Source organism: Hyperolius riggenbachi, chromosome 9 (genome assembly GCF_040937935.1).
Source record: "Hyperolius riggenbachi isolate aHypRig1 chromosome 9, aHypRig1.pri, whole genome shotgun sequence".
Lineage (NCBI taxonomy): Eukaryota > Metazoa > Chordata > Amphibia > Anura > Hyperoliidae > Hyperolius > Hyperolius riggenbachi.
Genome location: NC_090654.1, coordinates 261,083,411 through 261,227,589, shown reverse-complemented (window position 1 = coordinate 261,227,589; position 144,179 = coordinate 261,083,411). Strand labels below are relative to the sequence as shown.

General features: G+C 45.3%; 2 protein-coding genes and 1 long non-coding RNA gene across 5 annotated transcripts in view; 2 read left to right on the top strand and 1 right to left on the bottom strand.

Annotated features, from left to right (window-relative positions):
• The first annotated feature begins 25,310 nt into the window (after nucleotides 1–25,310).
• Nucleotides 25,311–51,812, top strand: LOC137533187 (uncharacterized). 2 transcript variants are annotated; one of them, XR_011024150.1, is made up of 4 exons: nucleotides 25,311–25,719; nucleotides 45,451–45,687; nucleotides 47,299–47,523; nucleotides 51,595–51,812. It is a non-coding gene; the product is annotated as an uncharacterized lncRNA (long non-coding RNA). The 2 variants fall into 2 exon arrangements; XR_011024149.1 differs by lacking the exon at nucleotides 51,595–51,812 and having other exon boundaries at nucleotides 47,299–47,547.
• SIX4 (SIX homeobox 4) lies at nucleotides 38,923–103,043 on the bottom strand. Of its 2 annotated transcripts, none has more exons than XM_068254425.1 (3): nucleotides 102,168–103,043; nucleotides 78,920–79,584; nucleotides 38,923–47,481 (listed from the first exon to the last, which is right to left on the bottom strand). In XM_068254425.1, the coding sequence occupies exons 1-3, from the start codon at nucleotides 102,848–102,850 to the stop codon at nucleotides 46,676–46,678; spliced, it is 2,154 nt and encodes a 717-aa protein (XP_068110526.1). In that variant the 5' UTR covers nucleotides 102,851–103,043; the 3' UTR covers nucleotides 38,923–46,675. The 2 variants fall into 2 exon arrangements, with proteins under 2 accessions (XP_068110526.1, XP_068110527.1); XM_068254426.1 differs by lacking the exon at nucleotides 38,923–47,481 and adding an exon at nucleotides 60,301–61,468.
• Nucleotides 103,044–143,438: 40,395 nt separating this feature from the next.
• The window catches only part of MNAT1 (MNAT1 component of CDK activating kinase), a 222,069-nt gene continuing 221,328 nt past the window's right edge, over nucleotides 143,439–144,179 (top strand). Inside the window, exon 1 of the mRNA XM_068252150.1 lies at nucleotides 143,439–143,550. Within this exon, the coding sequence (XP_068108251.1) occupies nucleotides 143,462–143,550 (89 nt within the window). The 5' untranslated portion in view covers nucleotides 143,439–143,461. The remainder of the gene's footprint in view (nucleotides 143,551–144,179) is intronic.

The window sequence follows — 144,179 nt, the reverse complement described above, 5'->3', positions numbered from 1 at the left end:
ATGGTGGATAGGTGGCCAGCGCTCTTGCCTTACAGTCAGGCTTAAACTGTATGCTCAGCATGGTGGATAGGTGGCCAGCGCTCTTGCCTTACAGTTATAGTTATACTGTTTGCACAGCATGGTGGATAGGTGGCCAGCACTCTTGCCTTGCAGTCAGGTTTATACTGTATGCTCAGCATGGTGGATAGGTGGCCAGCGCTCTTGCCTTACAGTTATAGTTATACTGTTTGCACAGCATGGTGGATAGGTGGCCAGCACTCTTGCCTTGCAGTCAGGTTTATACTGTATGCATAGCATGGTGGATAGGTGGCCAGCGCTCTTGCCTTACAGTTATAGTTATACTGTTTGCACAGCATGGTGGATAGGTGGCCAGCACTCTTGCCTTGCAGTCAGGTTTATACTGTATGCATAGCATGGTGGATAGGTGGCCAGCGCTCTTGCCTTGCAGTCAGGTTTATACTGTATGCATAGCATGGTGGATAGGTGGCCAGCGCTCTTGCCTTGCAGTCAGGTTTATACTGTATGCATAGCATGGTGGATAGGTGGCCAGCGCTCTTGCCTTGCAGTCAGGTTTATACTGTATGCATAGCATGGTGGATAGGTGGTCAGCACTCTTGCCTTACAGTCAGGTTTATACTGTATGCAGAGTATGGTGGATAGGTGGCCAGCACTCTTCCCTTACAGTCAGGTTTATACTGTATGCATAGCATGGTGGATAGGTGGCCAGCGCTCTTGCCTTGCAGTCAGGTTTATACTGTATGCATAGCATGGTGGATAGGTGGTCAGCACTCTTGCCTTACAGTCAGGTTTATACTGTATGCAGAGTATGGTGGATAGGTGGCCAGCACTCTTCCCTTACAGTCAAAATTATACTCTTTGCACAGCATGGTGGATAGGTGGTCAGCACTCCTGCCTTACAGTCAAAATTATACTATTTGCAAAGCATGGTGGATAGGTAGCCAGCACTCTTGCAGTCAGGTTTAGGTCCTGTACACACTGAAAAACGCAGGCAAAAACGCAAGCGCATGCGTTTTTAAAGTGCCTGTAGTTTTAAAAACGCATGCGCTTTTGCCTGCGTTTTTTGTGCGTTTGCGTTTTTCTTGTAATTGCTGATTGGCTAAAGAATCCTTTGTTTTTTTTCTAGTTTACATTTCAACAGGAATCAGGACATTGCAGAGTCTTCTGGGATACTGACTTCTGAAAAACGCAGGCAAAAACGCAAGCGCGTTTTTAATGCGTTTTTCATGCGCTGCGCTTAAAAAAGCGCTGCAGGCACTGCGTTTGCGTTTTTTTAAAAACGCATCGCACCAGTGTGTACAAGTCATCACGATTTTCATTCTTTTTCAAAAGACCTTGCGTTTTTAAAAACGCATGCGTTTTTAAAAACGCAACGCAAGCGCAGCAGTGTGTACAGGCCCTTATACTGTTTGCACAGCACAGACCTGTGAGACCCGATGCAGAATTTGGATGCGCCCCCCCCAATTAACTAGCGACCTACTTCAGAACCCTTAACTATCAAGACAGAAGGGGGTGACGCAGAGCGATAGCAGGGGGTGAAGTGCAGAAACAGAAGGACGTGGAGAGGAGCAACAGTGCAGGCTGTGATACAGGAGGTAATGAGGAGTCATTATAATGGATCTTCAGCCTAAATCAGTGATCTGCAAACTTGGATCTCCAGCTGTTAAGGAATAGAGATGTCGCGAACCTCCGCGGAAGGTTCGGTTCGCGTAAAAATTCGCGAACCGCAATAGACTTCAATGGGGAGGCGAACTTTGCAAAATAGAAAAAATTATGCTGGCCACAAAAGTGATGGAAAAGATGTTTCAAGGGGTCTAACACCATTAGGGGGGCATGGCGGAGTGGGATACATGCCCAAAGTCCCGGGGAAAAAAATCTGGATTTGACGTAAAGCAGCGTTTTAAGGGCAGAAATCACATTGAATGCTAAATTGCAGGCCTAAAGTGCTTTCAAACATCTTGCATGTGTATACATCAATCAGGGAGTGTAATTAGAGTACTGCTTCACACTGACACACCAAACTCACTGTGTAACGCACCGCAAACAGCTGTTTGCGTAGTGACAGCCATGCTGGACTGGTGCGCAACATGGCCAGAGTGCAGGCCGTGGCAGTTTTCCAGCCCATATGGTCGCCGGGCTGTGGTAGCTCAATGATAGAGCAACAGTGACTGTCAAGCTGATCAAATTTGGTCTGTCCACAATGAAGCAACGACCTTATTATCTTCTTGTATGTAGGTAGGCATAGGTAGGAGTCCCAGTATAGGTAGGTAGGCATAGGTAGGAGTCCCAGTATAGGTAGGTAGGCATAGGTAGGAGTCCCAGTATAGGTAGGTAGGTAGGCATAGGTAGGAGTTCCAGTATAGGTAGGTAGGCATAGGTAGGTGCCTCAGTGGTTAGCTAGGCATAGGTAGGAGACCCAGTATAGGTAGGTAGGCATAGGTAGGAGTCCCGGTATAGGTAGGTAGGCATAGGTACCTACCTATACTGTAACTCAGTAGTTAGCTAGGCATAGGTAGGAGTCCCAGTATAGGTAGGTAGGCATAGGTAGGTCCCCTAGTATAGGTAGGTAGGTTAGTGTCCCCGTATAGGTAAGTAGGTGCCCCAGTAGTTAGGTAGGCATAGGTAGTAGGTAGTGTCCCAGTATAGATAGTTAGGCAGGGCCTGGCTGGCACAGTAATAACAATTACCAAGGTCCAGCTGCAACAGATAGGGCTGTATAATGTCATTGTCAGTGAGCAACATACACAAAAAAAAACACATCAGGAAAACATTAGAGCTCTCAAAAGAGCTGTTGAGGGGTGCTATTTTAGCAATAACAATCAGCCAGGAGCAAGCCAAGAGCCTAACTAATGTTTCCCTAGGAGAAAAAATCTGCAGCAGCTGTCCCTAGTCTTTCTATTTGCAGCAGGCACAGGAGTGAGTGTCATGGCCAGCGAGCCTGCCTTATATAAGGGGGGTGGGGCTCCAGGGCTTAGTGTAGCCTGAATGGCTACAATGTGCCTGCTGACTGTGATGCAGAGGGTCAAAGTTGACCCTCATAGTGCATTATGGGGCGAATCGAACTTCCGCAAAAGTTTGCATGGTGCAGGCGAACGCGAACCCCCAAAGTTCGCCTGGAACCGTTCGCGACATCTCTATTAAGGAACTACAAGTCCCACAATGCATTTGCCTTTTTTAATCGTGACTGTGGCTGTCAGATTCCTGCAATGCATTGTCAGACTTGTAGTTCCTTAACAGCTGGAGAGCCAAGTTTCTAGATCACTGGCCTAAATTAAAAAGCCAACAGTCTTCCTGTAAAAGAAAGTTATAGCTACCATATTTTTCGGACTATAAGACGCACCCAGGTTTAGAGGACAAAAACCAAGGGAAAAATATATACTAAACCTGGTGTGATGCGGCCGCGTAGAAGACCCGTGATGCGGCAGCGCAACAGTTCTCTGACTTGCGGTGCTGCCGCTGCGGCATGAATAAGTTAGTACCTGCCGGCAGCATACACACACGGGTGGTGGGTCCCTCCAGCACCTGGGTCCGGTCACAGTTGCAATCTCTGCGACCACGGGCCCTTCACCCTTGATAGGTGGCTAGAATTCTCGCCATACAGTCAGATTTATGCTGTGTGCACAGCATGGTGGATACTTGTGTGCTTTATCTATTCTTGCGTGGGTTTCCTCTCCCATCCAATACTGGCCGGTTAATTGGCTTCCCCAGAATTGGCCCTTGACTGTAGTAAGGGAAGATTAGATGGATCAGGTCCATTGGGAGCCATGATCGGCAGGCGTCTGGTGTTCATTTTAGGCAATCAGGTGCCCAGGAGGTCATTTGCGGCTACTACATAATACCTTTTGGTTGTAGGCAATCACAGACGATCGGTTACAAGTATTGGTTGTTGGGCACTGGGTTTCTAGGTTAGTGTTAGGTACACTTGCAGTAAGGGAGTTCAAGTTGGGCAATTACAGGTTGAGGTAGGCATTAGTCAGGGAGAAGTCTTTTTATTTGTGTATTTTCTGAATTAACACCTCTATTTCCCTTATAAAATTAAATCATTCTTGGAAAAAAATATTACCCAAAAGAAAGCCAGGATTGCCCTGGAAAAAACACTTTGATGGCATAAGTAATTAAAAAGTTATTGCTGTAACAATAGCGGCACAGCAGAAATGCCAAAATTGTCAGCAATTTTAAGGGCTAAAAACCCAGGAATGCAAAGTGGTTAATTAAACTTTCATGACAGTTTATGGAAAGCCAAACATTTCCTGAAGTTCTACTAGGCTTCTGTAACGATTGGTGTCAGCACACAGAGATCTCTGATTATTGGTGATCTGCAGTATCACCAATAATACAGATGCTATACCTGATTATATGGTGATCTGCAGAATCACCAATAATACTAGTATAGCTTGACACTAGACAACCAATGGGAGATAGTGCTTGGTGTAACAGTAATACGGAGAAGAGAGTTCACCCGAGGAGCGGGTGACTCGGACTGTACTGCAGCCGGTGCTCACCCAATGGGCGAGTGAGACAGACCGTGCTGCAGCCAAGGAGTAATGTATGTACCACAATAAAGGGAAAGAGTACAATAGTGCTGTACACCTGATCCCCTGTGGAGCAGGTGATTCAGACTGTACTGCAACGGGTCGTGTTTGGTGCACAGTACAAGGAAGAGTAACCACGGTAATGCTGAACTAAGGATCCCCTGAGGAGAAGGTGGAACGGACTGTATTGCAGCCTAGGAGTAATTGATACCGTTGGTGTTGCAGCTTAAGTGACACAGACAGTACTGCAGCCTAGGAGCGAGTGACACAGATAGTACTTCAGCCTAGGAGCGTGTGACACAGATCGTACTGCAGCCTAGGAGCAAGTGACAGATAATACTGCAGCCTAGGAGCAAGTGACACAGATAGTACTGTAGCCTGGAGATACCTGAATGCGGGTATCACAAACTAAGTATCAGTATCCCACACCTAAGAGGTTGGTGTAAGGAACTAGATTCCCTCACCAGTGGCAGAGCCCACTGGTGCGGGTGACGAGGTCAGACAGGCAGAGTTTGGCAACGAACGGACAAATACAGTACAGAAGCAGAAGACTGATTCAACGTCAGGGACAGGCAGGGTCGGCAACGTGAATCAGATAGGCAGAGGTACAGAAGCGACAAAACGGAAAGAATAGTCAGAGCAAGCAGAAGGTCATAACAAATAAACAATGCAATAGTACTTTAAAGCTATCAACAGAATCTGACTAAGTGTGGATCCCCAGCTCCAGCCGGTTCTAGCACACTTTGGGATCTGACTAGGGTCTGAGCGCTAACACACTATAACATTCACAACAGCAGACGCGGAGCTACTGACAGGCCTGCTCTATATATACTCAACATGCTTCACAGCGCCGCCCCAGTCACTCAGCCAATCCGGATGCTAGCTGGAGTCATCTGACCGCATGATCAGCTGACTCCCCTCTTAGCTGCATAATGGTCCTGTCGCTCTTCTCGCGCGCGCGTAGTCCTTAGCCTGTGAGCAATGGAAGGACCAGGCAGGCACACCCTGAGCATGCAACCGCGCAGCAGAGGCCGTAGGCTGACACGCGGAGATAGCCGCCATGCCGCTTGTCTCAGCGGCGGCATCTCCGCTATTCCTTGCAGCTTCATTTTTGCAGGGAATACTGAAATGGTTAATACTCAGTGTTTACCTTATGCAGGGCTCTCCTGCAGTCTATTCACAGTTGCTGATAATAATTAAATAGACAGGTTTATCTGCCTAAACAAACACAGAACACAGAGAAGTGAATTTTCAGCAACAGTCAGCAACTGCATTCTGCCGCAATGCAGAAAAACGCTGCATCCTGTCGCAGAAGCAGTGATAGGCCCACGGGGCTATCACAATGATTGCAGTGGCAAGCACAAGAGCTGCAGTGCATCGTGCACAGTTAATCCGGAAGTGAGGCATACTTTCATTGGAAAGCATGCCTCACCGCATGGACACCTTGCGGTGAGGCATTTTGGGGATGTTGCATTGTGGTTGCAGATGACTACCGAAGTGCGGAAGGGGCTTTGGCCATAGACCCTGAACAAGCATGCAGATCAGAACTTCCTGACAAACATCTGACAAGATTAGCTGCATGCTTGTTTCAGGAGTGTGATTTAGACACTACTGCAGCCAAAGAGATCTGCAGGACTGCCAGGCAACTGGTAGTCTTTAAAAGAAAATAAAAATGGCAGCCTCCATGTCCCTCTCACTTCAAGTTCCCTTAAAATTTTCAGCAGCAAAAAAAAGGATATTTAGGTCAGGGGTGTCCAAACTTTTTAGGCTGGGGCCATATCACCATTCTTGAGAGTGCTTTGGGCCAAACTAGAGAAATGAAACACAATTTTTGCTGATTGCCGTAAGATACAATATATTGGTAGGTGAACAGAGGCGCCAGAAGGATAAAAGTACATAAAATTTTTAAAAAATTGCTGGGAGGAAGTGGTGGACTCGCCTCCGTTAAAGCAGACACCAAGGACTGTAAATGTATAGATATACACATTTATTGAAAATACCCCAAAGATGCAACGCGTTTCGCGGGCACAGCCCACTTCTTCAGGCAATAAGCAGGGGATAAACAACAGCAATTCAGTTATAGCAAGCAGAGCACCTCTGTGTGACAGAGGTGCTCTGCTTGCTATAACTGAATTGCTGTTGTTTATCCCCTGCTTATTGCCTGAAGAAGTGGGCTGTGCCCGCGAAACGCGTTGCATCTTTGGGTGCTCTGCTTGCTATAACTGAATTGCTGTTGTTTATCCCCTGCTTATTGCCTGAAGAAGTGGGCTGTGCCCGCGAAACGCGTTGCATCTTTGGGGTATTTTCAATAAATGTGTATATCTATACATTTACAGTCCTTGGTGTCTGCTTTAACGGAGGCGAGTCCACCACTTCCTCCCAGCAATTTTTTTAAAAAATGTATGTACTTTTATCCTTCTGGCGCCTCTGTTCACCTACCAATATATTTGAGTCCACCCCAGGTGGAGGGGTGATCTACCCCCTTTCTTCCTATCTACAGAGAGCGACTTCTTAATCCTGAGTGAGGACAGGTCTAATCTCCTCACCTGCCTAATGAGTGGTTACCTAGGTGGTAACCCGTGTTTGTGAATATTACCATCTCACTGTTTCATTTATCCAATCAATTTTGACATACTACACCATATTGGGCTCTCGATTTCTCTTCAACTTTAATAAGATACAGTATGCCTGTGACATTTTGGCAAACCCATATTAGCAGTTAGCACAGAGGCGGCTGCTAATCAGTGGCTGATTGTTACTGCTGCTGGCACAGTGGTGGCTGCTAATCAGTGGATGTTACTGCTGCTGGCACAGTGGAGGCGGCTAATCAGTGGCTGTTACTTGCTGCTGCTGGCACAGTGGCGGCTGCTAATCAGTGGCTTTTACTGTTCCTGGCATAGTGGTGACTTCTAATCAGTGGCTGTTACTGATGCTGGCACAGTGGCAGCTGCTAATCAGTGACTGTTACTGATGCTGGCACAATGGCAGCTGCTAATCAGTGGCTGTTACTGCTGCTGGCATAGTGGCGGCTGCTAATCAGTGGCTGTTACTTGCTGCTGCTGGCACAGTGGAGGCTGCTAATCAGTGGCTGTTTCTGTTGCTGGCACAGTGGTGGCTGCTAATCAGTGGCTGTTATCGCTGCTGACACAGTGGCAGCTGCTAATCAGTGGCTGTAACTGCTGCTGGCACAGTGGTGACTGTTAATCAGTGGCTGTTACTGCTGCTGGCACAGTGGTGGCTGCTAATCAGTGGCTGTTACTGCTGCTGGCACAGTGGCAGCTGCTAATCAGTGGCTGTAACTGCTGCTGGCACAGTGGTAGCTGCTAATCAGTGGCTGTAACTGCTGCTGGCACAGTGGCGGCTGCTAATCAGTGGCTGTTACTGCTGCTGGCACAGTGGCGGCTGCTAATCAGTGGCTGTTACTGCTGCTGGCACAGTGGCAGCTGCTAATCAGTGGCTGTTACTGCTGCTGGCACAGTGGCGGCTGCTAATCAGTGGCTGTTACTGCTGCTGGCACAGTGGTAGCTGCTAATCAGTGGCTGTAACTGCTGCTGGCACAGTGGCGGCTGCTAATCAGTGGCTGTTACTGCTGCTGGTACAGTGGCGGCTGCTAATCAGTGGCTGTTACTGCTGCTGGCACAGTGGCGGCTGCTAATCAGTGGCTGTTACTGCTACTGGCACAGTGGCAACTGCTAATCAGTGGCTGTTACTGCTGCTGACACAGTGGCAGTTGCTAATCAGTGGCTGTTACTGCTGCTGGCACAGTGGCAGCTGCAGTGGCTGTTACTGCTACTGGCACAGTGGCAGCTGCAGTGGCTGTTACTGCTACTGGCACAGTGGCAACTGCTAATCAGTGGCTGTTACTGCTGCTGGCACAGTGGCAGCAGCTAATCATTGGCTGTTACTGCTGCTGGCACAGTGGTGGATGCTAATCAGTGGCTGGTACTGCTGCTGGCACAGTGGCAGCAGCTAATCAGTGGCTGTTACTGCTACTGGCACAGTGGCAACTGCTAATCAGTGGCTGTTACTGTTGCTAGCATACTGGCATCTGCTAATCAGTGGCTGTTACTGCTGCTGGCACAGTGGCAGCTGCTAATCAGTGGCTGTTATTGCTGTTGGCTTACTGACAGCTGCTAATGAGTGTCTGTTACTGCCACAGTGGTGGCTGATAACCTACAGGTGAGCAAAGGGGGTAGCAGAGTGGAGACGCAAGGTGGCCCCATGCATGTGACACCACAGCTACAGCCTGCGGGCCACATGGAATTAACAACTGGAGAGGACTTTGGGGGCCACCAAAAAATGCTCGGCGGGCTGCATTTGGCCCTCGTGCCAGACTTTGGAATGCCTTATTTAGGTGAAAGTAGATGAAAGGCGAAGGGGGTGAATGTGTTTGAAAATGTACCGGAGTAAGTGATAGAACTGGGGGATATTGTTATGTAATGCTACAGTATGTGGAATTCCTCTCACTGGAGTTTTCCTGTGGCACCTGTTCTCAGGAATCAGCTTGGCCGTTTATATTCTGCTTCTGGCCGGCCTCAGTGGAGGGTAAATGGGGAGATCTTGTGGCGTTTTTTTCTCACAGGGAACAAAATGGAGCTTCTCAGAGATAAATGTCAGGATAATTTTTTCTTCCAGCGCTCTCTGAATAGGGCCCTTTGTGCGCTGTGGAATGTCTGCAGTCCGCTCCGCAGGTGTAATTTTACATTTCCCATCACCTTCCCTTTCTGCCTCACAGTCCCCCATAAATGGGTATTTTTTTTTTTTTTTACTATCTCACCTGCCTTGTTGTCCTGTGTTTCTGCCCGATCTCACGCCAGACGCTTCCAAAATGTTTAAACTCGAAGCCTTGATCTGCATATAATCTGACATCCTGTACGGAACACACAGAGAGTCTTTTCTTCGAGGATCACAGTCCGGCTCTCGTTCATTTGGCTTTTTACGTAAGCGCCAGACAGGGGAGAGGATAAATGGAAGCAAGCGCCGCATTTTTGTGGGGATATTTAATGGAAAATACAGAAATCCATCTCAGATTTCCTCAAATGTAATTTTCAACTCAAATGCTTTCTTTTTCCCCCCTCTTCCTGAACCACATGTATGCTAAGAATGAGAGAGGGATGTGAGGACTGCCAGGTCCGGGCATGTGAAGAACTAAGCTCGCCCCTTGTAGAAGGTTTTCCTTTTTTTGACTTATAAATGTTTGTTTTTTTTTCATTCAAAAAGATAAAAGCATGGGTATACTGAACAGAAACAGTGAGATAAAAATAACTTTGGAATAATAATTTGTCAGTAAGTGAAACGCCACAAAAAAAGTGCTATGAACTTGCATCAGTGGTGCACAAAAGGTTTTGTTTTTAAATTAATTTAAAGGGAACCTGAGGTGGGAGCGCTATGGAGGCTGCCATATTTATTTCCCTGTAAACAATGCCTGTTGCCTGGCAGCCCTGTTGATCTTCTGGTATATTTAGTATCTGAGTCAGCTGAGTCAGAGTACCAGATTTGCTGCATGCTTGTTCAAGGCCTAGGGCTAAAAGAGACACGGGATCAGGAGGACTGACAGGCAACTGATATTTATTAAAAGGAAATAAATATGGCAGCCTCCATATCCCTCTAACCTCGGGTTCCCTTTAAAGAGTTGTTTGAAAGCTCGCAAGGGCAGGGTCATTCTCCTAATGTTTACTGTTTTTGTTGCAATACTTGTGCTGCTTGAGACTCTGCTGTACATATTTTGGTTGTACCTATGTTCCCCTTGTCGTCTTATTGTGCTTTGTAAAGCGCTGCGGAATACGTTGGAGCTATATAAATAAAAAATAATAATAATAAAGAGTAACTGTCAGGCATAAAATAAAAAATCCATTTTTTATTTTTATCTTGTTAGCAAGTAATAAGGATGCTAACCAGGCAATCCAAAAGTTAAAATCACTATTCCTTTTCTTGTTGATAAATGATCATTCCCCAGTTTACCTGACTCTTATTTGGTAAACACAAAATTTGGTACACAAAAAGGAAGTTGCAGGGCATGCTGGGTTGTCTTTTTTTACTTCTCTACTTCCCCTCAGACTTAACTAATGCAGCCTGATTGGCTGAAGCCTCTTTCCCTCCTGTTTCCCCTCCCACACCTCTGTTCCTCTCTGATTGGCCAATATTTCTCATGCTGAGACAATGAACTTTCTATAGTGAAGGGTGGGCAAATCAGGCAGAGGAGACTAAGGGAGGAAATGACATCAGCATTGGCTGCAAAATAGCCACACTTAAAATGGAAAAAGCTAAGAAGGATTTTCTCTTTTTTTACTGTAGAAAAATCACTAAAATCAAAATGTGGACAGTGCAATACATATGTTATGTAAGTAGAGCAAGTATTTATCTACTTATGTATGTGTTTTTTTTCTGAGATAGTATGGCTGACAGCTCCTCTTTAAAGGGAAATAAATATGGCAGCCTCCACATTCCTCTTGTCACCGTTGTCCTTTAAGGGCTCTGCTCTGACACAGGAGACCAGGATTTGAATCTTGGCTTTTCTTCGAAACTCTCTAACTATGCTACTGCCTAAAGAGCGCACCCTAGTGGCAGCAACTCTGGGGTTTCGAGTCCCCCGGAAAAAAAAAGCAAAATATAAATGTTCTGTGTCTTGTCTAGAAGAAGCTCTAGGTCAATTTTAACTTTTCATTTCCTTTAAAGGATACCCCAACTGACATGTGACATGATGAGATAGACATGTGTATGTACAGTGCCTAGCTCACAAATAACTATGCTGTGTTCCTTTTTTTCTTTCTCTGCCTGAAAGATTTAAATATCAGGTTGGTAAGTGGCTGACTCAGCCCTGACTCAGACAGGAAGTGACTACAGTGTGACCCTCACTGATAAGAAATTCCAACAATAAAACACTTTCCTAGCAGAAAATGGCTTTTGAGAGAAAGACAGAGATAAAAAGGGGAAAATCTTATCAGTGAGGGTCACACTGTAGTCACTTCCTGTCTGAGTCAGGACTGAGTAAGCCACTTACATACCTGATATTTAACTCTTTCAGGCAGAGAAAGAAAAAAAAGGAACACAGGATAGTTATTTATGTATTAGGCATCTCATTATGTCACATGTCAGTTCGGGTATCCTTTAAGTGAGTGACTGCTGATGGGAGCCCAGACAAGAGAAAGTGGTGGTGGGGATGAGGTGATGAATTCTCAGAATCAAGGTACATGATTTCAAATAAAGTTAGACATTATTACTATCATGATTATTTTATATTTATATAGCACTGACATGGCTTTACAGAGTACATAGTTACAGAATGTCCCTGACTTTGCTCTAAATAGCTCACAGTCTAATCCTGCATTAGTCATAATTTAGTGTCTCTACCATAGTTTAAAGTGGGATTATACAGTACTCCCAAAACTAAAATTTCAGTAACTACACTTACATACAAAACAAAAAGAACATTTGAAAGCATTCCGTGTGTAAAAGCGTTTATTTTCACTGCAAAAAAGCAGTACAGGCTTGCTTATCTCTGATTATTCGGCAAATATAATCATTGCTGGCAAGAATCTCCCTGCCTGTGTCTTCTTCCCTCTGCCCCCCTCCGTTTGATGAAATGAATCAGCTGTTGGCAGGGTGATAGGTCTATTCAGCAGGGGGAGGGAGCAGAATCAAGACAGTAATGATTACATTTGCCCATGACCAAAGATAAGCAAGCCTGTACTGCTCTCTGTAGTGAAAGTGAATGTTTTGACAAACAGGGAAAGCTTGGAAATGCTTTCAAATGTTCTGTACTGAAGAGATTGTGTGTTTCCTAGCCATGAGGGAATCTAATTGTAAAATATATGCAATTTTCTTCTGTGGAAAGAGTATATACACCCTTGGCTCTATTACCTGGTAATGCTTCATTTGGCAGACACATCACGTAGACATTACTTATAAGTATTGATCATTCTCTGACTTTGAAAGAAATTTCCAGCTCCAGCATGCGGAATGGTTTTCAGCTGCGCCATGTTTGGGGCTTTCATGCACAAGTAGCCCAACTCCCTACTAGTGTTGGGCGAACAGTGTTCGCCACTGTTCGGGTTCTGCAGAACATCACCCTGTTCGGGTGATGTTCGCGTTCGGCCGAACACCTGATGGTGTTCGGCCTTTTAAGTTCAGGTTCGCCCCGAACTACTAAATGGCCGCTGAACAGGGCCGAACAGGGCCCCTGTTCGGCCGAACAGGGCCCTGTTCGGCCGAATACTGCCCCCCTATGGGGTCGCAGGCATAAGGGGGGAGCATGCCCCGATCGCGGGGGGGGGGGGTCGGAAATTTCCCCCACTCCCTCCGCTAGCGCTCCCCCCTCTGCCCGCTTCCCCATACAAAAGTTTCAGGAAGTACCGGTCCGGTGGTAGTGGGTGGCTGGCAGTGGGCGGCACTGTGAAGTGAGTGACTGAGGAGGAGGAGTCCGGAGAGTGACGCGTTGAGGGAGGCCGGGTAGCGGGCGGTTCAGCAGTAGTACCGTACTACTGCTGAACCGCCCGCTGCCCGGCCTCCCTTAACGCGTCACTCTCCGGACTCCTCCTTCTCAGTCACTCACTTCACAGTGCCGCCGGACCGGTACTTCCTGAAACTTTTGTATGGGGAAGCGGGCAGAGGGGGGAGCGCTAGCGGAGGGGGTGGGGGGAATTTCCGACCCCCCCCCCCCCCCGCGATCGGGGCATGCTCCCCCCTTATGCCTGCGACCCCATAGGGTCCCCAAAAGCGGGATGTTCGGGGAGTTCGGGGTTCGGCCCGAACATGCCGAACATTGCGGCCATGTTCGGCGAACTTTCCCGAACCCGAACATCCAGGTGTTCGCCCAACACTACTCCCTACTAAGCTCAGGGCTTTGCCACCGCAGTCTGCTCGATCACTGGAAATAGGCCGATATCTAAAATCAACCAATTTATTGAATTCCACTTTGGATTGAGCATCAGTCTTTTGACAGATAACCTTACATTCTCCTCAAGCACCTTCTGGTACCATGTAGACTTTATAATGAACTTGGAACTTAAAGGGGAACTGAAGAGAGAGGTATATGGAGGCTGTCATGTTTATTTCCTTTTAGACAATACCAGTTGTCTGGCAGCCCTGCTGATCCTCTGCCTCTAATACTATTAGCCATAGCCCCTGAACCAGCATGCAGCAGATCAGGTGTTTCAGTGGTTCAGACTTAGAAGTCTGATCTGACAAGACTAGCTGCATGCTTGTTTCTGGTTTTAATCAGATACTACTGCAGAGAAATAGACCAGCAGGGCTGCCAGGCAACTGGTATTGATTAAAAGGAAATAAACATGACAGCCTCCATATACCTCTCTCTTCAGTTCCCCTTTAATGCTCTTAAGACCATGGAGATAATAATAGATTTTTGGCTCTGGTGCGCAATAGGGAGTTGTGGAGGAAGTCGAGTGAGGAGAGGGCTCTCCCTACGATCATCTCTGCTGATCTGATGACCCTCTGTAATTTGTATCTGTCCCTGTTGGAGGAGCCAGTATTCCAGACCAGAATAGTCGAGCAGAGTACAGATTCAATGTTTGCTGTATAGAAGCTCGTCAGCAGCTCCTGAAAAAATATAAACGTGAAAAAAATAAACATGTGTATTAAACTATGTACCCACATTGCGATTTTCACAATTTTTGAGAGCCGATCGGTTATTTTTGGGATATCGCAACATGGGTACAGGTGTGTGACCATACAAACGTCGCTTAGCGTCGCACCGCAATAACGACCGTCGTGGCGGAGCGGAACGCTAAGATCCCCAACGACTCCCACACAAAGTGCCGTGATCGCTTGAAGTCTCGTTCACTCCTGACGTGTAGTGTCACATGACGTCGTGCATACTTGCCGGCAGGAAGAAGGGTTGCTTGACAACCATCATTAAGGGGACATCGCTGGATGCGTCCGGTGGTGAGTGCAGAGCTTTATAGGGTAAAGACCAGAGTGGCATGTCTTTAGAAATCTGCAAAGGGAAGATAGGCTTTGCCACTACCCACCCCACTCTTTTGCAGATTGCCCCCACCCCCATCTTGTGGACAATGTGGGTTAGCATAGCTCAGGTGGAAAGTCCCATGTTGGTTGGCTTTGCAATTTCTGGGTTATACCAGCCTGCATGGAGGACAGGGGCATAATTACACAGGGAACAGCCCCTGTGCCTGAGGGGGGCAGTTCTGTAAGGGGGGCCAAACTGCTACTTCACTCCCCTGATATCCTTCAGATCAGGTGTTTTTGGTGTGAAGGTTAACCTTTTGGGGACCGCCTATATGAGATCCTACGCCTAGCTGTTCTATCCTAATTCGGCGTAGGATCTACGCCGCCAACTGTTTCCGCTCCCGACGTGATCATGCGCACCCGATGAGGGGAGATTAAGCTGTCATATGACAGCTGACATCTCCCCTCAGTGATCAGCAGCCATCGCGTATGGCTTCTGATCACGTGATCACTATGATCGCCAGCGGATCGTAGTGATCACTGTGACAGCTGCGTGGTGGGGGGGGGGGGGGGAAGAAGAGGATCCACCCACCTCCCTGCCGTTCTCATGGCGCTCCCCTCCGCTCTGGCCGGCATCCCCCTCGCCCTGATGTCGGTGCTGGGTCCCGGCTTAATGACGTCATCAAGCCGCGACCCGGAACTGAGAGTCAGTACGAGCGGGGAGGCCGGCCGGAGCGGAGGGGTCTACTCTCATTGCTGGAGCCTGGGAGGTGAGTAAAGGCTGCCAGCTGCAGGGGGGGACGCCTGGCCACACAGGGGACACACAACCCAGCAAACCCTAACAGGGATCCGGCTGCCTGACCCCCCCCCCCAAACGCACCCCCCCCCCCATGCAAAAACGCCTAGTCCTTAAGGGGGGTTAGGCGGCCGGTCCCCAAAGGGTTAAGATGGCCAGACTTGTTTTATGACCCTGGCAACAAGGGCCCCCAGGCTGTGAGGGTGGCAAAGGGTAGGCAAGGGAGAGGGTGTGAAGATTGGGGGGCCTCATCAAAGTTTTACTGGGGAGCCCCATAATTTGAAGTTATGCCCCTGATGGAAGACAATAACAATACAATAACAATAATAACATTTCTATAGCGTTTTTCTCCCATAGGACTCAAAGCGCTTAGGCCCTCTCAGATTCAGTGATTAGTAGTAGGATGAAGTATTCACACAACAAAAGTTATATTTCTGGAAATGCCAAACTGAACAGGTGGGTTTTCAGTCTGGATTTAAAGGATACCCGAAGTGACATGTGACATGATGAGATAGACGTGTATGTACAGTGCCTAGCGCACAAATAACTGCTGTGTTCCTTTTTTTCTTTCTCTGCCTGAAAGAGTTAAATATCAGGTACGTAAGTGGCTGACTCAGTCCTGACTCAGATAGGAAGTGACTACAGTGTGACCCTCACTGATAAGAAATGCCAACTATAAAACACTTTCCTAGCAGAAAATGGCTTCTGAGAGCAAGAAAGAGGTAAAAAAGGGGAATTTCTTATCAGTGAGGGTCACACTGTAGTCACTTTCAGTCTGAGCCAGGACTGAGTCAGCCACTTACATACCTGATATTTAACGCTTTCAGACAGAGAAAAAAACAAAAAACAACACAGCATAGTTATTTGTGTGCTAGGCGCTGTACATATCCATGGATATCTCACCATGTCACACGTCACTTCTGGTATCCTTTAACCTCCCTGGCGGTTTATTTATTTTGCCAGGGAGGCTGCGGGAGGGTTTTTTTTAAATTAAAAAAAAAATATTTCATGCAGCCAACTGAAAGTTGGCTGCATGAAAGCCCACTAGAGGGCGCTCCGGAAGCGTACTTTCGATCGCCTCCGGCAATCGAAAGTAACAAGATAGGCCGCAATGAGCGGCCTATCTTGTTTCGCTTTCCTCGTCGCCATGGCGACGAGCGGAGTGACGTCATGGACGTCAGTCGACGTCCTGACGTCAGAGCCGCCCGATCCAGCCCCTAGCGCCGGCCGGAACTGTTTGTTCCGGCTGCGCTGGGCTCGGGCGGCTGGGGGGACCCTCTTTCGCCGCTGCACGCGGCGGATCGCCGCGGAGCGGCGGCGATCGGGCAGCACACGCGGCTGGCAAAGTGCCGGCTGCGTGTGCTGCTTTTTACAGAATTGAAATCGGCCCAGCAGGGCCTGAGCGGCGACCTCCGGCGGCATACCCCGAGCTCAGCTCGGGATTACCGCCAAGGAGGTTAAACACGTCCAGAGATGGAGCTGTCCTGATCTGCTAAAGGTAAGGAGTTCCATAATGTAGGAGCGGCACGACAGAAAGCACTGGGACCAAAATTTTTCAAGTGGACTCTGGGTATAACTAGATGATTAGAAGCAGTGAATCTGAGATTGCAGGGATTGCTACACAGCTGCAATATTTCTTTCATGTATCCAGGGCCCCGATTATTGTGATTTAAATGTCAGGAGGCCGATCTTGAATAGGACCCTCCATTCTATAGGTAGCCAATGAAGGGAGTGCAGGACTGGCGTTATGTGGCAGTGACGGGGTTGGTTGGTTAACAGCCTGGCAGCAGGGTTCTGTATCAGCGGTACAAATCCTTTCTTGGAAGGCTGGTGTAGCAAGCATTATTTGAAACCAAATAACACACATTAAGTAAATAGCTTAACATAACTTATACACTCAGGTACACGTTGCTTGTATAACATGCGTTCCTGCCTGATGAACGCTGACCAAGTCAGGCAGTTATACAAGCAGCATAAACAATAAGCGATTAACACGTTATGCTAGGTAGATTGCGTAACCTGCACGTGGAACGTTTAGCATAGTTTCATGAGTGCAGCACAAATAGCGACATTTTGAAGTTGCGCCTAAAGCGAGATCACGCTATTGTTCAACTGATTTACAAGCTGAATTCGGATGTTACATTCCGCACAGCCTATACTGTTTATGTTTTTTACTGTTGCTTATCAAGACCTTTTTACACAGTCCTTCCAGCAGGTGGAGCTCTGAACAATTACAACCTACTGTATTTCTTTAGCACTATTTCATATTTTCCTAGTTTGTTTGTTTTTTAAATACATTTTAAAGGAAATCTTAAGGAAAAATTAAAAATCAGTTTAACTTACCTGGGGCTTCTTGCAGTCCCCTGAAGTCATCGTGTGTCTCCAACGTTCATCTGAGCCCCTTTGGCCAGCAGTGGCAACCCCCCAAAGCTGGCCATCCATGCACCTCCTCCGCACCGGCCGGGAAAGTTGGTACCAATGGGGGTGAAGACTCCAGGAACCTGCTGCTACCTCTTGCGAAGTGTGTGTGAGCCGTGCATGCCAGCAGTACAGCCCCTCACTCACAGCAATGTCTGATTGAATGGCTGCTTCTATGGGGGATGCAGGCAGCTCCGGAGCTGTACACTTCAAATGAGAGACTTGTTACTCCTGACTATCTTCTGGCCCCAGCTACACAGCAGTCAATCAGAAAAGTAATGTTCCTCAACTTCCTCCTGGGGGAGAGGGAGGGAGGGAGAGAGAGAGGAGAAAGAGAGGAGAGAGAGAGAGAGAGAGGGAGGGAGAGAGAGAGAGAGAGAGGGAGGGAGAGAGGGAGGGAGGGAGAAAGGGAGGGAGGCAGAGAGAGAGAGAGAGAGAGGGAGGGAGGGAGGGAGAAAGGGAGGGAGGCAGAGAGAGAGAGAGAGAGAGAGGGAGGGAGGGAGGGAGAGAGAGAGAGGGAGGGAGAGAGAGGGAGGGAGAGAGAGGGAGGGAGGGAGGGAGAGAGAGAGAGAGGGAGGGAGAGAGAGAGAGAGGGAGGGAGGGAGAGAGAGAGAGGGAGGGAGGGAGAGAGAGGGAGGGAGGGAGGGAGAGGGAGGGAGGGAGGGAGAGAGAGGGAGGGAGAGAGAGAGAGGGAGGGGGAGAGAGAGGGAGGGAGGGAGAGGGAGAGGGAGAGGGAGAGAGAGAGAGAGAGAGAGAGAGAGGGAGGAAGAGAAAGTAAGGTTCCTCAACTGCCTCCCGGGGGGATCTGTCTGTGAACACTAAAGGGGGGGTCTGCCTGTATACACTAAAGGTGATGGTGGGGGGAATCTGACTATATAAACTGAAGGGGGGGGGGGATTAATGATGATCCTCCTGTGCTCGGTTACTTGACTCCTGAGCCTAGCTGCAGTATGAAGCGTAAACAGATTCTAGGGTTCACTTACCATTTCATTTTGAAACTCCATCATTTTTATTCAAATTCCAATAGAGTTTTGTCAACTGTTACAATGACCTTAGATCATGTTTCCATAGAGATGTAAGACTGTTTTTTGCTGTTACTCTTTATTCTTGCTAAAACAAAAGTGAGTGGCCCATATGCAATTCCCTTCTTCTCCTGAGTTTTCTCCTAGGTGATATTTTCACACTATGTCATAAAATGCATTTTAAACCACCAGCAAGCAAGAAAAAACTATAATTTTGTTAGCACTCTTTCACCAACTTTTAGGTAATTTTTCAATTGTAAAATGCTGAAAAGTTAGGCCCGGTTCACATTAGCAGTGGCCGTCCGGAATCGCCGTGCCGGAGCCGCACCGCTTGCAGAACGGACGGAACGGACGCACGGCATAGCAATGAAAGCCTATGCGTCCGTTCACATGCGTCCGTTCTGCCGGACCGGAGCCGGACCGGATCCGGGCCGGATCCGGACTCCGGCCTCCGTTCCAACATGCGCTATTTTTTGATCCGGCTCCTCCGGCAGCCGTATCCGGGGCGGAGCCGGACTGCACCATCCGGCCAATACAAACCAATGGGAACCGGAGAGCGCACAACACACTGGCTGAGAAATCCGGATGTTCTACCCCACTTCCTATGCGGATTGTTGCGGCGATATTGGATGGGGACACATGGGCAAGCATTTTGGAGTGGAGCAGCCCAGCTGGATCCGGATCCGGAGATGTTGGCAGCATGTCGCAGGTGGAGGTGAGTGCTAAACAGCAGAGGGCCTGATTCCACAGGTCCCCCTTCTGCTGACCTCCCAGACCCCAACATTTTTTTTGTTTTTTACGTTACTTTTGCCAAACGGATCCGGATCGCATCCTGATGAACACCTGATGCAACCTGACCGGATCCGGATCGGATCCGGATCAGAACCGTACGGTTCCGATCCGGATCCGGTCCGGATCCGGTCAGGTCATCCGGTCCGTTTGGCAAACAACCGCAAGTGTGAACCGGGCCATACCGTATTTTAAAGCGAAGATGAAAATCATCTCCTAGGAGATGTCTCAGGAGAAAAGGTGATTTGCATATGTAAACCCTCATGTGTGTGTTTGCGCGCATGAACGAAATAATGAATGGGGGGGGCACCAAAATCTGGTTTTGCTCAGGATGCTGTAAAACCTAAGGCCGGCCCTGCTAGAATGGACGTTGAGGGCACAGGATGATTCCGGGGGGCTGCAAGAAGCCCCAGGTAAGCTAAGCTCATTTTTACTTTTCCCTTAAAGAGTAACTGTCGCTAAAATCTTAAAATTTAAAACACATACAAATAAGAAGTACATTTCTTCCAGAGTAAAATGAGCCATAAATTACTTTTCTCCTATGTTGCTGTCACTTACAGTAGGTAGTAGAAATCTGACAGTACCGACAGGTTGTAGTCTAGTCCATCTCTCCATAGGGAATTCTCAGCATGGCCTTTATTCTTTATAAAGACATTTCCTGAAAAAGATTTATACGAAGATGCTGGCCAGCCTCCCTGCTTGCAGCACACTTTTTTTGGCAGTTGGATGGATCAACTGCCATTCACTAAGTGCTTTTAATAATAAAGAAAACCCTGAGAATCCTCCTATGAGAAGATGGGCTAGTCCAAAATCTGTTGGTAATGTCAGATTTCTACTACCTACTGTAAGTGACAGCAACATAGGAGAAAAGTAATTTATGGCTCATTTTACTCTGGAATAAACGTACTACTTATTTGTATATGTTTACATGTATTTAAAATTTTAAGATTTTCAGGACAGAGGTCCTTTAAGTAACCCTTTAACAATAATAATAATTGTTTTTACCGTTGGCCTGATGTCCAGCAGTTTATGCGCAGCAATAAAGAGTTTGTCAGTACAGTCAAAGCGTTAATAATTATCAGAGTATGTCACCCTTTTCCATCTAGACAATGCTTGGAGCGGATGACAGAGGAAGAGAATTTAAAGATTTGTTTTGTCAACAGGGAGTACAGCTAGTTGGACACATGAAAGAGAGCGAGGAGTAAGCAGAAGATCTAGTTAGGGCAGGCCAATACAAAATAGTGCACGGTATGGTAGGCGTCCTATCTATCACAACTATCACAATTTAAAACAATGGTCATGTTGTTACCTGCGCCTGTTTGGCTCGGGGGATATTTAAATCATGAATCAGCTTGTTAGACGCAGGTAAGACAGGGAGCAGTTTTCTAACTCTGTAAAAATCAAGCTTTCTGTACAATCGCTGGAAATCGTCAAATCTTACAGATGCCAGCTGAGATCCGTAATGTTTCATTAGGGTTAGGTATTGAACAGAATAACATTTTATTTATTTATTTTTTAATAATAATCCTAACATTTGTAAAGCGCTTTTCTCTTGTCGGACTCAAAGCGCTCAAGAGCTGCAGCCATAAGGGAGCGCTCAAGGGGCCACCCTGCAGTGTTAGGAAGTCTCGCCCAAGGACTCCTTACTGAATATGTACTGACCCTAGCCAGGGGTCCCATTTGGTCTCCCATGTCAGAGGCAGAGCCCTTAAAGGGAACCTTAACTGTGGGGGGAAAAAAAACTCACTTACCTGGGGCTTTGCCAAGCCTCCTGCAGCCGTCCTGTGCCCGCGTCGGTCCTTCGGTGCCCTCCGGTCTTCCTCCGCGGCTAAGTTTCGTTTTTGGCCGACTGCCAGTCGTCCTCCGGCAAAGCGTCCTCTTCTTCCGCATTCCCTGACGTAAAGCGCCGTAAAGCGCGTCATCTGGATGCGCTTTAATACTGTGTATGCGTTCCATGGACGCGCTTTACGTCAGGGAATGCAGAAGAAGAGGACGCTTTGCCGGAGGACGACTGGCAGTCGGCCGAAAACGAAACTTAGCCGCGGAGGGAGACCGGAGGGCACCGAAGGACCGGCGCGGGCACACCGGCTGCAGGAGGCTTGGCAAAGCCCCAGGTGAGTTTCTTTTTCCCCCCACAGTTAAGGTTCCCTTTAAAGGGGTTCTGTGGGGTGTAACATAAGACAAAAAGTGTCACCTGGGGCTTCCACCGGCCCCCTGCCGCTATTAAGTCCCACGCCGTCACTGAAGCCTTCGCTGTTTGTCGCTGCCGGTGACCAGCTAATTATTCGTCTAACTAGATGAATAGCTCTGCGGCTGCGCAGGCACAGTACAAAGATTTCTTGTACTAAGCTCCCAACACTTTTTGTTTTATTTTACACCCCACAGAACCCCTTTAACCAGTACACTATTCAGCAACCACCTTTTTAGAGAAGTGTTTAGTAAGTGATCTGCTGCAGATTGTTTTTAGTATCCACCAAAGTGTTTCTTTAGATCAGTTTTTAACTACCTCGCAGGAAGTAGTCAGATCTCCATAACCACTTCAAATCTAGGTCTGTATGCAGTTAAAAAGGACCTGACCTGTTCTTGCACAGGATCGAAGGAAAACAGAGAAATCCACTCTGTATGTATTTAGAGAGTTTAGCCTGTCTAATTACCCCTCATCTGTGACTAATCACCACTGTTATTTGATCTCTCAGCTGTGTGAGCTGGCTGCCTCGGCAGAGCAGCTAATTTGTAAACACAGAATGTTAACCCAACGTTCGCTTCCATGAAGGCAGGAAGTAGACACGCTGCAGATTTATTGCAGGATTTGTAGCAGCTGTAACAAAGAAATGTTTTTCTTTAATGGTTATTATGCTGTTGCTTATATTTTTTAGAGCAGAGAAGAAGTTCTGAATACAGGTCCACTTTAACTTTTCTCCTGAGTTCTAGCCTATATATTTTTTTAATCTTCTCTGCAAAGTAACTTTTCAAAACTTTGCAATTTAAAAAAATAGGTAAAAATGTATCAGTTATTTTGGATGTATTCTTGCTTGATGGTGGCTTGAATTGTAAAAAGTGTAAAAATACCTCCTAAGATAAAAATCTGGAGAAAAGTTAATTGAATAGCGGCCCTAGATCTTGTTCTTACCTTATCGACCAAAAGAGTTTTTATCATCACCCCCATTTAATCAGCAATAACTTTATTGTTATTTATTTATTTATTGTATTCATTTTATTTATTATTTTATTATTACATCTAAGTATCTTTTGGGGGACAAACTAGACTTTAGGGGGACAGTATTTTTTTTATCCAGGAATCATTTTATTTGATGTGCATTTTAATGGCAAAGAGAAGAATAATAGAAAAGAAAACTCTCATTTTTCACCCATTATAGTTTTAAAATAAAAAGTGGTACTGTGAACTGTGCCTGTGACATTAACCACTTTTCTACCCTGGTCATTTTTCCTATTCAGTTCAGCTCTGATTACTTTGGCAATAACTTTATCAATATTTATCACAACTTAATGATCTATATATTGTTTTCTTCAGGACAAATTAGGCTTTTAGTGGCTGATATTTGTTTTTAGTAATTACCTTATTTTCCATTTTAAAAGGAAAATAAGGAGAAAAAAAGTGAAAAAATACACAATTTATCCAATTTCATACATTATATCTTAAATGTAAACAGTTCGATTGTACATTAAACCCACACATTTTATTTGCCTATCCCTCCTGTTTATTTAAACAGTTCATTTGTTTTGATAATGTATAAGATTTAACAATTAAGTAATGTATACAATCTGCTACTGTCTGCTCATGGAATGTGTATTTTACACTTGTTTACTAATCAATTCTGCCATTGAATTCCCTGGGAGGAGGAGAGGGGTTTGCTGTAATTCCTTCTCTACTCTGTAGTGATGTTATCAGCTCAGAGATAAATAAGCAATGTTATCCAAGATTTTGTAGGGAGGAGATTGCAGAGACTTATTTTCATGTCATAGGGACAGGGTGTGGTTAAAGCTTCTTAAAAATAAAAAGTGGTACTCACTTTTTCCCCTGGGTGATATTTTTAAACTTATCAATAAAATGTGTTTTAAGCAAGTGCTCAAACTAGTTTTGATAGTACTTTTCTTTTTCACCTACTTTTTGGTACCTTTTCAATTGCAAAGAACTGAAAAGTTATTTTAAATCGAAGATGAAAAATTATCTCCTAGGAGAAAACTCAGGAGCAAAAGAGAATTACATATGGCCCCCAGGCCTATATGTAATTTACTTTTTCTCCTGAGTTTTTCCTAGGTGTTATCTTCAAATGTGTCATTAAAATGCCTTTTAGGCCACCAGCAAGCAACAAAATACTCAAAATAATTTTGATAGCGCTTTTCCACCTACTTTTTGGTACTTTTTCAGCTTTTTCTCCTGAGTTTTCACCAACTTTTCAATACATTTTCATTTGTAAAATGTATGTAGACTACAATATTTGACCCTCTTAAGCAGGAATTTTTTATCGACTCAAGTGTAAGCCTACCCAGCAAAGTTATTGGCTGCACTTGGGGACCAGGAGGGGCTAATGACTGCACTGCATACAGTATTGCAGCCATTAACCCCATCCTGGCCACTAAAGTACAGCCAATACCTCCTCCAGGTCCCCAAGTGCAGCAATTTTTACCCCCCTTTCCTGAAGCCTAGTATTTTTCTCTCTAACTCTTTCCTTGTTGCTGCAAATGGGAATGTCACTAATAGTACACACATTACTCAGTGTAACCCGTGACTCATGTAAAAGTCGACCACTATACTTTTATTTAGTGTGTCATACCTACATTTCTAGACTTATAATTGAGTATATACTGTATGGTACATAAAAAAGTAATATGCTTTTCTGCTTGCAATATTATCCAGTCAATTAAGAAGAGAACAATTACAAACCGCTGAAAAATTCAACAATTTTTTTTCTTTATTTTTTGGTAGTAAAAATAACACCTTTTATTAAATGTCCCATACATTCCATTTCATAAAAACACAAAGAGCAGCAGTAACCCGTCATCCACAGTACCAGTAAACTTGAATTAGTCCACCCATTTAAGCTTTGGAGCAATGCAGTTAGTTCACAGGTCTCCATAAAAAAACCACAGAAAAATAGTTGGCACTATGTGACTGTGTAAAAGGAGAAATAATATCCTTGGGCAGTTCTTTCGGCACCTGCCTACAGATTTTCATTGCTAGAGATGATGGTTTGTGACCATTTCATAGAAAATGTAGCTGCCCAGCAATTATTGTTTCATATTGTTCTTTCTATTGTGGGGTACTCATTGCTTATTTGGATGGGTAGCACTCTTATCCTGCAGAGCTAGGGTACCCGGTTCCCATCTAGACCTAGTCATAATCTACATGGTAATGGGAAGGATGGAGGCACCCAAATGTGTGTTCTACTTTATTAATTTTAAATACAAATAAAAAAATATATAATAAAAAATAGAGACACCAGTTCAACTGGAAAAAATAACTTTTCAAAAAGCAATGTGACAACGCGTTTCACAGGTTTTGTATTGACCTGAGGAAGCAGCCATGACTCCTGAAACGTGTTGTCAGATTGCTTTTTGAATAAAAACTTTGAACTGGTGTCTATATCTTCTGGAGAGGTAAGCAATTACCTCTCTTTTTTATATACTAGTAAAAAGGCCCGTCCATTAAAAAACGGGCGCTAGGCTACGGTCGCATGTGTCCACTTGCTCATCCCCCACCGCTGTCTGAAGTATATGCACAGAGGGAGATACTGCTTGCTTGGCAGTTGAAAAAAGCTGTTATTTCCCACAATGCAATGAGGTTCACAGACAGCAAACTGTCAGGTCTGGAAGCAGGGACACAGAGACAGGATGCAGAGACACGGGGGTTTTATTATATAGGATTTTTTTATTTGTATTTAAAAATACTAAAATAGAACGCAAATTGGGTGCCTCCATCCTACCCACTACCAGTCAGACCTCCTTTGGAGGTAATAGCTTTGCAGTTTTTTCTGGAAAGTCTATCGTACTACAGGAGAGCAACCATCCACTATCCAGCAGGACCTGGAGCACCGAGCATGACTACAGGAGAGCGACCATCCAGTATCCAGCAGGACCAGAAGTACCGACAGGACTACAGGAGAGCGACCATCCAGTATCCAGCAGGACCAGAAGTACCGAGCAGGGACGGTTAATTCCCTTCAGGCCTATACGGTGGTTGCAGGAACTGCACCCCACCTTTGTGAGTATATATTCATATAAGTTTATCCTCCCTATACCTGACGATACTGCACCATTGGGCTCCCGGCATATCCCTACTTCTCACCTAGGTATTCTTGGCCCTTACAAGAATCACCCCCCCCCCCCAAAAAAAAAAAACCCTTTAATCTACATGGAGCTTGCATGGGTTTCATATCCCTCAAAATTGGCCTCAGTCCATGATAGGTACATAAGACAATGATCATTGTAGGGATTAGATTGTGAGCTTCTTTGAGGAATAGTCAAAGTGAGTAAATGCGCATGAAATCTTTCAACTGCAAGGATTGAGACTCAATCCCTTAGGTGACAGTTTGGGGCTTCATGTTGTACAGACGAGTCATGATTGCCTGGTAGTTGAGGCGGCATAAGTCCGGTGCAGCAATTTTCATTCCCATAATATCAAGTGTGATCTCAGCTAACCAACAGGGACAGAGTTGGCTAAAGAGACTGCGCTTGCGCTATGGAGAGGGGACAAAGGCACGCTGCATGACGAAGCAGGTCAAGAACCCTCTGGCAAGTGTACGAGGCATTAATGATGTGACTACCAATATTTTGTTAGACTCAGTAGAAAATATCCTTGCTATATAAATACATAATATCTGACATTACTCCTGGATTTTGGAAGACGTGTTTTATGTCTACATGGCTGACTTTAAAGTGACACTGAAGCAAAATAAAATTATGAGATAATGAATTGTATGCGTAGCACAGCTTAGAAATTTAACATTAGTAGCACAGATATGAGTCAAATATTGTTTCCTGTACAGAACGAGTTAAAGGCGCACTATGGTGGAAAAATTGTAAAATTTAAAATCTGTGCAAACATATACAAATAAGAAGTACGTTTTTCCAGAGTAAAATGAGCCATAAATTACTTTTTGCCTATGTTGCTGTCACTTACAGTAGGTAGTAGAAATCTGACAGAAGCGACAGGTTTTGGACTAGTCCATCTCTTCATGGAGGGATTCTCAGGGATTTATTTGTTTTCAAACGCACTTTGCTCTGCCCAACTGCCAAAAAACTGTGTAGCAAGCAGGGAAGCTTGCCAGCATCATTGTTTAAATCCTTTAAGGCAATATCTTTATAAAGAATAAAAGCCTTGCTGAGAATCCCCTATGAAGAGATGGACTAGTCCAAAACCTGTTGCTTCTGTCAGATTTCTACTACCTACTGTAAGTGACAGCAACATAGGAGAAAAGTAATTTATGGCTCATTTTACTCTGGAAAAAATGTACTTCTTATTTGTCTATGTTTGCACATATTGTAAAATTTTACAATTTTTCACCATAGCGGCCCTTTAAGAAACTTCAGTTGAGCTTCTCTGAGTTCTCTGACCCATCTTGGGTTTAAGACAGTGTTTTCTGAAGCACTTATTCATCAAAGAAACAGTGACAGTTTTAGATACGGTTTTACTGCAGGAAAGTTCAAAGGATCAATAGCTAGGCTTTGATTTATAGCTTAACATAGAGTTTGGTTTGTAAACACAGAGTGATGCAATGTTATACAAAAAAAAGCATTAACAGAAAATACAATTGACACTCCTTTCTTTGCTATGAATGTTCTATTAATTATCCGTACCACACATACAATTCATTATATCACAAGTTTTTTTTCACTTCAGTGTCACTTTAACCCCCTTACGACCGCGTCACGCCAATTGGCGTCTAGTCCTGGGGTAGGGATTTGTAGGAGATCGCGCGCATCTCTGCCTGAATGAAGGAGCTCCGCTCCGCCCCGCCATCAGCCTCCCAGCGGCCATCGCCGCTAGCAGACTGTTAGACGGCGAAACCACCATCTATTTACTTAGTACAGTGCTGCAATCTAAGGCAGCGCTGTACTGGAGACAGCCGTGTGACACAGCTGTCCCCCTGGAGGCACCGCAGTGATTGGCTGTCACAGGCTGAAGCCTATGACAGCTGATCACAGTGATTGGCTGGCAAGGGGAGGGAAGGCTGGGGAATAAATAGTAAAAAAAATTGCAACATTTATTTATAAAATAAATATTATAATAAAAAAATAAACATTGGGGGAGCGGTCAGACCCCACCAACAGAGAGCTCTATTGGCGAGGAGAAAGGGGGGGTGGTCACTTCTTGTGTGCTGAGTTGTGCGGCCTTGCAGTGAGCTCTTAAAGCTGCAGTGGCCTTTTTTTGTAAAAAATGGCCTGGTCACTAGGGGGCTTTAAGCCCAGGGTCCTCAAGAGGTTAAGGAATATTTTGAATCCCATCTTCCACTCGCACTTTCAAAAATCAATTTAAAGTAAAGCACCTTATTCCAAAATGAAGCTGGCTTGGCCAAAGGTGCTTTAGCATACCTCAAGCGCACTGTTTCTGCTATGGGCGGAGAAAAGGCTTTCTCTGCATCACTCTCGCATACAGCATCTTCTTGTGTAAAGTGCGCCAAATGGTTAAACGATGCACAGTGACTCCATTTGCAGCAAGATGATGTTGTAGGTCTTAGGTGCTGCTCTGTGGGTTGACTGACTGTTCTCACCATTCGTCGCTTCTGTTTATCCAAGATTTTGGTTGGTCTGCCACATCCAGCCTTAACAAGAACTGAGCCTGTGGTCTTCCATTTCCTCAATATGTTCCTAACTGTGGAAACAGACAGCTGAAATCTCTGAGACAGCTTTCTGTATCCTTCCCCTAAACCATGTTGGTGAACAATCTTTGTCTTCAGGTCATTTGCGAGTTGCTTTGAGACCCCAATGTTTCTACTCATCAGAGAAAATTAAAAGAGGAGAGAAACTTACAATTGACCCCCTTAAATACTCTTTCTCATAATTGGATTCACCTGTGTATGTAGGTCAGGGGTCATTGAGCTTACCAAGCCAATTTGCGTTCCAATAAAGTTCGAAAGGTTTTGAAATCAATAAAATGACAATAGTGCCCAAATTTATGCACCAGCCTAATTTTATTTAAATAATTATTGTGCACTTTCTGTAAATCCAATAAACTTCATTTCACTTCTCAAATACCACTGTGTGTGTCTCCTATATGATATATGTAACTGGCATTTTTTTATAGTAACTAACGATTTATACAGGAAAATCATGACAATGAACAAGGTTGCCCAAACTTTCACATCCCATTGTATAGCTAAAAAAAATTGAAAACATATTAAAAATTGAAAACACTTAATTTGCAAAATTAAATATATATATATATATATGGAAAACATTTAAAAAAAAAAAATATATACAAACCCTTGTTTTAGTGAGATTGTCACGCATGGGCATTTGTAGTAGCCTGGATCTCCAGTCTCATAAGACGTATGTAAGCCCAACTGCACACATCCGTTCCTTGTTAGTCTTCTCAAGGAGTGAAAGGCGCAGAAAGCTCGCTCTTAATCTTGTGGAATTAAGTTTGATGCTAAATATTATAAGGCTAATAAAGGAGATTATCTGGATAATCTGAGATAAAGCAGGAAAAGTTGTATTATTCAGATATAATTCTTTCTAGTGAGTCTTTAAGTGTAATTCCATTTCTCACTTCTCACATATTTTGGGGCGTTGGTAACAGAACATAAAAATATACTTGTAAGTAGAATTAGTATTTTCGTTTTAAGAACAATGTAAGCACTTTAGATCTAGAGGTTAACACCTTATGGCACCGACCAATTTTGGACTGCTATAGCTTTATCGCCAGTTCTGAAAAAAAACCAATAGTGATGAGCAAGAATTTCACAGTAATTCAGCAATGATATTCACAACTACAATGAAAAAAAAACTATTGTGAAATTAATTCTGCACTTAATTGTAATTAATTACAATACATTATTTTGCAATGATTTTGCAAAAAACAACAACAACCCAATACTATAATGTACTTTCACAAGATGCACCTTTTTGCGAAAATGAAAACTTTGTGCAAATTCACAACTACGATGTAAAAAGTCAAACTATTGTGAAATTCATTGTGCACTTAATTGTAATTAATCACAATGCATTATTACGTAATAATTTTTCAAAAATAAAAAAGTAATGCACTTTTACGAGAGGCACCTTTTTGTGAAAATAAAAACTTTCTGAAAATGTGATGACTTGAGGCTAAGTTCACAGTGGGACGTTAAAGTCGCGCGTTAAAACAGCATTTAACGCAGAATAACTCACTACAATGAAAAATCAATGCCCTGTTCACAGTGCACACAGTGCAACGTTGGTGTCTAACGCTGCACGTTAAGTAAAAGTACTGCATGCAGTGCGTTATACACGTTATTAGCTGCGTTGGACTGTTTGCACATGCTCAGTAATGACTTGGAAGCATACTTTTCATTGCCTGTATTTTTTACTGTATCTGCTGTATGCGACGGTAACGCTGCGTTGCCACTTTTCGGGCGTGTTGCGTTGTAAGCTTGCGGTGCGACTTTAATGTGGCATCAAAACGCAACGTCCCACTGTGAATCTAGCCTCAATGCATTTGGTGAAAATGTGTTTTCACATGTATGCCCATAAATTTTCAATTTACTCTTATGTGCAAAAATATATTTTCCCATTCCTGTAGCCTTCAATGCATTTGGCAAAAATGTTTTCCATGCCCATATCTTTTTAACAATTATTTTCATCTGTGTAAAAAAGCGATAAGTGGCCCACCGACCACATACTTTCACAAGTTAGGCATTTAAAAAAAAAAAAAATAAAACTTGCAAAAAATTCCACAAGGTCAAGATTACCCACAAAAACGTAATTGTAGTTTGTTTTCTCCATAAGACAAAAAGGCTTGAGCAGCAGAGGTGAGGAGCAGATACACTAGAAGACCCTCCGGGAGCTGCCATAGTTATAGGCCAGTGATGGATACCGTTGGCACTCCAGCTGTAGTGGAACTACAAGTCCCATGAGGCATTGCAATACTATGACAGCTCTTCACATAACTTGGGGAGGCAGAGGCATGATGGGATTTGTAGTTTTGTCACAGCTGGAGTGCCAAGGTTAGCCATCATTGTTATAGGCGAATATCACAACTGTAGTATAGGGCTAACCAATGCCCGATATTTTACTATAGGAATCCAGTAATAGACTATCACTAATTGTAGCGATATTCTACTAGCAGCAATCCCCTGTACCCTTTTTTTCATGTACGCCTTTGGGTGTGTCAGATTTAGTATTGCTGTTTGAATCCAGGTTATCTTAAACCCGGATAATGGCGTCCTAAGAACTTCAGTACCATTACTTTTCGAATCACACGATTCCAGCTTGGAAGGAGGAAGCATCTGACTCACGAGGCGCGACGTGTAAAGCAGGACTCTCTCCACAAGTAATAGTGCTGAAGTGCTTTGCACGACATTCAGTCGGCAAGACTCGTCAGTTTGCTGCTTACACTTCGAGTTGGAATACTTCTTGCACTTTGCTGCTAAATATTCATACAGGAACGAATGAGTAGTGAAGTAGCCATTTATAGCAGAATGGAATCTGAAATGGGATGAACATTTTTAGAACCATAAAATTACTTGTGTAGTAGCGAGTCAATTGGACTATCACTTTCTATGATCAAGACACAGAACATTTATATTGCGCTTTTCTCCTTCTGGACTCAAATCGCTTGAGCTGCAGCCACTAGGGTGCGCTCAGTAGGCAGTAGCAGCGTTAGGGAGCCTTACCAATGGTCACCTTACTGAATAGGTGCTGGCTTACAGAACAGGAAGAGCCGAGATGCAAACCCTGGTCTCCTGTGTCAGAGGCAGAGCCACTGAAGCGGGAAAAAAAAGACAATATAATGATTTGTATGTGTAGTACAGCTAAGAAATAAAACATTAGGAGCAAAGACATAAGTCTAATATTGTTTCCAGTACAGGAAGAGTTAAGAAACTCCAGTTGCGATCTATGAAAAAGAGCCATTGAGCTCCACGACTTTCAAAGTTGCAGAGAGCTCTGTCTTCTAAACGTATGTTCTTTTTCTCTGCAGAGAAGGGTTCAAAAGTTCACTTGCCTGCTCTGTAAAATCATTTAGAATGCTGAGTAGTGTGTAAACTGAAAATATTAGAGAATGATGCATTGTTTTTTATATATATATATATATATATATATATATATATATATATATATATCTGAAAATAAAAATACGAGAATATTTTCTTTGCTCCTGTTCTAGTAATTATCCGTACTACACAACCAATTCATTATATCTTAATTTTTTTTTTCGCTTCAGTGTCTCTTCAACCACTAATCAGCGTTTCTTAAATCTGATTAGTTTCTGTGCATTTCTTGATACCGACAAATTCAAATTTTGCACGCGAGGCACATATTTTTTTGGGCAATCTCTGTTCACCAGTAGGGTTGTTCAAGTGCTCAGCACACCACTTTGCTTTATTAGTTCAGCTCAGATCTCTGGAAGTACAGCAAGTGTGAACATGTAGATTTCATTGTAGGTAACCCTCTGATTATGTCATTTTTATCATTTTCTGCTTCTATTAACCAGGGGTGCTGTGAGGTGAAAGAGGAGCGACTAATAAAAGTTTACTTTGGCACTTACTGACCTAATCTGAGTTTATGGTTATGGCTAGTGAATGGCTGTTTTCACAACCGTGGTTTTCAGCCTTCAAGAACAAAGACGGGCCGACTTTAAGGCATATGTTCAGGGTCGTTTTTTTGTTTGTTTTTTTTTAAATACATATTGGCCTCAATTCTGGCAAGGTTTTGAAACAAGTTACCTCCATGTACAGTAATTTACCTAAAGAGGTAATGACATTTAGCAATTCTGGTAGGTTTTAGTCATGTTTTACCTCATGCGGTAAATTATGAGGTAATTTGCATTCCTTTTACCAAAAATAGCAATTGGTACTTTTCCGTTAGCCGGGCGCATCCACTAGGTGGCGTTGATTACTACTCCCCCTCCAGGCCGCCATGGATAGTAGGGAAAGATGTAATTCTGGTGGAGTTTTATTGCCACCTAGTGGATGCGCCTGGCTAACGGAAAAGTACTTAGCATTTCTCACGGAAATTAGGGGGCATGTTAGCACATAATTTACTGATCAGTTTAAGACCTGCCTGTACCCCGAGGTAGTCAATTTGTATGAATTTTACAGTTTGTAGTGGAGTTCCTATTGATATTTTAGTGGAGTTCCTATTTTGGCTGTGTAATAGAAAAGAATAGTAGAAATAAAACTCCAAATATTTACTGGATTTTTTTTTTATAGGGGATGCCTATAAATATACTTTTCATAGCTTGCTACATAATCAAATACACCTGCCCCCCTCAAGAAAGGAAAAAAAATCTTCCAAAGAATATTCTAATGCAGGGGTCTCAAACTCAATTTACCTGGGGGCCGCAGGAGGCAAAGTCAGGATGAGGCTGGGCCGCATAAGGGATTTCACAAAAAAAAAGTCCTCAAATGTCATTATTAACAGTTTTAATTATTTCTTCTGAACATTAAGTGTCCTACCTTATAGTTCGCTTCAGTGCTCCCATTACAAGTAATCCGCCGTGTCCCCGCCGCAAAACGAGGTCTGCAGAGCCCCCAAATCGCCCGGGGGGCAATCCGCCGGCATTTCCTGGAAGGGGCAGAGCTTTCAGCTTCAGCTCTGCCCCTCCTGACGTCAATCGTGGTGGATCGCCACCTCTGCCCGATCCTCTCACTCTACCTTCACAGAGAGGGGCGGGGAGAGGCGGCGGTCCGTGCGGCGAGTGACGTCAGGAGGGGCAGAGCTACAGCTGGAAGCGCTGCCCCACAGCGCAGTCGTGGATGTTTGCCTGGGGGATTTGGGGGCTCTGCAGCCCTCGTTTAGCAGCGGGGATGCGGCGGATTACTTGGGAGCACTGAAGCGAACTATAAGGTAAAATAGTTCGCTTCCGTGTCGCTTTTGCCGGCACGGGCCACAAAATATTGTACCGAGGGCCGCAAATGGCCCGCGGGCCGCAAGTTTGAGACCCCTGTTCTAATGGAAGACAATTAAAGATTACTATTATTTATTTACTGCATGCTTACCGCTGAAATACCACACTTTATACATTTAGGCCCCATTCACACGAGAGCCTTTTGCCGCGATTTCAGCAAAATGCTCAAACGCTAGCGCTTTTTAAAAGCGCTAATGTAATGAAACCCTATGGGTCATTCTTACTTGGGCGATTTGCGCTAATCGCCACAAATTGTCCAAAACCGCGAGACGCAAACGCGTCGCCTGCACCATTTTCAGGCGATTTCCCGGCGATCGCATTTCAGTGCTTTAGAAGCGCTAAACGCGATCGCAGCAAAATGGGGACAAATGGGCAAATAAAATACATGTGTTTTAATTATGGTAGTATGTATTATTTTAAAGCTATAATGGCCGAAAACTGACAAATAATGATTTTTTTTCCATTTTTCTCTTAATATTCCAGTTAAAATGCATTTAAAGTAAAATATTTCTTAGCAAAATGTACCACCCAAAGAAAGCCTGATTGGTGGCAGAAAAAACAAGATATAGATTATTTCATTGTGATAATTAATGATAAACTTATTGGTGAATGAATGGGAGGTGAAAATTGCTCAGATGCATAAGGTGAAAAACACTAAAGGCTGAAGTGGTTAAATACTATGAACAGATTGTGTAGGTAATCTCTCAAACTACACTGCAGTGGTAAAATTGGCCATAGTTGGATATGTGTACACACCCTAAAGCTTGGTACACACATCCAATTGTGATTGGCCAATTCTACCATCTCCATGTAGTATGAGATTTTACCTACCGATCTGTTCATAGTATTCAAATCTGTTGGACTTCATACATTTGGAGGTGGCAAATTGAACAGTCATTGGTCAAATCAAAATTGGATGTGTGTGTGTACCAGGCTTAAGGCACAAGCGGTCTTAACTCTGTAAGGCTAAATACTTGTACAGCAAAGTCCCCGCCATCTGGAACTCAGGCAATCGGAACTCTCAACTAGGCAGTGTTCTCCCTAGGCTCCTTTGGCTGGGAGCTCTATCTGGCTAATTTTGGTGAGCACCCAGCTGTTCTCCTACTATGCAGTAAGCAGATTTGCAGCGGCCATGCAATACCCTCCCCCCTTTGCACCCAACCAGGCTACTTTTTCATGCTACCCGGCTGGAGAAACATTATGGGGAGAATACTGGAGTAACTAAGCAGCTCTGGGAGACCCAAACCACTGGGAAAGTATAGGGGGCTAGAGACTGAAAAGCTCTCCTACTAATAAGAAATGCTTGGTGAAATTTGCCTTCTTAAAAACCGAAGAAGGAAACTTTCAATAATTCAGCTTTAAGTGAACATCTGTAATTACCCACAATGCACCACTACTGAATATGCAAATTATCTCTTTATGCCCCTGCAGCCAGGCTAGCATCCAGAATTGCTGGTGTATAGCAAGCACGGTGGCATAGTGGTTAGTGCTCTTGCCTTGCAGCGCTGGGTCCCCGATTCAAATCCCAGCTAGGTCAACACCTGCAAGGAGTTTGTAGGTTCTCCCCATGTCTGCGTGGGTTTCCTCTGGGCACTCCGGTTTCATTATTATATATATATTTTTTATTTTTTTTATATACTCTGTACAGTGCTGTGTAATATGTTGGCGCTATATGAATACTTCGATAATAATAAGCCTATAGCTTTAAATTTTACACAGCCACATCAACCGAACATGTAGACAGCCTGTTTTGGACTTTTGGTCCTCATCAGTACATGGCAAGGATTGATATGGCTGTATGGGATAGGGCTTGGACCAGTACCACAGAGTAACCAAGCAGCTCAGGGTGACCCAAACCACTAGGAAAGTACCTCCTAGGGGTTTGGGTACCGCCAAACGTTTTTGTACCAAATTTGAACTGCATATTTTTAAAAACATGGTAAATGGCATTAAAAAAAATATGTAAGGGTGAATTAGGGGCACTTTGGACTCATTCCTGCTTTATAATGAATGTGTTGGTGTCACAATGTGGCGTGACATGAGTGGGGTTGAGAGCGGTGTCACTCAGAAGGAAAGGCTTTCGCTCTCCACCCCATTCTGCACTACATTAGTGTGAACAGCTGCCATTACATAACTTAGAGCCAAAATAAACTCGAAATTGAAGTCGTTAACTCCGAAAACACGTTTGTCATTTAGTGAAAGTTATAAGTATTACAATTAGAACTGAGTTTTCAAAATTAAAAATCTGTTTTATAAGTGTAATTGCCCGAGGCTTCACATCTAATCCTACAGAGGCTGGTTTGTTGCCCTGCGGTTTGCTGGCTTCTTGTGTTGAAAACGGGGTCTTGAAATTCCGCTTCTTGTGATCTACAAGTCTACAGCAGACAGTACCGGCACATTGAGTGACACAAGCCCCAGCTTATCTCAGCAGTGATGCATTGTGGGACACCTCAAAGCTCACTCTAACTTGGATAATTGAAAATCACTTCTGTTTTAAAGTGGAATGAAACCCGGCATTTCCTCTTTCCTCTAAAAGATTATTTACAGCATATAATATATTATAATATATTAACTGCTAAAACTACTGTTTAAGTAAAACAGAATTCAAAGGGTTAAATCACAGGACTGACTTTCTCCTGCAGGGGCAGCAACATGCGAACTGGTGATAACCTTATCTTGTGTTTACATTCTTCACTTGATACAATGAAGTAAACATTCTCTGACTGAGCAGAAACTTCTAATGAGTCCTGAACTGAAACACTGCTCAGAAATCATTACTGGCTTCATTTACAGTAGAAATACAACAGTTATGAATAAAATGCACCAGCAGCTTTCAAAGTAAATAAACTGAACTTTGGGAACTTATAATTTCTAAATGAATAATTATACTTGTGCACAAAAGCAAATATGAAACATTTTTATTGAATATTTTGTCCGTTTAAAACCGGTTTAAGGCGGCAAACTTCTGTTTTGCATATTATTATTGAGGATTTTTGATCTTTCAGGCCCTTACACAATCCTAGGAGTTCTGGCTCCCCATGAGCTTGCTGGGCAATCTGTAACTCTGGGTGTTTCAAGTCCTACCCCATAGAGCCACAATAATCCATGCCATGCACCTATGAGGATCAACCAATCCGCAAGTCTGTATGTATGTTGGATTAGTTTGGCTCTGTAATATTAACAAGCTAACACAACATTGCATTCCAGTGGTTCTGGGGGTGTGTTTAGCCATTTGGGTCAACAAAGATGATTTGCATATTCAGCAATGATGCATTGTGGGATACCAAAGTTCACGCCAATCTGAATCGCAAATACCTTCTGTTTTAAAGGACAACTGAAGTGAGAAATATATGGGGGCTGCCATATTTATTTCCTTTTATACAATAACAGTTGCCTGGTAATCCTGCTGGTCTATTAAGACGCAGTAGTGTCTGAATAATGCCAGAAACAAGCATGAAGCTAATCTTTCAGATCTGACAATAATGTCAGAAACACTTGATCTTTTGCATGCTTGTTCAGGGTTTATGGCTAAAAGTATTAGAGGTAAAGGATTAGCAGGAAAGCCAAGCAACTGGTATTGCTTAAAATGAAATAAATATGGCAGCCTCCATACTCCTCTTGCTTCAGTTGGCCTTTAAAGAGACTCTGAAGCCAGAATAAATCTCGCTTCAGAGCTCATAGTTAGCAGGGGCATGTGTGCCCCTGCTAAAACGCCGATATCCCGCGGCTAAACAGGGGTCCCTTCACCCCCAAACCCACCCCTGCAAAACTTGGTCGTAAACTTGGCCGTGAAATTTTTTCTTCCTAGAGGCAGGGCTAACGGCTGCAGCCCTGCCTCTAGTCGCGTCTATCAGACGCGCATCGCCGCCTCCCCCTGCCCCTCTCAGTGAAGGAAGACAGAGGGGCGGGGGAGAGGCGGAGGTACGAGTGATAGACGCGCATGAGGCAGGGCTGCGGCGGTTAGTCCTGCCCCAATGCGGAAGCGCTCCCCGGCTGCACGGAGGGGATTTGGGGGTGAAGGGACCCCCGTTAAGCTGCGGGATAGCGGCGTTTTAGCAGGGGCACACATGCCCCTGCTATCTATGAGGTCTGAAGCGAGATTTATTCTCGCTTCAGACTCTTTAAGGCAAATTTTTGCACAGCATTTTAGTAAGGAGACTTTTTGATCCCTTTCAGCACCTTACACACTCCTAGGAGGTTCGATTCACCAAAAGCTTACTGAGCAATCTGTAACTTCAGGGGTTTGAAATCCTACCCCATAAAAGCATTTTAATAAATGCCATGCACTGATGAGGATCAACCACACCAAAACAGTCTGTATGGTAATAGTAGTTATGCATATGATTTGCATCCGAATTGAATGCGGTGTGCAGATAGCTTATTAGAGGTGCTGCACATGTGAGCTGTTGGTCATTTAAGATGCAGCCTTTGTGGTATGCGCTGGCCCTCTCCCCGCTGTCCATTAAAATGTAAGTTACACATTTTTGCTTAGCTGCTCCCAACGTTATACATATGTTGCTTTTAATGAGCTCTGCCTCACCGTGGCGCAAGTGTCCAGTATATTATACTTTGCATGCAAACTATAGTGGAAGCCAAAGTTCCTCCATAGTATAATAAATGTAGCATTTGGTTTGGACGCAGGGCATGCATTTTCAGCCTAATAGAGGTGGTGCATGCCTGAGCGAGTAACCAGTCAATTGCAGCATGTTTTTTAGGGATGCGCAAACCCCCCCCCCCCCCCCCTCCATAAGTCTGTATGCAAGTTGGATTAGTTTGGCTCTGTAAAAATAATCTGACACATTGCATTTCAGCAGTTCTGGAGGTATGTTTAGCTATCAGGTGCAACAAAGATGATTTGAATATTCAGCAGTGTTGCATTGTGGGACACATTAGAGCTCACTTCTGTTTTAAAAAGGAACCAAGCACCACTTGTTTCCTGGTTACTATTCGGTATAGGAACTGCCATGTCCCCCCTCTGCTTCTAGCTGCCCATTATTTATCCAGGGGAAGATGTTAAGATAGCATCTGTGACTTCTGTAATCTCTTTGAAGCACAGTGTTCAATCCACCCCAACCCCCCCCCCCCCCTCTTCCCCACCAAGCTTTTGTTTACTCCTTGTCAATGTGTGAAATTAGTTGTTCTCTGACTGCAACTTTTGTGGTCAGGCAGACCTGCTTTTTAGGTTGCCCTGGGTGCTAAAAATGGTGCTTGCTTCACTTTAAGAAGGCAAACTTCTGTTTTGAATAAAATTGAAAGAAACCAGCTGGAACTGAAATAGAAATACAAGAAACAGTAAAAGCACAAATGACTGATTTTGAGGAAAACACACAAAATCTATAAATATAAAAGTTTATTCAGTATAGTGTTTAGAAAAATAAGTTCACATCATTTCAGAATGCAATAAAACTTGTCCAGGCTAAATCCCTATTACAGTACAATTAAAATAAAAATATATATATAACGATACCTCTTTGGTTGGGTAACTGCACAGAAATGATTTTTGACGTGAGGTTTGTACCATTAGCAAGAAATGCATCATTTAAAAAATTACTACATAAACATGGCTGTATTTTTTTTTGTATAAAGAATAAGGCACAAAAAGAACCAAATATAAATAAAAATAAAATAAGAAAAAAAACATGCATAAGGAAGCAGTATGAACAAGAGAAAAAGGTCTGGGTATTAGACATGCATATTACAGTTAAATAATACATAAAAATACAACAAAAGTTCACCAATTCCCAGTTTCCACACAAGAGAATGCATTTAAACTCATGCCTTCCTTATCTGCTTCAGCTGAAGTTATAAAAAAACGCCCAAAAAGAACGGAAAGTAAGAAAAAAAAAGCAGACATGCAAAACAGAAGTAAACAAAGACTTACAAGAAGTCAGGAGGATTTTTCCAATGACACAAACATAGAAAACTTGAGAACTCACTAGTTAGAAGCAAATATGTTGCATATAAAGAAGAGCACTTTTCCCTCTAGTTATAGATTTGTTAATGTAGGTTCCATGCAATAGTGAAAATAAAAATCTAAGTTTGGAGTTAAAATAGTGCAAAAAAGGTTTCAAATTAAAGAGATTTTTTACATTTCAGGAAGGAAATCTACATTATAGAATTAGGATGAATACTGAATAAAGTATTGATTGTCTTCTCTTTGGAAGTAAAATAACTTTACTATGTGCTTGAGTTACATAAAGTTAAGGAACAATGTTCCACTATTTATTACGCTTTCTTAAAGGATATCTATTCAAAGTATGTCTGCACAAAAAGTACAGGTATCCCCAATTAATTAGAAAATACATCCCGGACGAGCCCCCTTCTACAGCACTAACAAGGTAAAAAGTTGAAATAGTCTCATTTTCCTTGGGATAGCCCCCTCCACAGACAGTGCCGATAGTCCATCTGCACTAGTTTACAGTTGCTTTAAACGTAAAATGAACCCTTTCAAAGCAGTGACATATTCCTTTCACTACAGCGCCACATGTTGACGCTTCATAAATCAATAATGATAATAATAATAATAATAATACACAGCCATTTCAACAACCGCTTTTATTCAATGTACATTCATTGGCCTGAAGATGAAAGTCATCTGACGGCCCTATTTTTGGATTTTGAAGCTAGGTTTATAAAATACAGACACACCCACTACCTGCAGTCTGTCATCACCAATAGTAGTAGCAGCACTATCACCACAAAGTGAAAGAGCTGGCACCTAATTTGATTACCTACCACTGCTTCCTCAAGGTGGAACCACCCATCACTAAAGACAACTACATTCAAGCAAGCAACCATCTACATTTTATTGAGCAGTGCTGACAAACAGCTGGAGAAAAAAAATGGCTGCCTGTTTGGTTACTAGGACCCCAGTGGCTGCATGCAGATGTCAAGGGCGGAGGGGATAGGTGTGTTTGAAGAATATACCTATTCTTTTAAATAATTTGGAGAATTAGTGTTTTGATTATGCCCCCCAATGTGCACTAACTCCACAGCTTGACAGGAATTACCAATTTTAGGTAGGGACCGTTAGAGCAGCTGTATTTGAACAATAAGGCTATGCACTAGAATCTTCATGTATCAACAAGAGAAACTCAAAAACTAATACATGACCTGCTTTTCAAAATTTCCATTGAGAAATGATTAACAGTATAGTTACAGTTATCCTTAAAACTAAAGCTAGCTAGACAGATTAAAGGAAGTTGACACTACTTTTCAACCAGGTAAACTTTAGGGCTGACATCCTTAAAGAGCATCTGTAACAAAAGAAATCCCCCTCTGGGAGATACTTCCCTCAGGAGGGGGAAGCCTCAGGGTCCCAATGAGGCTTCCCCATCCTCCGTAGCCTGAGGGATCCAGCGCCGGCTCCCCCAAAACTTCCCCCGACAAAGGCTGACAAGTACTGCGCTGGCCTTTCCGCAATCCAGTGCAGTAGCGTCTCTCCGTTGCACCTGTGCAGTAGAGCCGATCTAATCTGGCTCGGCTATTGCCATCTGAGCCCGAACGGAGAGCCGCTACGGCGCCTGCATTGGATTGTGGTAGGTAAATATTTACCTCGTCGCTGTTCGGGGGAAGGGGGGGTAGCGGGTCGCAGCACTGGATTGCCAGGATGGAGGCGGATTGGGGGGGGGGGGGGGGGAGCGTTGTTAGGATGCAGAGGCTTGCGTCTTCCGAAGTAAGTATCCCCCCCAGAGGGATTTTTTTTTTGTTACAGGTTTGCTCTAACCTTGCTTCACAAGTCTAATCTAAACATGAAGTAAACACAAGTTACCCCACCCATTACGGGCTGCAAGTTCGCTCCAAGTTAACGACTTGCTAAGCAGTAAAAGGATGAAAAAAGGCAGCCCCAAAGCTTGCACCATTAAAACTACGCCTGCATGTGCAAGCTGTCATACATCTATCCTGACAGGGTCTCTTTAAAGTAGTGCTGCACAAATCCCATAAGTCAGGCAGCCAATGTGCTTTAAAACTGAAGCTAGCACCTACATTTTAAATCTGTCTTTTGTAGATTGAATTGGCTCCTAAAAGTACCCAATTGGCTCGGAATTGGACAGACCGGCTCCTAAATTCTTTATGGATTTGTCCTTTGTGCTTTAAAGGCAATTTTAAGAGATAATTCCCTTCACATGCCCAGATCCCCCACATCTCAGTCCCCATCCCTAGTTTTAACCATTTATGCGTCCTAGATGGGTTCTGCTTTATTTAAAACCAACGGAAACAATGATAATACCGCCAAACTGAGCAATGGCTATGGGGAGTGAACTGGAGGATTGAGGAGGTTGGAAACCCTGCTAGTCAGGTCTTCTGGGACCAAATCCTCTTCCACAGGCACTTGTCAGACAGAATAGCCTGAGAGGTGGCCATAGTGTGCTGGCTTACTTTCATCAAGAGTGACCTATACTGACAGGTCCAGTTTAATACAGAGAAGAAGCCGAACGAACATAGTAGTTTTCTAAGTACTCTTTTCCATGGACGGTTGTAATTACATGCAGCCGTAAAGGAGAACACAGATAAATTCACCCTGTGTGTGTTTATAGAGAACGGCCTGTGTAATTCTCCCTTCTTAGCAAGTAATGAGCTAGTGTAATTTGAGCTGTCAGCAGTCTGACAACTATGCCGAATTCGGAGCTCATGTGTAAACACAGGAGGTTAATCCTTTCTTTGCTCCCAGGAAGTAACTACTTCCTACTGCAGAATCTCAGTAGGAGTTCCATAAGCTGTATCAAGGAAAGTATTTTCTTTATAGGTTATTATGCTGTTGCTTATCTTATTTTAGAGCAGAGAGGAAGTTCTGAGTTTAGGTCCGTATGAATGGTAGCGTGTTGTAGCACCGCACATCACATTGCCTGGGGGCAAGAAAAGACTTGTTGCATCCGAAGAGAGCAACTGCCTTAATCAGATGCAACTCCATTGGAGGGGGGTTGCGCATGTCCATGGCATGTGCCCAGCGGTAACAAGGGCCCAGCTGGGGGGGGTTGCGCATGTCCATGGCATGTGCTGAGCAGTAGCAAGGGCCCGGCTGGCGCACCGCCTTCAGCTGCTCCTGGAAATAGAGGCCTTATTGGTAGACCACATGGTGATTGAGCCTTGGAATGGAAGCTCTGATGACAGCCAGGAATCCCCATTCATCGTGGCTGGATTGTGGAGCACGATTACACTGTATGCACTTATACGTCATGTTTCTGGCCTGGCAGTTAATGTTTCACCAGGCTCAGTTATGGAGGACGTTCTGCAGTCAATTTAAAGCCCAAGTTCAAGAACATTATTTTGAAATATATGTAAAACGAGAAGTTCCCCCACACCAATTTATGGATCTTAAATCCCTTCAGAAACCCTTAGTTACCTTAGTCTAAAGCTACGCCTACCTGCTGGAGACAAACAACAATGACAGGCTGTCGAGAGGGAGGTGTGGCTTTAGCTGACAAGGCAATCACTTTCTATCCTGCATAACCATGTGACTACAGAGGGAGTGTTTAAGACTGACTAGGAAAGAGCAGCCAGCTATAAGTTACTGAGAAGGATGTATTACTTTTATTTTGCAAGAACTAAAATATTATTTTGATTAAAACTTTGTGTGCAGAATTTCAAAAAATGAACTAATAAATGCTCCACCACATACTCAAAATAGAGCTATGTTTTAATACAGGGCCGTGGAGTCGGAGTCGAGGAGTCGGAGCAATTTTGGGCACCCGGAGTCGGAGTCTTTGATTTCATAAACTGAGGATTCGGGAGTTGGAGTATTTTTGTACAAAATCCACAGCCCTGTTAAGTATTAGACTTAGGAGTCGGAGTCGAGGAGTCTGAGTCAGAGCCATTTTGGGTATCCGGAGTCGGAGTTTCATAAACTGAGGAATCGGAAGATTTTTGTGCCGACTCCACAGCCCTGCTTTAATATGGTGGCTTTGAGATGTCAAGAAAACTGACTTAAAGGACAACTGAAGGGATATGGAGGCTGCCATATCTATTTCTTTTTAAGCAATACCAGTTGCCGGGCTGTTCTGCTGATTCTATGCCTAATACTTTTACCCATAGCCCCTGAACAAGCATGCAGCAGATCAGGTGTCTGACATTGTCAGATCTGACAAGATTAGCTGCATGCTTGTTCCTGGTGTGAATCAAACATTACTGCAGCCAAACAGATCAGCAGGGCTGCCCCGCAACTGGTATTGTTTAAAAGGAAATAAATATGGCAGCCTCCATATCACTCTCACTTCACTTGTCCTTTAAGTGAGGTACCTCCACATTACCAATCCATTTTCATCAGTTACAGAGTCAACAGAGAGACAATAGCTGCTATGAGCTGTCAGGGGATGAATTGTGACATAGCAGCTCTATTAGTGTGGTGTAAAATCTGGTTCATGCACCTTCCAGACAAATTCAAATTAGTGTAATGCCTGGTACATATATAATACAGTGCTGAACCAATTCATAGATCCAATGCCATCTCCTACTGCCTGCTCAGTACCTCCCCCTCCCTCTCCAACCACCAGAGGCCACACCTCTCCACTACAGACTGACAGCCATAATATTCAATCAGCAAAGAGACCTGCCCATGGGATGATTGCTTCAGGCTGACTGACTGGGTATACACAGGCAGATGTGGGTCGTTGACGATTTGTGACCGTTAACAGTTTCATAAACTTTTTTTGCATCGTTAATACATTAATGCATTATATTGACATTACATGTCAATACATTAATTCACAATGCATTAATAATACGAAACGCAGATAAACACTTAGATTCTGAACTGGGGTTTCAAAGCATAAACGTACTTGCAGATATTACACCTATATTGAATCTTTGCTACACCCTCTAGGTCTCCCAAATCTGCTCCAACCCAACCGTAACCATGGCGGCAGCAGCAGACAGCTCAGTGTTTGCGCTCATGCTGCTCCATGTATCCCCTACAGGAGGATTTCCTGTAGATGGCTTCATTCAATCCAATACATCCACAGTGCAGAAATCTGGAGAGGGTTGTGGGACGGTATAAAAGCATGCTGGGCTGCTGAGATTGGTAGGTTTCTGGTATCTGAGTGAATTTGGGTGGGTGCAGGAAATCGGCCCATGCTCCGCCCCTTCTTCCCTATCCAGCATGGGCTGGGGACACTAGGAGAAGCAGGTAGAATGTGTGCTTTTTATAACCAGCCTTTTCATTCAATCTTTCATTGGGTAAAATAAAATAAAATAAATTATCTGGGGGCAAAATAAATACATGTACCTGCTGGGCAGCTTGTAAAAGGGCTGGTTTGCCCGAAACAGCGGCCTGCAGCTGCAAGACAGCATTCATGTGATTTTAAAGTGTCTTCAATAAATGTAGTGTTTTAAAGAGACACTGAAGTCTCATTTTTTACCGTATTTTCTTATTCAGCCTTCTCCAACATTAAATTCTAAGCTGAATCGCCGCATCCCCACCGCAGAAAGTTATTTACAGCACTAAAATTGCCCTGCAAAGTTACATGACTTTGCAGGTCATAGATTTTACTGCCTGGTAGAGGCAGAGCTTTGTGCAGTAGGTCTACCTCTACTCCAGTCAATCTCTGCCCCTCTCAGTGAAAGAAGACGGAGAGAAGCGGGGAGAGGCGGAGATTGACTGGAGTAAAGGTAGGGCTACTGCACAAAGCTCTGCCTCTACCAGGCAGCAAAATCTATGAGGCAGAGATACTGCGCAAAGCTCTGCCTCTACCAGGAAGCAGAATGATGCGACCGGTAAAAAAGACTTTGCCGGGCAATTTCAGGGCTATAAATAACTCGTTCTGCCATGGGGATGCGGCAATTCAGATTAGAATTTAAGGCTGAATAAAAAAAATAAAGGTAAAAAAACGAGACTTCAGTGTCTCTAAGTAGGTGTGCAGATCAATAACCTTAGATTTTATCTATTACCAGCCTGGAGATCCTCGCTTCATTGTGCAGACTATGGTTTCTCTACAACCCCTGGACAGTTCTTGCTGTGACAACGGCACCAGGTGACCAGAGAAGAAAGAAGTGGAGCAGGAAAGACCTTATGGAGCATTCCTTAGAAAGCCTTTTCTCCTGACGGGTTAGGTTGGAGGGAGATGCCTAAAGCTCCAAGTTACTACATGGACAACAATGATTGGCCAGGTCCAGGAAAAACCAACACTGGTAATGAACTCCTCCGCCTACATGACCAGTAGGCATTGTCTTAACAACAGTCATCAGTTCTATCAATAGGCACACAGAATGGGGGTCAAACAGACTATTAAAGTCATACCATCAGCAGCTGGCTTTACGGTGAACCTAAAGTACTGCGAACAAAACAAAAAAACTGCACTTGACATAAAACCAGACAAAACAAACAAATATGTACATATATGACAGCGCTAGTCTCCCTAGATATGTGCTTTGCCGCTTGAATGGCTCAATGGCCAGAAGGCACATGGGCAATTTGTTTTAAATAACTACATTAAGGTAAGAGAAAAAATAAAGTCATTGCAGCAGTATAGAGCAAGGCCAAAAGATAAAAGGGACGAGGTGTATGATTTTTCTACACAATGGGATGTTCCAACATTCAGGATTAGTGTTGTCTGAAGAAAAAATTAAAAGTCTTGCATATTTTCCGATTTCAAAAAATACATATAGTATAATTCGAGCCTTGTACACACATGGTACGTGCTCCTAAAAAGGAGGATACCTGTATGCAATATTGAAAAGGTTACATGACACCCCACTGGTAAAGATGCCCTTTTTGAATTAGCAAAAGCTCACTACAAAGTCATTGCTCTAATGTAACATTCCCATTTTGTCAGCAGAAAGTGTCAAGTAGGTGAGGTTGTGGCTTTTGGGGGGGAGGGGGGGGGGGATTGAAATGTTTAAATGGTGAGTTATATACAGATTTCCAGCATTGCCCACCTTCCCATTAAAAAAAAATTATATATAAAGTACCGAAAAATGTATCCTTTTGCATTTCACACTCCATTGTGATGTTTCCCTTAATGACCCACATTTCAAGAAGGGTTTTAACTACAGTATTTTGTGGGGCAGGGACAAAAACAAAAAACGAAAAAACAGTGCGTTTTCTGAAAAGGGAGAGTTTGAACATCCAAACCGATGAATCCATAAAAAGGCCTTTAAACACCACTTTTTGGATCGCCTATATCTCTTGCATATCTTCATCCATTTGAACGTTCTGAAGTTTGACTAGATCTTTTTTGCCCACCTCGAGCTCCTCGCAGCCCGGGTTGAGCATACCGCTAATGACGTATTTGGATTTTGCATCCAGCAGCATGACGCTGCCGCTAATAGTAGAGTTCTGGGAAATAGAGAGGTAGTTCTCCTTGGCGTCGGGTACCGGGTGAAGCACCAGGTTGTGGTGGCAGTTAAAATCCTGATGCGGTTGCGAAGCCGGATGGCTGGTGGCGTTATTGCTGTTTGTAGTGATGAGTTGCCCCAGGTTTGGATGTGATGTAGACAAGTTCAACAGGTCTTGCGTAGTGATGTAATTACAGTTCGGGAGAGGTGAAAAGTTTGCGTTACTAGTGTGCGTGACACTTGCGACCGTGGTGGTGGCAATAGAGGGGGTGGAGATAGGCTGGCTGACCACTGTCGGCTGACCTCCTGCAATAGAGGCGAGTTGTCCAGAAGCTGTTATTAAGGTCGGTTGGGCAAGAGCGAAATTCTGTGCGTGAGTTCCGTTTACTAAGGAGGCGGCAACGGACTGCAGGGCATCCTCGGAAGGCATGCTAATGTTGACTTGTGTTGTGCTCTGATTGACAGGCATTATCGGAGAGAAGACGAGACTGCGTTCCAGACCATCTTGTTTTATAGAATGCGGAACCGTGTAGACGACTGTGCTGGGCGGCAAAGAGCTGAGGAAGACTTTTCCCTGATCGCTACTGGAGGCGGTGTCGCTTGTAAACGTCCCGCCATCTGACGTACCGGGAGTGACTGCCAGATTTCCTGCAAACACAAAGAGCAGAACCATATAAAAACATGCATGTCGTAAGTAAATAATCGTAAAAAAAAAAACACAGGAGTTTTCTGTTTTTATCCTGTCTACAATAGAAATAAACACAACCTCATCTTAGTGAATACGTTGAAAAATGTAGTAAATGGAGATGATCATCGAGATGCAAATAATTTTCAGCTGATGCAAATTTATGCAGCTCGCAATTGGACCAATCAAATGCAGTAGCTGATGACTGATTGGTTTGGACCGAAGCTGCATAGATTTGCATATAAAAAATCAAAATGCACAACTTGAAATTATTAGCATTGCATAGCCCATCAATTAGCATTAAAGACAAGATACGTTATTTTTATTTTTTACATTGGGGTTAAAGAGACTCTGAAGTGTGATTAAAAATCTCTTTTTTCCAGAACGAGGGGTCTTTACCCCCCAAATCCCCTCCGTGGTGCCCGGGGAGCGCTTCCTGTTGAGGCAGAGCTAATGGCTATAGCTCTGCCTCTAAGCGCGTCTATCAGCGCTGATCGCCGGCTCTCCCCGCCCCTCTCAATCTGCCTTCACTGAGAGGGGCGGGGAGAGGCGGAGATCCGCCAGCTGATAGACGCGCATGGAGGCAGAGCTACAGCTGAAAGCTCTGCCTCCATGAGCAGCAAAATCCACGGGATAGCGGCGTTTTAGCAGGGGCAAACAGGCCCGTTTAATATAAAGAAAAAAGCGTCTCTTTAATGCTTTAGTCCCCTTGCATGTTATTGCTCAAAACAGTGCGCTTCCCTGCCGCAAAGGCCATGCAAGTCTATGGCGTTCGTACGGTGCGAGGTGCTGGACATATCAAAATCGCTGCAATCCGATGCAAAGTCTGCAGCGTGTTGCCGCATGATTTGTGCCTACCGCATGGTTTATGCAGTAATGGAAGTCAATGGGCAACACAGTAAGTGTGCACAAAGGAAGTGCAGTGCGACAAGGTGCGCAAGAGCAGAGCGACGGGTATCAGAGTGACGTACTTCCTGTCACTAGCCGGAGGGCGGCGCTATGCACATGACCCTGTCGTTGCGCCCTGGCACAGGGTCATATGAAGGCAGATTTGTGCGATGCAGTGCTTCCACAGCTTAATCTAAGGCAGCCTTTCTCAACCAGGGTTCCTTTGGGTACTCTGCAGGGGTCGCTTGGCATTTTCCCCCCATCATGGGAAAAGTATGATAGAGCACATTAAAATAGGGGATACTGTAAAAAGAAGTACTAAACTGGGGGTCAAAATAAGAAAAATCCTCAATAAAAAGCTCCAGAATAAGGAGACAGTATAATAAGGGACACTGTAATAAAATGGTAGTGAAATAAACAGCAACACTGACTTTTAAAACCCATGCCACCTGCAAAATAAATGCAGGGGTTCCTTAAAGCGGATCCGAGATAAAAAACTAACTATAACAAGTAACTTGTCTATATATGTTACCTAAAGGTTAGATAGTTTACACAGCAAATCTAGCTGCAAACATCCTTTATAGAATATGATCGATTATTGCTGTGATACAATGACAGCAACCATGTTTGTAAACATTACACAGAGGCAGGCTTATCTGCATCTTGAGCAAAAAAACGAATCCCCCCCTCCTCCTCCTCCGAAATCTCTGGCTAGTAATACCTCCCCCTCCTCCTGCCCAGACTGAGCTCCCATGAGCCCTTGCTACTGCCAAGGCTCTCTGAAAACCTGTGGGCGTGGCTTGTTTAGTTTATAGGGATTTAAGAGTATTAAAACAAAACACAAAAAGTATTTGGCTTGAGGACTGCTCTATAAACAATAGGAAAGGAACACAATTATGCAATGAGTAAAAGTTCATCTCGGATCCACTTTAACATCCAAAAAATATTTGCAGGGTTTCTCCAGATTAAAAAGGTTGAGAAAGACTGATCTAAGGTGTAAAACTGGCCTAAAGTAATACTGAAGTGATAAAGAAAAGTGATACTCACAGGGAAGGCTCTTGATCTCATCGAGCCTTCCCAGTCCTCTTGGTGTCATCCTTCCAGCACCGTCACCCCTGTACGCCTTCAGGGACCCTCTGAGGAAATACTTGTGCCTCTTGAGGGATCCCGTAGGCGGCACACTTGAGCGGGGGACAGAAAGGACCAGGAAGGCCCTATGAGATCCAGACCCTTCCCTCTCCATAGGCGAGTATAGGACTTTTTGTTACAGGTCACTAAAGATTTGCTTAACAAAAAAACAAAAAAAATATATATATATATTACAAATGAATGTATTTGGAGAGCTGAAGCTCAGCTACTATTTTTACTCAAGCTGTGACTACGAGCAGCTCTCGTGGCAGCTTAGCCACACCTCTTCCCAGAATGCAATGCACCTTGAGCTGAGAAATAGGGATGGCCAATGAGATGCAAATCGTGTTCAAGTTCATTCAGGATTACACCAATTGTGTATGCAGATTTATGAAGCTTGAAAAACGGACCAATCAAATCCTAGCAAGGCGACATTTGTTTGGTCAGTCTTCAAGCTGCATACATTGGCATAAACCAGGAACGATTTGCAAGTCATTGACCTTACTGAGGAATAAAGGAGGAAGAGAAAGGCGCAGCACGGTGGCGTAGTGGTTAGCGCTCTCGCCTTGCAGCGCCGGGTATCCGGTTTGAATCCCAGCCAGGTCAACATCTGCAAGGAGTTTGTATGGCCTTCCCGTGTTTGTGTGGGTTTCCTCCGGGCACTCTGGTTTCCTCCCACATCCCCAAAACATACAGATCAGTTAATTGGCTTCCACCTAAATTGGACCTAGACTACAATGCATACACTTAAAAAAGAACAAACAACAAAAATAAAACGATAGACATGACTGTGGTAGGGACTAGATTGTGAGCTCCTCCGAGGGACACTTAGTGACAAGACTATATGTACAGTGCTGCAGAAGATGTCGGCGCTATATAACTACTAAATAATAATAATGTGATTAGAATTGTGAATGTTGCAAGAGTAGAGCAGAAAATTCACCAAACATGCAAATCTAAGCCCAGCAAGAAATGTAAGTGGCCATAGGCAAATCACCAATGTTAAAGCGGTATCATCACCATAAAAATCTAATTTCAATGGCAACTGGTCTGAGTGTATTAAAGTGAATGTTTACCGGTCAAAAAAAGGAAAAGTCAGATACTGACCTAAGGAGAGGGAAGGCTCGGTCCTAATGAGCCTTCCCTCTCCTCTCCCGGTGCCCGATCCCGTGCAGGATCCCCCGTGGCAGTATTCGACCAGTTCGGTCAAATACTGCCACTTCCGCATGCCGAAGGGAGCCAGAGTGCTCCCGATGACGCGGCCGCTCCATACTACGCATGCGCGAGCGCCCTCTATGACGCGCTCGCGCGTACTTAGTATGGAGCGGCCCGTCTTCGAAAGCCCGAGTGCTCCCTAAGACCTCCGAAGTCCCTGCGGCGGCGGGCGCGAACGGGGGAGCCAGCGCAGCACCGAGGGCACCGGGAGAGGAGAGGGAAGGCTCATTAGGACCGAGCCTTCCCTCTCTTTAGGCGAGTATCTGACTTTTCCTTTTTTTGAACGGTACCCATTGGCTTTAAGTGATAAAGATGCTAATCCTGCATTGAAAACTTGCTAAACTTTTTCTGCTGTTATAGTTTGTAGTTATCACATACTTTAGGAGCACTGGCCTTAGATCCATACAGTGCCAAAGAGTTGAATGCTGGGAGTTCTTTTTTCTATAATATATTCCTCCTCTTCCATGCATTTCCCCCTCTAGCTGCTTATCGGAAACACCCACTGATTACTTGTGTTTACAAGCAAGGCTGAGGTGACTCAGTGACTGGATGTGTAAATAAAAAAAAAAAATGTAGCTAGTATACACTCAGTGGGAGTGTCTGAAGCCTCTGGGAGGAGGGCAGCTAATGTTATACACAATGAGCAAGAGAAGGGAGGGGGAAAAACAAGAGTCAGGGAGGATAGGATGTCAGCATTAGCTTGGCAAGATGGCCACTGCCTAGAATAGGATTTTCTGCTTTTTCTTTATAGAATTCACAGGAATCATTACGTGGATAGCACAATACATCTGTTATGTAAGTAGAAGTAGTATTTATCTACTTATATATGTGTTTTTTATTTCTAGGTTAGCATGGGTGTCGCTTGTTCTTTAAGGGTCATACACACGTCCAAGAAAAGCGCACAACCAACCAGACGACATAACTGACCGCACGGCCAAGCGATTACCCGATCGTATTTTCTGCACACCAAACAACTGAACAGCCGACTCATTTGCATACTGTGCACACAAGCGGAACGGCGGACTGCACGATGCGGCCGCATTCATAACAAGTACAAGTCACTCAAACTACGTTGTGCACACGCGGCCAACTGCACGATATCAGCTCAACAGTCATGTGAGTTGTTCCGCCGGCTGGATCGGGCAAACCACCTGCTATCAGTCGCTCGTCTAGTCATTTGTCACGCGTACACACGCCCAACTATGGTCCAACAGACCAAGTTTGGACGATAGTTGGGTGGGAAAGTTGCACATGTGTACGAGCCTTTACAGGTTACTTCAAATTTAAACGTTCACTTTAACCTGACCAAGGCATCGTACAAGATTCACGCTATTTAGAGGAAAGTGCACCAGATACATTGCTGAGACATATACAAAAGCTGAGAGGACAACGGTAATTACAATCCTGTCAGTCTTCCTCAGAAACGGCCTTATTTTTGTGTAAAGCGGGGGTCGCACTTGCTAAATGCACACAAAAACAATGGTTCCCAGAGCACAATTGCAGTGCAGTGGGCGCAATGTACGTTCTTCTGCAGCGGCAAAAAAAAAAAAGTGGGCACTGCCCTCTCTCCCATGAGAAATCGATTCCTTTTCGCTAACAGATCATCATGGGACTCTGTATGGCTGATATTGTGGTGAAACCCCTCCCACAGTGTGATGTCAGGACCATGGTTCTGACATCACACTGTGGGAGCCTTGTTGCATTGTGGGAAATAACTGTTTACAGCTGTTTCCAACTGCAACTCCTTCCATTGACATCACCTGCCAGCAGTAAAAATGTCACCAATGTAAGAAATGTCAGAATGTAAGTCAGGGAGAGGAAAGATTTTACAATGCGCAAAACACTGACTAAATCATTTATACATAATTATTGTAAAAATTAAACACTTTATTACACTATTTTCACTGGAGTTTTAAAAAAAAAAAATTGCACACACCTCCACTTTTGTCCCAATCCCCACCACCTTTTTTTTTCAACCCAACTCTGTTAATCTTCCATATCTACTGTCGCAGCTTACTGTCCCTTCCACAGCAAATTACCTGGATAACAGGCTTACATCACTGCTATATTGTTGAAAGGGTTATGCTAAGTACACACAATGCAATTTTCTGATAGATTTACTGTCAGATTGATATTGATAACAGATTGATATTCACAACATGTCAGATCTGACTTCCGATCAATTTTCTAAAAATCGATTGGAAATCAGACTGGACATGTTGGAAATAATTGGTCTGACAGTAAATCTGTCAGAAAATTGTATCATGTGTACCTAGCATAATGCCTAGTACACACCATGCAATTTCCTGTCAGATTGGCAGGTCTAATCAATAATCTCCAACAGGTCCAAGTCAGATCCGACCTGTTAGAAATTATCTATTTGACCCATCGATCTGATGGGAAATTGCATGGTGTGTACCAAGCGTTAGGGCTGGAACCCACTAGAGCGAGTTTGTGAGCATTTAGGAAAGTTTTCAAAACGTTTCCCTAAATGCTCAGCTAATGGTAATGGATGGGCCAAATTCCACTGGAGCGATTGCGATTACTAAAAATCGCAAACGCAGGACATGCAGCATTTTTAGCGTTAGCATTTCTGCAATGTAAAGTATATAAACGCTGGCGTAATCGCTCGTCAAAACTGACAAAGCGATTTTGCTAGCGTTTTTAAGTTACTGCACACTGCAAAAAAATAATAATTGAAAGGTCGAATCAGAATTAAAAACACTAATCGCCACACAATCGCTGGCAAAAAACTTTCACTTTTTAAAATCGCTACCAAAATCGCCAGAAACGCTTACAAAACGCTAGCGATTGCGTTTTGTAGTGGGTTCCAGGCCTAAAGGGGGATTCAAGGACCTTCTGGTCATATAGACATGGGAGATATATAAAGACCCATTTTAGAAAAGAACACACACACACACACACACACACACACACACACACACACACACACACACACACACACACACACACACACACACACACACACACACACACACACACACACACACACACACACACACACACACACACACACCTGAAACAAGCATGTGGCTAATCCACTCAGAATTTACTCAGAAGCCTCGGCATGCTTGTTCAGGGTATTAGAGACAGAGACTAAGCATAACAGCCAGGCAACTGGTATTTAAAAGAAAATTAATAAAAATGTCAGCTTCCATATCCTTCAGTTCAGGTTCCCTTTAATCACGTAGAGTAGCCTTTCTCAACCTTTTTACCCTGGAAGCACCCGTCACATTTTTGGATCTCGAGGATTTTATGCATAAGTGGCAGAAGTGAGGATTTATTTTGCAGGGTGCATGGTCTTTAAACGTTTGTGTTGTTCATTGTAACGGCTTTCTTGTTTCACTCCCATTCCAGGTTTCTTCCTTACAGCGTTTCCTATTACAGTAGCACATGTTGGGGTTTCTTGCTATAGGCCCCACAATTATAGTGCTCCCACTAACAGTACTTTTCAATACCCTACACAGGGGTCTCAAACTTGCGGCCCGCGGGCCATTTGCGGCCCTCGATACAATATTTTGTGGCCCTCGCCAGCAAAAGCTTCCTTATAGTCCGCTTCAGTGCTCCCAAGTAATCCGCCACATCCCCGCCGCTAAACGAGGTCTGCAGAGCCCCCAAATCGCCTGGGGGGGGGGGGGGAAATCCGCCAGCATTTCCTGGAAGGTGCAGAGCTTTCAGCTTCAGCTCTGCCCCTCCTGACAATCACCGCACGGATCGCCGCCTCTCCCTACCCCTCTCTGTGAAGGAAGAGTGAGAGGGGCGGGCAGAGGCGGCGATGTGCCGCGATTGTGAAATTCTTTATGCGGCCCAGCCTCATCCTGACTTTGCCTCCTGCGGCCCCCAGGTAAATTGAGTTTGAGACCCCTGCCCTAATACAAACTTGGAGAATGCAGAATGCTGGCACTGCTCTAAAACACTGCTTTTATGTAAATCGCCTTTGTCACAAGGTACATGAAAATTGTCCATAACAATTGAAGTGGTTGACATGCCAGTTAGTAGAGAATGACAGATGGTGGGTGCTGGGTATAGATGCCTGACAGCCGTTTCGCGCACTGCTGCGCTTCTACGGAGGCTACCTGTACCCTACCCAGTTATGGTGCTATGGTGTTCTACTGTCTCCCTATTCTATTGCATTTTATGAATGCACTCATTCTGACCTCATATTCAGCGCTTCTTTATACAGTACCCCCAATTATAGTGTGCTCTATTATACCCCACCTTTACTACAATCGGGGTGAGCATACAAGGATTGAAGAGGACAAAGAAGAGCCAGAGATACTTTTGAAACTTTCTCAGCCCACCACTGTCAGGGAAGAGGAAAATGCTAGGGAACCCCTGCCAAGACCTCAAGGAACCCTGAGATTCCAGACAGCAGTCGTGAAGCCCACATTGTGTCCAATACACAACTGGGACAGCACAGTTTTCAACCCAGACACCTCAGAATTCTTTTATTTATTTATTTTTTTACACAAAAAATTTTTTTTAGCTATTGTAGTGGCTTAATAGCTAGTGGCGCATGGCAGCAGCGCATAATTCTGTGGACCCTGGCGTTGGGAACACAGACAGCAGGAGGTTAAATACAGCAGCAGGAGGAGGAGTGACGTTTGGCAGAGGGCAATGTAACGGGCCATGGTACCTAGCGTTGGTACCACGGCTGTAATAATAAACACCATACAGCAGGAGGTTCCGGACAGCAGTCGTGAAGCCCACATTGAGTCCAATACACATCGAGAAAGCCTGATATAGAACCACAAATGAGTTGGCCTTCAGTAGAGATGGCCCGAACATCTCTGGGCCTTCTACTACTTACGGGTTGCCGGGCACTCTCTGCACATGAGCATGACGTTGTTCATGACGTCACGCACATGCGCAGAAAGTGCCCGGCAACAGCAGCGCGATCCAGGACGCGCTCCGCCGGGCAGCGCAGGCGTACTACTCCGGGTCATAGCGACCCGGAAGTAGTAGAAGGCCCAGTGATGCAGAGATGTTCGCCGGTGTATGGTTCGGGAACCGTTCGCGACATCTCTGGCCTTCAGCAACCTCCATGGTTACTTGGCCAATGAAAGTGCGGTCCATCTTGGACTAAATGTTCACCCATCTACATGGATCAGGATTCTGTGCTATGCTGTAGATGTGAACACACAGGCACAAGCATCTCTCTGCTCTGCACCTGGGCAGAAAGCACTTAGAGGGAAAGGTCAAGAAGGTTACCAGACGAGGCAAATTCCTTCTGCACCGCCAGAGCCAGTCTGCTCTGTTCTGCAGCAGCCTCAGGGGTAGAGGACACACCCCCTCTATGTGGATGAATTAGAAAGGCTGAAAAACATATGAGATCTGGCCAATCTGAGCTAATTGTTTAAAAAAAAAAAAAAATGTCAGAATATCAAAAAATTTGCAGCATGTAAAATCATACATAGGAGAAAAAACTGCGGCATGCCAGCCAGAATCACACCAACATAGATTCAGACAGCAACTCGGATGTGTGGAAACACTGCAGATGTGGAAATGGACCCTAACCCTTTCTGTGCTCCCTGCCCAGCTCCTCCTGTTAAAACTTCAGTTTTTTGGGATTTCTGGAAATTGAGGTCAAGAAATCTTTTTGAGCAGATATGGAGTTCCGAGTTCAGATCCACTTTAAATATGTCTCTTCATAATCTTCACACACACACACACCACAGACACACACACACACATACCACAGACACACACAAAGACACACACACACACATACCACAGACACACACACACACACATACCACAGACACACACACACACACACACACACACAGACAGACACACACACACACACACACACACATACACACACACATATACACACACACACCACAGACACACACAGACACATACCACAGACAGACACACACACACACACATACACACACATATACACACACACACATATACACACACACACCCACAGACACACACACACACACACACACACACACATATACACACACACACCCACAGACACACACACACACACACACACACCACAGACACACACACACACAGACACAGACACACACAGACACACACAGACACACACAGACACACACACACACACACACACACACACACGAAAAATTACATCATATGCGATTCTAATTAGACCATATGCTCCTACATCCCTCTTCCCGAGGCTCCAGGGGCCCGGACTTTTTCTTTCCTCCTCCACCAGGGTGCCCACTCCTGTACTCCCTTGGTTGTCTCTGCTCAATCTTCCCTGTGTTGAAGAATTCAGACCTCAATGCTGCTGCACAAGGGACAAACCAGAACCACTGATGAGTCCAGTAATATGCGGGCCTTACCTCTTCCACTATCAGCCCAGCTCCTCCTGTTAAAACTTCAGTTTTTTGGGATTTCTGGAAATTGAGGTCAAGAAATCTTTTTGAGCAGATATGGAGTTCCGAGTTCAGATCCACTTTAAATATGTCTCTTCATAATCTTCACACACACACACACCACAGACACACACACACACATACCACAGACACACACAAAGACACACACACACACATACCACAGACACACACACACACACATACCACAGACACACACACACACACACACACACACAGACAGACACACACACACACACACACACACATACACACACACATATACACACACACACCACAGACACACACAGACACATACCACAGACAGACACACACACACACACATATACACACACATATACACACACACACATATACACACACACACCCACAGACACACACACACACACACACATATACACACACACACCCACAGACACACACACACACACACACACACCACAGACACACACACACACAGACACAGACACACACAGACACACACACACACACACACACACACACACACACACACGAAAAATTACATCATATGCGATTCTAATTAGACCATATGCTCCTACATCCCTCTTCCCGAGGCTCCAGGGGCCCGGACTTTTTCTTTCCTCCTCCACCAGGGTGCCCACTCCTGTACTCCCTTGGTTGTCTCTGCTCAATCTTCCCTGTGTTGAAGAATTCAGACCTCAATGCTGCTGCACAAGGGACAAACCAGAACCACTGATGAGTCCAGTAATATGCGGGCCTTACCTCTTCCACTATCAGGTCTGTCTGGTGCTCCCACCACTAGGTGTCCTCTACCTTCCTCTCTGCGTGTTGCACAACTTCCTGCAAAGTGCAAAAGAGAGGATGTCAGAGGGCAGAGGACACCTAGTGGCTGAACTGGGAGCGCCGGAGAGACCCAACGGTGGAAGAGGTGATGCAGACAGCGAACTTCGCTGTCTACATAAACGAAGTCTTTTTCGGCTGGCTGCTCCCATCTGTTTTGCATTTAAGGTTAATGTATATGCACAGCTTCTGTTTTGGGTACAAGGTGCGTTTGTTGTCTCGGGGGGGCTCAGCGCATCTCTGTAAGTGTACCAATCTGAGGTGTTCCCTCCGTAGTGGCCAACAACCCGGCTGTTGGCTTCTGCCCATCAGAACACTCCCGGTGCATGCGCCCACGCATGTGCAGAAACCGCCAACCCAGAGGCTGGTATGAAGAGGACACCAGAAGACTGGGTCTGCGTCAGGGGAAACAGACTTCTAGGGGTTGGAAGAAGCCCCAGGTAGATAAAGCTGCAGTAATTTATTTCACATCGTATCCTTTAAGAAACAATTATCGAAGAGGAAAAAAAAAAAAAAAAAAAAACTCTGGATAGTGTTGAGGTTTCCCGTGGTGTCTTTGCCGGGACCCTCCAGAACTTGCTCCTCTTAAAATCCATGCCGCGAAAGCACGCCCGTACCTGCACAACAGCATGGAGCCGGCTTACGGCGCAGTGCGGCCGTGCTAATACCTGAAGTGGAGCATGGCCCAGATCTTTATTTCTGGCAAACTCTTGTCGGGAATTCTTTGGGGGGGGGTCCAAGCTCAGCAACTGGTGGCGGGTTGGGAAGCCTCTTTAGGATTCAGCGGCTTCTTGATAAGTATGCGTTTTCCTATAAAAGGTTTGCCCCGGGTACGCTAAAGGTGCCCATACACTAACGCGATTTCCTGCTCATAGACTGCAGATTCGATCACTGATAAAATCTGTGGTGAAATTGATAAGGCAAACGCACACCGATTTCCATCCGAAATCTATTGATTCCGTCGATCTGCCCAGGCAGAATATTTTGTTTGATCGCCAGCGTGTCGATAGCGGCGTTCGATACGTCGACAACCGACGCATTAATACATCACCTGTCCGCCCGGGGCGAGTCCCCGCAGTCTCTCACTTCTTCCGGCATCTTCTTTTCACTTCTTGTCCCGTCCTGTGAGAAAGCGAAGTTTAAACAGTAGAGGGCGCTCAATTGTTTGAACTTTCTGCTTGTGACAGGAAGTGAAGATGTAGGAGTACTCTGGAAGAAATGAGACTGTGGGGACCCGTGCCGACGGACAGGTAATGTATTGCTGCTGGCCAGGGGAGCAGGGGCGCGAGGCAGGCGGCAGTTCCACAGGTTGTGAATAGATTTCATGCTGAAATCGATTCAAAATCTGTTTGCAGTGTATGGGCAGCGATTAGATCCCTCTGTGATCAGATTTGATCAGATGGGGATCTATCTGTTGGTTGATCTGGTAGCAATGGACCAGTGTAAGGCAGCCTTTAGATTCAGCCACTGTGGGTGGGTGGCTGCTGCTATTCAGACTGCTAAGGGCGGGGCAAAGACTGAGTCTCTCCAAGAACAGTGCAGCCTATATGGCACAAAGTCTGTGGAACTGAGTGTCTACACTGGTGGAGGAACATATTTATGCCTGGAGAGGGGCAGTGGCAGCTTCAGAATTTTAATTTAATTGGAGAAAACAATATATGACGAAATGCATAATTTATTATTTACAATGAGCTGCAGAGCACAATGTAACAAAAGGCAAACTGCCAATAAAATTAAAGCTGCTCAATTCCAGTCGTGATGTACCTCAAAACAAGTCAAGTTTGGTGTGGATTTTCTCACAACAATATCAACTATGACAAGTAGTGGATCCAATCAAACCACTTACACTAGACTTTTTTTTTTCTACACTGGACAAGAAACCTAGAAACACTGCAGGGGGCGGCTCTAGGCTCGTGGTAGCCCCTTTGCCCATCAATGTCAATATGGTAACTTATGCACGAAAAATGGCCATGCCCATTGCAGACACTACATAGCCACCTTGGGCTCATGAAACAAAGCTTTATCTTTTGCTGAAATTTGAACTGTTTTGCCTCCGCCTCCACTGTCTTAGCGTGTTGCATCCTTCTCCATGCTGCCAGGGGCAGGGCTGATGGGGAGAACCTCCTAGCGACTAGGCCACAGACAGTGCGTATACTAGAAACGCACCCAGGTGCTGGCACAGCACACGAACGCGGTGTCACTGTGACCTGCTGTGCTGCAGTGATGTGAGGCACTGGCGTGTACAGCCATAGTGACCAGGTCTTCCCCTGGTGAGCGCATGTGGTCCCCCCCCCCCCATTCTCCCAGGAATGGTGGCCATGACGTGCAGATGTCACATGCCTACGGCCGCCCCAGGACACTGGTGGTGGTAAGCGAAACCTTTTGTGGATCACTCTGCACATAACTGGTGGTAAGGCTGCAAACTAACAAAGCAGCATTGGCCATTATCACTAAAGGGGGCTTCCTTCAGCTCGAAAATATCCACTTGGATCCTCTGAAATCTGGCTATACACTGGCCCAAACCCTTCCATGCCCCTGGCCACATCACAGAATGGCACAATGTAACCCATATCAAGTACCCTCTGACTTTGGGGACATGCCATTTCTCAGTATCACCCCATTTATGACAGAAATGAGTGCTGTTTTCTTCAAACATGACCTGTTGAAGGGGCTTTAGGACTTTACTTTTAGTACCACCAGGAGAATTATTTAACTCAATTTCTGTTTTGCTGGACATTGTCTGTAACACCAGAATTTGTTGACACAGATTTCTCGAGTAGTTCCAACATCTTCCCAAGAATATGGCCAATGTTGGCCATTTCACATCGCAGGCCATGCAAGTCAGTAGCCATATTTCTCTGGAGGTCACAAAGATCTTGTAATCGTTGGTCAACGTATGAAAACTGGACTCCTGACTGGCTGAAAGTTCTGCTCGCATTCTCAGAAGTTGGCTCCATCATCTCTGCCAATGGACTGTTCAAATACTTTGTTGGTTCTGATGTTAATGAAGACCGCTGTCTAAATTTCCTCTTTTTTCTGACTTTCAGTCGATGCTGTAAAGTAGGGTCATCACTGTCAGAAGACGATTCGTGCTCAGGCAGATAAAGGTCCTCTTCTGCTAAGTCACTGGTCAAAACCTGTGCTGCTGGGTTCTGTTTTTGAAGGAATCTGGTAGACTTCGAAAGAACCCTGGAGATCGTATCATCAACAGAGTGGGCAGCTGCTGGCCTCTCAACCAACGCAGTTTCTAAGACGGATTTTGTGCCACTGAATTCCTCAGCACACAGACTGCTGCACGATACAGAAAGCTGCTCGTCATCAACAATTGATTCCCCGTCATCGGAATTGGAACACTCCATATCTTCCCCCGTAAGGAGGGGATGAAAGGTCTCAAGTTCCTCAGCTCTGGGAATTGGCTCTTGTTGATGGACATTTGCCATCTTCTTGAGAGTGGAGGACAATTGTTTGCACCGTCTATTTCTCTCTTCACCACCTAGAGGAGAATAAAAGCGGAAAAAGAGAAAATAAATACTGGAACTATAGTCGACAAAAATGCCTGTCTACAAAAACTCATGAATTACTTACACGTCAGAACTGAAAAGCCCACAGCATGTGTTCTTAGCCGCTGAGCTACTGCAAAGGAGCAGGAAGATGCGATCTGATTGGCCTCATCTAGGTCTGACCTTAGAAAAAAAAAACAAACACACAATTTGCCATTTAAAAATGGTGACGTGGGGTTTGGAGTTCATTAAGGAGGATATGGAAAAAGGTTTGACTGTAATTTAATGTGGAAAAATTCAAATAAATGATCTGTTCTTACCTGGAATGTGGATGATCCATCTTCCAGAACATAAGAGGCAGCTACGCCCTGTTTTTGTACCCTGGTGATAGCGAATATAGCTGCCATGTCCTCACACCTTCTCGTCTCGCTTGCAGTAGCCCAGAATGGTCTTTAAGAACAACAAACGCCGGACGTGAAATCGAAATTTCATGCGAACATGTAAACTAATCTATAAAGATCACATATCAACTTAAAGCAGACCTGAACTCTGTGTGTGCAGTTTTTAGCTGTAGGCTTTGCTTGAGTCAAGAGTTTGGATCCCTTGTTTACATAGGTATACATAGGCCTCAATTCTCTAAGCATTACAGCATTCGGTAATGCATAAAACAGCCGATTTTACCGATCCCCTTGCCAAATGCCAAATCACTAAAATGATCGCAGTGAAAAGAAAAATTACCGACTGGTGAGATAAATATCTCAAGAAACGTCAAGAAATTGCAATTCACAAAGATTACAGCATTTGGTAAATCAAGTAATTGTGTTTGGTATTTACCTCCAGCTCTGACCATCCGGTAACTCACAATCTCCATGCGGTAACATTGACAGATGTGGCAGATAGCCAATAGGGAGAGCTACACAGCCCTGCTTCTCACCCCATTAGATCCGATACTCTGGAGGGTGAGTCTTCAGAATGGCAGAGCAAGAGGAGACAGACATAAAAAGGTTGTTCTGTACCCCTTTAGACGTGCTTATCTTTATCCTGGTATACAGAAGAGCTACCCCTGGTGGCTGCAGCACATCTAAAGGAATGCCAGGGATGCACTGGACAGAAAAAACCCGACTCATGCACACCACTTGAGGGAAGACTCACAGCTTCCTGCCTGACCTGCTCTACAGCTGGTGAGACTACCGAGCAGGGCTTCGTGAACTGAAGCATGCTTTTTCAGTATATTACCAAACTTCTACCGCATGCGGGAAATCTTAGTGAATTGAGGAAATTTTTAAAACCTGTGGGAGGTATACACTGTGCGTAAGATTTGGAGGTACATCTCTATACAACTATAGTTATATTCCCTGTGCAGCATAGTTGAAAGGGTTTACCCTTCTTGTATTGTCTGTGCAATCATATGTAATTTTGTACTACAGTGGAATCCCTTTAAAGTAAACTCCAAGGGACCCGGCAAATGAGTTTACTATATCAAAACTACTATATAAGAATTTGTCATATATTGTATATTCATACAGGCGCATGTTAGGGACATGGGGACTGAGTTTACTATAACAAGACTGTATCCTGTTCTAACATCTGTGATGGAGGATTGATTTGTGAACTCTCTCTGTTCTGTTTATAGTAGTGAAATCACTAACAAGAGATGGCAGCTCCTACCCAAAAAAATGGCTATAGACAAAATAGAGGTTTGAACAGAGGTGCAAGAGTAAAAGTGTCTAAAAACAGTTTAAAAAGGGGGAAGTTGGTGGACTTGCCTCCCTCGAGGAAAAAACAGACAAATATTTGTTATTTTTATCACAAAAAAAACAAACATTTGTAGCTCCAGTTTGCAATGCATTTCGCTGCAAGGTCCCGCTTCATCAGGCAATCATCGGAGAAAACTACCGTAGTAGTTGTCTGAACCGCAGCCGAGCGCCTCTATCTGACAGAGGCACTCGGCTGCAGTTCAGACAACTACTAGTTTTCTCCAATAATTGCCTGATGAACCAGGACCTTGCCCACAAAACGCGTTGCAAACTGGAGCTACAAATTATTTTTTGGTGATAAAAATAACAAATCGGTGTCTGTTTTTCCTCGAGGGAGGCAAGTCCACCAACTTCCCCCTTTTTAAACCATTTTTAGACGCTTTTGCTCTACTTTGGCGCCTCTGTTCAAACCTTTATACGTAGTCTAGTCCACCCTTGGTGGAGGGGTGTTATCCCAACCCCTTTTCTGTCTACAGAGAGCGACTTCTTAAAACCTGAGTGGGGTCAGGTCATAATTCTCCCCACCTGCTGTTTGAGTGGTTACCTGTTTGGTAACCCACATTTGTAAGTATATTTACTACTGCTTACATTATACTACTATGGATCACAAAGTTACTACACTATATTGGTATTTCAAACAAGAGGTCAGCGCTCACAGTTTAACCCCCAACCCTCTATCACCTGTTCGCCTCCTCTTAAGAGTAAAAAATGTGTGTCACAAGAGGTAGCGCTCACGGTATGCAATCAACCCACCCTGATAAATTAGGGACTCGACAGAATACCCTTACATGCAAACCAGGATTAAGAACATTACAACCATAAAAATTACAATCCTCTCAAATGCAAAAAGACCAATTAAGTCCTCTTAGGTCTCAGTAGATATCATTAATGTCCAATATATTCCTTGATATGCTAAAAAACTGGACCATATGAATATGATCCTATGCAGTTGAAAGTCCAAGTTTTCAGGACCTAAAATCTACTAAGCTTAAATTAGACATTAAACCAGGCTAGAATCAACATATAGGTCTAGTGAACGACAGTCTTCACATATAAATCCCTCAGGACCATATGGGTGTGCTCCTATGCGATTGAAAGTCCAAGTTTCCAGGACCTAAAATCTACTCAGCTTAAATTAAACATTAAAACAGGCTAGAATCAACATATAAATCGAGTGAAAAACAGTCTTCGCATAAATTCCCTCAGGAGCGGCAGTCATTGGCTTCCAGCAGTATCAAAACAGGTCACCTCCACCAGCACCCTTTGTGTGCCACTCACCCCTGTCCTAGACCAACCAATGGTCTATATGAGCCTTGGGACCGTTCCCGGGTCGTCCCCCACCACTCCAGCAACACAGTGTCCACCAATAGATGATAGATGATAATCTTCATATGATGAGTACCTCAGTAAGAAAAAGCTCCCATAGCGTAATACTGTTAAAAACTATTTATTTATAAAAAGCAATTGCACTCACATGGTCTTCAGTTAAAATCAGCGTTTGAGTAATTTATAACACGGGCTCTCCCCCGTATGGTGGCCAGGCTGGCAGGCTTCTATCAGTGTTCCCCCTCCGTTTCCGCCGCGCGCACGGAAAAACGCTGGGATGGATACCACATGTGCCTCCTCGCCTCTGCTCACACTCAGGCTAGTTCCCACTTCCACATCAGGCTCCGCCCGATCGATTTCGTCACTCAGTGACTCATCAGGGGCCCTGATGAGTCACTGAGTGACGAAATCGATCGGGCGGAGCCTGATGTGGAAGTGGGAACTAGCCTGAGTGTGAGCAGAGGCGAGGAGGCACATGTGGTATCCATCCCAGCGTTTTTCCGTGCGCGCGGCGGAAACGGAGGGGGAACACTGATAGAAGCCTGCCAGCCTGGCCACCATACGGGGGAGAGCCCGTGTTATAAATTACTCAAACGCTGATTTTAACTGAAGACCATGTGAGTGCAATTGCTTTTTATAAATAAATAGTTTTTAACAGTATTACGCTATGGGAGCTTTTTCTTACTGAGGTACTCATCATATGAAGATTATCATCTATCATCTATTGGTGGACACTGTGTTGCTGGAGTGGTGGGGGACGACCCGGGAACGGTCCCAAGGCTCATATAGACCATTGGTTGGTCTAGGACAGGGGTGAGTGGCACACAAAGGGTGCTGGTGGAGGTGACCTGTTTTGATACTGCTGGAAGCCAATGACTGCCGCTCCTGAGGGAATTTATGCGAAGACTGTTTTTCACTCGATTTATATGTTGATTCTAGCCTGTTTTAATGTTTAATTTAAGCTGAGTAGATTTTAGGTCCTGGAAACTTGGACTTTCAATCGCATAGGAGCACACCCATATGGTCCTGAGGGATTTATATGTGAAGACTGTCGTTCACTAGACCTATATGTTGATTCTAGCCTGGTTTAATGTCTAATTTAAGCTTAGTAGATTTTAGGTCCTGAAAACTTGGACTTTCAACTGCATAGGATCATATTCATATGGTCCAGTTTTTTAGCATATCAAGGAATATATTGGACATTAATGATATCTACTGAGACCTAAGAGGACTTAATTGGTCTTTTTGCATTTGAGAGGATTGTAATTTTTATGGTTGTAATGTTCTTAATCCTGGTTTGCATGTAAGGGTATTCTGTCGAGTCCCTAATTTATCAGGGTGGGTTGATTGCATACCGTGAGCGCTACCTCTTGTGACACACTACACTATATTGGGCTCTCAGTCTCTGCTTTTGTTTTACAAAGGCTATAAACAAAAAGTCCACTATGGGAAAAAAAAGTGGAAACATTCTTGGGTATACATATCTTATTTCAAGGTGATAATAAAGATATCTGCCACCAACGTAAACTGTATCGGTTATACTGAAGTCCTGTATTAAGTCAAAAGAGGAATGCAAACAGTCAAGATATAAAAGTGTAAAATGTGCACCTAGGCACTTGTGAGAATGAAACTGTGAAAGGCACTTTACACAAACCCCACCGTCAGAAATCCCCATAAAACCCCAACCAGCGTCAGAAATCCCCATAGAACCTCACCAGCGTCAGAAATCCCCATAGAACGCCACCAGCGTCAGAAATACCCATAGAACCTCCACCATCGTCAGAAATCCCCATAGAACCTCCACCATCGTCAGAAATCCCCATAGAACCCCCACCATCATCAGAAATCCCCATAGAACCTCCACCATCATCAGAAATCCCCATAGAACAGTGGTCCTCAAACTAAGGCCTGCGGGCCAAATGTGGCCCCCTGAGGCTTTTTTACCGCCCCCACACAGAAAATGTATTACTTATAGATGTGGTCAGCTACATCTTGAAATATTGGTGGTCCGCATAAAGAATAGCAGTGCTGGCACCTCCCATCCACATGGAAGCCAGAAAGCAGCAATTTTGCTGGCTTCCAATCAAATTCCACATCAGGTGACAATGCTGTCCAAATTGGACTGCAGTTTGTCACCTGGGTATGCTTCACTGTCTGGCCCGCAAAGACTTCTACATCATCTTATGTATACTCCAGCCCCCCAGCAGTCTGAAGTATGTTAACCCAGCCCTCGACCCAAAACGTTTGGGGACCCCTGCCATAGAACCTCCACCATCGTCAGAAATCCCCATAGAACCCCCACCATCGTCAGAAATCCCCATAGAACCTCCACCATCGTCAGAAATCCCCATAGAACCTCCACCATCGTCAGAAATCCCCATAGAACCTCCACCATCGTCAGAAATCCCCATAGAACCTCCACCATCGTCAGAAATCCCCATAGAACCTCCACCATCGTCAGAAATCCCCATAGAACCCCCACCATCGTCAGAAATCCCCATAGAACCCCCACCAGCGTCAGAAATCCCCATAGAACCCCCACCAGCGTCAATAATCCCCATAGAACCTCCACCATCGTCAGAAATCCCCATAGAACCCCCACCAGCATCAATAATCCCCATAGAACCCCACCAGCGTCAGAAATCCCCATAGGACCCCACCAGCGTCAGAAATCCCAATAGAACCCCCATCATCGTCAGAAATCCCCATAGAACCCCACCACTGTCAGAGACCCCACAATCGTCAGAAATCCCCATCATCCGAAACCCCCACCATCAGAAACAGCCACAGAACCCCAGCCACTTCCAATCACAGCAAATCCATGGTAAGCTGAAAAATGAGGCCCCAGCTGTGATTGGCCATCTGGCTTCTGGGACTTGTCCAGCCCTGGAATAGAACTCGTTTTATTGCTGAAATGTCCTACCCTCCAGCCTTCCTAAAAGGTGCCCATACACTGGCAGAAGGTCAGCACATTCATCAAGATTCCTCTATCGAATTTTATCAGAGAACGCTCTATTGCTGCCAGTGTAGTGTAATTTCACCATGAAATCTAATGGAAATCTGTCTAGCCACCTCTATATGCCTGGCCCCCCAGGTCTCCCCCATGAACCCTCAAGGCCCTTGGCGAGGGATTTAGGTTTACCTGTACGTTGGCGCGCCTTCTCCTGTGCCCCACATTTTTCTCCATGGCCACCTGTACCACATGACCCCACTGCAGGTACTGACGTCACATACATCAGTGTTTTCCCCAGAGATTTTTTTTCCAGCCGGGTGGGGCAAGATGAGAGATTGCAGGGCCGACACTTCTCTGCTCAACTCCGCTTACAGCGCAGGAGGTGAGCTGATAGCAGCCAGGTGCTCACCAAAACTAGCCAAGTGGAGCACATGGCTAAAAGAGCCTGGAGAGAACACTGCACATGGGGCGGGCCGGGGGGGGGGGGGGTGTCACAGGGAACAGGCATCTGTGAAAGCTATGGAAAAAGACACAGGACAAAGTACGGGGCATGCCAGTGGACAGGTAAGCCTGTGACACTCACCACTGGCCCAGAGGGAGGGGTACATATTTTACATGGGGAAAGACAGGCCAGGGCTTTGTGCGTTGTCAGTAAATCAAATGCTGCTACTGCCGTCCACCCAACTAGGGCTGAGGAGTCAGAGCTAGAGTAATTTTGGGTTCCTGGAGTCGGAGGTTTCATAAACTAAGGAGTCGGAGTTGGATTATTTTTGTACCGACTCCACAGCCCTGCACCCAACAGAGCCTGTTTAACTAGATCTTTCCAGCATGCCAGGATGCTATGCTGGGGCTTCAAGATCTATGCCAGATTTGATCAACATGACTGAATCAGCCTTATATTGATGTAACATATGGGCACCTTTAGATTCCTGTGAACAGCAAAAGAACCCTCAGGCTGAGTTCACACTATAGTCTCTCTTACGCATTTTGATGGACCGGGCAGCAGACTTGTCGACTGCAGTGTCTTTGTTTTTTAGTAGTTGTTTTTTTAAAGTGGACCTGAACTCTTGCATGGGACAGAAGGAAAACAGAAATGCACCCTGTATGTACTTAGATAGTTTAGCCAGTCTGATTTTCCATCATTTGTTAAACACAAATGAGGGAGAAGTAAACAGGCTAAACTCTCTAGTTGGAATTTGGCCTCTCCCATGTGTCACGTGATTGCCATGGCAGATGCGCTCATTTGAAAGCACAGGATGTTAACAGTATGTCTGCTTCCATGAAAGCAGTAAGTAGCTCCACTCCAGATTGATCGCAGGATTTGTATCAGCTGTAACAAAAGTGTTTTTCTTTAAAGGTTATTATGCTGCTGCATATCTTTTAGAGCAGAGAGGAAGTCCTGAGTTCAGGCCGCTTTAGGATTTCTTGAATTCAGATAATGGGTTTGTGTATTTGGCGTTCCACTTCAGATCACTCCATGTATGACCATTTCTTCCCGCTTCCCATGCAGGGGCAATTAGCAAGCACTGTGTGGCAATGCGCTGTGCAGTGTAAACAGACCAGGAGAAATAAATAAAACAGATTGTAATCTGCTCCCAGGGAAATGTTTGGCTGTCTGGGCTTGCTATGTAAATCTGTCACCTGAGCACTTCCCACAGCTGAGTCACATGACCCTCTCCAGGCTTACATCACAAGGACGGTTACCAGGTGAGCCAACATTCAATGCAAGGATTATTTTACTGCTGTCAGCTCTGCAGTGTCATTACCAGAGTAATGAGGAAATCAGGAAAGGAGCAGAGAAATCAGAAGTGCCAGGACACCAGAGGGGCTATAAATGCAGAAGTATCCATAGAAGTGTGGTGATTGTACAAAGCAATATAACCATCGCTTGCCTATTCACACCCCCCCCCCCCCAACTTATCAGGCAAAGAACTGCAAGGGTCACCCAGAAAGTAACAGTCATATTGTTTTCATTAGTTAAAGAGAAACTCCGACCAAGAATTTAACTTTATCCCAATCAGTAGCTGATACGGCCTTTTACATGAGAAATCTATTCCTTTTCACAGACAGACCATCAGGGGGTGCTGTATGACGGATATTGTGGTGAAACCCCTCCCACAAGAAACTGAGGACCGTGGTACTCCTGGCAGTTTCCTGTCTGTGAACCTTGTTGCATTGTGGGAAATAGCTGTTTACAGGGGTTTCCAACTACCAAAAATGCATGCAGCAGCTACATCACCTGCCAACAGTAAAAAGGTCACCATGTGATAAATGTCAGAATGTAAATCAAGGATTTAAAAGATTTTACAATGGTCAAACACTGACTAAATAATTTATACATAATTGTAAAATGAAGCACTTTTTTTTTTTATTGCATTATTTTCACTGGAGTTCCTCTTTAAGGAAACATTTTATTTTAGACACATTTCTGATTATATCTCCACATAAAAGCAAACCTTAACCACTTCAGTATCAGCGGTTTCTGCCATCTCAAGGACCAGAGACTGCTGGTACAAGATACCGACGCATGACAACGAATCGCCGCACACCCATGGCCAAAGGGCACCCACTCTGCCATCTCTATGACCGCAAGGCTCTATAAGCCGGTCAGGAGCTGCTTTCATTGGCCCCTGACCGTGTGATCATTGTAAGCCAATGGGAGTTGCTGACCGGCTGACAGAGCTCTGCCGTCATAGAGACAGCAGGGCAAGTGAGCTGCGGCGAGATCAGCGGGAGCGACGAGAATGCGCGACCGCGGTGATGTGGAATCTACATCCTGGCAGCATAAACAGCATCAAAACAGGGCATAGATTTCCATCACTGCAGTCCGGAAGTGGTTAAATGGACATTTAAGCCAGGAATAAAATAAAAATCAGTTTTACTTTCCTGGGGCTTCTACCAGCCCCCTGCAGCCGTCCTGTGCCCTCGCAGTCACTCACGGATCCTCCGGTCCCCCGCTGCCAGCAAGTTTCGTTTTCGCTGACAGGCCTGATCACGCATATTTTTCTTGGTGTTCCTGGCCCCAATAGCGTCCTGCGCAGGATGCTTTTGAGGACAGGAACATGAAGGATACGCGTGGCCAGGCCTGCGCAGAAAGCCCGCCAACTCCCTGTCAGCGAAAATGAAACTTGCTGGCAGCGGGGGACCGATAATTTTTTTTTTGCTGCACGCAGCTAGCACTTTGCTAGCTGCGTGCAGTGCCCGATCACCGCCGCTACCCGCCGATCCGCCGCTATACGCGTCGCCGCAGCCCCCCCCCCGTGCGCTGCCTTGGCCAATCAGTGCCAGGCAGCGCTGTGGGGTGGATCGGAGTCCCCTTTGACGTCACAACGTCGATGACTTCATCCCGCCCCGTCGCCATGGCGACGGGGGAAGCCCTCCAGGAGATGATCTCCGATCGCCGGCGGCGATCGGAGGGGCTGGGGGATGCAGCTGAGCAGCAGCTATCATGTAGCGAGACCTCGTCTCGCTACATGAAAAAAAATAAAAAATTTTTTTTAAACGTATTTGCTGCCCCCTGGCGGATTTTGACAAACCGCCTGGAGGGTTAAGTGAAATAAAAAAAAAAATATATCAAACACAGATACTTACCTAAGGAGAGGGAAGGCTCTGGGTCCTATAGAGCGTTCCTTCTCCTCACGGTCCCCTCATTGCAGCACCCATCACCCGTGTTAGCAGCCTTTGACCGATTGGTTGATATCTGTTCTCTGCCGCTGCAGGAGGCTTTGGAAGTCTTCGGGAGCCTGAGAGCTCCCAAAGTCTGGTAAACCCATACTGCGCCTGTGCAAGTGCGCTCTCTCTCACGCATGGGCAGTACTGAAGCCTCCCACAGCGGGGGATTCAAACAGCGGTGACAGTGCTGGAAAGAGGAGACCGTGAGAGGAACAGGAAGGCCATATAGGACCCAGAGCCTTCCCTCTCTATAGGCGAGTAACTTTAGTTAAATTTTACTTTAGGTTTACTTTAAAGTTGGAGGATTTGGGGAGGTTAATGGACACCTAAACTGAGATAGGATGTGGAAGCTGCCATATTTATTTCCTTCTAACTGCTTACGGATGGCAGCAATTTAAATCTACACCCTGTTTTGATCCCCTAATACCTGCCAAGCAAAGATTTCACCTCAACACCACCACACATTGATGGAGCTCTGGTCACACCCCTGCCGATTGCATCGTTCTCTGCTCATAGGAGCTTACTCGTCCTGGCGTCTCTATGACACCAGAGCCCTGCGAGCCAGTCAGAAGCTGTTTTCGACTCCTGTCCCTGTGATCAATATAAGCAACTCCCATTGGCTTACATTGATCACAGGGTCAGGAGCCAATGAAAGCAGTTCCTGACCGGCTCACAGAGCTCTTCCGTAATAAGTGACAGCAGAGTGGGTGGGCTGACGTTCCGTCTGTGTGGCGTGGACAGCGTTTGTGGCGATTTAGTTGGTATCCGGCGATTTCTGGTACCAGCCATCTTTGGTCCTTAAGCCAAATGGGCCGCGGCGGGGGAACAGAAGATGGCTAAGTAGCGGCGTGGGCACAGGACGTCTTCAGGGGGCCGGTAGAAGCCCCAGCGAAGAAACTTTTTTTAAACCGCTTTCAGTTATCCTTTAAGGGGTTAAATAATATCAGTTGCCTGGCAGTCTTGCAGATCCTTTTGGCCGCAGTAGTTTCTGAATCATACACACCTGAAACAAGCATGCAGCTAATCCAGTTAGAAACCTCTTATCTGCATGCTTGTTCAAGGTTTGTGGCTTAAATTAGTAGAGACAAGGGAATAGCAGGACAGCCAGGCAACTGGTATTGTTTAAAAGGAAATACATATGACAGCCTCCATTTCCCTCACAGTTCAGATGTCCTTTAATGCTGCAAAGGACAGAAAAATAAAAACTATAGAAATGCACCCTGGATGTATTTAGAGAGTTTAGCCTGTCTAATTCCCTCTCATCTGTGACCAATCACAAGTTGTAATTTGACCTTTCAGCGGTGTCAGCTGACTGCCAAGGCAGAGGCGCCAATTTGAAAGCACAAGATGTTAATATGTCTGCAGCCATGAAAGCAGGAAGTAGCTACACTGTAGATTTATTGCAGGATTAGTTTTAGCTGTAACAAAGAACCTTTTTTTAAAGGTTATTATGCTGTTGCTTATCGTTTAGAGCATAGAAGAAGTTCTGAATTCAGGTCCGCTTTATAGGGAACCTAAACTGATAAGGATATGGATTTTTCCTTTGCCTGACTCTCCTGCTGATCCTGTGTCTCTAATGCTTTCAGTCACAGCCCCTGAACAAGCATGCAGATCAGGTGCTCTGACTGAAGTCAGACTGGATTAGCTGCATTCTTGTTTCAGGTGTGTGATTCAGCCACTACTGCAGGTAAAGAGACCAGCAGGACTGCCAGGCAACTGGTATTGTTTAAAAGGAAACATCCATATCCCTCTCAGTTAAGGTTCTCTTTAAAGTGAATGGGAATCGCATTAAAAAAAATAAATAAATAAGCAAATACTTACCTAAGGAGAGGGAAGGCTCTGGGTTGTATAGAGCCTTCCGTCTCCTCTCTCTGTGCCCTCTATCCTGTGCTGCCCCCCCCCCCCCCCCCCCGTTTCAATCCCGCACCGAAAGGGTATTTGGAAGTCTTCGGGAGCCGTGTCCTCCAGCTCCATACTGCACAGGTGTGAGCGTGCAAGAGAGCGTGCTTGCGCAGGTGCAGTACAGGGCCGCCCTTCTTCAGGAGCACTCGGGCTCGCTGAAGACTTCTGAAGCTTCCTTCGGCCGGGTAAAGCAGTATTTGACTAAATTAGTCAAATACTGCTACCGGGCGAGCCGGCACTGGAACGAGGGGACCAGGAGAGGAGCGGGAAGGCTCTATAGGACCCAGAGCCTTCCCTCTTCTTGGGTAAGTATCTGTCTCATTTTTTTAAATGCAGTTCCCATTCACTTTAAGGATGACTGTTACTGAATGTATGAAGTGTTATGTGAGCCTAGAGTCAGAGTATTGCTACATTGGCCATATACTTTCATGTATAAGCAGGGAACTTAGACGTTCTAACTCAGCAACTATTTAAACTTCATTACGATCCTGACCCGTAAGCCTATAAACCGCGCATACTGGAAATATTAAAGCAATAGCTACACTAAGCCCACTTAATTAGGCCTCATATAGTGCTGCGCTATATATAGCTCTAAGCAGAACAGCTGCAGCATGAAAGAGGAATATGCAGAGCTTGACTATTGTTCTTAAGCCTCCTGACCACACTCTGCACAGAATGGAGACACTGCATTACCAGCAATAAAAACTGGAACGAACACGGTTTGCAACCGGATCAGTGGAGGAAGACTACATCGCCCAGCATGCACTGCAGCGGTCATAGGCACGCGACATCGCTGAGAACATCGCTGGTCACCCACACCAACAGCCCCCTCTATTATGAACTTCACTTACAGGGAGGTTCTCTTTATATATTTTCCTATATAGGTGCTGCATTGCCTTTAAAGAGAAACCGTAACCAAGAATTGAACTTCATCCCAATCAGTAGCTGATACCCCCCCTTTTACATGAGAAATGTATTCCTTTTCTCAAACGGATCATCAGGGGGCGCTGTATGGCTGATTTTGTGGTGAAACCCCTCCCACAGTGTTATGTCACCGCCTCACAGCTCTGAGGTCCTGACATCACACTCTGGGAGCCTTGTTGCATTGTGGGGAATAACAGCTGTTTCTAACTGCCAAAAAAGCAAGCGACCTCTCCTTCCAGTGACATCACCTGCCGGCAGTAAAACTGTCACCATGTGATAAATGTCTGAATGTAAATCAGGGAGAGGAAAGCTTTTACAATGAGCAAACACTGACTAAATCATTAACACATAATTATTGTAAAAATTAAGCACTTTTTTAATTACATTATTTTCACTGGAGTTCCTCTTTAAAGCAAACCATTGGGTAATGTATACTTCAAATAAATGTAACATTAGCATCTTTAGGTAACAGACAAGCTTGCCCCTGTATGTTTCCACCATTACTTCCTTCCCATAGTTGGTTTTTGGGCTGCATAAGAGACACCATCTGAGGCCTAGTGCACACCAGAGCGGTTCGGCTGCGTTTTGCAATCCGCTTGCGGCTGCGGATACGCTTCGGTAATGTATTTCAATGGGCTGGTGCACACCAGAGCGGGAGGCGTTTTGCAGAAACGCATACTCCCGGGGTGAGGCATTTTTTGGATTGTGGATGCGTTTCTGCCTCAATGTTAAGTATAGGAAAACCGCAAACCGCTGTGAAAAACGCCTGATCAGAGCGGTTTTGCAGGCGTTTTTGTTACAGAAGCTGTTCAGTAACAGCTTTACTGTAACAATATCTGAAATCTACTACACCAAAACCGCTACCCAAAAGCGCAAAACGCTAGCTGAAACGCTACAGAAAAAGAAGAAAAAACGTTTTAAAAATCTGCCAGCATTTCGCGGATCTGCTAGCGGGTTTTGGTGTGCACCAGGCCTTACTGGCGATTTTAGCAATGCGTAAAAAAACAAAACAGGATAATTCAAAGCAATATCAGCCGTAAGGGTTTGGTCATCTCAGCATTTCGGCAGCAAGAGTGAGATCTGTTCCCACTAGAGCGGACATTTTTTGTCTGTTCTCCACTCATCTCGAAACAGACAGTGAACCGCTCCTATCTTACAAATAGGAGACGTCCCCACTTGTCACTCAGCAACGGATCCGCTGCAGTAAGTGGACCGCACTTTTGTGCAGCCACTGATAGTCCCAGGCAGGTGAATTGCATTTGCATCTGCCCCGGGCTATGCGTCCTGCCGCTCTATCCCTGTACACTGAGAAGCAGCATGGGGATCTCTATTGGGCTGCAAAAGACCAATCAGAATCCTTTGCAACAGGGAGAATTCACATTGGTTGATGGTGGACCAATGAAAATTCTCCCTGATGCTAGGGAAAATTGGCCTAAGGCAGCGTATGGAGAGCCCTGCATACTCCTGCTGGCCTCCATAGGCTGAATATAGAAGGACCAAGCAGTGGAGGGGCAGGTGAGCAGTGATCGCGTCGGATGGCAGGCGGACGTGGAGCGGATACAAAACGGACCCCTCTTGTGGGAACACAGCCGAAATCTTACGCTTAAAATTATCTGTATAGATTGTCTCAGGCAAAAATCCAATGTGTGTACCTAGCCTTAAGGTACCCATGGCGCAATTTTTGTTGCGATTTTTTTACTATAAACTATCGTTTTACCGATTTAACGATAACGCGATCTTGTTTAGGGATGAGCAAAGTTCGCAACTGACATGACGGATCACTGAACGAGCGATTGTTCACATCCCCATAGACACCCGCGGTAAATAGTTTTCATGATCGCTCATTTGTAGGCCGCAAATGATGGTCTAAGTCTAAGATCGGGCCAGATGGATTGAAGAACAATTGTTTCTCGGCGGAGATACCTGATCCATCTTGCCGTGAATACTCAGTTTTAGTGTAGTGACCGAACAGGTGTTAGTTTGGGACAAAGGATTGTCGGGAATCCGTAAATGTAATATTATATGCTGCTCCGTAAAGGATACCCGAGGTGACATGTGACATGATGAGCAGACCAGGCGTCTCTGACATTGTCAGATCTGACAAGATTAGCTGTATGCTCGTTTCTGGTGTGTTTCAGACACTACTGCAGCCATATACATCAGCAGGACTGTGCCCGGCAACTGGCACTGTTTAAAAGGAAATAAATATGGCAGTCTGCCCAACTATTGGTTAAACAAAACCCAATTTTTTCATCACTTTCCATCATATTTTAACGTGGAGCCAAAAATAACACTTTCCTTAATCAATAGAGCACATATTATTATAGTAAATATTAAGTAATTATGGCCCCATCTCTTCCTATAAATAAAGCATGTAGTAGGTCTTAAAGTGCACTTGAAGTCTGTGTAGTATGGGGAGTGTATATATACTCGTCCATCAGTTTTGCTTACTCATACTCTTGGATCAAACTAGAGCTAGTCGCACCCTCTGTCCATTCACGCTCCCTGTAATGTCGGCCAGGAGCATTTTGAGCATTAAGACTTAAAAGAACCTGAACTGAAAATTAAAAGTCAAACTAAACATGCACACGTTATACTTACCTCCTGTGTAGTGTAATCATCAGTCTCTTTCTTCTCTCCTGTGTCCTGCTTGTCCACTGTGATTGATGGAATTCTCCATCCTCCATTTTGAAAATGGCCATTACCCCATAACTGCTCCCGGTCAGCACCCTGTTAAACTGTAATATCGCCCACTTGAGCCATAGGCGAAACATGGACATTGCCTTGCACATTCAGTTATAACTGACTGCAGCTGATATATAACTGACAGCAACTGGTATATTTCAGTTCTGACAAAATCTTGTCAGAACTGGAAGGGATCACTGTAAGAAGAAAATGGTGAGCTTCTGAGAGGAACTGACGGTGAGGTAAGTATGCAATATTCATTTGCAGCTACATCATGTGTTTATTTTAAATTATTTTACTCAGTTCAGGTTCCCTTTAAATGACTACTATTGCAAAAAAAAGCAGGCAATTAAATTCTGACAGAACCGACAGGTTTTGGGCCAGTCCATCTTCTCATGGGGGATTTTCAGGGATTTCTACAGCATTTCCTGAACAGCAGCTTAACTGCCAAAATAGTAAGATACCAGCCAGCCTCCCTACTCATTTGCACACCATTTTATCAGTTAGACTTTACAACTGCTGTTTAGGAAATGCTGTTGAAAGCAAAGAAAACTCTGAGAATCCCCCATTAAGAGATGGACTGGCCCCAAACCTGTCGGTTCTGTCAAATTTTAATTGCCTACTTTTTTTTGCGATAGTGGTCCTTTAAGAGGCGTCACTCAGTGGGACTGAGTCGGTTTCACAAACTAAGGAGTCGGAGTCGGCTGATTTGTTGTACCGACTCCACAGCCCTGAATTTGGCACACCACAACGCAAGAGGAGCACCTTTCTATGGGCCCATCTGGACTACATTGCACTGTAGGATGCTGTAGACTGTGGCAAACCTTCGTAATGCAGCTCAAGTCAAAATTCAAGCAAAGTATTGGCTGGAGCTCCTAATCATAATTACAATAAACTTAAAATGCATCATAAGGATTATGCGTAATATGTTGGCGCTTTATAAATACAATAAATAAAGCAAACCAAATGCAATTAAAGGTTATTAAACTTCAGCTGCTCTAACTTTTTAGAAAACTTGTTGTAAAACATTTAAAGCCGCATCTACACGAGTAGATGCGGCCGCGATGCTCCTTATCAATCGAGCCGCTGATGCGGCTTGATTGATAAGATCCGACGGGACGGATCTCCGCACCGCCGATTCCCTGCTCGCTCCCCGCGAGGGGACAATGGCAGGGAATCGTGCGGGAGATAAGCGGCGCCGGCGGGGACGAGCGAGGAATCGAATGTGGCGCACGCGCAGTGAGCGGGGACGCGGCGGGCACGCGGAAGAGGCGATCCGGCGGCTAATCGAGCAGCCGGATCGCAGCCTCATCTACCCGTGTAGATGAGGCTTAAAGCTTAAGTGTTCAAGGTTGCTAGAATTCTCTCTCTGGCTGTCTGATTGCATCACAAGTCTGCACAAAGCAGGACAAAAAATATGGTCACCTCGCACCCCCTAAAAACTGGTTAATTTACTGCAATGACATTCATTCCCAAGGTTAGAAGGATTCTGGCATCCAGTGACTCCATGTAGAGCTTATGGAGAGGTTCAAATGACAGTCATGTTAGTATAAAGCACTACTACTACTTCCAAAGAGTGGCCTCCCTGCACACGCCCACTAGCACCCTCCGACTGGCTTTTTCCAAAGGCGAGCTAGAGGGTGCTAGAGCGCCGGTGCCAGCTACTGACAAGTGTAATAAGCTCAATTTCGGGGGTCCCAGAATGGGCTGCAGAGGAGGAGGAGCAAGGTCTCAGAATCTAGAGGAAGAAGCAGGTGGTTTCGGCACACGGAGATTACCACCGGGGCACCGAAACCAGGCACCCCATAGCAGCAATGCTATGATGCACACCCTGTGTAGCAGTAATTCGGGGCTCCAGCAATCGCAGGGGGGGGGAGATAGTATTTATCGCCGCCGGGGTGCTTTGCGGATGCGTCATTCGGCTCTCCCCGCGCCCACCTCACCAGTGCCGCAACAATATGTACGCCTAGAGGATCTCCCCCCCACTCCCCCCTAGAGGTAAGTACCCTTTAGGGGCACTTTTTACGCTACAGGTACACTTTATAGAAGAGAAGGTATATATTTGGAAGCCAATTACAAGTTTAGCAAAGAAATAAAAAAAAATCTAAGTTTCTTAATTCTTTATGCACTACCCAAAACTAAGTTCCTAACTGGAATCTGGATTTGACATCAGTGGTTATCAATGAACTTTGTGGCTTTTGTGGGTTCACAACCAGCTGACTTACCTTGAGAAACCGTGACGGAGGGAAGCTGGAGTGTAGAGAACCCGATACTTCCATTGATTAGCTGAGCGTTTGTTCCTGAATTTGGTATCTGCATTATACCGTACGGGTTTATCTGTATCGGAGTGGTGAAGGTAACAACAGTCCCGCCATCTTGTGATACCACCGGGTGGATGGCTTCAGTCTTTATCTCAGAGGCCGGTATTAAGCCCGGGAAGGAAGGCTGAAGGTTCGTAGCGTACGCCGTAGAGCCGTCCGATAGACCAGTCTGAAGGACCTTGACCTCCTCAGAGGAAGACACCAAGATGTCCGAGTGGGGGCCGCCATTGCTCACAATGGTGGGGCACAGTTTGGGTGAATTCAAGGTGACCGTTTGCGGGCTGCCTACGTTGATACCGTTGAGCAGTACCCCGTTGGGTCCTTGGATAAACGAGCCACCGTTTAAGAAGACGGGGGGAGGGTTGGAGGAAACCAAGCTGCCGTTCAGGAGGACGCCAGAAGAACTCAGCGAAATCTTATTGCCAATTTGCTGCATGTAGACCGTGTCGGCCGCGGCGGAAAGGCTGAGGTTGGGGACGCCATCGGAGCTGTTAGACATTGGATTTGGGGACAGATCATCGTGACCTTTGCTGGATTCATCTTCAGTGCTGTGATTTCCATCAGACTCACTGAAAATACAAAAAACGTGAAAGAAACAAAGACATCGTTAAAGTTGTACTAATTCAAAAGAGAAATGTAACAACCTGCCTGTGCAAGACTGCTTTCAGCTTTATGTTATGTAAAAACAAACAAATGGCTCAATGTAACCTTTTGTGTCAAGGCTAATGGACACTTCAGCCTGTGTGAACTGGCAGGAAGCAAACAGAACAAGGACAACAAGGGCCATTTGGCAACTCCCTGGCAATCATGTGGCAGCATTTGCAAATGGATACCATTTGTTAAGTGGTCTGACAAATACCAAGCATTGAAGGGGGGGAAAGTGTTACTAACACTTGAAAGAGGACCGGTCATATAAAAAAAAAAAAAAAAAAAAAAAAAAAAATTTGCAAGCCTTTACAAATCTATACCTTCACTAAACTTCAAAATTTCAAAAAACAATTTATGAATGCCGCACACAGTTAATTTGGTTCAATGTATTTATGTGCATTGTGGTTTTAACAACATAAAAATAAAACCACTGGCAGTGCCGGCTCATAAATCCTAATCTCAACGAGAAGTTCACTCCTAGTCGGTCTCTGAGCCGAAGCTCTGGTTTAGAAACAAATACTAAGGTCCAGTTCACACTTACAAACACAAAACGTTAGCGATTAGCGCTAGCATTTTGTGCCAGCAATTTTTATTTGATAAACGCATATTTTTCACTGGATATTTTACTTTTTCTGGATGATGGCGATTGCAATTGCGATCCCTCTAAAAACGCTAATGCTGCATGTGAGATCACTGCCATACAGTTGACATTGCGCTAGCACTTTAAAAAGCACTAGCGATCCCTGGCGATTAGCGGTAAACGCCCGCTAATTGCCCATGTGTGAATGGGCTGCCATACACTGGTCGATTGCCACCAGATCGACCAGCAGATAGATCCCTCTGTGATCGAACCTGATCAAAGAGGGATCGATTGGCTGCCTACACTGCAAACAGATTTTGAATCGATTTCACTGTGAAACCGATTCACAATCTGTGGAGCTGACGCTCTACTGTTTAATTAAACTTCCCCCGACAGAAAGTAAGTGAAGCCAGCTGGAGCCCAGCGCGGAGAAGAGACTGCGGGGACACGCGCCAGCGGAACAAGTAATGTATTACTGCTAGCGTCGGTCGTCGCACATTCGAACGCTGCTATAGACGCACTCCCGACCCACCGGTGATCGAGCGAAATCTTCCGCGCGGACAGATCGGCAGGAACAATCGATTTCAGACGGAAATCGATCGTTTGGTCAGCGTTTGCGCAAGGATTTCACAGCAGATTCGATCACAGTGATGGAATCTGCTGTATTAAGGAGAAGGAAGATCCTAAAGAGGCTAATGCTGGGCATACATGGGTCAATCCGGCGGCCGCATAGCCGCCGGATCGACCCCCACCACATCCCCGCTCGTCCGCGTGGATCGATTGCCGCTCGTCCCCGCCGGCGCTTCCTTATCACTGCTCGATTCCCTGCCATTGTCCGCCGGTGGAAATCGAGCGGGCGCGGGTCGAGCGGCTTGATTGGGCCAGCTAAATATCAGCTGGTCGATACACGGTACAGAAACGTACCATGTATCACCAGCATAATGCCTAGTAAATTTTCTGTTAGATTTACCTGCCAGATAGATCATTTCCAACATGTTGGAAATGATCTATCTAACCATCTATCTGCCTAGCAATTAAGCATTGCTCTACTCAGCAGGAGATAACCAGAAGACAATGCACCAGAGATAGGGCTCGTTTCCACTATTGCGGTGCAGAATCGCCTGGATTCCACCGCTGTTGAAATTCCATGAATTAGCATGCGGATGCGAATTTTTGCGCGTTTTTTGCCGCGAATTCGCATGCGAATTCGCATAGGTGAGGGTATATGCGAAATTAACCATGTCACTGCCTGTTTGAATTACATTGGTACCTATGCGAATTCGCATGCGAATTCGCATGAAAATTCGCATACCATAGCCGCATGCGAATTTCCTATTAAATACATTAGCGGCGATTCGCATGCATTCCACTCGCAGGCGAATTCGTTGGCTCTTTTGTGCGTTTTTTTACCGCTGAAAAAAACGCACCTCAACAACGCTACAGTGGAAACAGGCCCATCCACTTGCATTACATGTGCGAATCTGCATGCGTTGGACGCATGCAGATTCGCGATAGTGGAAACGAGCCCATAATGACCAGTCTCTACCAGTACTTTACAGAAAATAATCTAATTACAGAAAATCGAAAGCAGGCCATACACTGGTCGATTTTAGCCATCGATTGACAGCCGATTCGACCATTTTGATTGAATCGGCTAGAAATTGATGCAGCAGAAAGCATGATCGATCAATTTCCAGTGTCGATGGCCCATAGGGTTACATTGGATTGAATGGTGCAACACTGCATTTTGATCAAATTTCAATCGATTTCATTCTGAAATCTATTGAAATTCGATTCCTAGTGTGTGGCACACATCAGATACATTCCTGTCAGATTCGACCTGATAGGCATCTGACAGAAATCTGATGGTCGAATCTGCAGCAAATCTATAAGTGTATGGCCAGAAAAATCGAACAAAATTGTATGGTGTGTACTAGGCATTAAATGAGGCTAAATGAGGGATGCAGAGGGAAGCTTCATTAGGATTCAGAGGCTTCCTTCTCAGTTATTTGATTTTGTGCCTGAGCTTCGGTTTGGGTACATGATAAGGGGCGCACACATGCAGTTACACTTCTGTTCTGCATTCTGTATCCGGCTATAGCAGAAAGTGGGTGAGCGCATGTCATACTTCAGCGATGAGCCATGGGCAGGCTGGCAGCCACGACTCCCAATTATTGACTTAATTAAGATACATACTATGATAAACTTTATGTGCCCGATTATGACCATTTCTGATATAGTAAACTACTTTTCCCGGTCCCTTGGAGTTTATTATAAAGGTATTCTATTGCATCTTAAAGCGGTCCTGAACTCTTGCACAAGAAAAAAGGAAAACTGAGAAATGCACCCTGTATGTATTTAGAGAGTTTAGCCTGTCTAATTCCCCCTCATCTGTGACTAATCACCACTGTAATTTGATCTCTCAGCTGTGTCAGCTGGCTGCCTCAGCAGAGCAGCTAATTTGTAAACACAGGATGTTAACATGTCTGCTTTCATTAAAGCAGGAAATAAACACACTTCAGATGTGAACTGAGCCTAAATCTGCAAAGCGCAAAGCGCTATCGATTTTACCGCAATTAGAGTGGTAAAATCACTGGACACTTCCGCGAATCAGAACAATCGTGATCAGTGCTCCAGAGGCGCGGCAAAAATGCTGCATGTAATGAGTTTTGCGACAGACACTAATCACAAAGCGCCCGCAATCAGCGCCAATCGCGGAAGTGAGATCACTGCCATAGGGTAAAATAGCACTAGCACTTTAGCGATTAGTGGGAAACGCCCGCTAATCGCTCAGAGGTGAACGGGGCCTTATTGCAGGTTTTCTGTCAGCTGTAAGAAAGAAATCTGTTTCTTTAAAGTTTGCCACAAACTGTTGAGCTGTGTGCCCAGCAAGCAGTTGCCAGGCAGCAGTTCGCAGTTGCGAGAGTTTGAAAGGCATTTCACTGCCTATCAACAGTCTGTGGAAAATAGACTTGAGGGCCCATTCACACTAAAAGCGCTTTTCTGAGCGTTTTGCGATTGATTAGCGCTTTTTAAAATAGCTCTCATCGTATCGATTTTCACGTACGCAAAATTGCAGAGAATTGGTCCAACACTGCTTACGGGAGATCCTGCGCTGGAACGGGGACAGAGAGGAGCGGGAAGGCTCTATAGGACGTAGACGTTTACCTTAAGTATCTGGGGTTTTTTTTGTTTTTGTTTTTTTTAACGGTTAGTATTGACTTTACAAAAAAAGAGTCTGAAGCGAGAATAAATCTCGCTTCAGACCTCATAGATAGCAGGGGCACGTGTGCCCCTGCTAAACCACCGCTATCCCGCGGCTTAACGGGGGTCCCTGATCCCCCAAATCCCCTCGTTTCAGCGGAGGAGCGCTTCCTGGTTGGGGCAGGGCTAACCGCCGCAGCCCTGCCCCACGTGCGTCTGTCAGCGCGTATCTCCGCCTCTCCCCCGCCCCTCTCAGTCTTCCTTCACTGAGAGGGGCGGCGATGCGCCACTGATAGACGCGGCTGGAGGCAGGGCTGCAGCCGTTAGCTGGACGGCTTACACTGTAACGCAACGTGGGCACTTTGAACAGCCCATTGATTTTTTCATTACTGTACGTTGGGGTGCGTTACAGGCTGCTCTAACGTGCACCTGTAACGTCATTATTATTATGCTATTGCTTATCTTTTAGAACAGATTGGAAGTTCAGGTCCGCTTTAACTTTTTTCATTTTTTGCCTCCAGGTACGCTTGGAAGCTGGTGACAGGGTTGCTCTTCTCCAGAAAAGTCATGAATAGTTTTTATTTTGCCTTCTTAGCAGGCCTCACCTCCCTCAGTAATTATTAGCTAATTAGTGAAGTAAGAGCCACCAGCATCTGCATTCATTAGGCACTTCCTGAGCTGCCAGGCTGACAATTTACTGAGGCCTGGAGTGCAGAGGCAGGAATGTCCCCCTAGGTGTGAAGGCGTGGGGGGTGAGGGGAGGCAGTGGGGGGAGGGTGGGAGTGAATCAGGAAGCAGTGCTTTAGACAACTGAGGAATGTTACCTGTCTATGTTTGCCCTTGCATGGAGCAGCCCTCCCCCACTCACTGCAAGCCAGGAGCCAACAGACGGCTTTGTACAAAAATAAGCAAAAACAGCAAGATTTCCCTCTGCATAACGGCAGGCACGATTACTGCAGATCCCGTCCAATGACGCCGCTTCCGATATGTGCAGTCATCTTATCTGGGCAAGAGAGCATCGCAATATGTTTAAAAGCCTGTGAATAATTTATTAGCTGTAAGGTCTGAGCTATAACAAAGGCATCATGTCTGGCTATGCATGCACAAGCATGCGGGAATACAGCTGATAAGGACCACGGCCTGCAGCTATTTTCTTTCAGGCTAGTTGCACACATAGCAGAAACGCATTTTGCAAAAATGCGTTTTTGCCGCTAATGGAAGTCTATGGGCTGCACGAAAAACAAGCGCATATGCGTTTTCAAACCTGCGCTTTTAAAAACGCTGGACTTGTTGCATAATACTTATAAACACATCAAAAACGCACATAATTAAAGTCAATGGAAACGCAATAGTATGCGTATTTCTATGCGTTTTTTGAAAAAAAAAAAAAAAAAGTTTTATCATGTATTTCTGCTTCTTGTTTTCTTCCTAGTAATTTGCATAAACCGCAAAGTGAAACCGTAGCTACACGTTTTGTGTATGCAAACCGCAAACTTATTAAAGCACATGCAAATCGCAAAAAAAAAATAAGAAAAGAAAAAGGCTAACGCACCAAAAACTCAGTAAACAATACACAACATTAACATAAAACTTGACATAAAACGCATCCTTTCACGCTATGTTATGTGTGCTCCCAGCCCCAGTTCATGCTAATGGTTTCTTGCATTGAAAACGCCGCATAAGACAGGGGCGTAACTAAAGGGGACGAGCCCCTCCAATCGCAGGGGGGCCAGCAACTACTCAAATTCCCTTCCTCTGATCCAAGAAGCAATACGTCAGATCAGGTGTTTTTGTGGCTACACTGGTTATGGGTGTGAAGATCCCGATAGCCACACTTGCTTTTTGACCCTTGTGAGATGGGCCCCAAGGCTGTGAAGGGTACGAAGGGAAGGCAAGGGAAGGGGTGTGAGCATTGGGTGGGGGGCCAAAAGTTTTTGATAGGGGACCCCATGAATTGTAGTTACGCCACTGCGCCTCAGATGCTCGTGTGAAACCTCCATCTCCGTACCAGTAAGAAAGATATATTAGATATTAGGGCATGAAATTCACTGCAGTGTAGGGCTGGGGCTCAGTAAGGCTGGTTTCACACCAGGACGTTGCGTTTTAGGGGACGTTATGGTCGCATAACGTGTCCCTAACGCAACGCTTGGTGCTCTCTGCTTTGGACGTCAGAGTGAGACGCGTTGTGCAGCTCACTCTGACGTCCGTGATGCGCACTCTTGGACGCATGCGGCATCACGTGGTCCCGCCGGCCAATCGCCGCACAGAGCGGCCGCTCCAGGAAGTAAACACTGCACGTCACTGAGTGCAGTGAATATTAATTAGCCATGTGCCCGGCCGCTCCTCCCCAACGTTACTGAGCATGTGCAAACAGTCTAACCGCTTACAAAGTACTGCATGCAGTACGCTATATTATGGCGCAGCGTTACACTGTAACGCAACGTGGGCACTGAACAGCCCATTGATTTTTCATTGCTGTGCGGTGGGGTGCGTTACAGGCTGCTCTAACGTGCGCCTGTAACGTCCCACTGTGAAACCAGCCTCAAAGAAGCTTACAGCCTCACTGTACAGACACACAAAGGGCTGGGACCCACTACAGGCGGAAGTGCCACAATTTCCTGGAGTGATTGCGGTTTGGCTCTGCCGCCACCAATGTGGCCACTCACAAAATTCTGCAACAAGTGTTTTGTGATCGCAAAGCTGCTAGTGAGGCCACCCCCATAGGGATCTCACTGGCAAAGTGCTTTGCTGATCAGCAATCGCTGCCAAAGTGCCCTTAGTGGGTCCCAGCAGCCAGGGCTGTGGAGTCAGAACAATTTTGGGCACCTGGAGTCAGAGTCGGTGGTTTCATAAACTGAAGAGTTGAGTCGGATAATTTTTGTAACCCACTCCACAGTTCTGCAAGGGCCGTGGAGTCGAGGCGTTGGAGCAATGTGAGGTTCCTGGAGTCGGAGGCTTCATAAACTGAGGAGTCGGATAATTTTTGTACCGACTTCACAGCCTTGCCCAGCCCATACGCTGTTACAGACATAATTAAACATCTGAAAATAGACTAAAGTATAGAGTAAATGCATACAAGCGCTGCAAGTATTTTTACCCCAATACCCCTTCCTAAAACCTTACCCACCTCTCTAACATTGAGTCTTTTATACTGACTAAACTTAAAATACCTCTGAAATGAAGGAGGGGGGGGGGGGGGGGAGGTAGAGAATGGGGACTGTACTGGATCCCTCTAATAATTTTCTAGAAGTTTCCCAAGTAGGTTCAGAAATTTGCAGGCACAAGGACATAGAGAACAAAATGGCTCATCCACGAGCAATTTCTTTAACTGCGCATGTGCAGTTCAAAACTTGCACATGCGCATTTCAGAATCGCTCTGCTCCACTGAAAAAATCCTGGTGACAGGGGAGGACTTGGAAGGAACACCAGGATGACCAGCAGCATTTGGACACATTTAGGAGGAGGTAACCCAAACTATTCCGTTTCATAGACCAGTCCCAATTCACCAATTACAACTGTCAGCTGGCACTAAGCTGTACAATAACTGAGTGCCAACATCCGAATCAAGCACCCGGCACTGCTGAGCCGCAAAACATACACTGATCATTACGCAAGCCTGTAGAGAGACAAGCAACAACCAACCACTGCGCCAGGTACTTTGCCTGTTATTGAAGAAACACTTTCATAAATGATATGCAGTAAATGTATGAAACTATGCTAATGCATCTATTCAGTACAAAAGGTTTCTAAACCTGGCCTTTAAATGATACTCAAGGTGGCATGATTAGGTAGATGTGTATGTACAGTGCCAAGCACACAAATAACTGTGCTGTGTTCCTTTTATTATTTCTCTGCCTGAAAGAGTTAAAGGGGAAGAGTTAAAGGGGAACTGAAGAGAGAGATATATGGAGGCTGCCATGTTTATTTCCTTTTAATCAATACCAGTTGCCTGGCAGCCCTGCTGGTCTATTTCTCTGCAGTAGTATACAAGCTAGTCTTGTCAGATCTGACTTTAAAGTCTGAAACACCTGATCTGCTGCATGCTTGTTCAGGGGCTATGGCTAATAGTATTAGAGGCAGAGGATCAGCAGGGCTGCCAGGCAACTGGTATTGCTTAAAGAGACACTAAAGCAAGAATAAATCTCGCTTCAGTGCTTATATTCAGCAGGGGCATGTGTGCCCCTGCTAAAACGCCGCTATCCCGCGGCTGAACGGGGGTCCCTTCACCCCCAACCCCCCCCCCCCCCCACCTGCAAAATCAACGACCAACTTGGTCGTAGATTTTGCTGCTCTTCAGGCAGGGCTAACGGCAGCAGCTCCGCCTCACAGCGCGTCTATCAGCGGCGCATCGCCACCTATACCCCGCCCCTCTCAGCAAAGGAAGACTAAGAGGGGCGGGGGAAAGGCGGAGATACGCGATGACAGACGCGCGTGAGGCAGGGCTGCGGCCATTAGCCCTGCCTGAATGCGGAAGTGATCCCCCGCTGCACGGAGGGGATTTAGGAGGTAAGGGAGATTTATTCTCGCTTCAGTGTCTCTTTAAAAGGAAATAAACATAGCAACCTCCATATACCCCTCTCTTCAGTTCCCCTTTAAAATTCAGGTATGCAAGTGACAGTTTGTCTCGGTCGGACTATAGCGTAATCCTCACTGATAAGAAAATACATCCAATAAAAGAGTTTCCTAGCAGAAAATGGATTCTGAGAACAGGAAAGAGATAAAGTGTGTCAATAGTGCATAGATTTTAGCTCTGGCATACTTCAAATGAATGTGTCATTGAGCAGAGACAATGAAACAGTAAAAACGTAAAAAGTAAATGTAAAATTAAAACTGTGGGATATCTAAAAACGTCATTTTCAAAGCGGACCTGAACTCAGAACTTCCTCTCTGCTCTAAAAGATAAGCAACAGCATAATAACCTTTAACAAAAACATTTTTGTTACAGCTGTTACAAATCCTGCAATAAATCTGCAGTGTGTCTACTTCCTGCTTTCATGGAAGCAGGCATAGGGTTGACATCCTGCCTTTACAAATTAGCTGCTCTGCTGTGGAGAAGATTCCTGAGCGGCAGGGCTGTGGAGTCGGTACAAAAATCTTCTGACTCCAACTCCGACTCCGGGTACCCAAAATGGCTCTGACTCCTTAGTCTAATACTTAAAGGGGAATTTCAGCCTAAACAAACATACTGTCATCAAGTTACATTAGTTATGTTAATTAGAATAGATAGGTAATATAATCTCTTACCCACCCTGTTTTAAAAGAACAGGCAAATGTTTGTGATTCATGGGGGCTGCCATCTTTGTCATGGGGGCAGCCATCTTTTTGGTTGAAAGGAGGTGACAAGGAGCAGGAGACACAGTTCCAACTGTCCTGTGTCCTGATAACCCCTCCCAGCTGCACACACTAGGCTTCAAATGTCAAATTCAAAATGTAAAAAAAAAAAAAAAATGGCACCAAAACAGAACGAGAACAACAAAATCAGAAATCCCATCATGCTTTGCACAGTATCAGGGGAAAAAAGCCCGGGCAGTTTTCTTCTGTGCAGCTAAAAATGAGGCTTATGTAAGAGAAACAAAGTTCTGATGCTGTGAAACTGTTAAAGAAACACCAAGCCTTTTCAGTGCTGCTGAGTCGATTTTTAGTCCGGAGGTTCACTTTAACAGGGATGTGGATTTTGTACAAAAATCAGCCGACTCCTCAGATTATGAAATCAACGACTCCGACTCCAACTCCGGGTGCCCAAAATTGCCCCGACTCCGACTCCACAGCCCTGCTGAGCGGACACAGCTGAGAGATCAAATTACAGTGGTGATCAGTCACAGATAAAGGGATTAGACAGGCTAAGCCAAGCATGGGCAAATTTGGCCCTCCAGCTGTTACGGAACTACAAATCCCACAAGGTATTTGCCTTGACTCATGACTGAGTCATGACTGTGGCTGTCAGACTCCTGCAATGCATTGTGGGACTTGTAGTTCCTCAACAACTGGAGGGCCAAGTTTGTCCATGCCTGGGCTAAACTCTCTAAATACATACAGGGTGCATGTATCTGTTTTCTTTCTGTTCAGGTCCACTTTAAAGGACCTCTGTCACGAAAATCTTAAACTTTAAAATACTATATATGTAAACATATACAGATAAGAAGCACGTTTCTTTCAGGGTAAAATGAACCTTAAATTACTTTTCTCCTATGTTGCTATCACTTACAGTTAGTATAAATCTGACAGAACCTACGGGTTTTGGACTAGCCCATCTCCTCATGCGGGATTCTCAGGGTTTTCTTTATTTTCAATAGCATATTTGTGAATGGCAGTTGCTCCATCCAACTACCCAAAAAATAAAAAAAGTGTGCAGCGAGCAGGGAGGCTGGCCAGCATCTTTGTATACATCTTTTTCAGGAAGTGTCTTTATACAGAATAAAGACCATGCTGAGAATCCCCCATTAAGAGATGGACTAGACCAAAACCTGTAGCTCTGACTGTCCGATTTCTAATACTTACTGGAAGTGACAGCAACAAAGGTGAAACGTAATCTATGGCTCATTTTACTCTGGAAGAAACATACTTTTTATTTGTATGTGTTTACATATATTATAAATATTAAGACTTTCCCGACAGTGGTCCTTTAAGATGAGGAGGATAGATGCAATTGTTTATCTACCTTGTATTTCCTTTAAATTGCCCTTATAATATTCTAAAAGGTTGACTGCTTCATAAAGATAGTTGTGGTATATAATCCTTTATACAATAAGCATTCACTAGGTCGCTCTGCAGATGCCTGTACTATGGGCAGACAACAATGTATAGGAAACACTACATACAGTCCTTACTTTCAACCTCCCAAGAAGAAAATGCCTGTAGGCAGGTTCTCTATATGAAGTTCTGAATGTGGGTGGTGCCTAAAAGAGAAAATGTATAAGAGTAGGGAAGGGCTGAGCCTTCTGCAGAACGAACAACAGGTCACCTCCACCTGGCAGGCCAAACCAGTCAGAAAGCTGTAGAGATAAGGCATGTCAGCTCGCTAGAAGACAGCAGACCAACCCCCTACCGCATGCAATGCAGCCCTGTACCTTGCACCCAAACACAGAATAAATCAGGTCAATTACTAGAGGAAAAGATGAAAGACTTGCAGTGTGCTGGGAGTTTACACTCACTATCAGGAGAGGGGAGTCATGTGGCGACAGTGATCCAAATATAGACACTGCTCTTCTGAATAAAATAAACCAATCTGGCAACACATCAAAGCTGTGACATTTCTTGAGGTACCGACCACAAAACGTGAATGGAACTGCCAATTGTATACTCCGCTAAACAAAAGAGACAGTTTCTCAAGGATTTATGTATATCTTGCCTCCCTGGATAGGTTAGAACAGATTTTTTTTATTATTATTTATATAGCGCTGACATCTTCCGTAGCGCTGTACAGAGTATATGGTCTTGTCACTTAACTGTTCCTCAGAGGAGCTCACAATCTAATCCCTACCACAGTCTTCTGTATGAAAAGTGTAGTGTATGTATCGTAGTCTAGGGCCAATTTACTTATCTGTAGGTTTTGGGGATGTGGGAGCAAACCAGAGTGCCTGGAGGAAACCCACGCAGACAAGGGGAGAACATACAAGCCCCATGCAGATAGTGCCCTGGTTGGTATTCGAACCGGAAACCCAGTGCTGCAAGGTGAAAGCACAAACCACTACGCCACCGTGCACGTTTTAAAACTTTTTCTGGTCATTCAAAAATGCCATTTACGCCAGCAAAACAAAAAACACTATATATACACGGTATGTGAAAAAGTATAAAACAAGTGCCCGTTTTATACTTTGTAAAAGTAATTGATTTATGAACTGAAGGTTTTTTCTCCCCTCCCTTGTTGCCAGCCATGCCAACGCACTGCATCCCGCACCAGTCCCGGGCACTGGAGGGCCGGGTCCCTGGTTCGAATCCCAGGCAGGGCAATATCTGCGCAAAGTTTGTATGTTCTCTCCCGAGTGGGTTTCCTCTGGGCACTCAAGTTGCCTCCCACATCCCGAAAACATACAGATAAGTTTATTGGCTTCCCCTAAATTGGCCCCAGAGTACAATACATACACTACACGATACATACATAGACATAGGACTATGGTAGGGATTAGATTGTGAGCCCCTCTGAGGGACAAAAAATATATATATATTATATATAAAATACTATATAATAATTTATACTGGAGTTTTGGATAGTGTGGGATTGGGTTAGCATCGCCTCAGAATTTTTACTCAGAACACTAGGAATCCAGCGCAGGAGATTTGGCCGCAGCCAGCGCCACCATATGCCGTAATAGGAATTACGCTATAGCAGCGCACAGTGAGTAACTTCAGCACGAAGTTACTCTTAGTGCGCCGCTATAGCTGGATTCCTATTACGGTGTATGGTGGCGCCGGCTGCGCCCAAATCTCCTGCGCTGGATTCCTAGTGTTCAGAGTAAAAATTCTGAAGCAATTCTAACCCAATCCCCAAGCCGGAGCTGAAGTTACTCTTAAAACACTATAAGTCGGCCTCCATCAAATAGCTACAAGCCGATTTACACCATTCCCCAACATCCATGTGGACCTGGAGGGGGAATAGTAATTAAACGCTGCGGGACTTGTGCAGGTGCTGTATACTGCCCCCAAGCCTCCCGGGGGCGATTTCACTATGACGCTAGTAGCCCCATCTATGAGAACTTCAATCATTTATACACAGGTAAAAACGTAAAACTTCTAGAAGTGTTAGACACAGCAACAATTAAAAAGGTATGGAGGTTAGGCTTATTTTCCATTTATTGCCCATTTGTCGGGCAGTTCAGCTTCCTGGCCACAAGAGCAAGTTGCAATTATATGGAAAGGAAGACCGAGAGCCCAATATAGTGTAATATGTTCTTTAAAAAGGTGGGATGTGTTATGAACTGTAAGTAATATACTCACAAACCAGGGTTGCCTCCAAAAGCAACCACTGTTCAGGCAGGTGGGGAGAACAAGCCTGTCCCCACTCAGGGTTAAAACGTCGCTCTCCGTGGATAGAAGGAAACAGTAGGGTAAAACACCCTTCCACCAAGGGTGGACTTCAGGATACGTTGAGGTGTACAGAGGCGCCGGTAGGATAAAAAGAACTAAAAGGTTTAAAATTGTTGTGGTTGAGGTGGTGGACCGACCAACCATAAACGGACAAGAGCTGTCAAATTTCAAAACATATAACAATTTATTCAATTACTCCCGGTACAAGAGTCGCAACGCGTTTCGCAGGCTAGAACCCGCTTCTTCAGGCAATAGGGACAGGAGCAATACACTGGAAGAATGACAGAGATACGTAGCAATCATCAGAATACTAATTGTGGTACAATTGCATATGTACAATATGTTCTATATACACATGATTATTATAGATATCAACAAGCATACATTTTCTGGTGTCAACATGCATCTAATTTCAGTGTAGGGTATAGTGCTATGCTGTGATCTAGTCTCCAGAAGTGCCACATTAGAAACAAATAGTTAGTCATGGATCAGTCGTATGGCTACATGTATGGCTATTTCTTTTAGCTGTGAAATAAATATGAGCCCAGTGGAACAATCTATGTGTGGGCTGTATTGCACAAGTGAGGTAGATTATTGGTGATCAAGCTAAATTGCTAACAGTATATCAACCATTGTGTCAATGTGTGAAGAATCTGTACACCTCAACGTAAGTTGCAATTATAGGAAGACCACCTGTCCACTGCCTGTGCTGACAGGAAGTGGAGAGAGAGAGAGAGAGAGAGAGAGAGCGAGAGAGAGCGAGAGAGAGCGAGAGAGAGCGAGAGAGAGCGAGAGAGAGCGAGAGAGAGCGAGAGAGAGCGAGAGAGAGCGAGAGAGAGCGAGAGAGAGCGAGAGCGAGAGAGCGAGAGCGAGAGCGAGAGCGAGAGAGAGAGAGAGAGAGAGAAAGAGAGAGAGATATATACGTTGGCATAAGGCCTGCAGCTGACACAAAATCTGTAAAACGCCAGCAAACTGTGTAGCCAGTATCGTTGAGGACGACTGCTGGTGCTGGCTGAGTCTTGCAGTGTTGTTGAGGGGACGACAGCCTTGTGTTAACTTGAACAAGGTTGCTCCCCCTCTCGATTTCGGTTGAACCCCCCACCAGGAAGTGTCTCTGCAGGCTTGCCGTGAGGCTGGCTCCTGACATATTGGAAAAACAGGCCTTATTGCATTCTATATGTACAGTCCCTGCAGATCTGTTGTAAAACCACTGAGAATGTAGTACACATCCAACGCGAGGACATTTTCTATTGGCCACAAACCCAATTCAGATAGTGTCTGAAGAAAAAAAAAAAGTTTAATTCAGTAAGATTTCCTGCATCATCTTAGGGCTGGTTCAGACGGACGTCTGCGTGGCGTTGCGGGAGCTGCGCGGTCAGGCTTTCAGTAGCCTTCGCGTCGCGTTCCGATGCAGTTGCGTTTTTCTTCCCCTAGGGGGGCATTAGCCGTCGCGGTTGACCGCCTCCTGGAAGCTACATGTCGCTTCCAGGGGCAGCTCGAACGCCAACGAAAATCGGGACCCGAACGCCGCGTTCGTGTAAACGCGCGCAAAAGCTCGGTGTAAACGCTCCCATTTACTTGAATGGGAGCATTTACCGCAACGTACTGAACGCTTGCGGCAAAGCGACCAATTTCGGGGTGGAAATTGGTCGCATTGTCGATTGTGCATGCTGCAAGATGTCGCACCGAAGTTGGTTGGTCGGGTGTGCGGAGGTAGATTTTGGAATGAGCGATGAAACCCTCTCCGTTGCTGCTGCAATGTATAAATTATTATTTAGTATTTATATAGCGCCGACATCGCAGCGCTGTACAGATAATTCTTGTCACTCACAAGAATTATAATTCTTGTCACTCACAAGGGGGGGGGGGGGGGGGGAATGAGTTTAAGTTACCCAGGGCTTCTAATGGTCCCCCGCAGGCATCCTGTGCCCCTGCAGCCACTCACCGATGCTCCGGCCCCGCCTCCGGTTCACTTCTGGAATTTCAGACTTTAAAGTCTGAAAACCACTGCGCCTGCGTTGCCGCGTCGTCGCTTCCCCTGATGTCACCAGGAGCACATGGCGCAGGCTCAGACCATAACTGGGCCCGTGCAGTACGCTCCTGGTGCCATCAGCGTGAGTGAGGACATGGCAACGCTGGCGCAGTGGTTTTCAGACTTTAAAGTCTGAAATTCCAGAGGTGAACCAGAGGCGGGGCCGGAGCATTGGGGAGTGGCTGCACGGGCACAGGATGTCTGTGGGGGACCATTAGAAGCCCCGGGTAACTTCAACTCATTTTCCCCTGGCGCCCCTACAGTGTCCCTTTAAGTTTTACTTTAAATACGCGAGCTAGAGTCGGATGTATGAAAAAAATAATAATGAGTTGGTGTCAAAGAACTTATGCGCCAACAGCCCTGGCGAGAAGGGGTAAGAATCTCTTCAGGTATGATGCTGTCTTGAATCCTCTCCTGGGAAAACTTCAATCACTTCCTGTTCCGACAGGAAGTAGGTAGATCTTTCCTAGCAGTGAAAAAAAGCAGCAACATTTTTCTAGCGTGTGTACGCCTATTCTGAGACCCTCCATATAAAATAATAACAGTCCAAAGGGGGTATGAGCAACAGATCTCTCTACGATCAGAGAGAGATCTGTTACTTGGTCAAACTGCCCATACATCTTCTGAGCAAGCTAGATGGTTCTCGGCCGACGCAAACTTGAGTCCCGAGCCTTGCGGGCGACATGAATTGTCCATGTAGAGACCTTTATTCAGATGACTGCTTTGTTTCCAAGTACGGGCGTAACCTTGGTACTTTCTCTCTCCTGCATGTCTATAGCCTTTTGTACACCTGCACTCCCCCACCATCTGCATAAGATTAGTAGCCCAACAGCCTGCAGACCCCAATTGCTGGTTGCCAGGCTCATGTGCCTCTCTGCAGAAGTCACTAATTGGATTATCTCACTGGGAGTGCCCTTGATTACCTGTCCCAGCCTTGAGGCTCTACTCCCTCTGTTTGGACATTCCAGTGGGGTGAGGGGAGGAAGAGCCAGTTCAGGCTCATCCCTCAGCTGAAGGTAAATCTAGAGAACTGAGAGAGGGGGAGAGGCATTACCTGACCTGCTCCCTCAGCAGCTCCACAAGTCATAGGTTGGTGTCAGAAAACACAGCATTGGACCTATTTGTTGTACTTACTACAGAGCATGTATTTAATAATGAGCTACTGTGCATCATCCTGGCCATGCTAAGGACTGTGTAAGGTTTGGTTCACACATGAACAGATTATTGGCATACAGTTATAGAATGAACACGCTGTACCACTCGGGAGGTCTGTGGCAATGGCTGCTCTTCTATCATACAAGCTTTCCAAACAAATCCTACAGGTTGGGTTTGTGCATTGCTGAGGCAACAAAATAACCCGGACACGTGTGAACGGATTCAAAGCAAAGACACAGAACATTTACATCGCACTTTCCTTCTAGCAGGCTCAAAGCACCATAGCTACGGCCACTAGGGTGCGCTCAGTAGGAAGAAGCAATTTTGGCCCAAAATGTCAGTCAGGCATGCTCTTGGTGACACTGATTTTCGTGCAAAAACTGTTATATTAATCGAATCAAATGGTTGATCGCCTGACGAATGGCCACCTTAAAGGACATCCAAGTGAAAATAAACTGATGAGAAAGACAATTGTATCGATCCCCCTCCTCCAAATGATTTTTTTTTTTTTTTTTTTTTTTTAGATATCCCACAGTTTTTATTTTATATTTAAATCTAGTTTATAAGTTTTCACCGTTTCATTGTCTCTGCTCAATTGACGTATGCCAGAGCTCAAATCTATAAATTATTGATCCTTTTCATCTCTTTTCCTCTCTCAGAAGCCATTTACTGACAGAAAAGTGTCTTATGGATGTAATTACTTATTAGTGAGGGTTAAGGTCCGTACACATGCCGGACTGCAGGCAACCGACGGGTCTGTCGTCGCCTCCCGCTGGGTGGGCGTTCCAGCGACAGTCCGGCGTGTGTACAGTCTGTCTGCAGACTGATACGGCTGTTTCTGAGCGATCCGCCCGGCGGATCGCTCAGAAACAGCCGTATCAGTCCGCCGACAGACTGTACACACGCCGGACTGTCTGCTGAAAACCCGCCCAGCGGGAGGCGACGACAGACCCGTCGTTTCCTGCAGTCCGGCGTGTGTACGGACCTATATGCTATAGTCTGACCCAGCCAGAAACTGTCACTTGCATACCTGATGTTTAACTCTTTCAGGCAGAGAAAGAAAAAAGGAACACAGCATAGTTATTTTGTGTGCTAGGCACTGTACATACACATGTTTATCACATATCCCATAGTCACCTCAGTTGTCCTTTAACACTTCATCCTATGGAGTGGTGATAAACCTGTTACGTAGCATGCAAATTCTGCACACACAGAAACTGAAAATTTGTAGAGATGGAAATTTGGATGACCTAAGCCAATTCTGGAACTGCCAATCAAGTAACTGATAGCTTGTCAGTCACATTTTTGCTTGAATCTGCTTAGCCTATCCATATTTCAGTTTCCTGTGTAATTGGATTAGGAGACCATTATTTTTTTGCTCCAAACAAACCTTCCCCTGACATCTATGGGAGCGTTAGAAGGAACTACTGGTTACCTCCACTTCTGGAAGATGAAGAACCTCCCATACATGGAAACTACCCTCATTCAGGAAACGGAAGCAGCGGCTAGCCAATCAAAGCTGCTAAACGATACTGTAATTAATATTGACATTAAGTATTTATACCTATATAGCACTGAAATCTTCCGCAGTGTTTACAGTAATGTCAGTAACTGCCCCCCTGTGGTAATCAACTGCCAGCTAACAATGTGACTAGCGGCTGTGATTTGCTATCCGCCTCTTCAATTTCCTTTTTGACAGATTTCCTCAAAATGAACAATTCTACAGTCATTTCTGGTCGTTTTTCATTATTGCATGTTAACTTCATTAAGGACCACTTCCACAAAAAAATTGCAAAATTTAAAATACATGAAAACAATATCTCCAAGAGTGAAATGTGCTATAAATAACAGTTCTCCTATGTTGCTGTCACTTACAATAGGTAGTAGAAATCTGACAGAAGTGACAGGTTTTGTAGTAGCCCATCTCTTCATGTCGGATTCTCAGGGTTTTATTTTCTAATGCACTTAGGGAGTGGCAGGTGCTCAGTTTAACTGCCAGAATAGTAGGTGGGTGGCCTGTAACTTTGTAAAGATCCTTCCCAGGGAGTGCTTATGTAAATAAATTAAATACAGAGAATCCCACGTGAGTTGGATTAGTCAAAAACTGGTCAGTTCCATCAGAATTCTACTAACTATTGTAAATAATAGCAGCATAGGAGAAAAGTCCTTTACAGCTCATTTTACTCTGAAAGAAACACACTTCTAATTTGCATAGGTTTACATTTTATTTAAACTTTTACAATTATTGGAGATAGTGGTCCTTTAAATCATTAAAACAATGACATTTTATTGGTTACTTCAAAAGCCATTGACCTGTTGTGATTGGATTTGCTCTGTACACAGACCGTGGTACAGAAGCTAAAAATATGTGTGCATGCCCTCAACCCAGACAGTAGGCAGAAAATATTTTCAGGCTACTCTTTAAAGAATTTGTTTCTCATCATTCAAGTCATCGCAGGGGGACAGTAAAGGGTTAAAATGCACAAGATGAGGGGGAAGGTGTTAAAGTCATTCTTGGAAAAAAAAAAAAAGTGGATTCCAGCTCTATATGAAAACAAGCAATCCTGCAAGAGTGGCAGCCCAGGGAACAAACTCACATCTGTTCTAACACTTTTCTCTGCAATCCTAGGGGCTCTCAGAGCACTCCAACCCCCACTGGCTGCTCTACCTAAACAGCAGACACTGCCACCCTCTCCCCTTGCCAGCAGATGTGACATATTCCTCAACGCCAGTTCCTTGTGGATTACCCGAAGGGTAGACGAGCAACGTACAGAGAGGACAGTCATGCAGCCATAACTGATAACGGCTTTAAATTAAAAAAATAAAGAAAATTCTAAAGTGATCTGGATGACTGCGAAGCTGAAATGGGCAATGCAAATGAGCAAGGCGATCACGGCCTCCTGGCACACAGGCAGTCGGTGTCATCTAGTGTTTCAATGAAACATGAGATGAATGCGTTTAGAATCAAATTTCACAACACAGCAGCCTGATGTACCATGCTTTCGGCTGCATTCAATTTTAGTAAATCATTGACACTGTCAAATTACAATCGGTTGCACCACGCCTGGTATTCAGAAAAGCCAAATACTGTACAGTTCAGAGAGCAAGGCAGGGACTGACCATCCATGAGCTATTCAGCATGCTGGCAGTCGCATGAGCACAAACGCCTGGCCTGGTCAAGCGTTTCCGTCTATACCGGGGGAATATGGCGTTTCACCACCAACACTGGCTCATCAATACGTGAAAGGGATTAGACAAGGATTACCAGTGTGTCCTATCGCCTGATGAGACTCACCTAGCATGAACTAAGGGTACACAAGACATCAAAACACTGAGCTGGTCGTGCTGTGTTTACCACAGACATGAGACTGATCTGCTATCAGCCCAATGCCAGGATTCCTCAATTACTAGAACGTTAAGGGGGCTCATATAGATTTGGCCACCGAAACCGTTCTGAGCAATCAAGGAATGGCCTGACGTCATTACTGGCATCCCCCCTTGGCTAAGTTTGACATAACTCAGGAGCATAGCAACTAAATGGGTTGGATTTTTACAGCCAATTGCTTTATACCTGTCAGCAGCAAGAAAACGTGTCGTCATACTCGCCTCAATAGGTTGGGCCAACCTTAGCACACATGATTGTCAGAGATTGCAGAGAGGCCTATCACCCAACATGATCACTAATGATTATTTGGGGAGTCAAATCCATCCTCCTCATAGACCACGTCAGACGATACCACTGACTAGTTACTAATACAGCTACAACATGACAACAAGTCAATCAGCTTTCAAAAAAATAATCAATCGAAAGTGTGATCATTATGATTGGAATATCGTGTCGTACTATATCAAATACAAGTGGTTCAACTGCTTCAATTTCTTTACTTTTAAATCTGAGATCAAGTGCGCAAAGCGATTAGACGCTATAAGAATTACACAATCAAACACAATATTGAACTGGTATGACATATCTGATCATAAAATAACCCTCAGTAGGTGGAAAAATCACTAACAACTATCTGTTGACATTCCGCTACACACTCACAGACCTACAAAGTACAATTCCACCCCGACTGAGCAATCATCAGTAGACATTCCGCTACACAATGACAATTGTCCAAATTACAATTTCAACAATATCGCCCAACAATCAGTAGACGTTATGCTACACATAGACCTCCAAATAATTTCCAGACAACCGACCAATCATCAGTAGACATTCTGCTACACACTCAGACAGACCTACAAATTACAACTTCCACACTACTGACCAATCATCAGTAGACATTCCACTATACACTCACATATTACAATTTCCACCCTGGTCAATCAGCTTATAGTTACACTCTCCAGTCCTCCTTGATGACTGGTTGGCAAGGCTTTCTCTCCCAGATGCCTAATCACCTATGCAGGCAGTACAGAGAGAGAGAGAGAGAGAAGCATGATCACCTATGCAGGCAGCACAGAGAGAGAGAGAGAAGCATGATCACCTATGCAGGCAGCACAGAGAGAGAGAGAAAGCAGCAGAGAGAGAAGCCTGATCACCTATGCAAGCAGCAGAGAGAGAAGCCTGATCACCTATGCAGGCAGCACAGAGAGGAGAGAGGCCTGATCACCTATGCAGGCAGCACAGAGAGGAGAGAGGCCTGATCACCTATGCAGGCAGCACAGAGAGGAGAGAGGCCTGATCACCTATGCAGGCAGCACAGAGAGAGAGAGAAGCATGATCCCCTACGCAGGCAGCAGAGAGAGAGAAGCATGATCCCCTACGCAGGCAGCAGAGAGAGAGAAGCATGATCCCCTACGCAGGCAGCAGAGAGAGAGAAGCATGATCCCCTACGCAGGCAGCAGAGAGAGAGAAGCATGATCCCCTACGCAGGCAGCAGAGAGAAGGAAGCATGATCCCCTACGCAGGCAGCAGAGAGAAGGAAGCATGATCCCCTACGCAGGCAGCAGAGAGAAGCATGATCCCCTACGCAGGCAGCAGAGAGAAGCATGATCCCCTACGCAGGCAGCAGAGAGAAGAGAAGCATGATCCCCTACGCAGGCAGCAGAGAGAGGGAAGCATGATCCCCTACGCAGGCAGCAGAGAGAAGAGAAGCATGATCCCCTATGCAGGCAGCAGAGAGAAGAGAAGCATGATCCCCTACGCAGGCAGCAGAGAGAAGCATGATCCCCTACGCAGGCAGCAGAGAGAAGAGAAGCATGATCCCCTACGCAGGCAGCAGAGAGAGAGAAGCATGATCCCCTACGCAGGCAGCAGAGAGAGAGAAACATGATCCCCTACGCAGGCAGCAGAGAGAGAGAAGCATGATCCCCTACGCAGGCAGCAGAGAGAGAGAAGCATGATCCCCTACACAGGCAGCAGAGAGAGAGAAGCATGATCCCCTACGCAGGCAGCAGAGAGAGAGAAGCATGATCCCCTACGCAGGCAGCAGAGAGAGAAGCATGATCCCCTACGCAGGCAGCAGAGAGAGAAGCATGATCCCCTACGCAGGCAGCAGAGAGAGAGAGAGAAGCATGATCCCCTACGCAGGCAGCAGAAAGAGAGAAGCATGATCCCCCTACGCAGGCAGCAGAAAGAGAGAAGCATGATCCCCTACGCAGGCAGCAGAGAGAGAGAAGCATGATCCCCTACGCAGGCAGCAGAGAGAGAGAGAAGCATGATCCCCTACGCAGGCAGCAGAGAGAGAGAGAAGCATGATCCCCTACGCAGGCAGCAGAGAGAGAGAAGCATGATCCCCTACGCAGGCAGCAGAGAGAGAGAGAGAAGCATGATCCCCTACGCAGGCAGCAGAGAGAGAAAGAAGCATGATCCCCTACGCAGGCAGCAGAGAGAGAAAGAAGCATGATCCCCTACGCAGGCAGCAGAGAGAGAAAGAAGCATGATCCCCTACGCAGGCAGCAGAGAGAGAGAAGCATGATCCCCTACGCAGGCAGCAGAGAGAGAGAAGCATGATCCCCTACGCAGGCAGCAGAGAGAGAGAAGCATGATCCCCTACGCAGGTAGCAGAGAGAGAGAAGCATGATCCCCTACGCAGGCAGCAGAGAGAGAGAGAAGCATGATCCCCTACGCAGGCAGCACAGAGAGAAGCCTGATCACCTATGCAGACAGCACAGAGGGAAGCCTGATCATCTATGCAGGCAGCACAGAGGGAAGCCTGATCATCTATGCAGGCAGCACAGAGAGAAGCCTGATCACCTACGCAGGCAGCACAGAGGGAAGCCTGATCACCTATGCAGGCAGCACAGAGGGAAGCCTGATCACCTATGCAGGCAGCATAGAGGGAAGCCTGATCATCTATGCAGGCAGCACAGAGAGAAGCCTGATCACCTATGCAGGCAGCAGAGAGAGAGAGAAGCATGATCACCTATGCAGGCAGCAGAGAGAGAGAATCTCCCAGAGGAAAGTTTGCAGAGAAGTGCAGGAAAGTTTTGTTAGCAGCGGGGAAGCGCCATATTGCAGCAGCAGCACAATAGGGGAAGGTAGAGAAGCGGACGGTGCTCACCTCTTGGACTGCGCCTCGGACGGGTTGCGGTCCCGCTGCCGCCGGTTCTTGAACCAGTTGCTGACCTGGGTGAGGGACAGGCCGGTGATCTTGGCCAGGTTGCGCTTGGCGGCCGGGGACGGGTAGCGGTTGTGCTTGTAGAGCTCCTTGAGCGCGTTGCGAGATTTCTCCTTGAAGCAGTAGACGGTCTCCTCCCCGTCCCAGATGGTCCTGGGCAGCGGGAACTTCCTCCGCAGCCGGTACTTGTCCACCGCCCCCAGGGGTCTCCCGCGGGCCTTCTCCGCCTCGCTGTAGCGCGCCTTGTACCAGAGCTCCTGCAGCGCGGCGTGGCTGGTCGCCTCGAAGCTGTGGCTCTCCAGCACGGAGAAGAGCTCCTGGTAGCGGCCCTGGTGGAAGGCCACCCGCGCCCGGGCTTTCAGGATACTCTCGTTGCCACGTAGCAGCTCGCTCTGGGGCAGCGACCACAGGAAGCGGGCCAGCCTGTCCAGGTCCCCCCCTTGCTGCAGCGCCTCGCACACACACGCGACATGCTCCGGGGCGAACGCCAGAGTGTACGGGGCTGCCAGCTCGCTCTTCACCCCTTCCTCCGTCCCGGGCTGCTCCATGGAGAACGCCGCCACCTCCAGCGCATCCTCCTGCTTGATCTCCACCGCGCTCGCCGTCCCGCTGGAAGGGGAAGACATCTTTACCCCCCTTCTGCTTAAAAAAAAAAAGTCCCCCCTCTCCCGGGTGATCAGGTTTCCATCGGCAGCGCAGCGATCATTAGGTAGCTGCTGCTGCTGCTTTTTTTTTTTTCTTCTTTTTCCTCCTCCGCTCCCCCCTGGATCGCAATGTGACTGCTATCCACTCCTGCAAACTCTGCGAGGAACGTCCCGGCCCGGAGCTGCGAGCACCATTGGGGGACAGGGGGGTGGGCGGGGCCTTTGGAATGTAAGACCGGCCGTTGTCTTAGGAACCGTCACTCAGCTAGAGCTCCCCCACCTCCCCCCCTCTGCACAGACACCTCTACCTGGCCGGAGCTCTCTGGGCTCTGCAGGCCTGACACGGGGCTCACTGGCTGGAAACTTTACAGCTTCCTGTTTTCTGATAGAAAGAGTGATGAGAAGTCTGGGGATTGGGATACAAAGGCAAGTGGCCGGCTGTTCCCTGACTTCTGCATGCAAAACAAAAGTTGTCTGAAGTGAGGCTGAAGGTATATAGAGCAATGATTACTAAAGGAGAACTCTGGGATGTCATAAATAAAGAAAATCACCAGGGGCGTATATCTAGAAATCACTAGCTTCCCCCCCTCCCTCCCTGCGAAACTTTGGATTCGCCCCCATTTGTGCAGAGAATAGAAAGCTTTTTCTCTCCATGCCCAGACTCCTCAAGCATCGCTACAGTACACCGCACTTGGGGAGGGATAGAAAGGCTGGGGGTAGAACAGCGCTGTACACAAGACACTGCTGGACACTGAATAGGGACTGTCTAAAAATATTTGTCTGCAAAACTTTGTATGATTCCTTATCAGCAGTGGCTGAGCAGATGCAGTCATTAGAACAATTGTGCGGAGACCAGAAAGTTTTTTTTTTCCTCTACGTGTCCTTAGTTGTCAGCCTATCAGGACAGGGAAAAGAAACTTCTCCCCCCACGCAGGGCCCTCTGCAGCTGCATCCCTTGCAGGGTCTATTGTTACGCCCTGGAAAATCACCTAATTATGGTACTTATTACAATTTATTTTGGATATTTTAAAGCTCTAAGAAATCAAAAATTAAAAAAGTGAACCTGAACTAAGTAAAATTATTTAAAATGAACACATGATGTACTGGTAAATGAAGGAGAACTCTGGGATGTTATAAATAAAGAAAATCACCTAGTTATGGTACTTATTACAATTTATTTTGGATATTTTAAGGCTCAAATAAACCCAAAAAATAAAAAGCAAACCTGAACCAAGTAAAGTTATTTAAAGGGAAACTGTAGGGGGGTCGGGGGAAAATGAGCTGAACTTACCAGGGGCTTCTAATGTTCCCCCACAGACATCCTGTGACCGCGCAGCCACTCCCCGATTCTCTGGCCCCGCCTCCGGTTCACTTCTGGAATTTCAGACTTTAAAGTCTGAAAACCACTGCGCCTGCATTGCCGTGTTCTCGCTCCCGCTGATGGCACCAGGAGCGTACTGTGCAGGCCCAGTATGGTTTGCGACTGCGCAGTACGCTCCTGCTGACATCAGCAGGAGTGAGAACACGGCAATGCAGGCGCAGTGGTTTTCAGACTTTAAAGTCTGAAAATCCAGAAGTGAACCGGAGGCGGGGCCGGAGCATTGGGGAGTGGCTGCGCGGGCACAGGATGTCTGCGGGGGACCATTAGAAGCCCCGGGTAAGTTCAGCTCATTTTCCCCCGACCCCCCTACAGTATCCCTTTAAAATGAACACATGATGTACTGGTAACTGAATATTACACACGTACCTCGCTATCAGTTCCTCTCAAAAGCTCACCACTTTCTTCTAACAACGATCCCTTCCATTTTGTCAACTAAATATATCAGTTTCTGTCAATAATATATCTATAAGTGTGTAGCGGAATTTCTACTAATGAGATTGGTCAGTAGTGTGTGGTCTGTGAGTGTGTAGCGGAATGTCTACTGATGATTGGTCGGTTGTCTGGAAATTATTTGGAGGTCTATGTGTAGCATAGATATAGGTGTGAACAAGCCTTTAGTGAGCTTGAAAACAAGCCTGAACTGAAAATTAGAAGTCAAAATAACCATTCACAAATCATACTTACCTCCTGTGTAGTATACTCACAAATCTCTTTCTCCTCTCCTGCGTCCTGATTGCCCACTGTGATGAATGGAATTTTCCATTCTCCGTCCTCCATTTTAAAAGTGGACATTACCCCATAACAGCTTCCTGGTCAGCACACTGTTAAACTGAGGTACATTTGAAATCGGCACCGGGAGACTTAGGCGCAGGATACAGCCTGTATATGGCTGATCCTGCTTCTGCACAAGTCCGGCCGTGTTAATTACTATTCCCCCTTCAGGCCGCCATGGATAGTAGGGGCATGATATAATTTGGCTTCCAGCGATTCCTGGAGGCCGAATTATTGTGTTTTTTAAGCAACTTCGGCTCCGTCTTCTGACGGCACCGACGTTACTCACTGAGCGCCGCTCAGTTGTGATTCCTGTTATAGTCTATGGTGGCGCCGGTTGCACTCAAATCTAGCAGTGCTGAAAAGCACTGCCCTGGTTAAACTGTAATATCTCCCTCTTGACTTGAGCCATAGGTTAACATGGGCATTACCTTGCTCATCATTTGTCATATCAGTTGCTGTCAGTTGCAACTGAAAGATTTCAGTTCTGACAAAATCTTGTCAGAACTGTAAGGAATCGTTTTATGAAGAAAACGGTGAGCTTCTGAGAGGAACTGACGTTGAGGTAAGTATGTAATATTCATTTGCAGGTACATCATGTGTTTATTTTAAAGGAAAACCATAATAAACTTTAAAAAAAATTCACTTACCTGGGGCTTCTACCAGCCCCCTGCAGCCGCCTTGAGTCCGCGCCATTCTGGAATGATCCTCCGGTCCCCAGCCCTAGCTCCGGTTCACTTTTGCCGACATACAAGTTGACGGCCACTGTGCCTGCGCGTCTTCATTCACTTTCCCTTCACCGCCGGGAGCATCCTGCATTTGCGAACGAGGTTGCACACGGCCGACAGGCGAAAGTGAAGCGGAGCCGTGGTGGAAGAATGGAGAATCGTTGAGGACCAGCGTGGGCTGCAGGGGGCTGGCAGAAGCCCCAGGTAAGTGAAACTCTTTTTTTCTAAAAGTTATTACAGGTTTCCTTTAAATATTTTTACTTGTTTCAGATCAACTTTAAAGAAAAACATTTCATTGTTACAGCTGATTGAAATCCTTCAATAAATCTGCAGTGTGTCTACTTCCTGCTTTCATGGAAGCAGACATATTGTTAACATCCTGTGTTTACAAATTAGCTGCTCCGCCGTGGCATTGGGTTGAGCCAAGATGTAAACCTTTTGCCCATAGTTATTGTATAGCTGATTGCTTTCCATTTTTATTAATCCTATTTTTTTTTCAGTATTCATTATTTTGCGAGCTCTAAAATTACCGATACACTTAGGATCAACCCGCTTATCATTTATAATTTAACAATGAACACAGAGCAGAGACGGCACATATTGCAAGGCAGAGCTGGCGTCAAACAAATCTCAGTTGTCCTCATTGTGCGTCAGACTCGAGTGTCAGAGGTTAAACCTACAGAGACGTCTGGAGGGCCCGTTCGATAACGCAATCCGCTCTATCGTTCACAAAGCTTGATTGGTGGCGCTATGCTTGGGATCGGAGTGAAATTATGGAGTTAAATCTGGGTTCGTCCTAAACTAGAAGATGCTTCATGGTTCCAGTTTGTGATTGTTCTACTCCCACTCTGAGCTGCATAATGTGGCGTAACGACAATCGATAACCTCAACTTCACATCTAGTTTTGGTAATATAAATTAAATGGAAGCTGTCATTAATATTTCATGGCGTTTGTATTGATACAGACCCAGTGTTTTGTCTGGTCAGACTCACCACTTCCCAATTACTCTGTTCTGACTGTGTTCAGGATATAAATATATTCATGCCATGAAGATACAGCAGTGTTTGAAACCAATATGCTAAACCGTGATTTGATGATGATTTTTAGACACCGGATGCAACAAGACTTTTCTTCAATTGGATCAACTCTTGCAGGGAACTGAAGGAGAACAGATAAATACACCCTGTATTGACCTATGACACTGTATTGTTATCAAATCATTTGCATGATCTTGTTTTGTTGTGAGTTTCCGTATGTTCTACCTGTATGTTAACCCATTTATCTATTGTGCAGCGCTGCGTAATATGTTGGCGCTTTATAAATACAATTAGTAATAATAATAATAATTAAGGCCTTGTTCACATTGCGTTCGGCTCGCGTGTCCGTCCGCGCTGGGATGTTTTTGAGGCGTTTTTTTTTCCGATTCCCAGCGCTTGGGTGGGCGATTTGTTTTTGTGCTTAGCGGTTTTCGAAGCGTTTTTTCCGAGCGGTTTTGTAATCCACTCCCTGATTCAAATGATGTGTATGTGACATTTTTTCATCATAATGAGCCGTAGAATAAATTTTGATGTGTCTTATAGCTTGAACACGTCTCACATAAAAAATAGGTAGTGACAAACTCAACCCATTATGAGAAAAAAATGTAATTTTTAAAGTTATGATCAAACTTGGGAAAATTTCAGCAAAATAACATGAGTTGGTAGCTTATAAAACACCCACTTTTAAATAGCCCTGGTTGTTAGCTTTCCATAGTGATGACATTTTTGGCCCTTTTCTGCTGTCCACACTATTCTGGGGCTATGCAAACAAAGTATGGCGCTAAAATACTTTGTGGAAAAAATTGGCCTGTCCAAAGCCACATGGACACTTTATTGTTAATGGCATGATAGATGCCCAGATAGTTATCCGACGACATATATGGGGTATCCAAGTTGTAGAATAGATTTTAGGGTTTTGGGGGGGGTTGAAGCCTGTGTCTTGTGAATTGCTTTTAGTAACAAACTGAATCAAAAGCAATATTTTTTTTATTTTCATATACTTAGTACCAAAATAAAAAGCTTGTAAAAAATAAAATAAAGTGAGGCTTTGTTTACATTAAAAATCGCAATCGCAAGCGATAAGCACTTTTGTGAGCACTTTTTAAAGCGATTTTGCCGGCATTTTTTGAGCGATTCACGATTTGTCAAAGCGCTTTGTAAGTGCTTTTGTTTGGTGATTTTTTTTCCTGCAGATAATCAGGAGGAGAACTCTTTTACCTGGAACTGATTCTCTTTAATGTATTTAATAGCACCCACAAAATCACTTATCCTAGCGATTTTTAAAGCGATTAATGATTTCTCTATACCTTCCATTAAAGCGTAAACACTCTGAAAGTGGTGCAGGACCTGCATTTGCAATTGGAAAGAAAGCTCTTCGCTCATGTGGGAACACTCACATTCACATTTCTTGCACAAGCGCTTTTAAAAATCGCTAGTGCTTAAAATAATCTCAAAGCGCTCATAATGTGAACCAGCCCAGACAGAATTTAAAACAGAATACATAAAATGTTACCTTAAAGTGAAGTCTGAAAAAAAAAAAATGAGTTTTACTCACCTGGGGCTTTCCTCAGCCCCCTGCAGCTGATCGGTGCCCTCGCCGTGTCCCTCCAATCTTCCTGTCCCCCACCGGCGGCCATTTCCGGTTTTGCCGTCACCGGCCGTCAGGCTGGGAACGCGAGTGATTCTTCGCGTTCCCAGCCACAATATCTCCCCCTATGCTGCTTTTGCGGCCTTCCTTGCCGCAATAGCAGCAAAGGGGGCGATATTGTGGCTGGGAACGTGAAGAAGAATCACTCGCGTTCCCAGCCTGACCGGTGACGGCGAAACCGGAAGTGGCCGCCAGTGGGGACAGGAAGATCGGAGGGACACGGCGAGGGCACCGATCAGCTGCAGGGGGCTGAGGAAAGCCCCAGGTGAGTAAAACTAATTTTTTTTTCCAGACTTAAAGAGACTCTGTAACATCAAAAACCTCCCCTGGGGGGTACTCACCTCGGGTGGGGGAAGCCTCCGGATCCTAATGAGGCTTCCCACGCTGTCCTCTGTCCCACGGGGGTCTCGCTGCAGCCCTCTGAACAGCCGGCGACAGAGCCGACTGTAGCTTCAATATTTACATTTGCTGGCTCCAGCGGGGGCGCTGTGGCTGCTTTCGGCACGGAAATAGACGGAAATACCCGATCTCCGTCGGGTCCGCTGTACTGCGCAGGCGCCGGAAACTTGCGCCTGCGCAGTAGAGCAGACCGGACTGCGATCGGGTATTTCCGCCTACTTCGGAGCCGACAGCCGTCAGAGCGCCTGCGCAGGAGCCGGGAAAGTAAATATTGACGTCACCGCTGCACGGAGGGCTGCAGCGAGACCCCTGAGGGATGGAGGACGGCGTGGGAAGCCTCATTAGGATCCTGAGGCTTCCCCCACCCGAGGTGAGTACCCCCCAGGGGACGTTTTGTCGTTACAGTTCCTCTTTAAGGTTCACTTTAAGGACTCAGCTTTTTAATATGTATGCCATGAGTGTATATTACTGTTATTTTTGCAAATAAGGGCTTGTAATTATTGCTAGGGTACAATGTGAAAACAAGAAAAATGACAGAAAAATACACCTTTACTTCCAAATAATATATTATCCCCATACATCGAATTTAATTTCAATGTTGGGATTCCCAAGACAAATGGGCAAATAAAATGTGTGGGTTTTATGTATGGTAGCATTGTTTTATTTTAAAACCATAGTGGGTGGAAATAGAGAGTGTATTGTTTCGTTTTTTTTCCCCTTGTTTTTCTCTTTAAAATGCGTATAAAATATAGTCATTACTGAAAAAAAATCCACCCTCAAAAAGCCTAATTGGTGTAGAAAAAACAAAAATATAGATCATTTAGATGTGATGAGTAGTGATAAAGTTATTGGCGAATGAATGGGAGGAGCACTGAAACGTGAAAATTCCTCGGGTGCATAATGTGAAAAAACACTGAAAGCTGAAGTGGTTCAATGATGTCTCCTTTAACCCCTAAAGCAACATTCCCAGTTAAAATAACAACAGTGACTTGATCAGCAAAACAATGGTGACACGAGGGCTGTTATATGCCCTTATTAAACTTGTAATTGTTAGCCGATTGTTTCAATGTTTTGAAAACATGCACAGAGCATTGTCTACAGGAATTTAGGATTCAGATTATTCATACACGCTGCTCTCTGCCAAGCAGCCTGCTCTGTTCTGGGAGAGGGAAGGGGGAGGACAGGTGGGAGATGGCCCATGTGAAAGCTAAAACAGAAGAACAATTAGTTAAAGTAGGATAAAATCCCTGCTTTTATGCCTAGTACATACCATACAATTTTTGTTAGATTTTTCTGTAAAGGTACATACACACGTCGGATTTTCGCAAACGACTGGTCGTTTGGACATTTGAACGTCCGGTCGTTTGGACGTCAAATCGGGCGTGTGTACGGTTGGTCATTCAGCTGATAACACTGGACTTGAACGATCCGCTTGGCGACCGGTCGTTTGCGAAAATCCGACGTGTGTACGAGCCTTCTGTAAGATTTTCTGTAATTAGATTATTTTCTGTAAAGTACTGGTAGAGACTGGTCATTATCTCTGGTGCATTGTCTTCTAGTTATCTCCTGCTGAGTAGAACAATGCCTAATTGCTAGGCAGATAGATGGTTAGATAGTTAATTTCCAACATGTTGGAAATTGTCTATCTGGCATTAAAATCTTACAGAAAATTGTAAGACAAAGCTCAAAATTGTAAGGCAGAGCTCAGGGTCCCAATCGCAATTTGCGCTTAACTGGGGCTTCCTCCAGCTCTCCGTAGCCTGCGAGGTCCCTCAGCATCCTCCTGGCTCCTCTGCCGGTCCTGCTGGTGGCTCCGCTAATTGGCCTGAAGTCAGCGATGCGTGGCAGGCTTGAGAGTCCTGCGCATGTGCGGTTCTCAAAGACTGAACCACGCATGCTCAGGACTCTCACGCCGGCCAGAGTGATGACGCATAGTGTGCATTGGCGCGGGCTATGAGGAAGCGTCAGGTAAGTGCAAATTGCGATTCTAGGCAGAGCTCAGGGTTCCTTTACCCACTTTAGCCAGCAGGTGTTTTCACCTCTAGGACAGAAGCAATTTTCCTGTGTCAGCGCTCCTCCCATTCATTGCCAAATATTTTAGCACTACTTATCACACCTAAATGATCTATATCTTCTTATTATTTTCACCACCAATTAGGCTTTCTTTGGGTGGTACATTTTGCTAAGAATTATTTTTTTATAAATGCATTGTAACAGGATTAATAAGAAAAAATGCATTATTTCTCAGTTTTCGTCCATTATAGCTTTAAAATAATCCACACTACCATAATTAAAACCTATGTATTTTATTTGCCCATTTGTCTTGGTTATGATACGATTTAAATTTGGTCCCTATCACAATGTATGGCGCCAATATTTTATTTGGAAATAAAGGTGCATTTTTTTCCGTTTTGCATCCATCACTATTTACACGCTTATAATTTAAAAAATGTTCATAGTATACCCCCTTGAAACGCATATTTAAAAAGTTCAGACCCGTAGGTAACTATTTATGTCTTTTTTTTTTTTTTTTTCATTCCATTAAGAATGTTATTTGGGTAATATTTTGGTGTTGGAAATAAAGCAATTTTCACCTCCCATTCATTCACTAATAACTTTATCACTACTTAACACAATATATTGATCTATATCTTGTTATTTTCACCACCAATTAGGCTTTCTTTGGGTGGTACATTTTGCTAAGAATTATTTTATTCTAAATGCATTTTAATAGGAATAATAAGAAAAAAATGAGAAAAAATTCATTATTTCAAAGTTTTTGGCTATTATAGTTTTAAAATAAAACATTCTACTGTGCATAAAACCCACACACCATACTTGCCCATTTGTCCCGATTATTGCAATGTCTAAAATATTTCCCAAGTACAATGTATGGCGCCAATATTTTATTTGTAAATAAAGGTGCATTTTTCAGTTCTGCGTACATTACTAATTACATGCCCATATAGGCAGAATATAACAGTAATATACCCTCATAACATACATATTAAAAAAAAAGTTCGGTCCCTAAGGTAGCTACTTTTTTTTTAAGTGTCACTTTTTTTTAAAAAACATGTTTCTTTTTTTTGTAGCTATGGGGGGTGGTGTGTGTGTTTGGGGATGGGGGGGGGGGGGGGGGGGGGCAATCCTGATTACCCCCCCCCCCCCCTCTCGCCAATTACTGCATATTTGGGAGTACGTACCAGATTAATCCTGCAGTCCCTTAGTGATAAATGCCCATTAGGAGAACGTAGGTTTTTCTGTAATTACCATTTTTCTGCGTTTGCGGTTTTATGTGATTTTTATGTGCAATTTTTAACTTGCAAACTATGTTGTAAAATATGACAGGATTTGTACCACTTCATCCCCTTATATGGGGGACTGGCAGGGTTTTCATTATTTTTAATAATACTTACTGCTAGGCAGTTCCTCACTCAGTCCAAATGCCAAAATAGCGTGCAAGTGAATAGGAAGGCTGACCGGCATCCTGATATAGATCCTTACCAGGGATGGCTTTGTAAAGAATGAAGGAGATACTGAGAATCCCCCTTGAGGAAATGGACTAGCCCAAAACTTGTCAAATCTGTCATATTTTTACTACTTACTGCAAGCGACAGCAACACAAGGGAAAAGTAATTCATAGTACATTTGACTCTGGGGGCAAATCTACTTCTTATAAGTATGTGTACACATGTATTTAGTAGTCCTTTAACCCTGTGCCATTAAAGTAAGCCGTGTGTTGAGTGAAAAAGGCGAAATCATGTTTACTTCCTGCTTTGTGAAAACATCTGAACCAATGATACCAACAGAGAATTCTGGGATTTTCTTCCACCAATATGTATACTGTTGCTATGGTTTTTATCTGCAGACTGAGCTTGAAAGATTTTCTTAAGCAATACCATTTGACTGGCATCATGCTGATCTTCTGCCTTAAGGGCCCTTTTCCACCTGCAATCGCTAGCGTTCATGCTGAACGCTAGCGATTGCTGAATCGCAAAACCGGCGATTCCCCCGACGTTTGCGGCCGCGATTTTGCTATGCTATGCACTGCATAGCAAAATCGCGGCAATTATCGCTCCGCCGCGCGTTCGCGTTCCCGACAAAAGCGAATCGCAGTAGTGGAAATGACCTACCGCGATTCCTATGTTAAAAAGCAAACCGTAGCGATTGTAAAATCGCTAGCGGTTTGCGGTTTTGCAATTCAGCCAGTTTGCGCTGGTGGAAAAGGGCCCTTAAAGAGAGTCTGAAGCCAAAATAATTTCACACATCCAATCACACAGCAGTATAACTACCTAGGTGTCAGCTGTAGCATCAGCTGACACCACGTTGTCAGCTGACCGCAGTCAGCTGACTATTGTTTACATCTGCGTAGAGTGTACTGGGAACGCGCCCTCCGCCTATCAGAATGTGCGGCCTGTGTTCCAGCAGCTGCGTCATCAGTGGGGAACAAGCGCCGAGACCCGGAAGCTGCAGATTCCACCCGGGTCTCGGCGGACACATTAACATTAACAGGCAGGTTCCTTATAGCTATAGAAATGTTATTGTTACGTGTCACATATACAATAAAGAACAAAAAGTAGGAAATGTAATGCTTGTGTTGCCATGGGAAATACTTGTTAACTTGTTGTGTCAGCACAATAAGCTTCTGCATAAATACAGTTGGGTTGAGTATTAGGATGAATTAGGAGGAGGAGGTTACTAGCCATTGATTTCAGAGGCAGAAGGGAGAAGGAAGGAGGAGAGGGGACTGAATGTACACACAGGCAAGCTGATAGCATCTCCAGACCTCAGCCTGTGACAATGTGACAAACAGAACACGGCTGCCCTCATTGTATCACAGGAATAAATAATCATACACTTTTGAAGCTGTTTGCAGCTACATATGCTGTGTAAAGGTCCGTACACACGCCGGACTTTAGGCAACGACGGGTCCGTCGTTGCCTCCCGCTGGGTGGGCGTGCCAGCGACAGTCCGGCGTGTGTACGCTCTGTCGTCAGACTGATACGGCTGTTTCTGAGCGATCCGCCCGGCACAATAAGCTTCTGCATAAATACAGTTGGGTTGAGTATTAGGATGAATTAGGAGGAGGAGGTTACTAGCCATTGATTTCAGAGGCAGAAGGGAGAAGGAAGGAGGAGAGGGGACTGAATGTACACACAGGCAAGCTGATAGCATCTCCAGACCTCAGCCTGTGACAATGTGACAAACAGAACACGGCTGCCCTCATTGTATCACAGGAATAAATAATCATACACTTTTGAAGCTGTTTGCAGCTACATATGCTGTGTAAAGGTCCGTACACACGCCGGACTTTAGGCAACGACGGGTCCGTCGTTGCCTCCCGCTGGGTGGGCGTGCCAGCGACAGTCCGGCGTGTGTACGCTCTGTCGTCAGACTGATACGGCTGTTTCTGAGCGATCCGCCCGGCGGATCGCTCAGAAACAGCCGTATCAGTCTGACGACAGAGCGTACACACGCCGGACTGTCGCTGGCACGCCCACCCAGCGGGAGGCAACGACGGACCCGTCGTTGCCTAAAGTCCGGCGTGTGTACGGACCTTAAGATAAGATATGTAGACAAGTTACTTGTTATAGTTAGTTTTTCATCTTGGATCTGCTTTAAGGCGCGTACACACGCACACAGTATGCCAGTGTGTTCAGCTGACAGGTCAGCAGCTGTCAACTGTTGGCAGAATGTCCGCCCCGCGGGCGGGTCTAACGACCCGTCGTCTGCAGGAATCAGGCGTGTGTATGCGCCTTTAATTTGGTGCTTATTTTACAGATTACTGTTCCTCCAACAGCAATCATCACCTAGATAACAGGTTTACATCACTGTGTAAACTCTTCAAAGGGAGGGGGGATTAAATTACTTTCTGCTCATAGTGTTCTTGTCTTATCTGAAATGGGAATTTGTTATTTGCATTTTGAGATAAGCTTGTTACTGTAGCTAAAAAAAAAAAAAGACTCCCCACAATCCTGTTGTCACTGCACAGTACAGCAAAGGCACATAGACCAGGTAAAAAACAAAATTAAAATTAGGGGACATATAGCGAACTATTTTAGCATAAAAATGGTTTACATAGATATTTGGAGCACTAACTAATTTTAGGCAATTTTTTTATTTTTGGATGCTACTACCAGGGCCGGATTTCTGGCAAGGCCACATAGGCCATGGCCTAGGGCACTAGCAATTTAGGGGCGGCTCACTGAAAGACAGTAAAGCTGTTCTATGCAGCCATCCTTATCTACAAGGACAGCTTTAACATTTGAACTCTCTGTCCTGTACTTGTCATCCCTGCAAGACATGTAAGCTCTATCCTGAAGGTACTGTACACATCAGGCTAACTCACATGGTGACACAATAAATGGGTCCATCATTAACGAGATGGCAAACATAACTTAAAAGTTCTTAAGGAAAACACAACTTATAATCTATATGCGTATTACTAAAATAGCTATTGTCTGTGAAACCAATGATAGAAAATAAGGAGAATTCTCATTGGGGCACACAGAGATAACAACCATACAGACGGTATAGTTGGCCTAGGGCGGTAAAAAGTACAAATCCGGCCTTGGCTACTACCCCCTACCTACTACCAACACTCATGGGGGGAGGACTGGGGACCCCCACATTGAGCTCTGCTGGTGTCAGAACAGGGCAAAGTTTGGATAGCCAAAATTGCTATTTGACCTTCTTTTTATTTTTCAGATATGCTGTGCTTACATTATTTGGGCAGAGGGAAGCAGCTGTGAAACAAACACCGAGAGGCTGTTCATACTATTTAGGACGCATACATCTATTGCCAGTTTGTGTTTGAGTCAGTGCCATGCTATGCCCTATAGTCATAAATCCCATAGCTTTCCCTTCTAGCATCACTTCCTTCCTTCTCTTCCAGCACGGAGGGTAACCTTGTAAACCACTAATTGCGGTGTGACCCAATGTCAGACAGGAGAGCTCCCTGCCTATCATACAGCCAGTTTTACTCACCTACCAAATAAAGGCATGCTCCCTGATCTGTACCTTAGTACTTGCTCTACTGACAGTTTACTTCAGGTGGCCATACATCAGGCGACTTGGCGGTCGATTGACTAAGATTATCCGATTCGATTCAGATGAAAATCGATGCAGACAAGTGACCAAATTTCAGGCCAGAATTGGTCGCATTAGGCAATCACACATGCTGCAAGATGCTGGGCTGACTTGCTCAATCGCCTGCATGGCGGTAATGGTATGCGATATTGGTACAAGCGACGAATGCGACAAAACCCCCAGGGCTGTCCATCCCTGATGTTAAATGTCCCCCCCCCCCCCCCCCCGGTGCCCCCTGCAAGTGATATATTACCAGTTTACGGCCTCCGCTTGTCCTCCACTGCTTCCAGGATTCCCCATACATGCGCACCCCGCGTGGTTGCCTAGTAAGGGCGCGCAAGCAGTGTCTGACGTCACACACGCTGCCACGTTACTAGGCAACCGTGTGGTTCTGGAATCCTGGAAGCAGCGGAGGACAAGCGGAGGCCGTGGACAGATAATGCATTACATGCACTGGACACCGGGGAGGACCGGTTAGGGGGATAGCGTCAGGGTGGCGAGGCAGTGGATGCGGCGTCACAAGGCCGATTCCCAATCGATTTCAACATGAAAATGACCAGGAATCGGCCTGCGGTGTATGAGCAGCTGACAAATCTCTCTCTAATCCAATTCGATTAAGTGACAGATTTTTCTTTTGGTCAAATCTGCCCATCATTGCTAGATGTATGCCTACCTTCAAGAGAAACCATAACCAAGAATTGAACTTCATCACAATCAGTAGCTGATACCCCCTTTCGCATGAGAAAAGCTATTCCTTTTCTCAAACGGATCATCAGAGGGCTCTGTATGGCTGATTTTGTGGTGAAACCCCTCCCACAGTGTGATGTCAGCGCCTCACAGCTCTGAGGTCCTGACATCACACTGTGGAAGCCTTGTTGCATTGTGGGAAATAACAGCTGTTTCCAACTTCCAAAGAAGCAAGCAGAACCTCCTTCCAGTGACATCAGCTGCCAGCAGTAAAAATGCCGCCATGTGATACATTTCAGAATGTAAATCAGGGAAAGGAAAGATTTTACAATGGGCAAACATTGACTAAATCATTTATACATAATTATTGTAAAAATGAAGCACTTTTTTTATTACATTATTTTCACTGGAGTTCCTCTTTAACCACTTGAGGACTACAGTCTTTCTAACCCTTAAGGACCAGGCACTTTTTTTCCACTCAGACCACTGCAGCTTTCACGGTTTATTGCTCGCTCATACAACCTACCACCTAAATGAATTTTGGCTCCTTTTCTTGTCACTAATAAAGCTTTCTTTTGGTGCTATTTGATTGCTCCTGTGATTTTTACTTTTTATTATATTCAGCAAAAAAGACATGAATTTTGGCAAAAAAATGATTTTTTTTAACTTTCTGTGCTGACAATTTTCAAATAAAGTAAAATTTCTGTATACATGCAGCGCGAAAAATGTGGACAAACATGTTTTTGATAAAAAAAAAAACCCATTCAGTGTATATTTATTGGTTTGGGTAAAAGTTATAGCGTTTACAAACTATGGTGCAAAAAGTGAATTTTCCCATTTTCAAGCATCTCTGACTTTTCTGACCCCCTGTCATGTTTCATGAGGGGCTAGAATTCCAGGATAGTATAAATACCCCCCAAATGACCCCATTTTGGAAAGAAGACATCCCAAAGTATTCACTGAGAGGCATAGTGAGTTCATAGAAGATATTATTTTTTGTCACAAGTAAGCGGAAAATGACACTTTGTGACAAAAAAAAAGAATCCATTTCTTCTAACTTGCGACAAAAAAAAATGAAATCTGCCACGGACTCACCATGCCCCTCTCTGAATACCTTGAAGTGTCTACTTTCCAAAATGGGGTCATTTGTGGGGTGTGTTTACTGTCCTCGCATTTTGGGGGGTGCTAATTTGTAAGCACCCCTGTAAAGCCTAAAAGTGCTCATTGGACTTTGGGCCCCTTAGCGCAGTTAGGCTGCAAAAAAGTGCCACACATGTGGTATTGCCGTTCTCAGGAGAAGTAGTATAATGCGTTTTGGGGTGTATTTTTACACATACCCATGCTGGGTGGGAGAAATATCTCTGTAAATGACAATTTTTTAATTTTTTTTACACACAATTGTCCATTTACAGAGTTATTTCTCCCACCCAGCATGGGTATGTGTAAAAATACACCCCAAAACACATTGTACTACTTCTCCCGAGTACGGCGATACCACATGTGTGGCACTTTTTTGCACCCTAACTGCGCTAAAGGGCCCAAAGTCCAATGAGTACCTTTAGGATTTCACAAGTCATTTTGCGGAATTTGATTTCCAGACTACTCCTCACGGTTTAGGGCCCCTAAAATGCCAGGGCAGTATAGGAACCCCACAAATGACCCCATTTTAGAAAGAAGACACCCCAAGGTATTCCGTTAGGAGTATGGTGAGTTCATAGAAGATTTTATTTTTTGTCAAAAGTTAGCGGAAAATTGATTTTTATTGTTTTTTTCACAAAGTGTCATTTTCCACTAACTTGTGACAAAAAATAAAATCTTCTATGAACTCACCATACTCCTAACGGAATACCTTGAGGTGTCTTCTTTCTAAAATGGGGTCATTTGTGGGGTTCCTATACTGCCCTGGCATTTTAGGGGCCCTAAACCGTGAGGAGTAGTCTGGAAATCAAATTCCGCAAAATGACCTGTGAAATCCTAAAGGTACTCATTGGACTTTGGGCCCTTTAGCACAGTTAGGGTGCAAAAAAGTGCCACACATGTGGTATCGCCGTACTCGGGAGAAGTAGTACAATGTGTTTTGGGGTGTATTTTTACACATACCCATGCTGGGTGGGAGAAATAACTCTGTAAATGGACAATTGTGTGTAAAAAAAATCAAAAGATTGTCATTTACAGAGGTATTTCTCCCACCCAGCATGGGTATGTGTAAAAATACACCCCAAAACACATTGTACTACTTCTCCCGAGTATGGCAATACCACATGTGTGGCACTTTTTTGCACCCTAACTGCGCTAAAGGGCCCAAAGTCCAATGAGTACCTTTAGGATTTCACAGGTCATTTTGCGAAATTTGATTTCCAGACTACTCCTCACGGTTTAGGGCCCCTAAAATGCCAGTTCAGTATAGGAACCCCACAAATGACCCCATTTTAGAAAGAAGACACCCCAAGGTATTCCGTTAGGAGTATGGTGAGTTCATAGAAGATTTTATTTTTTGTCACAAGTTAGTGGAAAATGACACTTTGTGAAAAAAACAATAAAAATCAATTTTCCGCTAACTTTTGACAAAAAATAAAATCTTCTATGAACTCACCATACTCCTAACGGAATACCTTTGGGTGTCTTCTTTCTAGAATGGGGTCATTTGTGGGGTTACTATACTGCCCTGGCATTTTAGGGGCCCTAAACCGTGAGGAGTAGTCTTGAAACCAAATGTCGCAAAATGACCTGTGAAATCCTAAAGGTACTCATTGGACTTTGGGCCCCTTAGCGTACTTAGGGTGTAAAAAAGTGCCACACATGTGGTACCGCCGTACTCAGGAGAAGTAGTATAATGTGTTTTGGGGTGTATTTTTACACATACCCATGCTAAGTGGGAGAAATATATCTGTAAATGACAATTGTTTGATTTGTTTTACACACAATTGACCATTTACATAGAAATTTCTCCCACCCAGCATGGGTATGTGTAAAAATACACCCCAAAACACATTATACTACTTTTCCTGAGTATGGCGGTACCACATGTGTGACACTTTTTTGCAGCCTAGGTGCGCTAAGGGGCCCAACGTCCTATTCACGGGTCATTTTGAGGCATTTGTTTTCTAGACTACTCCTCGCGGTTTAGGGCCCCTAAAATGCCAGGGCAGTATAGGAACCCCACAAGTGATCCCATTTTAGAAAGAAGACACCCCAAGGTATTCCGTTAGGTGTATGGCGAGTTCATAGAAGATTTTATTTTTTGTCACAAGTTAGTGAAAAATGACACTTTGTGAAAAAAAACCAATAAAAATCAATTTCCGCTAACTTTTGACAAAAAATAAAATCTTCTATGAACTCGTCATACACCTAACAGAATACCTTGGGGTGTCTTTTTTTCTAAAATGGGGTCACTTGTGGGGTTCCTATACCGCCCTGGCATTTTACGGGCACAAAACCGTGAGTAGTCTGGAAACCAAATGTCTCAAAATGACTGTTCAGGGGTATAAGCATCTGCAAATTTTGATGACAGGTGGTCTATGAGGGGGCGAATTTTGTGGAACCGGTCATAAGCAGGGTGGCCTTTTAGATGACAGGTTGTATTGGGCCTGATCTGATGGATAGGAGTGCTAGGGGGGTGACAGGAGGTGATTGATGGGTGTCTCAGGGGGTGGTTAGAGGGGAAAATAGATGCAATCAATGCACTGGGGAGGTGATCGGAAGGGGGTCTGAGGGGGATCTGAGGGTTTGGCCGAGTGATCAGGAGCCCACACGGGGCAAATTAGGGCCTGATCTGATGGGTAGGTGTGCTAGGGGGTGACAGGAGGTGATTGATGGGTGTCTCAAGGTGTGATTAGAGGGGGGAATAGATGCAAGCAATGCACTGGCGAGGTGATCAGGGCTGGGGTCTGAGGGCATTCTGAGGGTGTGGGCGGGTGATTGAGTGCCCTAGGGGCAGATAGGGGTCTAATCTGATAGGTAGCAGTGACAGGGGGTGATTGATGGGTAATTAGTGGGTGTTTAGGGTAGAGAACAGATGTGAACACTGCACTTGGGAGGTGATCGGACGTCGGATCTGCGGGCGATCTATTGGTGTGGGTGGGTGATCAGTTTGCCCGCAAGGGGCAGGTTAGGGGCTGATTGATGGGTGGCAGTGACAGGGGGTGATTGATGGGTGGCAGTGACAGGGGGTGATTGATGGGTGATTGACAGGTGATTGACAGGTGATCAGTGGGTTATTACAGGGAAGGACAGATGTAAATAATGCCCTGGCGAATTGATAAGGGGGGGTCTGAGGGCAATCTGAGCGTGTAGGCGGGTGATTGGGTGCCCGCAAGGGGCAGATTAGGGTCTGATCTGATGGGTAACAGTGACAGGTGGTGATAGGGGGTGATTGATGGGTGATTGATGGGTAATTAGTGAGTGTTTAGAGGAGAGAATAGATGGAAACACTGCGCTTGGGTGGTGATCTGATGTCGGATCTGCGGGCGATCTATTGGTGTGGGTGGGTGATCAGTTTGCCCGCAAGGGGCAGGTTAGGGGCTGATTGTTGGGTGGCAGTGACAGGGGGTGATTGATGGGTGATAGGTGATTGGCAGGTGATTGACAGGTGATCAGTGGGTTATTACATGGAAGGACAGATGTAATTAATGCACTGGTGAATTGATAAGGGGGGGGTCTGAGGGCAATCTGAGCGTGTGGGCGGGTGATTGGGTGCCCGCAAGGGGCAGCTTAGGGTCTGATCTGATAGGTAACAGTGACAGGTGGTGATAGGGGGTGATTGATGGGTGATTGATGGGTAATTAGTGGGTGTTTAGAGAAGATAACAGATGTAAACAATACATTTGGGAGGTAATCTGACGGCGGGTTTGCGGGCGATCTAATGGTGTGGGTGGGAGATCAGATTGCCCGCAAGGGGCAGGTTAGGGGCTGATTGATGGGTGGCAGTGACAGGGGGTGATTGATGGGTGATAGGTGATTGGCAGGTGATTGACAGGTGATCAGTGGGTTATTACAGGGAAGAACAGATGTAATTAATGCACTGGCGAATTAATAAGGGGGGGTCAGAGGGCAATCTGAGCGTGTTGGCGGGTGATTGGGTGCCCACAAGGGGCAGATTAGGGTCTGATCTGATAGGTAAAAGTGACAGGTGGTGATAGGGGGTGATTGATGGGTGATTGATGGGTAATTAGTGGGTGTTTAGAGGAGAGAATAGATGTAAACAATGGATTTGGGAGGTGATCTGATGTTGGATCTGCGGGCGATCTATTGGTGTGGGTGGGTGATCAGATTGCCCGCAAGGGGCAGGTTAGGGGCTGATTGTTGGGTGGCAGTGACGGGGTGATTGATGGGTGATTGATGGGTGATTGACAGGTGATTGACAGGTTATCAGGGAAGATAGATGCATACAGTACACAGGGGGGGGGGGGGGGCTGGGGGGTCTGGGGAGAATCTGAGGGGTGGGGGGGTGATCAGGAGGGGGCAGGGGGCAGGGGGGGATATAAAAAAAAAAATAGCGTTGACAGATAGTGACAGGGAGTGATTGATGGGTTATTAGGGGGGTGATTGGGTGCAAACAGGGGTCTGGGGGGTGGGCAGGGGGGGGTCTGAGGGGTGCTGTGGGCGATCAGTGGGCGGGGGGGGCAGATCAGTGTGTTTGGGTGCAGACTAGGGTGGCTGCAGCCTGCCCTGGTGGTCCCTCGGACACTGGGACCACCAGGGCAGGAGGCAGCCTGTATAATACACTTTGTATACATTACAAAGTGTATTATACACTTTGTATGCGGCGATCGCGGGGTTAACATCCCGCCGGCGCTTCCGTATGGCCGGCGGGATGTTACGGCGGGTGGGCGGAGCCAGTTGCCGGGGGAAGCGCGCGTCATCAATGACGCGATCGCTCCCCCGGCATGCCTAAAGGACGCGCCGCCTGAAGGCGTATTGCGGTCCTTTAGGCGTCCACTTTGCCGCCGCCCATGGGCTGTGGGCGGTCGGCAAGTGGTTAAAGGGACACTTAAGTCAAACAAAAAAATGAGTTTTACTCGCCTAGGGCTTTCAATAGCCCCCTGCAGCTGTCCGGTGCCCTCGCCGTCTCCCTCCGATCCTCCTGGCCCCGCCGGCAGCCACTTCCTGTTTCGGTGACAGGAGCTGACAGGCTGGGGACGCGAGTGATTCTTCGCATTCCCAGACACATTAGCACCCTCTATGCTGCTATATGGTATATGATATATGCTATAGCAGCATAGATGATGCTATTGTGGCCAGGAACGCGAAGAATCACTCGCGTCCCCAGCCTGTCAGCTCCTGTCACCGAAACAGGAAGTGGTTGCCGGCGGGGCCAGGAGGATCGGAGGGAGACGGCGAGGGCACCGGACAGCTGCAGGGGGCTATTGGAAGCCCCAGGTGAGTAAAACTCATTTTTTTTTTTGACTTAAGTTTCCCTTTAAGTCAAAGTATTAAGGATAGAGGATATTGAATTACTTAAAGGATTAGGTGAAGACATGCTAATGGAGTGTTTCCAAAGCCTAACTGTTAGGAATGAAGGATTTACCTTAGCGGCGGAGAGCAGCGTGACCGCCGCTTCCGCGTCTGACATCATGGGGCTGTTGCCGCATCATCGCAGGCGTCCCTCACGGCATCCGGCAGAACAGGTCTCTCTGCTGCGCATCAGTTCAGGTCGGCACGCTCGCGCGCGGAGCGACAGGACCTTTATGGGCTCAGGAGACGAGTCAGCTGACCGGCCGGTCAGCTGACATCTGGCTGCTGTTTCTCCTCGCTGATTGGTGGAAGTGTTCTGGGCGGGACGCTTGGAATTGCCTGTCTGCATTTAAGCTTGGAGTTGTCAATAGCTCATTGTCTGTTGTTGCTGAAACTTCGCAGTGAAAGCTCTCAGACCTTAGTCAGATCCGTGTGTGCTTGAACCAGCAGGACCCCGGGGATTTCACACTTAGCTTAGGATTATTATTATTACTGTTATTTGATTATTACTGTGTATTACTTTTGCCTGTACCTCTGACTACTCTCTGCCTATCGATTCTGTACCTCTGCCAATCTGATCTGTTGCCGACTTCTGCCTGAACACTCTTTCTGACTTAGCCTTACGATTCTGTACCTCTGCCAATCTGATCTGTTGCCGACTTCTGCCTGAATACTCACTCCGATTTTGCCTTATGATTCTGTACCACTGCTTGACCGATCTGTTACCGACTTTGCCTGTACGACCACTCTTTTGCTAGTGTTAGCCCCTGTCACCAAAGGGCTATCACTCTTTAGTACTATTGTATATTACTGTGCACTAAAACACATGTGATCACACTTTGAATAAAATACTGACTATTGTGCTGATAGAGCTCGTTCTGATTATCAGATACATCACTGATCATTACACTAACTGTAGCCAGGCTCATTTTGCATCATCCGTTTTGGCTTTAGTGCCCAGTGACCCCTCAAAAAAGGTCCGGGCAGCTTCTACTGAAACAATATGAGCACCTCTGATAATAAAGCCTGTGAAACGCGTTCCCTGGTCCTGTGTAATAACATTTTTGAACCACTATAAAGCCGTATTGGCTACTATCATTCAGGAGAGGAAAGCCAACTACTTCCTCTCCTCTTTAACTACTTTGGCCTCCTGGACGTACTAGCTACGCCCAGGAGGCCATGTGCGCGTCCGCGCGCTCCCGGCTGCGGTTCGTTAGCTAGGCAATCAGTGAATCGGGCTATCGTGCCCGATCACTGATTCCTCTCCCCCGCAGAAAAAGTGACAGCTTCTCTCAGAAACTTCGCTTTTTCTGGCTGTTGCGTCCCCCATGCGTCACTCTAAGCGTGTGTTACGCTTAGAGTGACGTCATGTAAACAAACTCATGGCCGCCATCTTGTGGCAAAAAAGTAATACTACAACTAAAACTAAAAAAAAATAAAAATCAACACACATTTACATTATAAATCTATTGTTTACATCCCACCCTCCCAAAACTACCCAAATAAAATGTTGAATATAAAAAAAAACAAAAAAACATTAAAATAAAAAACAAACAAACATGTAAATATTTACCTAAGGGTCTAAACTTTTTAAATATCAATGTGAAGATGAAATATTTCTATATTTTTTTTATTTTAAACTTGTAAATAGTGATAGATGCAAAATGGAAAAAATGCACCTTTATTTCCAAATAAAATATTGTCGCCATACATTGTTATAGGGACATAATTTTAATGGTGTAATAACCGTGGCAAATGGGCAAATACAATCCGTGAGTTTTAATTATGGAGGCATGTATTATTTTAAAACTATAATGGCTGAAAACTGAGAAATAATGATTTTTTTTGTTTTTTTCTTATTCTTACTGTTAAAATGCATTTACAGTAAAGTGGCTCTTAGCAAAATGTACCCCTCAAAGAAAGCCTAATTGGTGGCGGAAAAAACAAGATATAGATCAGTTCATTGTGATAAGTAGTGATAAAGTTATAGGCTAATAAATAGGAGGTGAAAATTGCTCAGATGCATAAAGTAAAAACGACTGAAGGCTGAAGTGGTTAAACGGATTTTATATTTTTGGGCTCTTGCACTTTCAGTTTTAACTCATCCTGCTACATTTCACTTCAGGTGAAATTTAAATATACGTTAAAGTTAAAATTATTAGCATCTCATTAAAATGTACCTGTAGTGAAAAAAATGCTTAAAAACAAGAAGAGAATCGAGAGCCCAATATGGTGCAGTATTGTCAGGTAAAATGAAGAGTTCATTACAATTTTATGTATATACAGTATACTCACAAACACGGGTTACCCATAGGCAACCACTTTAAATGCAGGTGGGGAGCATTAGGACCTGACCCCACTCAGGTTAAGAAGTCGCTCTCTGTAGATAGTAGATGGGGATACACCAGTCCACCCAGGGTGGACTAGAAGATCAGCAAAAACTCGGTATACAGAGGCGCCAGAGTAGAGTAAAACGTTTTAAAAACCGCTTAAAGGGAAGGTTCAGGGACTATCTAAAAAAAATAAAAATCCATTTCCACTTACCTGGGGCTTCCTCCAGCCCGTGGCAGGCAGGAGGTGCCCTCGGCGCCGCTCCGCAGGCTCCCGGTGGTCTCCGGTGGCCGACCCGACCTGGCCAGGCCGGCGGCCAAGTCGGGCCTCTTCAGCGCTCCATGGTGCGTTCCACGCCGGCGCGCTGACGTCATCGGACGTCCTCCGGGCTGTACTGCGCAGGCTCAGTAGTTCTGAGCCTGCGCAGTACAACCCGGAGGACGTCCGATGACGTCAGCGCGCCGGCGTGGAACGCACCATGGAGCGCAGAAGAGGCCCGACCTGGCCGCCGGCCTGGCCAGGTCGGGTCGGCCACCGGAGACCACCGGGAGCCTGCGGAGCGGCGCCGAGGGCACCTCCTGCCTGCCACGGGCTGGAGGAAGCCCCAGGTAAGTGGAAATGGATTTTTATTTTTTTTAGATAGTCCCTGAACCTTCCCTTTAAAAGCAGAGGAGGATGTTAAGGTGGACTCACCTCCCTCTTACAAAAAAAGAAAACTCACTTGAGTCTCAATAAAACAGAATTGACAAATAATTTATTCAACGCCACAAATGCAATGCATTTCGTGGGCGTGACCCCGCTTCTTCAGGCAAAAATGGGAGCACAAGTGGGTCAAGCAATAGGTTTGAGCGCTCAAACTCTGAGCGCTCATTCTCTAATATTTTCAGTTTCCCCACTACTCAGCATTCTAAATGATTTTTACAGAGCAGGCTGTGAACTTTTGACCTGTCCTGAACTGTTCTCTGCAGAAGAAAAAGCCTGACAGCTGAGATAGTAACCTTCACATAACAGAGCTATCTGTGACTTTGAAAGTCCTGGAGCTGAATGGCTTGTTTCGCATAGATAACAACTAGAGTGTCTTAACTCTTCCTGTACTGGAAACCATATTGTGCCTAGTCCACACCATACAATTTTCTGTTATGCTGGGCATACACGGGTCGATACTTGTTATCAATCGAGCCGCTTATAGCTTGATTGATAATTTCCGACAGGTCCGATTGCCCGCCGGATCGATTCCGCGCTCGATACCGGCGGGCAGGACAAAAGAAAAAACTAAGCGTTGATAAGGAAGTTCCCACGGGGACGATCGGAAATCGATACGGGCGGCTGCGGGGACGAGCCGGCATCGAGCCGTCGGCTCGATTCCGGCGCATAATCTACCCATGTATTCCCAGCATTAGATTTTTCTGAAATAGAAAGGATGTGGTCCGCAACAAGTTCTCTCCACAGATACCGTAGTTTATTTAGGACGTATCCTCACAGCAAAAGATGAAGTACATTAGCTAATGTACTTCATCTTTTGCTGTGAGGACACGTCCTAAATAAACTACGGTATCTGTGGAGAGAACTTGTTGCGGACCACATCCTTTCTATTTCACTTCAGTACTTGGGCTTGGCTGCCTTGGGTCCAGCACTGCTCTGCACGGTGCAGTCGAGCGGTGTTCCATCCTTTTTTGTTTTTGCTATTAGATTTTTCTGTTAGATTTTCTGTAAGATTTTCTGTAATTAGATTATTTTCTGTAAAGTACTGATAAGGTGTGTACACACACACTACTAAATGCAATGCTTAATTGCTAGGCAGATAGATGGCTAGATAGATAATTTCCAACATGTTGGAAATTATCTATCTGACAGGTAAATCTAACAGAAAATCTTACAGAAAATTGTATGGTGTGTACTAGACTTATGTCTCTGCTCCCAATGTTTTATTTCTTAGCTGTAGTACACATAAAAATCATATCATCATTTTTTTTCCTCTTCAGTGTCTCTTTAAAGAGACTCTGAAGCGACTTTTAAAACAGCGTTTTAGCTTATATTCTACATGGGCATGTTTGCCCCTGCTAAAACGCCGCTATCCCGCGGCAGAACAAGGGGTCTTTACCCCCCAAATCCCCCCCTGCAAAATCCATGACCAACTTGGTCGTAGATTTTGCTGCTCCTGGAGGCAGAGCTTTCGGCTGTAGCTCTGCCTCCATGCGCGTCTATCAGCAGCGGATCTCCGCCTCTCCCCCGCCCCTCTCAGTGAAGGAAGTCTGAGAGGGGCGGGAGAGAGGCGGCTATCAGCGCTGATAGATGCGTTGAGAGGCCGGGCTGCGGCCATTAGCCCTGCCTCAAGCAAGAAGCGATCCCCAGGCACTACGGAGGGAATTTGGGGGATAAAGACCCCTCGTTCTGCCGCGGCAGAGCGGCGTTCTAGCAGGGGCAAACATGCCCATGTAGAATATAAGGTAAAACGCTGTTTTAAAAGTCGCTTCATAGTCTCTATAAGAGACCTACATCGCAAAAATCTTAAAATTTGAAATATATGTAAACATACAATTAAGAAGTACGTTTCTTCCTGAATTAAAATGAGCCATAAATTACTTTTCTCCTATGTTGCTGTCACTTACAGTAGGTAGTAGAAATCTGAAATTACCAACAGGTTTTGTACTATCCCATCTCCTCATGGGGAGTTCACAGGGATTTCTTTTTTTTCAAAAGGCACTTAGTGAATGGCAGTTGCTCCGTCCAACTGCCAAAAAGTGTAAGGCGAGCAGGGAGGCTGGCCAGCATCTTTGTATAAATCTTTTTCAGGGAGTCTCTTTGTAAAGAATAAAGGCCATGCTGAGAATCCCCTAATGTCAGATTTGTACTACCTACTGTAAGTGACAGCAACATAGGAAAGAAGTAATTCATGGCTCATTTTACTCAGGAAGAAACTTACTTCTTATTTGTATGTGTTTTAAATTTTAAGATTTTCGCGACAGTTCCTGTTTAAGCCAAGTGTGCGTTGTGTTACCCTGTTTTACCGCAGGGTAACACAACGGCAAGGCAATGGGTCCTAGCACACTTACCAAGTCGCCTTGCGCAGGAAGTGCCTGATCGGCCGCAGAGGATGTAATGAAAGTCAATGGGTGACGCAGAAATTTTAAATATGTTGGCGGCGGTGGTGCGGTGTGCATGTGATGAGAATACGACGGGGAAACTCGGAAATCCTAGTGACGTACTTCCTGTTCTGTAGGGAGTATGTCACCAGGCGAGGGGCGAGGTAGACGTTTTGTGCGTTGCGATGGGGGCGGAGAATCACACTGCAAACGCAAGGGCCAGGTGTAAAACCAGCCGTAATCATCTCTACAGAACACATACACTCTTGTATCGCTAAGCAGTGGGCATAGCCGGCCTTTGACCTGAACGACCGGAGCGGTCGCTGGCTTCCAAGGGACCTATAGCTGGCTACCTATACTGAGAGCACCTACACCTGACTTCCTATACTAGGGGCACCTATAGCTGGCTACCTATACTGAGGGAGGGCACCTACTCCTGGCTGCCTATACTGAAAGCACCTACACCTGACTTCCTATACTGGGGGCACCTGTAGTTGGCTACCTATACTGAGGGAGGGCACCTACGCCTGGCTACCTATACTGAGGGCACCTACACCTGGCTACCTATGCTGGAGGCATCTACACCTGGCTACCTATGGGAGGGGATGGAGACCTTCAACTGACTTCCTATACTGGGAGCACCTATGCCTGGCAACCTACATTGAGGGCACCTACACATGAGATCCTATACTGGGGGCACCTATACCTGGCTACCTACCTATACTGAGTCTCAGGGTGTGTTTTTTTTTGGGTGGGGACACTGTGGCTATAACGCATAGTGCAAATTGTCGGTGCTGTGCAATCATTTCAAATTGGGGTGGGGGTGGGGGGGCGGCTAAATGTCCCACTGATTGTTTTGATTAATGTTCCTGAAAGGTTCTAGCCTTCATTTCTAGGTTTATTCAGGAAAATGCACTCTTTCCTTCCATTCGTGGTTATTAATAGTATTTTTTCTATTACACATATGTGATGTATCACAGAGATCTGAGCATTTGGCGTGATGTGTCACAACTTCAAAAAGGTTGGGAACCGCTGTCCTAGGAGGTAACTCAGGAGAAAAGGTGAATTGCATATGGGCCTGTGTGGGCGTTGTGTGCGCGTGCGTGCGTGCATGCGTGAGTGTGTGTGCGTGCACAACGTGGATGAAGGGGAGGGGGGCGCAAAAATCAGATTTCGCTCAGGACGCTGTGAAACCTAAGGCTGGCCCTGGCAGTGGGGCAGGAGAGAATGGAATGTCACTAAGGACTTTCTGGTAGCTTATTTGAGTGATTTTCAGGTTTAGAGAGTTCTTTGCTTAAATTGTACATTTCTGACCTTTCTTTGCATCTGTGGAATTATCCTTAGCTCTAATTTGCTGGTGACCATTCTTGTTTCTTGATCTGCTGCGTTATGTCAACCAACCTGTTCTGCCTCTTATCTGTAGACGTCAGAGCAATTTTCACGCATGGCCATTAGTGGATGATGTGCTGTTCTGAAAACCATTTAGTTGTGACTTTCTGTCCAGAAGATTGCTCTTACTTAACTAATGTACTCAGTGGCTTCTGTAATTCTGAAAACCAGTGTCGAAGGTTTACACAAGCTCCGCCTTTCCCCATATACTTTGGAGACAGTCCTACTCTGCAGAACCTTGGGAATGTGGGGGTAGTACAATTTCCAAGGCACTTTCACAGTCACAGAGTACATTGAAAATGCCATGTCAATTATTGTCGCTTAAAGAGACACTGAAGCGAAAAAAAAGTTGTGATATAACGATTTGTATGTATAGCACAGCTAAGAAATAAAACATTAGCAGCAGAGATATGAGTCCAGTGGCGTAACAATAGGCCTTGCAGCCAATGCTACCGTGGGGGGGCCCGGCCCCCCTCCTGGGGCTTGCTCGGGGCCGTTTTGTGGGGGCTGGAGGGGTGGCAGCATGAGGGGAAAGCCTTGGCCACAGTCGGCGGGGAGAGGGGAAGTTCCCCTCCTCTCCCTCACCTCGGGGCTCTCCACTCTGCGCTCCCCTCCAGCTAGATATAGAGTGGGCAGCGGGCAGATACATACCTTCTTCCGTGCGATCCACCGCAGACTCCTCGCTCTAGTGGCTGACGTCACTTCCAGAAGTGACGTCACTTCCGGAAGTGACGTCAGCCGCTAGAGCGAGGAGTGTGCGATGGAACGCACGGAAGAAGGTATGTATCTGCCCGCCGCTGCCAGCTGCCCACACTATATCTAGCTGGAGGGGAGCGCAGAGGGGAGAGCCCCGAGGTGAGGGAGAGGGGGGAAACTTCCCCTCTCCCCGCCGACTGTGGCCAAGGCTTTTCCCTCATGCTGCCACCCCTCCAGCCCCCACAAAACAGCCACGAGCGGGCCCCGGGGGGGGGTGGGGGGGGGCGCTCTGAAATTCTGCAGGGGGGCCTGGTGGGGCCTAGTTACGCCCCTGTATGAGTCTAATATTGTTTCCAGTACAGGAAGGGTTAAGAAACTCCAGTTGTTATCTATGCAAAAAAGCCATTGAGCTCCACGGCTTTTAAAGCTCTGTCTTATGAAGCTTATTATCTCAGCTGTCAGTCATTGTATTTTCTTTTTCTCTGTAGAGGACAGTTCAATAGTTCACAGGCCTGCTCTGTAAAATCATTTAGAATGCTGAGCAGCGTGTAAACTGCAAATATTAGAGAATGATGCAATGTTATAAAAAACACCATATAACTGAAAATAATAAAATGAGAATATTTTCTTTGCTACTAATGTTGTTGTAATTATCTGTATTACACAACCAATTCATTATATCATAGTTTTTTTCTTTGCTTCAGTGTATCTTTAAAGGATACCTTAGCCCTTAATTATTTCTGTAATTGACGCCGTGTGTGTGTGTGTGTGTGTGTGTGTGTGTGTGTGGGGGGGGGGGGGGGGGGGGTGCGCATAGGCTCCTGTAGCCCGGCGTCTGCCTCCGTTCATCTTAAAAAGGGCCTGGTTGTAAGCAGTGGTCAGTAGAGTTGGCCCAAATCTCCTATTTTCGGTTCGCGAACTTCCGCAAAAAGTTCGGTTCGCACGAACTTTTGCGAACCGCAATAGACTTCAATGGGGAGGCGAACTTGGAAAACTAGAAAAATTGATGCTGGCCACAATAGTGATGAAAAAGATGTTTCAAGGGTTCTAACACCTGGAGAGGGCATGACGGAGTTGAATAGATGCCAAAAGTCCCGGGGAAAAATCTGGATTTGACGCAAAGCAACGTTTTAAGGGCAGAAATCACATTGAATGCTAAATTGGAGGCCTAAAGTGCTTTAAAACATCTTGCATGTGTATACATCAATCAGGTAGTGTAATTAGAGTTCTGCTTAACACTGACAGACCAAACTCACTGTGTAACACACCGCAAACAGCTGTTTGTGTAGTGACGGCCATGCTGGACTGGTGCGCACCATGGCCAGAGTGCAGGCCGTGGCGGTTTTCAAGGCCATATGGTCGCCAGGCTGAGGTGATTGTCCAGCTGATTGAATTTGGTCTGTCCACAATGAAGCAACGACCATATTATCTTGGGTGTGCCCCCCCCCCCCGACACACTCATATAGCCGGCGGTCATTGCTTCATTGTGATACGCAAGCCCCTTCACCGCGGCAAGGTAATGATCTCGAAGGGGAATTGGCACATGTACATGCCTTTTGTTTTGTTGTTGTAGCCGCAGTGCAGCCAGAAAAATTAGGCAGGCATGTACACGCACGGGAAAAATTAGTATAGCGGCTTAAAAATTCAGGAATCCGCCTGGAGTCCTGGACCCTGTTGGTGGTGGCGTAAAAGGCAGTCAAGTGGCCTGCAGGCATAGATGCTGTGTGGGGAGCGACTTAGTCTTGGGGCAGGCAGTCACACGGCGTGCAGGCAGAGATGCTGTGTGTGGGGACTAACTTAGTCTTCGGGCAGGCCTGAGTGTGCTTTGCAGACCACGTGGTCAGATGGTCCCTTGACCCAACGCTGTGTGCCAGAGATGACACCACTTGCCTTTCAACATCACGGTGCAGTTTGGGTACTGCCTTTTTTGAGAAATAATTGCATATCTTCCACTGCGGTGTGTGGATTTGCTTTTGTGTGCTGCTTTCCCTCAGGTGGTCATCCCATTGCAGTTTGTGCTTTGTAATCATGTGCCTTCGTAAGGTAGTTGTCCCTACGCAGGTCTGGGTCTTTCCACGGCTCAATTTTTGGTGGCAGAGAGTACAGATGGCATTGCTCTCATCTGAGGCAGACACACACAAAAATGTCCACACCGCTGAGCCCTGGGGTGATGGCACTTTGGTGGTGGCGGCCGACTGAATGTTAAGTGGGGTGCCAGAATCAGAGCAGGAGGAGGAAGATATGTCACGCTTCCATGCGGAAGCTGAGAAAGGTGAGGTGTCCTGTGTTAAATAGTCAACTATGTCCTGACAATATTGGGGGTTGATGGCACATGCCTTCTTCTGAACACTGTACTTTGGTCGCGGGCCGCACAAAATCACGACAGCGCGACTTCGAACAGACCTGCCAGGTGGCCTGCCTCTGCCTTTTGTTTTGTCCATATTGGGGGGGGGGGGGGGAATGAAGTGAAAGGTATGCACTGACTTGACTAAAACAATGTGCAGTCACACAGGTGCAGTGAACAGGTATGCAGTGAGTAACTGGTATCAATACAATGTGCAGCTGTCACACACACACACACACAGGTAGCGTGAACAGGTGCAGTGACACTGCGTGCGCTCACGTAGGTAGGTGGGTGCACTGTGAACAACAGGTAGGTATATGCAGTGATGGGTATTACAAATGTGCAGCTGCCTGGGTACTGTGAACAGGTACAGTGACTGGTGGTATTAAATATCACACTGCGTGCACTCACGTAGGTAGGTGGGTGCACTGAACAGGTAAGTATATGCAGTGATGGGTATTACAAATGTGCAGCTGCCTGGGTACCGTGAACAGGTACAGTGACTGGTGGTATTAAATATCACACTGCATGCACTCACGTAGGTAGGTGGGTGCACTAAACCGGTAGGTATATGCAGTGATGGGTATTACAAATGTGAAGCTGCCTGTCACACACACAGGTAGTAGTCACTCGCTGAATGTGCTGAGCCTGGCAGTGGCACAGTAGGAAACAGTAGGAATTACCAAGTCCAGCAGCTAAGACTGACTGACAGGGCTGTATATGCAACACAAGTGTCTGTAGGACACACACACACACACAAAAATAGATCACAAGAACATTAGCTCTCAAAAGAGCTGTTGAAGATGAGGAGCGATTTTTAGCAATATGGGTCAGCAAGAAAGAGCAACCTAACAAGCCTAACTAAGCTTCTCCTAATGTCTCTGCAGCAAGCTCTCCCTTCTCTAATAACTGCAGCCCCATGAGTGAGTGAAAAGGCTGATGCTGTCTGCCTTTTATAAGGGGGGGGGGGGCTCCAGGAGATAGTGTACCCTGATTGGCTACCCTGTGCCTGCTGACTGTGATGTATAGGGTCAAAGTTGACCCTAATGATGTAGTATAGGAGGCGGATCGAACCGCCATAAAGTTCGCGTTCGAACGCGATCCACCGGAAGTTAGCCGGGAACTGTTCGCGGTCGAACAGTTCAGGCCATCTCTACTTTTAAATAATACTAGTGGCCCGGCAGTTCTGCTGATCTCTTTGGCTGCAGTAGTGAACTGAATTACACCAGAAACAAGCATGCAGCTAATCTTGTCAGTTCTGACAATATTGTCAGAAACCCCTGACCGGCTGCATGCTTGTTCAGGGTCTATGGTTGAAAGTATTAGAGGCAGAGGACCAGCAGGGCAGCCAGGCAACTGGTATTGCTTAAAAGGAAATAAATATAGCAGCCTCCATATTATTCTCACCTCGGATTCCCTTTAAACTACCAGAATTGAAGAAAATACTTAAAAAAAAATTGATAGCACTTTTTAACCTCCTTTTTCAATTGTAAAGTGCTGAATTATTAGTCTAAAAAGAAAATGAAGAAATATCTCCTAGGAGAAAACTCAGGTGAAGAAGTGACTTGCATGTGACCCTAAGCCCATATGCAATTCACTTTGTTACCTGAGTGTTCACCTTGGTGATATTTTCACAACTTGTAAATAAAATGCCTTTTATACCACCAGCAAGCAAACAAATACTCAAAATAATTTTGACAGTACTTTTTCCACCTATTTTTTTTGTACTTTTTGCATTGCAAAGTGCTAAAAGGTTAATTTAAATTGAGGATGTAAAATTATCTCCTAGGAGAAAACTCTGGAGAAAAAGTGGATTGCGTACGTCCCCTGGGCCCCTATGCAATTCACTTTTCCTCTTGTGTTTTCTCCTAAGTGATATTTTTACACCTTGTCATAAAATTCCTTTTAAGCCACCAGCAAGCAAGAAAATACTCAAAATAAATGTGATAGTTCTTTTTCACCAACCTTTGTATTTTTTTAACTGTAAAATGCTAAAAAAATAGTTTAAAGAGAAAACAAAAATGATCTCCTAGGAGATAAGTTAGAGGCACATGGGCCTCCTGAGTTTTCTCCCAGGGGCGTAACAATAGACCCTGCAAGGGATGCAGCCACAGGGGGGCCCAGAAGACACAGGGGGCCACACCCTGAGAGACTGACAACTAAGGGCAATGAGAGAAAAAACTTTCTGCTCTCTGCACAATTGTTCTAATGACTGCATCTGCTCAACCACTGTGTAACGATCGGTGAAGCACAGAGAGGATCTGATTACCAGTGATCTGCAGAATCACTGGGAATACAGATGTATACCAGATTATACGTGATCTGCAGTATCACTGATAATCCGATATACTAGCTAACCTCTGTTCACCTGAGTAGAGTGTAGTGTTTGGTGTAACAGTAACACTTAGAGGACTAGGCCTCAGTGCAGCAAGGGGTACTGCACAGATTCCTTCCGCAGACCTGAGCTCTCCAAGACGGGAGGAGTCAGACTGACAGTAGGAAGGACAGACTGGAAGTAACCTTCAGGAGGAAGGATTACTAACAGAGCGAGGAACCGCCTCTAACAGTAAGGTCGGTTCTCGAGGTCGGACAAGCCAGGTCGTACACACACGGACAGATAAAGTACAAGATCAGGAGGCAAAGGCGGAGTCAAAGTACAGGCAGGGTTCAGCAACGGGGTATCAGATATATCGGGGTACAAAATCAGGAGGCAGAAGCAGAGTCAAGGAACGAGCCGGGGTTCGGCAACAGAGTATCAGAAATATCGAGGTACAAGATCAGCGTTCAGAAGGGTAGTCAAGGCAGGCAAAAGTCATAACAGATAATCACAATCAAACTAGTACTTTAGCTATCAACAGAATCTAGCTAAGTGTAGGATTACAGCTCCAGCTGGTCCCGGCACACTTGCGGATCTGACTACGGATCTGGGTGCTCCCACATATGTGATCGCACGCCAGACAAAGAGCAAGTGAACAGCCAGCAGTATATATACACAAGGACCTTTCCAGGACCTCCCTAATTGCTGGTCCAATGAGAGCAGTGGAAATTGTCAGCTGACCCACCTGGTCAGCCGACTCCCTTCTAACAGTTATTTAAACTCTGCCTCTGTGCTCGCGCGTGTGTAAGTCTGAATCTTGGTGGACTATCAGTCCCAGCCACACCAGTACTGTCATGCAATGTATCTAGTGCGGGGGCCACCTCTGATGCGGATTCCGCCGCACTGCCTATGCGGCATGCGGCGTTTTTTCCGCGTTGTGACGCCATGCTGGACACGGAAACAGCCGCCTCACCTTGAGAGACGGCGGCCTTTCCGCGTTTCCTTACACACTGATAACCAATCCTACAAAGTTTTGCAGACAAAGATTTGTAGACAGTCCCTATTCAGTGTTCAGCAGGGTCTTGTGTATAGGGCCCCATCCAAAGTTTTGCAGGGGGGCTCAGTGATTTCTAGTTATGCCCCTGTTTTCTCCTATGTGATATTTTAAAATTTGTCAATAAAATTCCTTTTAAATCTCCAGCAAGCAAGAACATACCTAAATATATATTTGGTAGTACCCTTCCACCTACTGTTTGGCACCTTTTCAATTGGAAAGTGTTGAAAAGGTATTTTAAATGGAAGATTAAAATGTATCTCCTAGGAGAAAACTCAGGAGAAAAAGTAACTGTCCACCAGCAACCAAGAAAATACTCAGAATCATTTTCCTAGTTCATTACTTTTTCACCTACTTTTTGGTACGTTTCCAATTCCAATTGGCGCCTAAAAGTTATGTGAATTGGAAGATGAAAAATTATCTCCCAAGAGAAAATTGAAGAGTATAAGTTAATTGCATGTAGGCCAAGGACCCATATGCAATTCCGTTTTTCTCCTGAGTTTTCTCCTGGGAGATATTTTAAAACTTATCAATAAAAAGCCTTTTAAAACACTAAAAAGTAAGAAAATACTTAAAATAATTTTGATGGCACTTTTTAACCTACCTTTTGTTGCTTTTTCAATTGCAAAGTGTGGAAAAATTCATCTAAATAGAAGATGAAAAATTATCTCCTAGGAGAAAACTCAGGTGAAAAAGTGAATTGCATATAGGCCACTGACTGACCCATATGCAATTTAGTGTTTCTCCTACGATTTCTCCTGGGTGATATTTTCAAACCAACAGCAAGCAAGAAAATACTCAGAATAATTTTGATAGCACCTTTTCACCAACGTTTTGGTATTTTTTCAATTGTAAGGGCTCGTTCACACTAGGGGCGTTTTTGGCCTTTTTTCAAGCACAGGCGATTTTTAAAATTGCCCACAAAACGCTTGTGCAATGAATCGCTATGAGAAGGTTCATATCAGCGCAGTTGGGGCGTTTTGCTATAATGGAAGGTATAGGAAGAGCGCTAAATGCTTACAAAACCGCTTTATGCGGCGATTGCATTCGCGGTTTTTTATAATAAATACTTTGTATTTATTCTTTTCCGGGTCAAAGAGTTCGCTTCCTGACTTGCGTTAGGTAGTGAATGACAAAACCGCTCTGGAAAAGCGCTTAACAAAGCGCTTTTACTAAAAACGCGGCGCGCATGGGAGCGCAAAAAAAAGCGCACAAAAACGTAAAACGTTTGCGTTTTTAGGTGTGAAGGAGGCCTAAAATGGTGAAAAGTTATTTTAAAACCAAGATGAAAAATTATCACCTAGGAGAAAACTCAGGAGAAATAATGAATTGCATATGGGCCAGATAAACTGGCCATGATTTTACTCCAGCAGGAAGCAAAACCCTCCTTAATTGTCAGGACGTTGAGACCAGTGTCATCATCTGTGGCAGGGCCGGAGCTACCATAGGAAATAATGGGCAATTGCCCCAGGGCCCCAGAGCCTGTAGGGGCCCCCAAGGTGTCCCTCCCCCATCTTAACTGTTGCTCCCCTGGGACTCTGCAGAGTCTATTAAGTTGGGAGGTGATTGGGGGAGGGTCAGCAGCCAGCTCAGGGGCCAAGGAGGAAAATTTGGCTGCAACAAAGGGCCTCTAATGATGCTTTTTGGTCGGGGGGTGTCTGTTGGGGGGGCCCCCAGGTTAATTTTGCCCTAGGGCCCAATTGTTACTTGAACCAGCCCTGATCTGTGGTGGTGGTTTTGCAGGTCTCAGCTCATTTTAGAGCCCTACAGATGTAGCTTCTACAACAGTCCTTAGCTTTTCCAAACCACTCTTTATCTTCAGGTGAAGAGAAAAGTGTTGGTTCAAGAGAGTGGCCCATATGCAATTCACCTTTTCACCTGAGTTTTCTCCTAGCTGATTTTTTCAAACTTGTCAATAAAATGCTCTTGATTGATGCTCCAGGGCCGTAAATATTCGTCTATGCAAGTAAATGAGAAATGAATGGGCAGAGAAAATTGCTCTGGTCCTCAAGTGGCACCAGGGGCCATATGCAATTAATCTTTTCTCCTAGGTGATATTTTTGCAACCTGTCATAAAATGCCTTTTAAGCCACCAGCGAGCAAAAAAATATTCAAAATAAATTTGATAGCACTTTTTCACTAACTGTTGGGCACTTTTTCAATTGTAAAATGGTGAAAATTTTGTTTAAAGAGAAGATTAAAATTATCTCCTAGGAGATAACTCCAGTGAAAAAGTTAATTGCATATGGACCCAGGAAGCAAACAAATACTCAAAAATAGTTATGATAGTACTTTTTCACCTAGTTTTTGGTATTTTTTCCATTGCAATGTGCTAAAGTTATAGTAAATAAAAGAAGAAAAAATATCTCCTAGGAGCAAACTCAGGAGAAATAAATGGAGTTGCATATAGGCCAGAGAATCTGGTAGAAGGAAAACTGTAGAGGGATCTGACGGATTCTTATCACAGATACAAGTTCTTCACAGTGAGGAGCTCTTGTGAGGCATCTAGAAATTCAGGGACAGCGGAGTGGGACGAAGGCTATGTTCTCCTCAATAAGAGGAGAGCTCAGAGTGATAACGGTAGCTCTACATCCAGGGATTTAGTTGTGAACAAGCATACGGTGGTGTGAAAAACTATTTGCCCCCTTCCTGATTTCTTATTCTTTTGCATGTTTGTCACACTTAAATGTTTCTGCTCATCAAAAACCGTTAACTATTAGTCAAAGATAACATAATTGAACTCAAAATGCAGTTTTAAATGATGGTTTTTATTATTTAGTGAGAAAAAAACCCTCAAAACCTACATGGCCCTGTGTGAAAAAGAAATTGCCCCCTGAACCTAATAACTGGTTGAGCCACCCTTGGCAGCAATAACTGCAATCAAGCGTTTGCGATAACTTGCAACGAGTCTTTTACAGCTCTCTGGAGGAATTTTGGCCCACTCATCTTTGCAGAATTGTTGTAATTCAGCTTTATTTGAGGGTTTTCTAGCATGAACCGCCTTTTTAAGGTCATGCCACAACATCTCAATAGGATTCAGGTCAGGACTTTGACTAGGCCACTCCAAAGTCTTAATTTTGTTTATCTTCAGCCATTCAGAGGTGGATTTGCTGGTGTGTTTTGGGTCATTGTCCTGCTGCAGCACCCAAGATCGCTTCAGCTTGAGTTGACGAACAGATGGTCGGACATTCTCCTTCAGGATTTTTTGGTAGACAGTAGAATTCATGGTTCCCTCTATCACAGCAAGCCTTCCAGGTCCTGAAGCAGCAAAACAACCCCAGACCCTCACACTACCACCACCATATTTTACTGTTGGTATGATGTTCTTTTGCTGAAAAGCTGTTTTACGTCTACGCCAGATGTAACGGGACACGCACCTTCCAAAAAGTTCAACTTTTGTCTCGTCGGTCCACAAGGTATTTTCCCAAAAGTCTTGGCAATCATTGAGATGTTTTTTTAGCAAAATTGAGACGAGCCTTAATGTTCTTTTTGCTTAAAAGTGGTTTGCGCCTTGGATATCTGCCATGCAGGCCGTTTTTGTCCAGTTTCTTTCTTATGGTGGAGTCGTGAACACTGCAGTTCTTTAGAAGTTGTCCTGGGGTCTTTTGTGGCCTCTCGGATGAGTTTTCTCTGTGCTCTTGGGGTAATTTTGGTCGGCCAGCCACTCTTGGGAAGGTTCATCACTGTTCCATGTTTTTGCCATTTGTGGATAATGGCTCTCACTGTGGTTCGCTGGAGTACCAAAGCTTTAGAAATGGCTTTATAACCTTTACCAGACTGATAGATCTCAATTACTTTTGTTTTCTCATTTGTTCCTGAATTTCTTTGGATCTTGGCATGGTGTCTAGCTTTTGAGGTGCTTTTGGTCTACTTCTCTGTGTCAGATAGCTCCTATTTAAGTGATTTCTTGATTGAAACAGGTGTGGCAGTAATCAGGCCTGGGGCTGACTGCAGAAATTGAACTCAGGTGTGATAAACTACAGTTAAGTTATTTTTTAACAAGGGGGGGCAATCACTTTTTCACACAGGGCCATGTAGATTTGGAGTTTTTTTTCTCACTAAATAATAAAAACCGTCATTTAAAACGGCATTTTGTGTTCAATTATGTTATCTTTGACTAATAGTTAACGGTTTTTGGTGAGCAGAAACATTTAAGTGTGAGAAACATGCAAAAGAATAAGATATCAGGAAGGGGGCAAATAGTTTTTCACACCACTGTATATTCGTCAAGTCTAACAAGCCTACTGCTGTAGCACACATAAACAGGCAAGAAGGACAAAGTTACTCCCACTTGTGGAAGAGACTAAAGATTTTTGTAATTGGCAGAAATTATTATGACTTGTAACGATTGCGGAATTATCTCCGTGGTCAGCGCACAAGATGTGCGCTGACACTGCGGAAGTCCTCCACAAGCCTATAAAAATGACAGAACCCAGCTTGGGTGCAATGCACCTGTAGAGAGAAAGTCAGCACAGAGACAGAATGTATGTGTGTCCACCAATCTAGTCGCCACCCAGCGACGGTGAACATACAACAGTGGAAACCAAGTGGGAATGCAATCGCAAGAGTGGCGATTGCCAACAGTGACACAAGACCGAGTAAGACAGAGCACAAGTGTAGCAAGAAAGACACAGCAAATAATAATGATCAGAACGCCAAGGAAAATAACAAACGCACTCGCTAAGCGCGGTCGCCGCACAAGCAACAGAGACAAAACACGCCACCCTAACTAACCAATGTAACACGAAAATGAATAGAGAACGCAAACGCTTGCTAAACAGTTACCTCACCAAGCCTACAGCAAGCGTTCGTTCCAGACAAGACAGACAGAAGGAGTAACCAGTAGCAACCGCAGCTCTGGCCTACACTCCCAGACAGAGTACAGAAGGAACCACTACCGCTAGGGCGAATGCGATCCAGGCAGACAAACAGATGGGGCTACCAGTAGCAACCGCTGCTCTGGCTTGCACCCCTAAGACAGAATACAGAAGGAACCACCGCCACTACTGCTAGGGCGAATGCAATCCAAACAGACAGAACGATTTCCTGTCGACTGCCGCTGGCGACAAGACAATCACAACAGATAGACAGTACAAGGCAAAACAGATAATACAACCTGACTACGCTAGAAGGAATGCAAGGAGCACTCCCTAAGGGTAACTACTCTAAGCTAGCAATAATAGCCTACTATGAGCAGAGGGCTGAGACTTCGAGGCAAGTTAGCAGGAACAAACCATCATGACCAGCAAGGAATTCTGGGAGGGAATGGTTTTTTATACTGCAAGCCATCAGAGGAAGCAGCTAAGCAATTTGCATGACCAGTGGATGCAAATTCCTCCCCAGAAAAGCAACTCTGCAGCTTGCAGAGTGGAGACAGGTCTCTTTTCCAAGTAGTAGCAATCATCAGCACACCAAATTTCAACGCACATATATTTATTGTGCCAGGTCTCTTTTCCAGGGACCCGCAGCGCCCAGAGCTACAAAATGGTCAAAAAGCAGAGCAGATCATTACATGACTACACAAAAGAGTGGATTCCCACCACAGGACCTTTTTGCTTCACAAGAAAAAACCCAGCTGTCTTAGTTCTCTTCCTTGGGCCCCAAGGACAATCTGGAAGGGATACAGGCTTTTGTCCAGTTTCTTTATGCCTTTTCCCCTCTGAAACTGATTCCAGTGGTCACTGGTCCTATGCAAATGGAGAGAGTCTAGATCTCTCCTTTATTCTGGTGGCTCCATTATGGCTATGTTTCATTGTCCTGAGAGATCTTTAGCTCAATGAGAACCCTGGAAACTCTGGGAACATCCAGAAAGGCCGTATCTTCTTGTCTAGCCATGCTACAGCATCGAAAATTAGGGCAGTTGAGGCTGGCGACAAAGATTTGTTGCAGAGTCTGGGTCTGTCAGAAAAAGTTATTGTTGCTTTGATTTCTAATAGAAAAGAAGTCAAAAGAAACATTCACTAGAATACATTTTTTTAGTTTGTTAAAAAAAAAATTCTGGTTGGGATAAGGGCATTTTTTTTCTATCTCAGGTGTTTTTTTTGAGCTGAACTTTTACTTCGTCTCTGTTGGTCATAATGTTTATCAAGCTAAATAAAACAAGACTGCTGGTTTACCGTCCATATACTTCCCCTGTGGGATCTGTCAGTGGTTTTGCAGGGGCTGGCTAAACAACCCTTTAAACGTAATAGTGACATACCTATTAAGCTTTCATAAATATGACTGCTTTTCTGGTTGCGGTAACATCCAGTAGAAGAATTACCGAGTTACTACTTCTAGAACCCATACTGGGGACTGACTTATTAGGGTTCCTCTGGCAAACCCCTAACTTTTTGAGATGAGAAAGAGGGACACTTTAAGACATGCCCCTGCCACACCTGTAATCACACCCCTAGCCACACCTGTAATCACACCCCTAGCCACACCTCTAATCACACCCCTAGCCACACCTCTAATCATACCCCTAGCCACACATATCGCTAAAAATTCTAAAATTATAAAAGATGTAATTTTAGAATTCAAAATACACTGGTCCTTTATATCATATCATCGCTAGTTTTTCTTCATATTAACATTTGACATTAAGAAATATATCAATTTAAAGGATGATAATAAAGTTAAGAGCCAATTAAACACATTTTTCAGTAGAAAAATACATATACAGTATTTACATAAATCTTTATATCAGTCCTGAAAGAGGGACAAATGAGGGAGAAAGAGGGACAGAGGGAGTGGGTTCCCAAAACGGGACTGTCCCTCCAAAAGAGGAACGGTTGGGAGCTATGCCCTCTGGCGACCAACTACTAAGGGTTGCCTACTACTGAGGGCCCCTCTGGCTAGCTACTGATTTTGGGGGGTACATCTGATTATCCATACTAGGGGGGCTAGTCACATAGCTCCCAACTCAGTCCCTCATTGGGAACCAAATTCCCTTCCCTCTTTATCTCTCTGTAAATAATTTCTGCTTGGAGGATTTCAGTCACTCCTGGCTTCAGGGAACTGCCTCTCTCTCTCTGTAATAACAGAATAGATGCTGGGATGTTTCTCCTGCAGACACCAGCCGAGTAGTTACAGATCCTCTCAGTGTGACACACTGCAGCACTGCGGCTGGGGGAACCGAAGTTCCGAGCTGAGGTTGCCGGGAGGACAGTAATTGCGGAGCACTGGCTGCAGAGTGATAGGAAGATGGATGATCAGGGCTGCCCGAGGTGTAAAACCACCAAATATAGGAATCCGTCCCTAAAGCTGATGGTGAATGTGTGCGGCCATACACTGTGAGTGTACTTACTGCCTGCACTGCATTGTGTATACACCTACTGCACTGTGTGTACCTGCTGCCCTGTGTATCAACTCACTGCCTGTATATACAACTACTGTACTGCACTGTGTGTACCTACTGCCTTGTTACACCTATTGCCTGTATATACAACTACTGCATTGTGTATATCTACTGTACAGACACCTACTGCACTGTGTGTATATACTGTTCTGTATATACAGCTACTGCACTGTGTGTACACACTGCTCTGTATATACAGCTACTGCAACTGTGTGTACATACTGTTCTGTATATACAGCTACTGCACAGTGTGTACATACTGCTCTGTATATACAGCTACTGCACAGTTTGTACATACTGCTCTGTATATACAGCTACTGCACTGTGTGTACATACTGCTCTGTATATACAGCTACTGCACTGTGTGTACATACTGCTCTGTATATACAGCTACTGCACTGTGTGTACATACTGCTCTGTATATACAGCTACTGCACTGTGTGTACATACTGCTCTGTATATACAGCTACTGCAACTGTGTGTGTACATACTGTTCTGTATATACAGCTACTGCACTGTGTGCACATACTGCTCTGTATATACATCTACTGAACTGTGTGTATA

Bases quoted from the DNA above. Each gene is read 5' to 3' on its own strand.
- SIX4 (XM_068254425.1), bottom strand. From the start codon at position 102,850: ATGTCTTCCCCTTCCAGCGGGACGGCGAGCGCGGTGGAGATCAAGCAG. The intron at 79,585-102,167 runs GTGAGCACCGTC...TTGTATTTTCAG, and splicing joins TCCGAGGCGCAGTCCAAGAG to TGAGTCTGATGGAAATCACA. The intron at 47,482-78,919 runs GTAAGTCAGCTG...TTGTGTTTGCAG, and splicing joins CTCCGTCACGGTTTCTCAAG to GAAATCTGGCAGTCACTCCC.